This window comes from Macrobrachium rosenbergii, chromosome 51, assembly GCF_040412425.1.
Source record: "Macrobrachium rosenbergii isolate ZJJX-2024 chromosome 51, ASM4041242v1, whole genome shotgun sequence".
In the NCBI taxonomy this organism is placed as follows: domain Eukaryota; kingdom Metazoa; phylum Arthropoda; class Malacostraca; order Decapoda; family Palaemonidae; genus Macrobrachium; species Macrobrachium rosenbergii.
Genome location: NC_089791.1, coordinates 30,999,473 through 31,143,387, shown reverse-complemented (window position 1 = coordinate 31,143,387; position 143,915 = coordinate 30,999,473). Strand labels below are relative to the sequence as shown.

Here is a 143,915-nt window from a genome sequence, read left to right as displayed (position 1 = left end):
ATATATAAAATATATTATTTCGATATATATATGTGTGTTGTGTGTGTGATAAATAGTCATACATATATATGCACCGACGGTACTACCCGGCCCCCCTCCGCCCGCCCCACCTTACGAGAGTTAAACGTCTCCGAAATGAATGAAGAGACGGTATATACACAACACTCTTTGCTCATGCGCGGATGGGAAAAAAGTTAAGTGACCTAGCAACGGGACCTGCAGCTTACTGTGGAATCCGAACCACATTCTAGCGAGAAATGAATTTCTATTACCAGAAATCAATTCCTCTAATTCTTTACTGGCCGGCCGGAGAATCGAACGCGGGCCCAGCAGAGTGCTAGCCGAGAACGGTACCGACCCGTCCAACGAGGAATTACTGCGCAGATGGAGGCGGCTGGTGGGCGAGCAAGAGGCAGAATGAATCTGGTTATTTTAATGAGAAATGATTTCAGTATGTTTAATAAAGATTTTAAGTCATATTTATTCTTATACTAAGTATATACTTTGAATGCAAAAGTTTAATATATACTAATTTTTTGTTGGTTCTATCTAATATCATTCTTCTTTTTTTGCTTTCATATTCTTGCACTGAATTTTACTGGTATATCATCATTCACCTATTCATTATCAATCGTATCATTAATTTATATTATATTACGCCTTCATTACGGCGCTGCATAATCCTGATGGGTTCCGGCGCTTCGTCTTCAAGACCTAAATTTCATATTCAGGGGGGGAAGAAGAAGAGGAGCCCATGCGCTATCACAACGTCAAATGTGAAATGACACTAGACTACACTTACGTTGTATGCGAGTTCAAAACGCGTTCCTTCGCGAAGTCAAAGTTCCGGCAAACACGATTCTATAAAACAAAGGCTGTTCGGTAATGTCCCTTTTTTCACGCCCACAGGAAGGACCAGGAGAGGAAACAAGCTTGTGACGCGTGTATGTGTGTGTGTAAGCTTCCCATCCACAATGGTACAAGAACTTTATAGCGAGGACAACGAACGGCCTTGCCGTCGTCAGGTAGGGAAACCGGTTCGAACTAGCGAGTGTGACAGAGCTTTCAGGTGATGGCGACATTTTATTTCTTTTTCAATATTCCAAATAAATCTGACGTCTTCTGTTGCCGGTGGCGACAATACCGACGTTCCTAAACTTTAATTGACCTTTTTTTTTTTTTGTCATTTCGTTCACACTGAAACACTTGGACTTCGAAGCTCCGACTAAGATATCGCAGAAGGTAGACTGACTTGAGGTCAGGTTAAAACAAAACTCTGTCTTCATATTTATTCTCTATCATACATATATCACGATATCCTCCTCCTTCTCCTCCTCCTCCCTCCTCCTCCGTGGATGCAAACATCCTCCCGCACCTGGTGGGGGGTGGGGACCTTGGTGTCTAAATCCTCCCCCACACGACTTCCGTCCAAGGGTTGTTTTTGCGGGCGTGCAGGAGCTTGAAACCGTAACACCTGAGTTCGTAGAAGTATTGCCAGAAGAGCTGGAAGGTGCTGGTGGGGCCCATGTCGTTCCTCTTGCCCAGTTTTTTGCCGCCCAGGCCTTCCCCTGGGGGAGTCACGGGGGTAGGGGGAAAAGAGAGAGAATGAGAGGAGAGAGATTGAGAGACGCGTCGTGAACTTTCAACTGAAAATTGTTGAAGAGGCAGACTGCTAACTGTCCTCCAGCTAGCTGTATTTGTGTCAACGTGCTGAGAGAGAGAGAGAGAGAGAGAGAGAGAGAGAGAGAGAGAGAGAGAGAGAGAAGAAATAGAACTACTGTTCACAAAAAATTAAACGTCATCCTTAGAGAGAGAGAGAGAACTGAAATCAGCCGTGATGCAACTCCATCCCAATCTGCTTGATGTTCTTGAGCAGATGGGGCGTGTTCCTCAAGACGTCCTGCAGGAAATCGAGCTCGGAAAGTTCGACGTCCATCTTCAGGTAGTCGATGGTCGTGTTCGACAGGCCCAGGCGGTCGAGTATGTGCTCGTAAGTGTCGACCTTTAGGGGAGGGGTGGCGGAAATCGACCAGAAAAATCACTCATTAGCAACTCCTGAAACCTGAGTTTTTACTGTTACAGGTTTCCGCGAACTATTACGGTGTATTTGTCGTTGTCACTGAATCTGTAATGTTAAACTTGACTCCATCATATAAGAAACATGTTTGAAAAAAACTGCGCATTATTTTGTGTTTATAGAGATTGTACCGACACCTAGAAAGCTAATATCTGTCTCAGCTGTAAACTGAAAGTCATTATAAAAATAGACTACAAATATCAACCCGGATGTTTTCCTTTCACTGTCATTACAAAATAGACAAAAAATATCTAATTCATATATTTTCCACCCACTGTAATTAACCATAAGTGTTGGCAAATTGGACGGAGTTTAGCCTAGCGGGTAAAAAGTCAGACATATTTTTAAGGATAAAAAGTCAGACATATTTTTAAGGATAAAAAGTCAGACATATTTTTAAGGATAAAAAGAAAGTCAGACATGTTTTTAAGGATAAAAAGTCTGACACATATTTAAGGGTAAAAAGTCAGACATGTTTTTAAGGATAAAAAGTCAGACATATTTAAGGGTAAAAAGTCAGACATGTTTTTAAGGATAAAAAGTCAAACATATATTTAAGGGTAAAAAGTCAGACATATTATTAAAGGTAAAAAGTCAGACATATATTTAAGGGTAAAAGGTCAGACATAATTTTAAAGGTAAAAACCAGACATATTTTTAAAGGTGAAAAGTCTGCCACATTTTTAAAGGTAAAAAGTCTGACACATTTTTAAAAGTAAAAAATCTGACATGTATTTAAGGGTAAAAAGTCAGACATATTTTTAAAGGTAAAAATCAAACATATTTTTAAAGGTAAAAATCAGACATATTTTTAAGGATAAAAAGTCAGACATGTTTTTAAAGACAGAAAGTCAGGCATATTTTCAAAGGAAAAAAGTCAGACATACTTTTAAAGGTAAAAAGTCAGACATATTTCATTTTACGCTAAAAAGTACGACATATTTTATTTTAGGGTAAAAAGTCTGACATATTTTGAAGGATAAAAAGTCAGACATATTTTTAAAGGAAAAAAGTCAAACATATTTTTAAGGGTAAAAAGTCAGACATATTTATGAAGGTAAAAGTCAGACATATTTTCAAGGATAAAAAAGTCACACATATTTTTTAGGTAAAAAGTCAGACATACTTTCAAAGATAAAAAGCCACACATATTTTTAAAGGTAAAAAGTCAGACATACTTTCAAAGATAAAAAGCCACACATATTTTTAAAGGTAAAAAGTCAGACATACTTTCAAGGATAAAAAGCCACACATATTTTTAAAGGTAAAAAGTCAGACATATTTTCAAGGATAAAAAGTCAGACATATTTTCAAGGATAAAAAGTCAGACATATTTTTAAAGATAAAAAGTCAGACATATTTTCAAGGGCAAAATGTCAGACATATTTTAAGGACAGTCAGACACATTTTCAGGTATAAAAAAATCAACCATACTTTCAAGAGTAAAAAGCCAGACACAACTCTAATAAGGAAGTCTACGCTTCGTGGCCTTACCTCGAAGTAATCGAACTTTTGGTCCATCCCAACCTTTCTCTTGCCTTTCATGTTACCGATTCCAAGCCTGAAGAACTGGACGTTCTCGGACCTTTGGTGGTCTTCCTTGGCCATGGTTGGATCGAAGGAATAAACCTGACAGTGAGAGAGCAAGGTTTATCATTATTATTATTAAAAATATCGTTGTTATTTATAAGTAGGATAGATTTCCTTGAACAGAAAATTTATTGGGCATGCATTTTCATTTTTCTTCTCCCAAAATTGAGGTATTGTCTTAAAAGGGGATGGCTCCATATTGTTATTATTATTGTTATTATTATTATTATTATTATTATTATTATTATTATTATTATACGTTCCCATGTACCAAAAGTCTCTTGGCCATAAATTTTCATATTTTCATTTCCAAAAACTGACAAATTCTTAATGCACCTGCACATTTCGACTAAAAAATCCCCCATTATCTCCCCTCTACTCCAACCACCCCCCCCCGTGCAAAAACTCCCATAACATTAACTCGGAAGACGGAAAACAATGCAGATAACAAATGAGAGAAATTAATGATAATGATAACACCGAAAATGTGGGACGAAGCGATAAACGTCCTCATCTCCTGAGGCTCCCCCCAAACCTTGCATCCCAGCCTCGCGAAGGCGTCGTCGAAGGACCACTCGTCGTTTATCCCGAAGGACAGGATGTGGCAGTCCCCAGGGACCAGGTTGAACTCGGCGTCCGTGCAGACGGCTTTCCGTCCGTCCCCTTCACCGAACCATCTCTGGAAAGGAAGGCTCGAATCTCAGTGGGCGTCGGCGGGTATGGGGCCTGAATCTCTCTCTCTCTCACTCTCTATATATATGTGTATGTGTATATTATATATACATATATATATTATATATAACATATTATGTATACATATATATATATATATATATATATATATATATATATATATATATATATATATAATATATATATTATATGTATATATTATATATACATATAACATAATATATATATATTATGTATATATTATATATATATATATATATATATATATATATATATATATATATATATATATATATATATACACACACACACACACACACACACACTTATTATTATTATTATTATTATTATCATCATTCAGAAGATGAACCCAATTCATATGGAATAAGCCCAAAGGGGCCACTGACTTGAAATTCAAGCTTCCCAAGAATATATTATTATTATTATTATTATTATTCAGAAGATGAACCCAATTCATACGGAACAAACCCACCAATCTTCCGAAGAACATTTCAAAGAACAGAAGGTACTAATAAGAATACAAAAAAAAAGAGGAAACCAGTTATCAGAAAAGCATAAAAATTAATTAAATTACTAAATAAATAGATAAAAATGTCATGAAATTATTAAAATACAAGAAGAATTGCCTTACGACAGTCATGCACTGCATCTGCGTTTGAACCTTTGAAGTTCCAGTTGTGAAACTTCCTCAGGACGAACACGTATCAGAAATAGCCAGTGAAATAATAATAATAATAATAATAATAATAATAATAATAATAATAATAATAATAATAATAAAAATGCCAAATTGTGGAAAATAGAGGCCATATTTCGGAAACCAAACTGCCTCTCTCCTCAGGCCTCAAATGTAAGGAGCCCATGAAAACGCCAAAATGTGGAAAATATAGAGGCTATATTTTAGAGACCAAACTGTTTCTCACCTGTTTGTTCTCTATTTTCCACATTTTGGAGTTTTTATGGGCTCCTTTTATTTATTGGAATTCTGTTGTAACAGAAAATATTTCACAGTCATATATATATAAATTTATATATATTTGCTTACCAGGTTTTCACACTGATATTCCTTTTGCGCGAAATAGGAGTAAAACTGTCTCCCGCTGACTAGGCTAGGAATTCTGCACTTTGGACGACAGTCCAGGTCATTGTCTGCAAAAAGGAAAGATAAGGGTTAAAATATTACCACCATTAATGTCATTACCATCATTATCATCGTCAAACTCAAACGCGATACAAAACGTCAGTGCTCGGAGCCGCTTGGGGCTTGACGATGGAGCTGCCATCTGTTAGGCCGGAGCGGAACTAACCTCTTTGAACTCTACTCCTAGATGGGAGTTTCTCTCTCGGCTGAAAGTTGTAGGGCGTTGTTGATCTGTCAGAACGGCGAAGGGAGGAAATAATGCAATGAATTAATATTTATTGTAATCATTCATAATCAGCATCGTTATACAGTTTCTTTAAGGGGATGTTGGCCTCTCTTGGCTAATTTCATCACCATTGAACAGTGAGATAGGCCTATCTTACCCAAGACTCTCACTAAGTTGTGGTGTCTTCGTGCAAATCAACAATAAAAATCCTGAATAAAAAGTAACCTCCACTGCTAGTCCCGAATAAAAGTAATCTCCATTCCTAATCCTTAATAAAAAGTAATCTCCATTCCTAGTCCCAAATAAAAGTAATCTCCATTCCTAGTCTCGAATAAAAGTAATCTCCATCCCTAATCCCGAATAAAGACAATCTCCACTGCTAATTCTGAATAAAAGTAATCTAAATTCCTGATCCAGAATAAAAGCAATATCCATTCCTAATCCTAAATAAAAGTAATCTCCATTCCTAATCCTGAATAAAAGCAATCTCCATTCCTAATCCTGAAAAAATTAATCTCCATTCCTAACCCTGAATTACGGCACTCTCCATTCCTAACCCTGAATTAAGGTAATCTCCATTTCTAAACCTCAATTAAGATAATCTCCATTCACAAGCCTGAATGAAGGTAATGTCCATTCCTAATCATGAATGAAGGTAATATCCATTCCTAATCCTGAATGAAGGTAATGTCCATTCCTAATCCTGAATGAAGGTAATGTCCATTCCTAATCCTGAATGAAGGTAATGTCCATTCCTAATCATGAATGAAGGTAATATCCATTCCTAATCCTGAATGAAGGTAATGTCCATTCCTAATCCTGAATGAAGGTAAATCCATTCCTAATCCTGAATGAAGGTAATATCCATTCCTAATCCTGAATGAAGGTAATATCCATTCCTAATCCTGAATGAAGGTAATATCCATTCCTAATCCTGAATGAAGGTAATATCCATTCCTAATCCTGAATGAAGGTAATGTCCATTCCTAATCCTGAATGAAGGTAATATCCATTCCTAATCCTGAATGAAGGTAACATCCATTCCTAATCCTGAATGAAGGTAAACCCTTCGACTGATATCTCATTTTGTACAGTCTCTATAATAGTTATAATAGTAGCCTGTGTATCTTACTCGACGAAGAAAACAGCCCAAACTGCTATGACGAGTGTATACATGTACGTAGCATTCAAGCCTAGCATTCAAAACTCCAACTCAATCAAGACAATACAGTTTTCCCCAAATGAAAACGTGCAAAACGCGTCCTAAAGAGGGCAAGACAGCGCAGGAGCGCCGCCTGGAAAAGAGAAAGCAACTTACATGAGCAGGAGTGTCGCCAACACGAGGAAGGAGAAGAACAGGGTTCCTCCCGCCATCTTGACTAGTTTGTTTTGGTAGGCCATTTTGGAGGTGGGCAGGGTGACTGTTGAATCTCACTTTCCTCTTTCTCTCTCTCTCTCTCTCTTTCTCTCTCTGTTGGGATAAGGTTGAGAGTGGATGAAATACGGTTAAAAACTGGGTTGGATTAGGTTGGAAAGAGGGCTGCAACGTGTTTTGAATAGGCTAAAAAAAATAAGAGATTGAAATCATAGTTACAATAAGCTTTAGAATGAGTCTAAGTCAAAACAGGTTTTAAATAAGATTTAAATGGGTTAAAAGAAGTTTTTAAATAAGATTTAAATGGGTTAAATGAGGTTTTTAAATAAGATTTAAATGGGAAAATGAGGTTTTAAATAAGATTTAAATGGGTTACAAGAGGGTTTTAATAAGATTTAAATGGGTTAAATGAGGTTTTAAATAAGATTTAAATGGGCTAAATGAGGTTTTAAATAAGATTTAAGTGGGAAAATGAGGTTTTAAATAAGATTTAAATGGGTTAAAAGAGGTTTTAAATAAGATTTAAACGGGTTAAATGAGGTTTTTAAATAAGATTTAAATGAGGTTTTTAAATAAGATTTAAATGGGTTTAACAAGGTTTTAAACAAGATTTAAATGGTTAAAAGAGGTTTTTAAATAAGATTTAAATGGGTTAAATGAGATTTTAAATTTAAATGGGTTAAATGTGATTTTAAACAAGATTTAAATGGGTAAAAGCAGGTTTTAAACACGATTTAAATGGGTCAAAAGGTTTTAAATCAGATTTAAATGAGTCAAAACTGGTTTTAAATCAGATTTAGATGGGTCAAGACATGTTTGAAATCAGATTTAAATGGGTCAAAACAGGTTTTAAATCAATTTAAATAGATCAAAACAGGTTTTAAATCAGATTTAAATGGGTCAAAACAGGTTTTAAATAGATTTAAATGAGTCAAAGCAGGTTTTAAATCAGATTTAAATGAGTCAAAACAGGTTTTAAGTCAGATTTAAATGAGTCAAAACAGGTTTTAAATCAGATTCAAATGGGTAAAAACAGGTTTTAAATCAGATTTAAACGGGTCAAAACAGATTTTAAATCAGATTTAAATGTTTCAAAGCAGGTTTTAAATCAGATTTAAATGGGTCAAAACGGGATTTTAATCAAATTTAAATGGGTCAAAACAGGTTTAAATAAGATTTAAATGTGCCAAAAAGGTTTTAAATCAGACTTAAATGGACCAAAACACGTTTTAAGAAGGATTTAAATGTCAAAATAGTCTAAAATATTGAAATGGGTCAAAAGTTTTAATTAGATTTACGTCAAAATAAGTTTACACTGAGATTAAAATACTATGTTAAAACAGGTTTTTAATCAGATTCAAATATCAAAATAAGTTTAAATTGTGATTTAACCTTCTGGCAAATTTATTATTTAACCTTTCGGCAAATTTACTATTTAACCTTTTGACAAATTTATCATTTAATTTGACACATTTAATGTTTTAATCTTCTGACAAATTTATTATTTAACCTGACAAATTTATTATTTAACCTTTTGACAAATTTATCATTTAACCTTTTGACAAATTTATCATTTAACCTTTTGACAAATTTATCATTTAACATTTTGACAAATTTATTATTTAACCTTTTGACAAATTTATCATTTAATCTTTTGACAAATTTATTTAATATTTTAGCCTTTTGACAAATTTATTATTTAACCTTTTGAGAAATTTATCATTTAATCTTTTAACAAATTTAATATTTTAACTTTTTTGACAAATTTATCATTTAACCTTTCGACAAATTTATAATTTAACATTTTGACAAATTTATCATTTAATCTTTTGGCATTTATTATTTAACAAATTTATCATTTAATCTTTTGACAAATTTATTTTAGTATTTTAACCTTTTGACAAATTTATTATTTAACTTTTTGAGAAGTTTATCATTTAATCTTTTGACAAATTTAATATTTTAACCTTTTGACAAATCTATTATTTAACCTTTTGACAAATTTATTTATTATTAACCCTCTGAGAAATTTATGTAATACTTTAACATTTTGACAAATTTATTATTTAACCATTTGAGAAATTTATCATTTGATCTTTTGACAAATTTATTTAAAATTTAAACTTTCATGTGTGAGTGTGTGTTTTAGAAGAGATGAATGAATGCACGCAAACGCACAAATCAAGTCTGGCCATATTTTTTCCCGAAAAAAAAAAAAAATATCGACAATCTTGAAAAACTGCTTATAATTTTATTGTAATTATTACAACTATTTAATGTCAATTGGCAGGGGGGAGGGCGGGACATGGCCACCCCCGACTGGCTACGCCACGAAGTCTTTCCCAGCAACGTCATCTGCGTTCCCACCCCTCTATCAAAGCACGTCCTCAGGTGTTTGCTTAGCTTGGCGAAGTCTTAGACGTGAGGCGAGCGCGATCTAATCGCCAAGAAATACAACGGGTGGCCACCGGGCTCACGTACCGTTAAAGGTATAACAACAACAACTGCTGTCGCTGCTAGGCAAGCAGCGTTGCCAGATCGGTACTTCCAGATATCTAACCTTGGTGGTACTATGGCTTGTCACCTACTCCGAGGTGCTACGACTAAACACCGCACGGTAAATGTTAATTAGACGGCTGCACGAAGATATCGTTTATGAGTATATAGAAATGGGTGTATATAATGCTTTGATCCCAAGGGGATATAGTACTAGACACGGTGTCCCAAGGAGCTTCCGTCATGTTTAGTACTAGCACCTCGGGATACGCGACGAGTAGATAAGCCAAAGTGGCACCCTACACTTTTTCCTTTGAAAAAAAAAAAAAAAACGTAAAAATGAAAATTAAGATTGTATATAAAAAAACTCCATTCTTACTCTACTGAACCTGTAATTACTGTGGACCTACAAATTAGGAAAATTACAGTAAGCTACTTTGCTCACATCATATGTACAGCTTAAATCAATGTTTCCCACTGCAAAATAAAGTAAATCGTTTGAAATGATAAAAGAAAAAATAATGATTTATTTCTTATCATTTGTTTCGTATGAGCAAACTTGTTGAGTGATGCAGCTGATAACTTGTTTCTTATTTTACTCTTTGTCCTGTTCGTAGTTAAGTATACCTTAGTTTAACCAGATCACTGAGCTGATTAACAGCTCTCCTAGGGCTGGCCCGAAGGATTAGATTTATTTTACGTGGCTAAGAACCAACTGGTTACCTAGCAACGAGAAATGAATTTCTATCACCTAAAATAAATTTCTCTAATTCTTCATTGGCCGGTCGGAGAGTCGAACGCGGGCCCAGCAGAGTGCCACCGAGAACGATACCAACCCGTCCAACGAGGAACTATCCTGTTCGTAGTACCAACAAAATTCTTGAGTTTCAGAAGATAACTGTTTAGTCAAATGTCATCACGATAACTATTTAAGGTTTGCAAGTGATCACTTTAACATCTTTTAAGTCTGTCACGAACGTTTCCATTCACAAGCCTATCACGTGCAGAGACAGAGTCTGGGCTTTCAACTTTCCAGATCTCACGGTACTAATGATAAATTACACAGCAATAACAGAATGTGACAGGTTCCGTTCTAGAACTTGCGGAAACTGCAACCAGCAATTTATATTCCGCGGTTGAAGTCATTGCTACGCTCTACTTTCAGCCCTCTACCACCGAAGCGCGAAGAGCCAAAATTACCTGCTATGCGTTTAGTGAAATGTCAGACGCCCTTGATAAGCTATAACTTTGGATCACGATGATTTCCAATAGTTTCTTAACCATTTTACAAATTCGCAAGTCAACTTTGGCGAATTAGAGATGAAACTGCTAAACAAAATCTGCAGATTTCACCCTACTTTAAATGGAAAAACCTTTAAAAATCTGAAACGCTAAATATAATCTGTAGATTTCAAAATATTCTGTGCATCTGGCAACGCTGTTCAACTGAACCCAAATGGCGTTCATGCGCTCCAAAAGGTCGGTCTAGCGTCGCCAGAACTAATGACACTTCCGTTTTCAAAGGTCTTCATCTCCGCCCTCTTTACGATATCTTACGATCGCAAATGTCTCCTCCCCTCCACATTTACGATATTATAAGATCGCAAAGGTCTCCTCTCCTCCTCCTTCTCTACGATATCACAAGATCGCAAAGGTCTCCTCTAATTATTCTTTACGAAGATTGAATTCCAAAGGTCTTCCTTTCCTTAATCTTCTTTACGAAACTCCTTGCGCAAATATATTTCTAAGCTATAGCCTAGTTATAAACACGTGACCGCGTTCTGTCCTTAACTATCACGCAAAGCTTCAGTGTAGTTCATATTTTCATACGTAAGTCAATTCATAATGAGTAACGTCGCGCAGTTATTGTTGAATTTCAAGTTTCCTTTGTTGGTATCTTTTTTTCGGGACTGAAAATCAGGGCCCCTGAAAGAGGAGCGAGGTCGTCTCCTCTATTGCCCCGGCTTTCATCATGTCTGAAACAAATTCTTGGAGTTGTGGATTTGAAGCCTGAAAGAATGGACGGAAGAGTGGTGGAGGACTGCACCACTCCCACGCCAGCCCCTTCTTTACGATTTTGTGAGACCAAGAATCTCTTGTCCAATATTGATGAAAGTATTGGAGTCTCCCGCCAACCCTCAAATTTCTAAAAAGATTTACCCCCTCCCCTAGAAGACTGATTACGTGTAGGGGTGCCTGGAGGCCTCATACCTCTGCCACGAGGATTACGTTTTCCACGACCTCCTGGGGTACCTGGGGGACGTCTGTTAGGAGATGAGGAAGCGTACTGATTCTGGTAATTCCTTCTGTAGTTACCAAAGGTCTGATTCCCTTGATGGTGGATCCGGTTCTGAGGATGTTGCTGTTGTTGTTTCTCTGGCTGCTGGTTCTTTTGACGCTTTGGAGACCTGGGTCTTTGTTGTGAGGAAGGGCGCTTCATAGCAGAATTCCTAAAACCAAGCATGGTCAGCATTGACTTGGTCTTTGTTGTGAGGAAGGGCGCTTCATGGCCCAATTCCTAAAACCAAGCATGGTCAGCACTGACTTGGCTTGATGATCAGCTTGGGTGACTACCTCCTCCAAGGCGTCCTTATGAAAGAGGTCCTTTGAAAGCGGATCTGAACTGAGGAGCTTTAAAACCAGAGTATTTTCCATAAAACAGCCCCGAAGTGCGAGCCTCCTCAATTCATATTTCTTTCTCGCGAAGATGTTGTAGGCTGTCCACAATGGCTGTAATGACATCTTCAACAAAGCGTAGAGAGCTGAAGAGTTAGGATCCTCTTCAGGGAACTGTCTGCCTAGTGCTTCCGCTGCGATAGTCATATTCAACGAGCTGAGGAAGTTCTGACGTGCACCCCACTCGTCTTGAACAGCATTCTTAGGAAGTGGTTGCAACCTGTCGGAGTTGAACAAGGTGGCTGGTTCCGTGAGAGCAAATTCTCCCCTCTCAAATGTCTTAACGTCTTCCGTAGATGTTATGGGAGAAATAGAGTCAGGGATGAAGTTTGCAGGACAGGAGGCCTCATCCCAAGATACTTTTGCATTCCTAAATCCAGTCACTAAGAACCTGAAAGGCGATGATGGCGTCTTCGGGTTGGTCCAAATTACGGGCCCTGTCCCATAGTTCATCACAGTTGCCACAAATTGCTCCATGATATTGATGATTCCTCGAACAAAAGGCATGGGTCCTGCACAAGTCGTGGGTAACATCCCCTGTTGTGTGATTGCATTCACGGCAGGGCATCCTGGAAGAAGGAGTTCCTATTGAGTTTAAATTATCAAAAAATTCTATGCCACCCAAGGGTGGCATCATACCATAAGGCGGCAACACACAACAAGCATTATCCAGGTTACAGTCCTGCCGCCACAATCGCGGCAACCACAGCAAAAAGCAACTAGCGCAAACCAATAGCCGCTACGAAAAAAAAAAGGGGGCCGCGGCAGAATATACAGCATATGAAATAAACGGGGTTTGACGAAGGAAAACATTATTTTTGACCAAGGCAGACCTGGGTCACTCATGGAGGACTATTCACCTGTACAAGTGTGTGCGACTCTCGAAATAATTATCAAAGAGTCTAAATAGACCTAAAACGCCCAAAGGGCTCTCTCTGAGCTAAAAGCATGTGTACGGAAAGTGACTTTGAATTTCAGGTCTGCCTAATCAAAAACAACCATCCCAACGTCAAAACCTCTTCAATACGGGAAAGGAGAGCCGTTCCAAGAAAGAAGAAGAAAGCGCATTCCACCCATCAACTGTTACAGCCCATCATCCCCATGTTCACTTATATCGCCTTGACACGTGTTTACGTTTTGCGTGACTTATTTATTTTGGTTTTTTTGATTGTTATCTTCATCCTAATGTGAGTTTATATCATCAAAACTTTCCGTTTCTCCCACAGTTCATTTTGGTTCTTTCCTTTCTCCTACTCACCATCAAAAGGCTGATAGGGGGAGAACCAACGGTACCCCACACACCCCTGACCGCCGGCCGGGAGGGGAGGGCTGCCACCTGGGGAGTACACCTCAGGGAAGGGTGGCGGCGGAAGTGTAATACCTAACCATTACCAACCCTCTCAATGGATGGATAAAAAGAGAAAACAAACACCCCACAAAGCAAGATTGCGCCTAAACTGACCTCAGGTCATCCTAGAAAAAATAAAAAAAATGAATAAAAGGCACAAAACAAATAAAATAAAAGCTAACTTATTTTAAAACATAGGTACAAAAACGAGCCCCATAGCTCATTATGGCTGACAAAAAATATGGCCGTCCCTTTGGTTAGGGTGAGTACACAGTCCTGACCAAACAATTAACAAAAAACGTATGTATTAAGCGAAAGGAAAGAACCAAAATGAACTGTGGAAGAAACGGAAAGTTTGATGATAAAAAGCTAACATTAGGATGAAGATAATAACCCAAAAAACCAAAATAAATGAGTCACGCAAAACGTAAACACGTGTCAAGGCGAAATAAATGAACATGGGGATGATGGGCTGTAACAGTTGATGGGTGGAATGCGCTGTTTCTTCTTCTTTCTTGGAACGGCTCTCCTTTCCCGTATTGAAGAGGTTTTGACGTTGGGATGGTTGTTTTTGATTAGGCAGACCTGAAATTCAAAGTCACTTCTCTCCATATACATGCTTTTAGCCTGTGAGAGAGCCCTTTGGGCGTTTTAGGTCTATTTAGACTTCTTGATAATTATTTCGAGAGTCGCACACACCTGTACAGGTGGTGAATAGTCCTCAATGGTCAAAAATAATGTTTTCCTTCGTCAAACCCAGTTTTTTACCGGTTTTGTGTCGAAGTTGTCCGGTTTATGGCGCATGGAGGTTAAGATTCGCTCTTCTTCCTCCTACCATATCCTCCTTTTTGAGGGGGCTAACAGAGGGTTATGGGATGCCCATTCCTTCGGCCTTTGAAAAAAAAATTCCTCAAGGTAATTTGCTTCCTGCAAGCTGCGCATTCTGCAAGTGTTTGGCAGCTGTGTGTGAACTATTTTGCCGTCAGATGTTCAAGCATATTTTGTTTGTTTATTCGTCTATTTATTTTGAGGTTCGTCCAGGGCCAATTCCCGAAGATCCCTAAATGCACTGCCCTCCATCGGCAGTGATCAACGCCAGGTAACACCAAATCGGTAAACACAGGCCTAGAATCGTCTGGAAGTGGATGCAATATGGCTAAACTGTGACGTCACAAGTACGCTCCGCCATAGTACTAAATAACGGGGCGTTCCGGCACTGTTTGTTAGAGAGGATGACTTGATTGCCTTACGGTGACTTGCCTTATCCAGCCAGCCTTCTCCTCCTCCTCCTCCTCCTCTCTCTCTTCTTTTGTTACCTCCCGTTACGTCGGGCACCCACCCATACAAAACCAGTCGCGTTCGTTATCAAGGAGAAAGGTTCAAAAACCCGCCAAAAGAAAAAAATCCTAGCTGTTACTTCGTCCCGGAGATTTGGGTGGCAACTTCTGGCAAATGACTTGACACGACGGCGGCGGCGGAGGAGGGATGATTTTACGAGAGATTTCATGCTCCGTCATTCAAGTACGACGAGGAAGAAACAGTTGTACGTGATTTGGGCTCATAAACTAAACAATGGCAGTACCGTGACGACGAGTTCGGGAAACGATGTCTCGTGAGACGGTGGGATTTCACACCGGAAAATTCTGTGATGGCTTTTAAAAAAATTTTTTTTTTTATCGCGGTTTGATCGGAAACTGATGTAGTTCTCAGTCATGACCGTTGAAAAACAGTTATGCGTTTAAAATATAATAATAAAACGCTCGTTACAAGCGATGACATTCAGATATTAAAGGCGATTATATTGTCAGTCGGTAAAATTTTACAAGTTGCCATTAAGACTCCAGCCAGCCCTTTTTGCATGAAAAACCATTTTGGGGTCTTCCAAGCAAAAAAAAAAAAAAAAAAAAAAAAAAAAACTCAAAATACCAAGCTAACGTAAACTAGGGGTGTTTATTGGTTATAATTTTGCCATATTAACTATGGAGGGGGCATGGGCTGGGGGGTGTCGGTATTGTCAAACCTTAAAGTCGTAATCTGATTATTTTTGTATTTATCATTTGCGCAGAGTGTTTATGGGGTTCAAAATGACGAGAATGAAGCGATCTTTTCAACAATGTAGGATACAATTTCATACAATAATAATAATAATAATAATAATAATAATAATAATAATAATAATAATAATAATAATAATAATAAACTGAGAAATAAACGACAATAATACGTCAAGGAATTCCAAACCGGATCGTTACTTCTCTCTCCAAGACACCAAAAAAAAATAAAAAGTCAAAACACTTTCTTTAAAGCAGAACCCTAGGCCTACGTCAGGCACGGCATGCTTACGCAGCCCAAACCCGAGGGAAACTAATCAGAAGCACGGAGGGAAATACAAAAAAAAAAAAGGGTAGAGTTTCGGAGCCAATGTGAAATAAATGTGGTCGATTATGATATCTTAATTAGACCATTACTTAAAAGATAAAATACGAAGGTTATACAAACATGCGCGGTGCCAGCTTGCGCAGAGATCAAATCACAGCGTTCAACCTCCTCCTGCAGGCCGAGTTTTTTTTTTTTTACTTGAAAACTTCCTTCCTGGTGGTGAGAAGACCTCGGGAGCAAAACTTCCCTCCTGAAGGTGGGCGAAAGAGGTAGGGACTTCGCCAAACTTCCTTCCTGGTGGTACAGATCTTCTCGATTCGAACTTGTTTCCAGGTGGAGAAATCCGGACTTCCGTTAACTACCAAAACCTTCCTGACGGCGGAGACGTCCTTTCCGTAGGCCAATACTTTCCTGCAGGGAATTTCTTTCCGACCTCGTCAGAAACACGGCGCAAGCGCTACTGACCAGCGCTACCGCTGGTACCAAAGACTATATATCGTCTTTGCGCTGGTACCGCATGCGCGTTACCGCATTCTCAACGAAAACGGGGTTTTCTAGTTTTTTTTTAGTGGATGGGTAACTATAGAAAAAAAATAAGACACACTGACACGGCGCTAAGCTAATTTCCAAGTTTACATTGCATAATTTACAAAAGCATTACCAATGATAAGAAAATAGATTTTACATGATGTAAATTATGCTTTATTATATCATTAAGCTCATTTGTCAAGCTGGCAAATGTATAGTTAATGATATAAAAACGGTACATAATTAAAAGCTCTAATTTCCCCATACGTAAGACTTTTGTAAATTATGCGTTATTTTCCCGTTTTTTTTTTTTTTTTTTTTTTAGGAACTACAAGTGTTTATTTCATTTAACATTAGGTACATCAAAATTTACTATAGATAGACAAATAGTCACGAAAATAAATTTTTTTCAGTACAATGAATTAATACAATGCATTAACAAATAACAGAACGATAAAACTGTATATAATCCTACAACATGGCAATACACAACAATGAATTTACAAAATATATTTGTATCTATACAAATATACCTCTTCATTATACTAAAAAAAATCTATAAAAGTAAAATTAAATCATGAATTAAAATATAGTTATCTGTAAACTAAAGTAATTAATATATTAAATATACTTAGAAAAATAGATTATTAATCAACAATCAAATTGTAAAAGCAAACTTCTATATATACACAAGTATATTTTTTCATTATACTATTAATTCCTGAGTAAAGTAAAAGTAATTGATGAGTTAAAATAAATACTTATTTGTAAACTATCAAATAATATATATCAAAATATTGTGCTTGATTAAAAAATGGAGTACTGATTATGAGAAAAAAAAATTAAATTGTAAAACTAATTTGCATCCATACAAATATATATATATCTTTATTATAATATTTGGATTAAAGCTAATTTCATGATTGAAAGAATAGACATCTGTAAATTATCAAAGAAATAACAACAGAAATACGAAATCAATATCATCTTGTGAAGTAGGCCTACATACCTTCTTTGAATGGAGGTGATGGTGATCTTTAACAATACGTTGAAAGTTCATAACAGAAATGATTATGAGACTAATCTCATCATACTCTTCCTATTCAATTTCTTCTTCGTCATCGTCACTGCTTTCATCAGTCCTGGTTCTCTGTACTGACTCGATCGTGCTTGCTGTTGCTGGTTTGAATTTCACGCAGCCTCCCACGCTCTTCGTAACTTCTGAAACCTCTGTCTAAGCCTATTCATAAGAGTTTTGAGAAAAAAAACTATTTTTTATCATTGGAAGCTGGAACCTCAACAAACATAAATCGTTTACTAATTTCACTGTTGCATCAAAATGAAAACTCCCCATTTTTATTCTTACAACAAACCCCTCACCTTTTGTCCCACAACACTAAATCTCTTTCACGAACAGTAGGGGTCAAATACCTGATGCGTGGGTCTGCCCCATCTCTAGATGATCCTTCCTATAACTAAGCTTTTACTTGCCCAATACGAGAAATTTAAGCAGGTCGGTCAAAATGATCGACCTCGCTGGTTGAATGTTGTATTGTAACTCCGTAGACTTATTTTTAACCGACTTTACCCAAGATTACCGCCCTTCGGCAACTATCACTTGTACTGAGTGACTTCTTGGCGGCTGCGCCAGGCATTCTGCGCGCTTTCTTGAAAGGTGAGCGGGCATACTCAAGCATTTTGTTTTCTAAACACGAGAGAGAACCGATACATTTCTTGATTGTTTTTAACAACGCTCCGTTTCAAATATCTGTGAATATCAACCAAACCAAAGAATCCCACCGAAAAACGTTTGTCATGTGTTTTCCGTTGCAAACTTTCTGAACGAGTTTCTCGGGTAATGTTAATTCATGTTGCCAGCGCGTCGGATTATTTTTATCATATATATGACATTTATTAACTTCGTCATACAAATTTTCAGGAGTACAAAATATACATATTTAAATTAGTTTATATGTAAATGTACAAGAGTAATACAGAACTTCATATACATATAATATAATATAATATATATATATATATATATATATATATATATATATATTATATATATATATATATATATATATATATATATATATATATATATATATATATATATATAAATATATATATACATGAAACAAAGGCAAGAACTAAAGCAAAACAATTACAGGATTCTTAATTGATTTACAACAAATATATAAATACTACTTGCGAAGTATAAATACAGTATGCTATTGCGTTCCACAGTCATTTAACATTCTACATTCTACGTTATTCAACGGATTATTGCACTGTCAAAGATTTAAAGAAAACATACACAATGCAAATACACTTCTTGATCGTCCTCGTCTGGTATATTTTGGGATCTTTGAATTTCCTTACTCCTAACACGGAAGAACCTGAAAATCTTCTCACCATCAACAAAGAGATCACCCGAGTATATCCCAGGTACTTCTGAAGCTATAAATGGCGTTAAAGATGGAGTCTCCGTCAATCTATTAACTTTCTGATGTGAGGTTTTTGTAATTCAACGTCACACTTGCACCAAGGTATACTTGATTTAGTGGGACGAAATGTTCTTCATTTGATGGGTCTACTTGACTGATATCCTGTCACGGTTATAATGTTTGAAACTCGTGAATTCTTTTCGAGCTGCGAGAGAAAATAAGACTAGATGTTTCTAATCAAGTCTTCACAAACACGAGGAAGACCAGGTGTAGCATTTCTAGGTCTACTTTGCTGCAAATCCTACTAAATCTTCAAGGGGGATTTGGTGTTCATTAAAACGGGCAACTTGGGTCTTGTCAAAATATTTAACCATTAATGCACAAGTGTTTTCTGGGATGACGTCCGTAGTCTCACCTATACTAATGGAAAATTTAATGGACTTCAAAGCCGTTATAATCATTTCCCGTGAGATCTTGCCAGTTTCCTTAATTGCGCGTGTGGCCTTCGATCTTTTTAAGAGACATTTTCCGGGCTATTACAGAGTCCGGGATGATACCTTTTGATTACCTCAACCAAATGGTCACGAGGACTGAAAGCAGTATTCTGTTCTGCTCAGAGCGTAGCCGTTTTGATTTCAGGCCTGGTAACTTTGTCATCAACGTCTTCTTCTTGCAAATCTGACAATAGGCCCAGGGACTCTTCCTCATGTACAATATTCACGGGGTAACTTCGCAGAGAGAGAGAGAGAGAGAGAGAGAGAGAGAGAGAGAGAGAGAGAGAGAGAGAGAGAGAGAGAGAGAGAGAGAGATACACTTTTAAAGGGTGCCAGAAGAATTACACTGAGCATTAGGAGTTAGTATGTGTGAGCATATATTGTTGATGTACATCCAAACCCTATTTATGTAAGACTTCATATTAGGCCTATCCCTATGCTCGTTGCAACAGCTGTTCGAGACGAGAATCTGTAAGGGACTTCATAGACGAGGTGCAAGTTTTAAGGACCACAAAGGCATGAGCCCTCAACAACGAACTTAAAAAAAAAAAAAAATGGATTCAAACGATATGCAAATGACCAGAATCAGTGCGAACATGCACCTGTTCGTTTACAATTTATACGTTGACAACTTGACTCAGTACCTACATACAACGCAATCTTAGATAAGTCATAAAATATGATTAAATTTTGGGGTTAAGTGTAAGAATGTGCGTAATAAAACTAGGTATTTTACTTAGTTCCACGTATATGTTTAACAGGTAAGCTTACAATAACATTGTAATTTAATAAAGTAAGAAAAACTCGGTAATTTGAAAGTGGCGACATATTTTCTGCATACACGAAGACGACGAATCTTCGTCTGCACTGAAATGGTTTTTATGACAATGGCTTTAAGGGATTTCAACCTCATCGGTCTGTGGGTAGACAGATCCCTGCCTAATCGATGGTGGACAGATATAAATATACATATGATAATTTTTTTCTCATGTTTCCAAAGATATTAGCATTTTTTAATTGAATACATGTGGTATTATAAATTTTACCGCAGGTGTTACTTAATTCTTATGTTTAGTTGGTGCAATGTAACTTGAGACTTCATGTGTCTTATGACGAACATAATAATTTCAGGCACACAATTATATAAGCAATGTTTTCGAACGGAAAAAAAAACAGTCTTAAAAGCCACTAGAGGTCTACGTTAGGATCGAGACATGACTTTCGCCCAAATGAAATCATAAGTCTCAGAATTTGGCGCCCAAATGAAAACGAAGCAGCCAATCAAATGACAGGAGCGATCGCCTAAACGAAATCTAATCTAATTTAACCTAACCTAACCCAAGGGCATGGAAAAAAAAAACGGGACTGTCGCAATACTAGCATACCAAACATTTTCCCGAGATGTAACCGAGTGCCGACCTTTCCCTGAAAAAAGCGGGACGCCATATCTTAAAAACCAAACATAGAATAGAATTTTCTTGAAAATAACCTCAGTATGTTTCCCACACCCAAATTGCTGGAGATTGATAGATTGAAACCTTACCTAACCTAGGGTTATGGCAAAAAAAGAAAAAAAAAAAACGGGGCTGTTGCAATACTAGCATACATCTCAGGAATTTGCAACCGGGAGACAGAGGATGGTAACTTAATATTCACTGAGGTGTCAGAAAGGCCATATTAGCTACACCGCTCACGTGGTGTTTATCAATATGGTAATGTCACTTATCGGGTGAGAATTAATGATCACTGCTTGTATAGCAGAGACCGTGGTCTTTCTTGTTGAGCCTGTAGTTCTTATAATGAGAGCCTGTAGCTCTTGTAGCAGAGTCTGTAGTTCCTTGGACAGAGACTGTAGCTCTTACATTAGTCTGTAGCTCCTTGGACAGAGCTATAGCTCTAACTTTAGAGCCTCTAGCTCTTACATGACAGCCTGTAGCTCTTATAGCAGAGTCTGTAGTTCCTTGGACAGAGACCGTAGCTCTTACATCAGAGTCTGCACTTCCTTGGACAGAACCTGTAGCTTCTTGGACAGAGCCCACAGCTCCTACATTAGTCTGTAGCTCCTTGAACAGAGCTATAGCTCTAACATTAGAGCCTGTAGTTCCTTGGACAGATACCATAGCTCTTACATCAGAGTCTGCACTTCCTTGGACAGAGCCTGTAGCTTCTTGGACAGAGCCCGTAGCTCTTACATTAGTCTGTAGCTCCTTGAACAGAGCTATAGCTCTAACATTAGAGCCTGTGGCCCTTATAGCAGAGTCTGTAGTTCCTTGGACAGATACTGTAGCTCTTACATCAGAGTCTGCACTTCCTTGGACAGAGCCATAGCTCTTACATTAGTCTGTAGCTCCTTGGACAGAGCTATAGCTCTAACATTAGAGCCTCTGGCTCATACGAGAGCCTGTAGCTCTTATAGCAGAGTCTGTAGTTCCTTGGACAGAGACCGTAGCTCTTACATTAGTCTGCACTTCCTTGGACAGAGCCTGTAGCTTCTTGGACAGAGCCCGTAGCTCTTACATTAGTCTGTAGCTCCTTGGACAGAGCCATAGCTCTAAAATTAGAGTCTGTAGCTCTTATACTAGAGACTGTAGCTTCTTGGACAGAGCCCGTAGCTCTTACATTAGTCTGTAGCTCCTTGGGCAGAGCCATAGCTCTAAAATTAGAGCCTGTAGCTCTTATACTAGAGCCTGTGCTTCTTGGACAGAGCCCTAGCTCTTACATTAGTCTGTAGCTCCTTGGACAGAGCCATGGCCGTAAAATTAGAGCCTGCAGCTCTTATAGTCAAGTCTGTAGTTCCTTGGACAGAGCCCATAGCTTTTACATTAGAGTCTGTAGTTCCTTGGACAGAGCCATAGCTTTCAAATTAGAGCTTGTAGCTCCTTGGACAGAGTTCATAGTTCTGTACGCAGCCTGTGGTTTTAAGCCCATTCCATAAAATAACCACTAAACGAGATATTTTTTTTATTATGCCAGTCTACAAAAATTGCAAAAGATAAGGACACTTATGATGAAAACTTAAAAAAAGGGAGGTAAATACAATGAAATAGGGTGATAAATAAAAGACACAAGCGTTTAAAAACCTTTCATTACTCGACGCAACTTTCACACATAACTGTGACAGGAATATATAAGATTTAAGCCAGAGGCCGAGCGCTGGGGCCTATGAGGTCATTCGGCGCTGAAAGGAAAATTTGAGAGTCAAAGGAGGTTTGAAAGGTGTAACAGGAGGAAAACCTCAAAGCAGTTGCACTATGAAAAAACTGTTAGGAAAGGGTTAAGGACAGTAAGAGGGAAGGCAGAGAACAGGAACGGAGGTACAGTAAAAGGAGCGAAAGAGGCTGCAGCTAGGGATGCTGCACAAAGAACCTTAAGTAATGCCTACAGTGGCCATAACTGTAACGCAAGTAAATCTATTTGAGCATATCGCGACGCGCCGAGGGAATTCTCGAGACATCTCCGCGGAGTTCCAGCGTCCGTGCTTGAATAAAACTATCTATCACTTCCCATTTCCCCTTGAATTCGGCAGCAATCAAGTACCGACCTATTCCGTTCGCTGCATGTCTTCCCAGTCTATAGATGGTAATAATAATAATAATAATAATAATAATAATAATAATAATAATAATGCAGAAGTGTGTGCTACTAGAAACAGCGCGCATAGTGAGAAAAGTGATGGACTCCTAAGGAGGCAGGATGCAACCCGGAACCCCCCGACACTATAAAAACCACCCTGTCGAATAAGATGGCTAATAATAATAATAATAATAATAATAATAATAATAATAATAATAATAATAATAATAATAATAATAATAATTAACTAGTTCTCAACAGCGCACACTTCTTGTGGCCAAGCAAACATATTGCATGAGGACCAACGACCACAGAACTCAGACTGAAGACTCTTCATTGGCCATCAATAAGTTACGAGTTTTCTAACGTCTGTCAATAGAAGGCAGACAAATCTTGAGTATCTGACTGATTCAATAAGTAGAATGCTTTCCTTTTGCCCATAAATATGACAAAGTTTTGGTCATTTGTCTTCAGAGGAAGTAAAGGAGTTGGTATTTGCCTTAATAAGATGCAATATGATAACTGCAGGTCTGAGAAAACTAATTAGAACATTTACAAAACTAATTCGCAAACCTAATGTCTTGATATTCACAGCTACCGACATCAAAGTCTGATGGACCCTAATCTTTTCTTAGATTACTGGAGCACAGAGGTTAAATTAATACGGTGTATTCGATGCTTCATTGGAAAAAAAAAAGGAGCACTCTCTGACCTGACTACTTAATTACAAAGTAACTTCTGAGTTAATTACAACAAAAGAGTATGGTCCTCAGAGCTTCAGGAAACAGACCCATCTCCGACCTGACTACCCACTTACAAAGTAACCCTATAGAGCAGTGTTTCTTATCCTGGGGTGCTAAAATCAATTTAGGGGGTGCTGGAAATGCAATACATTTGAAAAATGAAAACGACCTCAAAATCAAAATATAATAATAATAATAATAATAATAATAATAATAATAATAATAATAATAATAATAATAATAATAATAATACGAAGGTAGAAGACGCTCTTTAAGGCAAGTTTTGTTGAATAAAATGGCTGCATTTTGCGGGCTGATTTTTATATTGAGTTTTCTCAATTCTTCTAATAATTCGAATTTCCTGCACATCAATATTAGTCAATAACTGTCCGATGTTCATGTTTCGATGGATGAAACAGCGTATTTCTTACAGAAGAAATTCTTTCTTTTAAAGTGTTACAGCAGGTTATCTGAGAATTTACATCCCAGGTTTCAGTAACCTGCTGTAATACTTTGAAATAAAGAATTTCTTCTGTAAGAAATACTCTGTTTCATCCATCGAAATATGAACATCGGACAGTTACTGACTAATATGGATGTGCAGGAAAAGCGAATTATTATTAGAACTGAGAAAACTCGGTATAAAATCAATTCGCAAAATGCAGCCATTGTATCCAACAAAATCATAATAATAATAATAATAATTATTATTATTGTTATATCTTATTAATATATATATATATATATATATATATATATATATATATATATATATATATATATATATATATATATATATATATGTATGATCCCAGTAACCAAATATATAGGGGTGCTGGACTGAGAAGCATTACTACAAGGGGTGCTGGGGTCAAAAGAGGTCAAGAAACTCTGCGAAATAAGTAAAACTTCATAAGAAGGGCCACGACTGAAAAAAAAAAAAATAAAAAAGGTCATTTGAGCACATAACTTCCCTCCTCGAATATCGCGCCAAGACCACCCACACACATTTTTAAGTATATAACGACTTTTTAAAATTGATTTGTTCATAGAGTAATCACTGTCGTAACGCTGGACCCCCGGACGCGGTCTAGGGGCAAGCCCACCACCCGATCGGCGCTGCGCCCTCCGAAGCGGACGGAGACGCGGATCTGGTCGAAAACCTGCTGGGGATCGGACACCGACAGCTTGATCTTGGCCTCGCCTTCCCCCCCGCCACAGGGCCTCTCGACGGCTGCCAGGACCAGGCACGGCGTGTCGACCTCGATCTCCAAAGGGCCTTCTCCCCCGCAGGAGTCCACTGCTGTTTTGCCGATTCTGGTCAGGGACGCGCCCACCGTCTGCAATTGAGAAAACAGCGTCTTTGAGTCTTGTTGTCCCTGGAGCAGCTTCTTTGCCTGTTGTTGCTCTGGGAAGTGGGTATAACGAGACTCTTTTGGGCACGAATGCCCCCAGTTCGTGCCAGGCCACTGACAGGTGACAAGGGCGCCTTTTCAAGAGACAGGTTGAGACAATGAGAGGATGTACAAAGGAAGGCAGAGAATTCCGACTCCTGGAGAGAAATGGCGCGAAGGACTTATCGAACCTGTTCATCCTCGAGTTCGCCACGCCCACACGGTATCTGTGAAGACCTGAAGGCTGACGAGAAGGCCGAAGGACCAAAGGGTAAACTCACGCCCTTGATCTAGCCTTAGCGTGGAGCAGGCATCCGTAGAACAATATAATTTAAATATATTGTATAAATGCCTCCAACGAGCACCATCTCTCATAGATAGAACAGAAGATTTAAGCCATGGCCAAGCGCTTAGACCTATGAGGTCATTCAGCGCTGAAACGGAAACTGATAGTACAAAGGTTTGATAGGTGTATAACAGGAGGAAAGCCTCAAAGCGGCTGCAGTATGAAATAATTGTTAGGAGAGGGTGGAAAGGGAGATGGAAGAAAGAAAATATGAACGGAGGTACAGTGAAAGGAATGAAAGGGGTTGCAACTAGCCCCCTTCGGAAGAAGGACGACGAAGGCTTAAAACGAATTTATCGAGGCTGAAAATGATGGGGCCAACCAGCTGCAATTTGGAGGTCTCTGTCATTTATTCTTCACCATCATGCTAATAAAAGTTTAACTGGTGCTACTTTGGCTTGTTATCTACGCGTCACCTCCGAGTTGCTAGTACTAAACATGGGTAATTTGCACGAGTCATTACAACTCTCCCTCAGGGTACGTTACTTTTCCAGAAAGACCAATTGCAAAACTGGGAAACACCTTAGGAACGTCTCGTTCTTAATGAAATACTAACCACAGATTGCGGAGGCTATTTTCTCGGGAGAGATTTTGATACCACGACGCCAGCCTCCTTTCCAACACCTGTTGTATTAACGTAAATATTTCTTCTTGTATTTTATGATTTACTTACATTATTAGCTATTTGTATATTAATTTGCTAAGTTATTTATTTATTTATTTATATTTTTAACAAGTAATCTCTCTCTCTGGGACTTCTTTCTAATCAACGCCATAATATTCATTGGAAGCTCGAATATCAAGCCAGTGGCCCCTGTTGTGGTGAGCTTTTCCATACGAATATGGTTCATCTGCTTAATAATAATAATAATAATAATAATAATAATATGATATACTTAGGCCCTCCTTGAATCGTATCATCAAACGGCCCACGGTAGCAGAATTATCGATGAATAAGGACAGAACACCACCTGATAAGTCTAGCCAAGAAGAAGAGCGTGGGAAAAACAAATGACGCGCGAGAAGCGCCCACTTACTTTGGAAGGATGATGACAGACAACATGGACGTCCTCGTCTTGCGTGACCACCTCCACCGTCTTGTTTTCGAAAAAGCGTCTCGTCATTTCGACGGTGGTCGCCGGCAGGACAGCGTATGCTAAGGTGGCGTTGACCGGAGATGGCGTGTGAGTTATCCAAGCCCTTCCGGAGGGTGAAAAAAAAAAAAAATTATATTAGGGGGAAGTACTCTACTAGGGGGACATTCTTCTTCTATAATAGCTGTAGCAGTTATCATCATAAAACGGTCTGTCGCTTCGGACTCACATGAACACGTCCAACTTCTTTCGCCCGTGGGAACGGGTATCCGCCAGCGTGTGCAGGCGTTCGTCACCGTTCAGAAACACGTAACTGACGTTCCGGTGGAAGATCCAAGAAGGCTCTTGGAAGCTCTCCTCCCCGTGGCGCAGCGTCAGCTCTCCCCGGTGTTTGGTGCTGACGGTGTATTCCCCAGCGAAGACGATCTGTCAGCAGCGGCGGGAGATTATGAGTCTATAATGTTTACCACTCGTTGCATTTTTCGGTTTGTACTGGCTCCAACTGTAGCTGTCATTATTACTGGATAAAGTTAAGCTGTGGTGCTAGAAACGATCTACGATCTGTTGGTATTGAAGAAATATCTGTCGGCGTTGGATAAAACCAGGACCCACTTATAAAAAACGATCCGTTGACGGTTATCAAAACAAATGAACATCGCTAGGTTTCAGAAACGATCTGGCAGCAGTCGAAAACCCAGGCTGCATGTCTCATCAACCTTTCATTTTACGTATCTCGAATATTGCTGAGAAGTCTGACAGAGTTTAAAGTTACCTATTAACCCATTTTAAGTTAAAAATGAACCGAAGCACTTGTATTGGCTTGGTACTGACGTCCTATGTTCAAAATTACCTGCGTCAACGTGGTGCCGACGTCCTTGTGGGTCACGTGACCCGGTTCGAGGGTGATGCCGGAGCCGACGACCACGATGACATCATCGAAGAAGAACCAGGACTTGAGGGCGCGCAGGGGGACGTAGGGGCGGTTGTAGACCATACTCGCCACGCCCACGATGCCGTCGGTGACGCCCCCGCTGAATTTGGCGTCGTTGAAGAACCTCCTAGAGTAACGGGCGTTCAGGTCGTACTGCAGAAGAAGGAGCAGCTCAGTTCAGTGAAAAATGGGGAAAAAATAATAGGAAACGCGCCTAAAGCCGATCCAAGCTACTGATAATTTGATTTCTGTTTTCAGTAATGCTCTTCTCTTTCTGTGAATAATAATAATAATAATAATAATAATAATAATAATAATTTATTTTACCCGTCTCTTGAAATGCTTAGGAAAATCACTATTTTTCCTCGCCAAAAGAAAAAAAAATGTTGAAAATATTCTCACTGGAAAATTATAACAGGAAATCGACCGAACCTCCTTTAATTAATATAAACATTTGTTTATATTAACTAAAACACTTGTGTAAATTTAGAAAAGAAAGGGGTTACTTTTAACCTACGAAAAGATTTCTAACTATAGAAGTCACGAGTCGCAGTTCAAGATCATATTAGACCGAAGTCGAGGATTGGCTCGAATACACGAATCCACGACTTCGTAGACGACGTAACGGTGCCTCCTTCTCCAGACGATGGCGTCAGCCACTGTAAATCTACGTCAACTTTTATAATGAAACCAGAGTAATGATTACTTACCCCTGGAATGTGTGTTGTGTACTGGTTGGTGACCGAAGGCACCCTGGCCCAGTCGTACACCTGGAAGACCTCGTTCCTTCGTGTCCCAAATTCTCCTCCGTCGATCAAGACTGTCATGAATCCATCGGCCTAGGAGAGAGAGAGAGAGAGAGAGAGAGAGGCTTAATATCCAAATTATGACTAGTCCTACCCGTGCTCCTTGGTTTAAAAATCAACTCGTCAGCTCGCCAGCAGTGGTCTTATTTACTTTGTTACTAAGCTAAGTTCGGTCTACATTCATTTCCAGAAAATCATGACTAAATGAACTCGGAGTGATCAGTTTAAGGCTGTGATTTTGCAGCTTCTCCTAGAATCTCCGATGCGTCGTGTAGAGAGGCCTGATGACAACTAAGTTTGATGCTATGGGTCTAGGAGAGGGTGTAGAGCCAATTGTATGTGTGTTGTGTATTCACGTATACAGTGTCTTTAATACACCCACCCGAACCTTGTGATTGATTTTTTCAGTAACAGAGCGGACTACTGCAACTCAGTCTATTATAAATTATTCAAGATTAAATTCAGGAATTTACATAATTATTCAAAAAATAAAGCTTTCAAGACTAACTTAGAAAAATGTTACACCTCGAGATAAGATTACACTTGTGTCCCAGTTGCACTGGCTGTTTATCAAAGCTACGATAACATGTGAAATATGTGTTTTGACTAATCTAACTAAAAACTCTGGCTGTACAAAGTACTGGACAGACCTACTGTACACAACACAGAAAAAGAATGGCGTCAGAACAAGACTGCTTATAGACGCACTTCAAATGCAAGTTTTAAAGCTTTCTCCTGATATCAGGAGGACTGAGAGTATTATGAATATTTTCAAGATGAAACTAAAAGCTTACTAATTCTCTGTTATGACAGCGTGGATCTGAGTGGGTCCTGTTTAGACCCTTTTAATGTAATCCATATCAATGTCTGGATCTTTTGAAAAACAATACCAATTATCTGGGTCTTTTGAATAATAATACCAAGTAGCTAGGCCTTTTGAACACTGATAATAATGGCATTGGCAGCGAAGACAAACCAAGACACCAAGATTAAGCCTACCTGAAAGAATCCGTGAATATTTTCTCCGGACGCCCACGATTCCGGCCGCACTGTCCGATTGGAGAGGATCCGGACGCTGGCATAGTACTCGCGTCTCTGGTGCACGGACAGATCTGTGCTGGGAGGACCCCAAGATCAACGCTGAGCCACGTAAATGATTGTGTGTGTTAATCTAATGTCTACAGACTATTAGTGACTTCACAGAGATCGTCAGTTTACTGAGTTACTGAAAGTATTTTCTTGTATAAACAGAATGTACTGGTCACTTCGTACCAGATAGGCCTAGGTATGCAATTGTAATAGCCACAGAGCCCCTCTTGGCTTCTCGAATTCTTCACACTTTTTGGGGAAATGCTTGTCACTACAAAGCCTGAGATCCAATGGAAGAACGTGAAGTAATTCTGACGTCCGTAGCGGTATTCCAACCCACATCCAGAGCATCAGAAAGAGGTCACGTTGCCGACCTGACCACGAGAAGGACGTGACTTCATTCTGATAATATAGATGTAGATCTGAATCCTGTTGCGGACATCAGAATTAACTCGAGAAGTCAAGAGGGCTTTGTGGTTATAGGAATTGCATGAGTTAGGCCTATCTAATAAAAAGTGATTAGTAGATTCTGTCTGTACAGAAACTACTTCATATTCTTACATTTGGATCTAAGGCTTCGTAGTGACAAGCGTTTCCCAAAAAGTGTGAGAAATTCGTGAAGTCAAGATGGCTCTGTGGTTAATGCAACTGCTTACATAGGCCTATCTGGTTTTAAAACGCGAGCAGTAGATACTAAATATCTATTTTTTTACGTTAATGACGGTTATTTAAATATATATTTTACATATAATAACGCTGACTATCAAGCGTCAAACCCAGGGAGCAACGAACTACAACGCCTTCTTCAGGAGAAAAGTCTGACGGAGGAAGCAGCTGGCGAAACTTACTAAAAGAAATGCCTGTGGCCCACGAGCGCGTATTCCGGGTCCGGAACGACGTTGGCGTACCGGTGCAAGACGCCCTCCACCTCCCTTGGTGACGCCCCATCCTATGCAGGCAGAGACCCGTCTTGTGAATCAGGCCCTTCCCGCCGTAGTGGGTGATGGTCTCCCCTGCGGAGTGGATCGAATTGAATGTGGGGTTTTAGGCCAAGGCACTGGGACTTACTCTTCAAAGCAGTTGCACTATGAATCGATTGTTAGGAGAGGGTTAAGGAGAGTAAGGTGGAAGAAGGAGAATGAGAAAGGAGTACAGTAAAAGGAGTGAAAGGGGGTATCGAAATAATGTTAAGTTAATGCCTAAATGCACCGCATGAGCTGCACTGACGGCATTAACCTCCACAAGTGGGATTTGGATTTGTTTGCGTGTGTGTGTTATTGTGATTTCAGCTGTGCTCACTTATGTTAACAATTAATTATATTTTTTAAAATTATACTTCGATGTGCGTGAGAGTTTTTTGTTATCATGAAACAAAATCGTCATGAACTATTTTTCGACTCTTCCTGGTCATCAGTTATAACATTACATTATATTTATACACACACACATATATACATATATACATACACACATATATATATATATATATATATATATATATATATATATATATATATATGCATAACTGGATCACGAAAATATGGAACGTGATGAATATATATAAACAGACAAAATCCACGAAGGAGAGAGAAACAACGGGGTACTGCAATTAAGGCCTTTCGACTTCCAGTCCTCAGCAGAGTCTGCCAAGTAAAGGACAAGAAGTCGAAAGGCCTTGCAGCACTCACTGTTTCCCTTTCCCTTCGTGATTTTGTCTTCATATATATATATATATATATATATATATATATATATATATATATATATATATATATATATATATATATATATATATATATATATATTTCACCACGTTCCATATTTTGGTGATTCAGCAATACATAGGCCTACATACACACACACACACATATATATATATATATATATATATATATATATATATATATATATAATATATATATATATATATATATATATATATATATATATATATATATATATATATGTATATATAAGGAAAGATATACGAACTATGACTGGTAATTAGAGGGGGGGTGGGGGGTCACACAAGGCGGAAACATTTCCCCGTTACCGTTTGTGATCTTCCTCCCGGCCAGGGTGGGTTCGATGACGTGGCCCCTACATATCCACTGTTGGCAGTCGAGGTAGGTCGAGTACAGCCCTTCGATGGTGTCCTCGTCGTAGTCGAGGTCCGTGCCGCTGAACCACGTCATCATCATGCCCACGTGCTGTCGACAGCAAGAACAGCACACGTCAGAGTGCAGCTTATACAATGCATCCCGCGTGCAGCTGACTCCACGGTCTAATGAGGACGTCTAGATGCAGAAACGTTTTATGGGGCGGGGCACCGATTTTCGTATTATACATACACATATATGTGTACGTATACCGAATCCACTATTATTATCATTAAGATTATCCTTACTGTTGTTATTGTTATTATTAATTTTCGTATACATACATATATATGTACACATTAATTTTCATATTATACATACACATTTATATACACACATATATTTAGCTTAATGCCTGTATATGAATCACGGTGATGTGATAAAATTTATTCATCTATATATGTATGTATACCAAATCCACTATTATTATCATTAAGAGTACTGTTATTGTTATTTGAAGGGGGTAGACCCTCTTTTAAACAGGTCTTATTAAAAAGGATGGCTGTATTATGCGAATTTATCTTATATAGTGTCTTTTCTATCTTCCTTATGATTCGCTTTTCAGGCTCAGCGATGTTAGTCAGCAACTGGCCGATATTCATGTTGGAAAAGGATGGTGTGCGGAATATGGGAAGTCAGACGAACGATTTCTGATTGGATATTTTAATAAAAGACTTCCCATATTCCGCACACCATCCTTTTCCAACATGAACATCGGCCAGTTGCTGACTAACATCGCTGAGCCTGAAAAGCGAATCATAAGGAAGATAGAAAAGACACTATATAAGATAAATTCGCATCATACAGCCATCCTTTTTAATAAGACCTGTTATTATTATTGTTATTATTATTATTTTTTAAATTCATCATTATTTCTATAGTATTTTTTAGTATGTATACCGAATCCACTATTATTATCATTACGATTATTGTTATTTTTTTTTTTTTTCCTTCAAATTTTATCATTATTTCTATAACAGATTTTTAAATTTTTTTCCCATTTTTATATTTCTCATTTATGTTATTATCTAAATCTTCAGTATTAATATTTTGTCATTATTTTTCATGGAGGGCACGTGCCCAGGTGCCCGTCCCCCCACCCCCGGCGCCCTGGATTCGCTAATGGTTGAATCTACCGAGTGATCTCGAGAAACTCGATATGGAATCCAAGACTCAGAGACACGTAAAAAAAAAACAATGAATCACGCAAGACGGGACTCGATCCTATCGCGTAACAAAGACGGAACGATCACAAACTCTTCTTCTACAATCGCAAGATGAAATCAAGACACGATTAAAATATACACTCATAGTAGCATGAGTCTTCAATTGGAGAAACAAATCCACAGAGCTTTCTGGTATCTGGTGGAATGGACTCCCGAAACCTCTCTGTTTTAGATTGACTTTCAAAAATACCTGTGGATTGGCTTCTCCACAAGGCACGATATAAATGCAGCTAAATCACTTATTATTATTATTATTATTCCCGCCAATTTATCCATTGTTATACTTTCTTTATCCTTGGAGTGACATCATCATCATCTCTCTCTCTCTCTCTCTCACCCTCAGCAGCTCCTTGCCGTAGGCCCCCGCATAAGGATTCCAGAGGATGTGGTTGAGGATGTTCCCCTCCTCCGTCGAGTGGTTCCCCCCGGGGTTGTGCTGATGGAGGCACCCGTCCGGCCTGGCGGGAAAATGCGAGAACTGAACTGATCATACAATAGCTGAGAGTTTTTGAAAGGTGTAACAGGAGGAAAATCTCAAAGGAGTTGCAGTATGAGTCAATTGTTAGGAGAGGGTGGACAGTAAAATGGAGGAAAGAGAATATGAAAGGAGGCACAGTACAAGAAAAGAAAGGGGTTGCAGCTAGGGACCCTACAGTACACCGCACGAGGTGCATTGACGGCGCTACTCCCCTACGGGGGAAAAATGCGAGAAGTGTGACCAGCCAACAGCTCGGTCAAACCAAGCCAATGGCCGGCTAAGGAAAATGCACATTGTTTTGATTTCGTACTGTGAAAATAATGATAGTTACATCGTTGCTATTTAATTCAGTAAAATATAATCAGGAATGCTTTTGTTACAAAGTGTGGAAATAACGATCGCTGCATCGTTGCTATTTAACATAACAAAATACAGTCAGGAATGTTGATGACTAAGATAATCTCAGCGCAAGAAGTGATTCGTCCATTAACCCTCTGCCACGTATTGAGCTACGGTGTGAGATTCTTTCATCCCCAGAGGCGAGATACTGTTTCTTTTCTGTTATTAAAATTCAGTCCCACACCTCCGGTCTGATACCGGATGAACAATCGAATTCAGCGGCAGGTTTTGCCAAGCTGTTCATGCAGGTGTTCTGACACTTGTTTTGTTGCGGATTAAAGTGGCTCTCAGACTGGGGGTGATTAGCGCCGTGGGGGGTAATAAAGCAGTTTCGGGGGGGGGGCGTAACGAGTCACTTTCTAAAATCAATAGTTCTCCGGAGTAAAATTCAGTAAATCTATACAGTAAATAATAATAATAGATAAATGATTAACTAAATACATTATACAGAATTATACTGATTAATTTTTATCATAACTATGCACGATATACCCCCAAACAATACCACGTTTCCCATTAATAATGCAGCAATAATGTCTTTATTTTCTAATAATTACCAAAGAAATGATGATCTAATTCCAATTTGTAATAAAAAGAACAACGATATTAATATGTTGCCAAAGGAATAACGTCTAAATTCTTTATTTCTTAAGACCGGAGTAAAAGTAAAACTAACTCCCTGCCTACAACTACCTTACCGCTGCCCTCGGGGGTAACGATACCAAAAAGTATTGAGAACAGCTGCTGAAGAACAACAGCTGTTTGCGACTTAAAATTAGATTGAAACACCAGCTTGCTTTCCGTACAATCCCACCTCGGGTAACTACGTAGGCGATGACGTGTCTTAGAGGTACTACAGTACCTACTCCTTATGGCAGTTCGCCTGCTGACGCAGTAAGGGGTAGACAGAGCTTCGCCTAAATGGGAGATTTTGGGGGGGGAAGTGAGCCGACTTTCATTCTCTTGGCCAGGTTGGCCTTGCGTACACTGACGTTTATGCTGCAGAGGCCCTTGGCATGGGCAATCTGTGCTTTCTACGCGAGGCCTAGCTAGGCCTACAAGAAACAAGAAAAAATTAAGTGGAGGAAAGAAATTGGGGATTAGCTTCCTCAAGGATGGAAGACTGTAAGTCTGGGAATACCAAGGTAGGAGGAAGATTCCCTAGCTTATGTGAGAATTGGTGGTCTGGCGAGTGTAACATAGTTGCCTGGGCAGAGCAAGAACATGTGTTCTTCTCCACCCCGCCAGCGACCCACTATAGTCAATTACCCACCAGGTCACTAGCGGATCCAAAAAAATTTCATTAGCAGGGCACCAATTTTCATATACATACATACATACACACACACATATACATATATATATATATATATATATATATATATATATATATATATATATATATATATATATATATTTCTATAATAGATTTTTTATCTTTTCCCATTTTTATACTTCTCATTTATGTTATTATCATCTAAATCTTCAATATTATTACTTTTGTCATTGTTTTTCATGGGGGAGGTGGACGTGCCCAGGTCCCCCGCCCCTGGACCCAATAGTGGACCAGGTACGTGATAAACTTCTCAGGCAAGAGTCCAAACGGAATTTTCGGGACATACGCCTAATCGATAAATAAATACAAGTTATTATGAATGACACCCACCCCAATAACATGAGAGTGAACCTGAGAAAAGGCAGCTTAAAGGGTGTAACGACGGGAGAATGAACAGTAGTAATCCCAGTCACTCACCTGACTCCGTTGCCTCGGTAGGGGTCTCTCTCAGCCAACTCCTTGTGGAGTTTGACCCCAACTTCCTTGTGGACCTGTCTGTACGTCCCTCGAACGAGGCCCTTCGACCTCGCCCAACATCGCCCTTGGCCCAAAATTGCCCCCTGTAATAATAATAATAATAATAATAATAATAATATTAAGTAAAAAATGAGCAGCAATCGACTTTTCTGTACAGCCGCTACAGCGTATAATCAAGGCCAACTACAACAGATCTACATCGTTGCCAGAAGCACGATTATGGCTAACTTTAACCTTAAATCAAATTAAAAAAAAAAAAAAGTAATGAGGCTAGAGGGCTGCGATTTGGTATGTTTGATGATTGGACGGTGGATGATCAACATACCAATTTACAGCCCTCTGGTCTCAGTAGTTTTTAAGATCTGAAGGCGGACAGAAGCGCGGAGAGAAAAAAGTGCGGACAGAAAAAGCGGAGAGAAAAAGGTGCGGACAGAAAAAATGCGGACAGAATAAAATGCGCACAGAAAAAAATGCGGATAGAATAAAGTGCGGACAGAAAAAGTGCGGACGGACAGACAAATCCGGCTCAATAGTTTTCTTTTACAGAAAAATAAAAATAATAATAATAATAATAGGCCTATGTTTAATATCCAATTTGAAAGACGCAAACTTATAGGTTTAAATGAGAGTCTCTCACCTGCAAAATGACTGTCTTCTTCTTCATTAGTCCAGACAGGACCCATGGTTGTATTTACCCAGTACCTGAGAAAAACGAAACAAAAAAAAGGAATAATTAAAAATTAGAGGAAAATCGGTCTATGGGTGAAGATGACCAGAGAATTGGGAGACTATGAATAAACTAGAATAATGTGGCATTACAATTCTAACCAATAAAGGCATCGTTCTGGACTACAATGCTGGTATTTGGTTTTATCTGTAGTCCCGAATTTTTATATGTTAAAATGTAGTCAAGAAACTAATGGAATTATTTTAGTTTACCATTAATTAGGTCTACGTTTTCTTTATTAGGCTATTTTATTATTCAAAGAAAACGACGGCATTTGAAACGTATCGTAAATTACAATAAATGTTACTTTTACCTTATTGTTACCTTTCTTTTTTTTTGTATTTGTGGTTGTTTCCCTTTCTCTCTCTCTCTCTCCAGTCAGCAAAAGGTCTCATACTTGAACAGTAGAACGCTGTTAAATCTGGCTTGGTGCATACGGTGGTACAAACACCATCTCTCTTCCTCAATCTGTCTCTCTCCCTCTTTCTCTCCTTCTCTCTCTCTCTCCCCCTCTTTCTCTCTATCTCTTCCATCAATCTCTCTCTCTCACTATCTCCCATCAATCTCTCGCTCTTACTATCTCTCTTTTTCTCTCCATAAATCTCTCTCTCATCCTCAATCTCCCTCTTTCTCTCTCACTCTCCCACCAATCTCTCTCTCTCCCCCCCGTCAATCTCTCATCTCTCCTCAATCTCTTTCACTCTCCCACCAATCTCTCTCTCTCTCTCCCCCCATCAATCTCTATCTCTCCCTCAATCTCTCTTTCTCTCCCTCACTCTCTCTTCTACTTACCTGTCAAGGAAATCGAGAATCAGCTGACGGTCGAGGATACCCGTGGCGAGGACGGCGCCCTTCCACATGTTCAAAGGAACGCCTATTAAGTGGCCCCACCAGTTAGGATCTGCAGGAGGAGAAGGGTGTCTTCCGTTATTCCTTAGGGATTCTCAACTTCCTAGATTTAATTCTTGGTTATTTTTTGTCTAATATTATTATTATTATTGAATGTTATTGCTGCTTCAGCTGCATTTATTTTGTAGAAGACTTTTTCTATTTTCCTTATTGCGGACTTCTCTTCAGTGGAGGTGCGTGCTAACAGCTCGCCTATATTTGTCATTTCATGGGGGAAAAGTCAAAATCTGGATTCTGCTTCTTTATATATTCTATACAGTTGGTTCTATACAATTGTTGCCGCGACGCGTTTCGACAGACTCTTCTGTCATTCTCCAGCGGAGCTAGTAGAGGACTGGCAGATTGCATAGGTCCTTCTGAATTTATACACGGGCTTCAGCGGGGGGTCATGGATGGCGAATTCTGATTGGTTGCAGTCAGCGAACTTCAAGCCAAATTTCTGCGGCGAAGCTCGATCCTGACAGATCTTCGCAACCTGGGAATGTCATTCATTCCAGCGTTCCCATTGGCCTGCCGTTGCGTGATGTCATGCCGGCTGACATCATCGGTAGTTTGGCTGCTATTGGGCTGCGGATGAATGATGTCATTATCTACTCTTTCTGTCGTAGTCGGGGGATTGTCTCGAAGGGCGCCTCGCTCATCAGGGGCATCTCCATTCTCAGGGTTGTCGTTTTCAGGTATTCGTTGGATTTGGCGGGTGTTCTGCATTATTCTGATGAGCGAGGCGCCCTTCGAGACAATCCCCCGACTACGACAGAAAGAGTAGATAATGACATCATTCATCCGCAGCCCAATAGCAGCCAAACTACCGATGATGTCAGCCGGCATGACATCACGCAACGGCAGGCCAATGGGAACGCTGGAATGAATGACATTCCCAGGTTGCGAAGATCTGTCAGGATCGAGCTTCACCGCAGAAATTTGGCTTGAAGTTCGCTGACTGCAACCAATCAGAATTCGCCATCCATGACCCCCCCCCCGCTGAAGCCCGTGTATAAATTCAGAAGGACCTATGCAATCTGCCAGTCCTCTACTAGCTCCCGCTGGAGAATGACAGAAGAGTCTGTCGAAACGCGTCGCGGCAACAATTGTATAGAACCAACTGTATAGAATATATAAAGAAGCAGAATCCAGATTTTGACTTTTCCCCCATGAAATGACAAATATAGGCGAGCTGTTAGCACGCACCTCCACTGAAGAGAAGTCCGCAATAAGGAAAATAGAAAAAGTCTTCTACAAAATAAATGCAGCTGAAGCAGCAATAACATTCAATAGAACCTGTTTAAAAAAGGGTCTGCTGCCAAATTATATTATTATTATTATTATTATTATTATTATTATTATTATTACTATTCAGAAGATGACCCCAATCATTTGGAACAAGCTCACCAAAGGGGCCACTGACTTGAAATTCAAGCTTCAAAGAATATTATTTAATTATTATTATTATTATTATTATTATTATTATTATTATTCAGATGAACCCTGATGAACCAAGCTTCCAAAGAATATTCATATTATTATTAGCAAGAACCCTATCCATATGGAGCAGGGTCACTGACTTGAAATTCAAGCTTCCAAAGAACCCAATATTATTTTATCATTATTATTATTATTATTATTATTATTATTATTATTATTATTATTCCAGAAGATGAACCCTATTCATATGGAACAAGCTCACCAAAGGGGCCACTGACTTGAAATTCAAGCTTCCAAAGAATATTATTATTATTATTATTATTATTATTATTCAGGAGATGAACCCAATTCATATGGGACAAGCCCACCAAAGGGGCCACTGACTTGAAATTCAAGCTTCCAAAGAATATGATGGTGTTCATTTGAAAGGAGTAACAGAAAGTAACAGGAAAAATACAAAGAAGAGATCTCTCATCAAAAAAGAAGAAAATCAATTAACAAATTAATAAATAAATAGATAAAAACCTAAGTTCTGCGGACAACTTCTACCTGACGAAATCTCTACCTGGGACCTGCATTATCAGACGGGGAATTACTATCTCGCAGTAAGTACAAATAAGATTAATCTGTTACCAGTCATTTAGCCCAAAGATGTCCGCAGCATTACGTGACATCTATGTTATGTAATAGCAAGAGTCGCTAAAAAGAGCAGCGGAATTTAGCCAAGTCATCAACCCATTTGACCCGGACTGACATTCCACATAGCTTGTCGTCAAGGCTGAAGAGCTGATGAGAGAGAGAGAGAGAGAGAGAGAGAGAGAGAGAGAGAGAGAGAGAGAGAGAGAGAGAGAGAGAGAGACTTTCTTAAAGGGGGAGAAAAAGAGAGACTTCTTAGAGAGAGAGAGAGATTTTCTTAAATAAAGAAAGAGAAACTTTCTTAAAGAGAGAGAGAGAGAGAGCTTCTTAAACAAAGAGAGAGAGAGAGAGCTTCTTAAACAAAGAGAGAGAGAGAGAGAGAGAGAGAGAGTCAAAATACTTAATTCCGTTAAAAATAGACATTACATACACTACAGCGCTAAATCTATACGTAATTCTATCAATTAAACAGAGAGAGAGAGAGAGAGAGAGAGAGAGAGAGAGAGAGCAAGGACAAGGACAAGGACAACCACCTGTGTTTGGTGGAGCATCGTACGTGATGTATCGGAAACACCGCTCGGCCTCCGCAGTCAGGTTACCTTCGCCGTGAAGTTGGTGATAAAGGAGGGCAGTCTGGCGTCTGCCGTGTGCCCTGAAGGACTCAGAACCGTCTTGGCCGTACTGAGAAGGAAAATGAATAAGTAAGCAACTAAATAAGTGAATAAATAAAAAATTAAATAAAAAGGTAAGTAAATAAATAAGTGAGGTTCCAGCAGTTCACCTTAGGGAACTCCTAACTATATACTTGACCTCGCTTCAGGATAATTCTCATGGAATAAATAGGTAAATTAATAAATAAATGAACATAAAAATAAATAAATAAATGAGGTTCCAGCAGGTCACCTTAGGGAACTCCTATCTACATACTTGACCTCGCTTCAGGATAATTCTCATGGAATAAATAGGTAAATTAATAAATAAATGAACATAAAAATAAATAAATAAATGAGGCTCCAGCAGTTCACCTTAGGGAACTCCTAACTATATACTTGACCTCGCTTCAGGATGGTTCTCATGGAATAAATAGGTAAATTAATAAATAAATGAACATAAAAATAAATAAATGAATGAGGTTCCAGCAGTTCACCTTAGGGAACTCCTATCTATATACTTGACCTCGCTTCAGGATAATTCTCATGGAATAAACAGGTAAATCAATAAATAAATGAACATAAAAATAAATAAATAAATGAGGTTCCAGCAGGTCACCTTGGGGAACTCCTAACTACATACTTGACATCGCTTCAGACTCATGGAATAAATAGGTAAATTAATAAATAAATGAACATTAAATAAATAAATGAGGTTCAGGATAACTACCTACTTGTTCTAATGGAGTAAATAGGTAAATCAATAAATAAATAAACATAAAAATAGATCAATAAATGAGGTAGGCTCCAGCATTTCACCTTAGGGAACTCCTAACTATATACTTTACCTTGCTTCACGGTAGTTCTAGACAGGATTATTATTATTATTATTATTATTATTATTATTATTATTATTAGAATGAAATTGAATAAATACGTAAATAGATAAATAAATGAGGTAGGTTTCAACAGTTCACCTTAGGGAACTCCTAACTCTATACTTGACCTCGCTTCAGGATAGTTCCAACCACCTTAAGGGTTATTTTTATTATTATTATTATTATTATTATTCATATATTAAACCCCTATTCATATGGAACAAGCCCACCAAAGGGGCCACTGACTTGAAATTCAAGCTTCCAAAGAATATGATGGAATGTGATGGTGTTCACTTGAAAGAGGTTACAGAAGATAATACAAAATACATAAAGGAGAGACGAGTGATTAGAAAAGAATAAAATAAGATAAATTAATAAATTGGTGGATAATTTAAAAATACAAATAAATTACTATAATACAAGGTGAACTGTTATTTCAGTTATGCATTTCATCTTCGCTGGAACTTCTGAAGTTCTAATTGCACAATATCCTCTAATATTATCTATATATATGGCAAAACACAAAAGACTAAGAATTTGTATAGATCCTATAGAACAAATAAAGGAAGACACGTGAATTAATTAATCTCTCTCTCTCTCTCTCTCCAATCAGCATATTGCCTCGTACATGAAGCGTGGAACCCTGTTAAATCTAGCTTGCGTCATACATTGGTACAAACATCCCCCCCCCCACAACCATTCTCTCTCTCTCTCTCTCTTACTTTTTAACTGACATTCTTCTATTCCATTCAGGTTCGAACGAAATCACCGTTAACCTCTACTACCTGGATATAACTAGGCCTCTCTCTCTCTCTCTCTTTCTCTCCCTCAATCTCTCTCTCTATCTTCCTCAATCTGTCTCTCTCCCTTAATCTCTATCTCTCTCCCTCAATCTCTGTCTCTCTCTCTCTCTCCCTCAATATCTCTCACTCTCTCTCTCCCTCAATCTCTCTCTCTATCTTCCTCAAGCTGTCTCTCTCCCTCAATATCTCCCTCTTTCTCTCCCTCAATCTCTCTCTCTTCCTCAACCTCTTACTCTCTCTCTCTCTCTCTCCCTCCCTTAATATTTCTCTCTTTCTCTCCCTCAATCTCTTTCTCTCTCTCTCCCTCCCTCAATATCTCTCTCTCCCTCCCTCAGTATATATATATCTCTCTCTCTCTCCATTTACCTTCAGATCCGAAAACGACCCGTCAGGTAGAAGCAGTGCTAAAATCTCCTCCGGCCTCTGGTGGTAAGTCTTGGCGAGCGCCGTCTCGTACATCCGCTGGAAAACAATGTCCGCGTCGTCTGCCAAAGCATTCCACGCCTGGAAGGACTCAGTAATGTTGTACACAAGGAGCACCCTGTCCCTCGAGGGTTTTATCATAGTCTGAGATCAATTTTTTTTCTGTGGTGTGTTCTCTTCATATTTTTTTTTTTTTGGTACTGAAATCTGTTGCTTGTATGATTTTAAAAGTAAAATAGTTTTTTTTTTTTCAGTCTCTCCTTATTGAGAGAATAAAAAAAAATGATAAAAATTGTTGTACACAAGGAGCACCATCTCTCGAGGGTTTTCTGTTTATTAAGAGAAAAATAAAAAAAAATTGATAAAATATGATTTATTTCCCATCCAATAAATGGTGTCTTTATCAACTGCTCTCTCTCTCTCTCTCTCTGCCAGCAGGCAAGCTCTACAATGTACTACAGGTCCCGATAGAGAGCTTTGATAACCTGAAACCATTCCATGAGGAGAGAGAGAGAGAGAGAGAGAGAGAGAGAGAGAGAGAGAGAGAGAGAGAGAGAGAGAGAGAGAGAGAGCACCACTGTATGCAGCAAGCCAGATTAAACAGCGTTCTACTGTTCATGCATGAGACCATTTGCTGATTGGAGAGAGAGAGAGAGAGAGAGAGAGAGAGAGAGAGAGAGAGAGAGAGAGATTCATGCAATAAGATCAACATCGGTCTATAGGTCAGGTTAAAACAGCACTGTACGAATACATATGTCGATCGGGGAGAGAGAGAGAGAGAGAGAGAGAGAGAGAGAGAGAGAGAGAGAGAGAGAGAGAGAGAGAGAATAATTTTCCTCGTGAGTGGTCTGCATAAAATTGATCTTGCACTGGTGACCTTAGATGATGACTGACCTTTGCAACCGAGAGCTAACTTACAGGGTGTTGAGGACATACCATTGGTACTGAAGGACGGGGATTGACAAAATCCTTTTTTATAGTCTACGTGAGCTGGAGGAAATTACAGCGATTTACCTACAGGATAGTTCCTACTCTCTCTCTCTCTTGTTACGGAATTCAGGGAGTTTCTCGCTCTCTCTCGTTAGGTAATTTCTCTCTCTCTCTCTCTCTCTTGTTAGGGAATTCAGATAATTTCTCTCTCTCTCTCTCTCTCTTAGGGAGTTTAGGGAATTTCTATCTCCCTCTCTCTCGTTAGGGAATCCAGGGAATTTCTCTCTCCCTCTCTCTCTCTCGTTAGGGAATTCAGGGAATGTGTCTCTCTCTCACACTTTCTCGTTAGGGAATTCAGGGAATTTCTCTCTCTCTCTCTTGTTACGGAATTCAGTAATTTCTTCTCTCTCTCTCTCTCTCGTTAGGGAATTCAGGGAATCTCTCTCTCTCTCGTTAGGGAATTCAGGGAATCTCTCTCTCTCGTTAGGGAATTCAGGGAATTTCTCTCTCTCGTTAGGAAATTCAGGGAATTTCTCTCTCTCTCTCGTTAGGAAATTCAGGGAATTTATCTCTCTCTCTCGTTAGGGAATTCAGGGAATTTCTCTCTCTTTTTCTCTCCATCACACTTAAACCGAAAGATCATTTGCCTGATGACCAAGCAACTACATATTCAAACGAATTCGAATAATAACTAAGCTAGCCAAATGATAACTAAGCTAGCCAAATGATAACTAAGCTAGCCAAATGATAATTAAGCTAGCCAAATGATAATTAAACTAGCCAAATGAGAATTAAACTAGCCAAATGAGAATTAAGCTAGCCAAATGATAATTAAGCTAGCCACGTAATAACCAAACTAGCCAAATGATAATTAAGCTAGCCACGTAATAACCAAGCTAGCCAAATGATAATTAAGCTAGCCAAATGATAATAAAGCTAGCCACGTAATAACCAAGCTAGCCAAATGATAATAAAGCTAGCCACGTAATAACCAAGCTAGCCAAATGATAATTCAGCTAGCCAAAACAGAGCACACAGACCCCGACAGCATGTGGAAGGCGTAGCTGCGTTGGTGTCCCCAAGTAGTCAGCGAAATGACGCAATAGGTGTTGGAATGCAAAGCGTGTCGAGATGGGGATGGTCTGTACATAATTCACTGATTCACACACACACACACACACACACACACTTACACAGATTTACATGTGTATACATGCACATGCACACACACACACACATATATATATATATATATATATATATATATATATATATATATATATATATATATATATATATATATATATATTGATTTTTCTGCTGAAAACGAAGCAGAAATCTACAAATGAAAAACTACTTTTTAAGGGGAAATATCGTCCACGCAACAACACTCATTTCATCCTCGGCAATTTTTCACAGACAAACGCACAAACGCAAAGAGCTATCTACCGAAGACTGGGCAGCGTAAAATGACAAATAAAATCTTTAAAAAAATCAAACTAATAAAAAAAAACAAGTCAAACTACCTTTTTACGTTTAAAGCTAAAACGAAAACAGGGAGAGTGTCTCTCTCTCTCTCTCTCTCTCTCACTTACCAGCAGAATCAGACAGATCGCCTTCGTTCCTGAAGAAGGAGAAGAAGAAGAAGAGGTCTTCAGCGCCAACCGCCCCATTGCTACGAGGGTGACCGAGTAACTAGCAAATGCACGCAGCGAACGAGGCGAGGCAACGGCGGGCACGCGATGATGATGCCAGGGCCGCAAGAGCAGCCCAATAGCAGGAGGCAGGAGGGGCACATGGTGCCATCGTACTCCGGGGTATCAGTTACACGGGGTTTTACGCATTAGCTATTAAATCATCGGTGGTTAACCCCCTCCCTCTCTCTCTCTCTCTATCTGTCTGTCTGTCTCATTATCTTTCTCTATATTTATCTATCTATATATATCTCTCTTTTTCTCTGTCTCTATCTGTCTCTCTCTCTTTCTCTCCCTCTCCCTCTCTCTGTCTCTCTCTCTCTCTGCCTTTCTCACTTTCTCTCTATATATCTATCTATCTCTCTTTCCCTCTCTGTATCTCTGTCTCTCTGTCTGCCTTTCTCTCTATCTATATCTCTCTCTTTTTTGTCTCTATCTGTCTCTCTCTCTCTCTCTCTTTATCTCTGTCTCTCTCTCTCTCTCTGCCTTTCTCACTGTCTTTCTCTCTACATATCTCTCTATCTATATATATATATATATATATATATATATATATATATATATATATATATATATATATATATATATATATATATATATATATATATATCTTTTCTCTGTTTCTAGCTGTCTCTCCCTCTCTCTCTCTCTCTCTGGACATGCTCTCAAATATACTTAATTATCTGTCTCCCTTCTGCACCCAGGGCGTACTCATTCGCCAAGGGCCCCCTCGCTTTATGCCACGAGGAAGAATACCCCCTCGTGTGCCCAAGGAGAGGAGTAGGAGGTGGAAGAAGAAGAATCAGTGCGACCTAATAATGGTCCTTCTTCTTCTTCTTCTTCTTCTTGACCCGGTTTGAGCTCCGGTACGGGTGGCGTTACGCGGTGCTACTGATACGCTATAAGCGATCTGTCGACGAAGCCTCTCTGACTGACAGATAGACGGACAGAGAGTCGCTGGGAACGGCGTCAGGTTTCGCGATTACCTTTGGGGAAGATCGCAGCTGATGAGAAGAGGACGATTTTTTGTGTTTGTTGTCGAACTGGATGCTTGTTTGTTGATTCGTTGCCTGAATGGACGCACAGACACTTTGCTTCTTTTAATATTTATTTGTCGATCAGTTGCCTGCACGGACACACACACACACACACAAACACAAACACGCACACACACACATACAATACTCAGTTCGTTTGCTCCTGAACACGAGAACTAATTGCGACATAGAATGCTCCATATTGTCCAGCTTTATTCGAGAAACATTACCTCAAAATAAATCATTCGAGAAACAATACTTCTATACTAATTAATTATTCGAGAAACATTACTTCATAACCAATTAATTATTCGAGAAACATTAACTTCAATAGTAATTATTTGAGAAACATTGCCTCAAAATAAATAATTCGAGAAACACTGCTTCAAAACCAATCAGCTATTCGCGAGACATTACCTCAAAATAAATAATTCGAGAAACATTACTTCAAAACCAATTAATTATTTGAGAAACATTACTTCAATACTAATTATTTGAGAAAACCTCAAAATAAATCATTCGAGAAACATTACTTCAAAACCAATTAACTATTTGAGAAATATTACTTCAAAACAATTAATTATTCAAGAAACGTTACTTCAAAAATAATTATTCACTGAAACATTACCTCAAAGTAAATAATTTGAGAAACATTACTTCAAAACCAATTTATTCGAGAAACATTACTTCAAAACCAATTTATTCAAGAAACATTACTCCAAAACTAATTATCTATAAAACATTACCTCAAAATAAATAATTCGAGAAACATTACTTCAAAACCAATTAATTATTCGAGAAACAATACCTCAAAACTAGATACTAATACTAATTATTCGAAAAACACTACTTCAAAATCAATCAATCATTCGAGAAACATTACCTCAAAATTAATCATTTGAGAAACATTTGGAGAAACATTACCTCAGAACTATATACTTTGAAACTAAATATTCGAGAAACACTACTTCCAAACTGAACAATCAATCGAGAAACATTACCCCAAAACTAATCAATCGAGAAACACTACTCCAAGGTCAGTCCATTATTTGAGAAACACTACTCCACAACTAATTAATCATTCAAGAAACACTACTTCAAAACTAACTAATCATTCAAGAAACACTACTTCAAAACTAACCAACCATTCGAGAAACACTACTTTACTTCAAAACTAATCGATTATTAGAGAAACATGACTTCAAAAACAAATCATTCGAGAGACACTACCTCCAAGTTAATCCATTACCTGAGAAACACCACTTCAAAACTAATCAATCATTCAAGAAACACTACTTCAAAAACAATCCATTCGAGAGACATCACGTCAGAACTAACAAGCATTGCCAGAGAGAGAGAGAGAGAGAGAGAGAGAGAGAGAGAGAGAGAGAGAGAGAGAGAGAGAGAGAGAGTTAATTTAAGAGAAGCTCCTTCCTACCCTTCATTGCCCCTCGTCATTATTTTCGTAACAGAGGCAGTGCAAGCAAGATGGCAAAGTAATTAGTAGGGCCGTGGGTTGTAGGAATGCCAGCAATCTCTAACGCCTCGAGGTGACCTGTCCTCTCTCTCTCTCTCTCTCTCTCTCTCTCTCTCGCCTGGCCCGCCCAAAATAGGACCCAAGTGTGTGTACTGTATGTCCGTATATCTGTTTTTGTCTTGTTCTGTATATACGCATTTTTAGATGATTTTTTTAATTCCCAGAGTGGTAGTCTTAGCTTGGGGGACAATAATAATAATAATAATAATAATAATAATAATATTATTATTATTATTATTATTATCGCGTTTCGTCTCGTTTTTTAGATTTTTTTTTTCTCCAAAGTTGTTCTCTTAGCTTAGAGAATAATAATAATAATAATAATAATAATAATAATAATAATAATAATAATAATTATTATTATTATTATTATTATTATTATTACTCAGAACTGCCTTCAACTGAATATTTGAATATAAATATTAGTGGGAGATTTACTTGCCGAGTCAGTTTACGCAAAATTTGCTCACAATTAAACAAGATATGACAAAGGAAACAGAATCAAATGTATTAATATTATTAGAAATAAATAAATAAATATAGCTGTATAAAGACGCAAGCACAATTTAGGAAATGCCAGGATATATTATTTTAACTTTTCAGTCATAACTAACGCCAAAATTGAGGTAATTTTTCAATATCTAAGTAATATTGGAATTGCTTAGGATTCTGGCATTGTCAGACGTCAAAAGACTCGTGTGTACAACATTATCCCACGTACGTAGAGTCACAAATCTTGCGATCGTCTCTAATCAGTCAATGATTGGTTTTTCTGATCTGTCCCAGATCTTTCACTAAGATCTCCTTGACTTCAAGACAGGTACAACTTCTTCACAGTGCAATTGCAGCCAGCAAATCATTGCAACAAAAACTGCACCAGCACCTGGATGCTGTGACATCTCATTACCAAGGTCACTGTTCACCACTGAACACTACAGAACGTCGAAGGCCACAGAACACTACCCTGCGAAACGCAAGTCAGCGAACAACGGCTCTTTAAACTGACGGTCGGTTCAGTGTCCTGCCATCTATGCTTTCTATTAACTTTCCTTCAGCCACACTCCTCCCCTTCCATCTGCTCATTTCTCCCTGTCCAAGGAAGCCACTGATTTTCTTCTGAATAAGTCTGGCAATAGTATTCATTGGCAAGTCTGCCCTGACTTTTCTTTTGAACACGTCTGAACTTCGTATTCATGGTAAGTCTGTCCTGACATTCTTTTGAACACGTCCAAACTTCGTATTTATTGGCAAGTCCTTCCTAACTTTCTTTTGAACACGTCTGAACTTCGTAGTCATTGGCAAGTCTGTCCTGACGTTCTTTTGAACACGTCTGAACTTCGTATTCATTGGCAAGTCCTTCCTAACTTTCTTTTGAACACGTCTGAACTTCGTAGTCATTGGCAAGTCTGTCCTGACATTTTTTGAACACGTCTGAACTTCCTATTCATTCGCAATTCTGTCTTGAGACTATTCACAAGAGATCTCTAAAAGACAATTACAAGTACAAAGTTATTTCCTGTAATGATTCCGAGTGTAGTTATGACTGCTGTACTCAAATGAAGTTAAAATAAAGTAGGAATCAGTACAAAATCATATTTAAAAACCGACGCCAGCACCAGATGTTTACGCCACAGATTTTCACATCATATTGCGTAATCTGCTATGATGACGAAAGGGCCGAGTTTTTATCTTTTTAATGTCGAGTTTGAAAAGAGGCCGGAAGGAGATATTCGGCGTCGATAAGCAAAAGATTAATCTAACAATTTATCTATCGTTTTCCATAACAGGGGTGACCCCAGAGAAAATAAAACAATTAAAAAATGCGCCGAAGTTTCTTCGGCGCAATCGAGTTTTCTGTTCGGTGGTGGCCTCAGCCACTGCCCTTAAAACTCTTAGCCGCGGCACGTGAAACTCAGCCACGGTCCGCTGGTGGCGTATGTTGTTGGCACCTATAGCGCTGCCAGACGTACGATTATGGCTAACTTTAACCTTAAATAAAATAAAAACTGCTGAGGCTAGAGGGCTGTAATTTGTTATGTTTGATGATTGGAGGGTGTATGGTCAACATACAAATTTGCAGCCCTCTAGCCTCAGTAGTTTTTAAGGTCTGAGGGCGGACAGAAAAAGTGCGGATGGACAGACAAAGACGGGACAATAATTTTCTTTTACAGAAAACTAAAAAGAGAGGATCACGACCACACCCCTTAGAGATTAACTCTAAAATATATCGAAGGAAACAAAAAAAAAAGACTTAATTTAAAAATACTGTTATCTTTGACACGTGGGTTGAAGGTGTACAACAGACATACGTATATTTCATGTTCATGATGTAACAGAAAAATAAATATAAAATAATCTCTGTGCAATACATAAAAAAAAAGAGTAAATTTGTAGACAAAATACAATAAATGAGAACTAGTTTAAGGATACATAAGAGAAATGAATACGGGTCTAAAGATACAATGCAGTGAATGGACACTGGTTTTACAATACAGTACAATAAATCAACATAAGTTTGAAGTTACAGTACTCTAGGTGAACGGAAGTCTAATAACTGGACTTTTCGAGTCTGATACCTGAACTTTTCCAGTCTGACAACTGGACTTTTCAAGTCTGATAACTGGACTTTGTGAGTCTGATAATTGAACTTTTCGTCTGATAACTGGACTTTGCGAGTCTGATGACTAGACTTTGCAAGTCTGATAACTGGACTTTGCAAGTCTGATAACTGGACTTTTCGAGTCTGATCACTGAACTTTCAAGTCTGATAACTGAATTTTTCAAGTTTGGCAACTGAGCTTTTCGAGTCCGACAACTGAACTTTTTGAGTTTGATAACTGAACCTTCAAGTCTGATAACTGAACTTTTCCAGTCTGATAATTGAACTTTCAAGTCTGATAACTGAAATTTCAAGTCTGGTCACTGAACTTTCGTATTCAACGATCAGGCAGGCGTTAGAAGAACTTTTCAAGTCTGATCACTGAACTGTTAAGTTCAATGATCAGACGGGGGGTTACAAAAACTTTTCAAGTCTGGTAAATGAACTTTTCAAGCCTGTCAACTAAACTTTTCAAGTCTGATCACTGAACTTTTCAAGTCTGATCAATGAACTTTTCAGGTCTAACAGGCTATACTGTCCTGTACTTCCAAACTCTCTAAGCCTACTCTAGCCTACTGGGCAAGGTTTTCTAAATCTACTGTACTGTACAGGACTTTCAAAGTTACCTGTAATGTACTGCACTGTCTTAAACTCTCCAGGCCTTTAGTACTGCTCTTTCTAAATTTACTGTAACGTACTCTCCAAGTCTACTGTATTGTAGTATCATACCGTACTGAACTGTGCTTTTCAAGCCTACTGTACAATCATGTACAGGACTTAGCAAGTCTACTGTAATGTACTGCAATGGAATGTGCTTTTCAAGCTACTGTAATGTTACGTACAGGACTTACCAAGTCTACTGTGCTGTGCTACCATACTGTACTGCACTGAACTATGCTTTTCAAGCCTACTTTACTGTTATGTACAGGACTTTCCATGTCTATTGTAACTGTACTTTCCGAGTCTACTGTACTGTACTGCCATACTGTACTACAACCAACTGTGCTTTTCAAGCCTACTGCACTGTTATATACAGGACTTTCCAAGTCAACTGTACTGTACTTTCAAAGTCTACTGCACTGAAAAATTCTGTAATGTACTTTCCAAATCTACTGTACTGTAATACCATACTATGCTCCACTTTCCAAGTCTACAATACTGTACTGTATTACACTGTACTTTCCAAGTCTACTGCACTGAGCAATTCAGGCTGGAATGACAACCCTTCGAGGTACTCTCTAAACTTCGATCTTTTGCAATAAAGGGATTTTTAAGCTTCGTTCTCAAAAGCTTGAAGCTTTGTTCTCGAAATTTGATGATATGATTAACAAAATCACAGAAGAGGGAGCCGCAACTGATGAAAACGAAACAAGTTGGAAGGATATTAGGAAAATATATTTCTCGTTCTTACCAAAATGGTATTATATTAAAATCATATCTTATAAATAATCTGTCAAAGTCTTAAAAATATTCGAATGTCATTTATTGGCAACAAAAAGCGCAATGTGCTTCGAAGCAGTATGAAAACGTGACGACAAGAAATGCGTTTAAACGTCTATGAAATGCAATGGGTATAAAAAACGCTCATGAGGTGGAATATTGCAAAACGTTTATGATGTGGAATGCTGTAAAACGCTTATGACATGGAATGCAAAAAAAAAAAGGTCATGACAAGAAAAGCTCTTAATAAAAACATGTTTATGACAAGGGATGCTGTAGAAATTGTGAACTGAAATGTGATCCCGTAGAACAAACTGAAACAGTAAACGATTTGAAACGCTACAAGGAAAATGTGAACTGAAATGTGATTCCGTAAAACAAACAGAACTGAACGCAACGAGAGACGCAAACTGAACGAGACCCTGAGATAAAACAGCATCGGCTTTCGATGTTGTTGTTGTCCTTGTTGTTTGCCGTTGTTGTTTCCTGAGTTAGCACCAGCCGGGGCTCCAGATGTTGTTGAAGTTCCTCGGGTGGCCCCGGAAGCTCCGCTTCCTCGGATTGGGCCGTCTGTATCGGAACAGCTGGACGGCCAAGTAGGTCATTGTGTATTTCACCATCTCCAGGTTGTCTAACGATAGGTCTGTCGATTCCACCGGATCGGCTGTGGAAATAATGATGATAATAAAGAAACAGAGGAAGAAAATAATAATAATAATAATAATAATAATAATAATAATAATAATAATGTAGAAGAAATAGAGGAAGAATGGAAATATTTTTACTAGATCCGGTACGGATTGTATGGATCTGACTGGATCGCTTTCATGACAATTTTAAAAGAGAAGAAGAAGAAGAAGAAGAAGAAGAAGAAGAAGAAGAAGAAGAAGAAGAAGAAGAAGAAGAAGAAGAAGAAGAAGAAGAAGAAGAGGAGGAGGAGGAGGAGGAGGAGGAGGAAGAAAAAGAAGAATAAGAAGATTAGTAAAATAAACAAGGCAGAGAATGCAGCTGGAACTTTGCACAAGATGTGGAATCACAGAGGTGTCTAAGTACGCAGAAGCTGTTGAGCCAACTCTTCAGTATGGAATCGAGATATTAACAGAAATACAAAGATAGATTCCAGTACTATCAGGTGGTCTGGTCATGTGGAGATAATGTGCCATGTTAGGCTGGTGAAGAAGGTGTACGATTTAAGAGTTGCTGGAAAGGGGTAGGGGGAGAGCTAGACTGGATATATAAACAAATAGGCAGTTTCAACTATTCTGTTTACCTTAATACTTTCCTTTTTATCACCATTTCAAATGAAATACTTATCTAAGTGTTCCTCACCCCTCCTTACCACATGTCCAGACCATCCTTTTCATATTTCATAACAATCTTCCTTGTCACGCACGCAATCTATAGACATTGACGTACTGCAGAATTTGATCTCACCTGTTATGTTATAAAGTCGGATCTGTGTTTCGTCCGGAATGTATTTATTGAGTGTCTTCACCACGCTTTTGCTCCAGTTGATCTTGCTGTGGGACCTGAGCTTCCACCATCTCGTGAATCCACTTTCCTTATTCCAGGCCTTATTGTTCTCTGTGTCTACGGGCTTCTTCTTTCTCTTTGGCGGATACTTCTTCTTCTTCTTCTTTTTTCTGTTTCCTCCTCTTCTTATTCTTCTTCTTCTTCTTCCTCCTTTTATTCTTGTCACTCTTCTTTTTATGCTTCTTTTCCCCGCTTTCACTCTCATTTCGTCTTGTGTCGGGGGTTTCCCTTCGACTCTCCAGAACTTTACCGGAGTCGATATTGATCCGATTGTCATCCGTCTCTTGTCCGTTTCCTGTATTTTTAATATTATCTGATCCTCTACCGTACACGGCAACGTATGGATCCAACAGGCGGTTGGACTGCTGGGAATCAAGGTCAGAATGACTAGAATTAAGGGCAGAGCTACTGGAATCAAGGTCTAAATGACTGGGATCAAAGCCAGAACTGACAGAGTCAAGGTCGAAGTGGCTGGTGTCCAGGTCAGAGCTGCCTGAATCAAGATCAGAGTGGCCGGAGTCCAAGTGAGAACTACCTGAATCAAGGTCTTCTGCAAAGAGGTCAGCAGGATCGTCTTCAGTGTCAGTAACCTCTGAGAAACTGGACATTTCTGGACAGTGTGAAGACACAGAGTTCAATTTACTGTCCAGATCTGACTGAGAGCAGTTTTTCAGTTCCCCAGTTATCTCTGGCCAGGTGCCGTTGCCTTCACCCTCCAAGGGAAGAGTAACTTCAAGCTGGCGGTGCAGGAGAGGCCTGTAAGGAGCCCACAACTTCTTTCCCACGGCTCCGACTGAAAGTTTGAACTCATTGTACCTATTCAGAAAGAAGGTACTTATTGATTTGATGCTGTCAAGGGCTTTAGCAACAAATGTGGTCAGAAAGAAGGGATTCACTGGATTACTTCTATACAATAAACTGAGGTTAGAAGAACTTTAGCCTGAGAAAAATAAGTATAATTTATTGCTATACATTGTTTTCACTGGAAAGTTAAAGTGGTTGACATGCAGGCACATACATAAACTGATCTGCTTTCTTTACTGCAATCACTAACCAATAGAAAATGAAATCAATCAAGAAGCTACACTAAACTACTTTTTACCTGAGAGCTGCGCGGAACTTGTTTTCTGAGTCATCGATGTTATAAACAAGTCTCTCTCGGGGAGGGGCAGCGTACCCTGTGATCGCATCCCACTGGTCAATGCTATCCAGGTAGGGGTCATACGCTTTGCCACCTGCCAAGCCCACCACAGTTCGGTACCAGTCTGTGACGTGGAACAACCTAGGTTGTAAACGGTCAGGAGCAACAGATGAGTTGAGTCTTAACTTACAGATCACTTATCATATCTGCAGAGCAGATTTGTCTTGATATAGATCACTTATCACATCTACAGAGCAGATTTATCTTGAGAATCACTAATCTTTAAAAATAAAGACAACTAGAAGTGAAAATAAAAGGACTCACTGATTGGAGACGCTCCCTCGGTTGGGGAGCAGAGGTGAGTGGATGAAAGCCGGGCCTCTGGTGCCTCCTTCCAGGAGGTTCGACTTGCCGCCCCGCAGGGGATAGTTGCTGGCACCCATCTTGATGGAACCTCCATTCTGTAAATACATACATACACACATTTATATATATATATATATATATATATATATATATATATATATATATATATATATATATATATATATATATATATATATATATATACAGTGTGCACCTCAAAATGAGGCACCACCGACAAGCGCTGCACCTTACAAGTTGAATTATTTTCATTTATGAAATACATGAAACACATTCCTGCCTTCTCTGTGCTCTCTGATATCTCTGCTAAACCCAGCTAACAGAACAGAAAACAATATAGGATTTAGGCCTAAGGCCAAGCACTGGGACCTGCGAGCTCATTCAGTGCTGAAAGCGTACCTGACAGTAAAGAGGTTGAAAGGTGTAACAGGAGGAAAACCTCACAGTTGCACTATGAAACAATTGTTGGGCATGGTGGAAAGTCAGATGAAAGCAAGATAATTTGAATGGAGGTACAGTGAAAGGAATGCAAGAGGTTGCAGCTAGGGGCCGAAGGGACTATGCCATTTCCTGAATCTCACTCTCTCTGTACCACTTCTCCCAACTCCCCCCCTTTGTTAGCATTGCACAGCTAAGCTGACATGGTCTTAAATGAGAGTCCAGAGCCAAAATATACAGAATATTAGAAAGCAAAATAAAACAGGAATTCAGGACGTTTCAAATATTGTCATAACTCTACAAGCTCATAGGCATGGTTTGATGGAGGCCAAAACTGGACCGAGTTAATGTTGAAGAAGTTTTACAGCTTATAGGTGAGAACAGACCAAAGAGTAAAAGTGAAAACTCAAGGAAGAGAGAAGTGCAGCTACATGACCAGTGAATGGATTATTATTCAGAAAATGAACCTTATTCATATGGAACAACCCCACCCAAAGGGGCCACTGACTTGAAATTCCAGAGGCTGCCAAAGAATATGGTGCTGATTAGGGAGTAAGAGAAGGTACAGGGAAATACAAAAATTAGAGATCTCACCTACCAAAAAGAAAAAGGTAAAGAAGTTAAGTACAGCGTACAAAAAGGTACGCAGTATGAGGTACCCAGGGCAGAGTATGTCAGTATAGAGCAACTGCTGATTTGCTCCCAGTGACTACTAATGGCAGTGGCTGAAAGTTTTCATAAGGTAACTGCTAATTGGCATCCAAATGGCTGCTAAAATTTGTATCCATCATGAGCCACTTGCTACACAGAGTAACAAGCTAACTGTGTATATTAATTGTTAATTTGCATGCATATGAACAGAACAGAATATTGAATTTAGGCCAGAGGCCAAGCGCTGCGACCTATAGAGTCATTCAGCGCTGAAGCGGAAACTGATAAGAAAAAGGTCTGAAAGGTGTAACAGGAGGAAAACCTCAAAGCAGTTGCACTATGAAACAATTGTTAGGAGGGGGTTAAGGGAAGTCAGATGGAAGAAAGGGAATATGAACGGACGTGCAGTAAAAGGAATGGGGGGGGGGTTGCAGCTAGTGGATGAAGGGACGCCGCAAAGAAAGAACCTTATTAAGTAATGCCTTCACTGCACCGCATGAGATGCATTGACACACAAATCAACTGCTATTTTGTATACAGTTAGGCTAAAATTTGCATATATTATCTGGTAAATTTGCATATATCATCTGGAAAATCTGCATATAATATCTGCTAAATTTGCATATATTATCTGATAAATTGCCATTTATTATCTGATAAATTAGCATTTATTATCTGGTAAATTTGCATATATTATCTGGTAAATGATCATACAGTATATTATCTGCTAAATTTGCATATATTATCTGATAAATTTGCACATATCTGGTAAATTTGCACATATCTGATAAATTATCCTATATTATCTGGTAAATTTACATATATTATCTGAAAATTTTGCGTATATTATCTGCTAAATTTGCATATATTATCTGCTAAATTTGCATGTATTATCTGCTAAATTTGCATATATTATCGTGTAAATTTGCATATATTACCGTGTAAATTTGCATCTACTATCTGGTAAATTTGCATATATTATCTGATAAATTTGCATATATTATCTGCTAAATTTGCATATATTATCTGATAAATTAGCCTATATTATCTGGTAAATTTGCATATATTATCTGATGAATTTGCATATATCTGCTAAATTTGCATATATTATCTGATAAATTATCATATATTATCTAGTAAATTTGCATATATTATCTGATAAATTATCATATATTATCTGGTAAATTTGCATATATTATCTGCTAAACTATCATATATACTATCTGGTAAATTTGCGTCTCAGCATCAGACAGAGTCCTTCCTTACGTCAGTGGTGAAGATGATGACCGAATTCTCGTAGTGGCCAGTGGCCTTCAGAGCTGCGACAACTCGGCCTACCACATCGTCCATCGCCATCACCATTCCTGGGGAGAAGACAACTTATTAACCCTAGACCAAGACACTGGGGAGAGAGAGAGAGAGAGAGAGAGAGAGAGAGAGAGAGAGAGAGAGAGAGAGAGAGAGAGAGAGAGAGAGAGAGAGAGACAATAATGTAAAGGAATTACATAATACTGCTTATTTGTTCATGGAGTATCTTGTGTCTGTCAGAATTTTTGCACATTTCTTGCAAAATTGGCAAGTTCCACAGAAAAATTAATATACTTTTACATTGACTCAACAGAATACAGTTTTGTTTTTGTATATTTTCTGTCTGTTTTGTAGTTTAACATTTATTTCATGTATGAAAAATATGGCATATTACATCTCACAGTCAAGCACAAAAAATTCACACACTCATACATACAAAGATATAATGATGAAAGCCTTAACTATCAGTATTAATCTCTCCTAGAGTCCAGTCACACCAAAATATACTAATAGAGAACAAGTAAAAAATGCGCCGAAGTTTCTTCGGTGCAATCGAGTTTTCTGTGCAGCCGCTAGCGCGTATAATCAAGGCTACCGAAAATAAATCTATCTTTCGGTGGTCTCGTTATAATGCTGTATGAGCCGCGGCCCATGAAACTTTACCCACGGCCTGGTGGTGGCCTGTCCTATACCGTTGCCAGACGCACCATTATGGCAAACTTTAACCTTAAATAAAATGAGACACACACACAAAAACAATTCTTCTTCCATTCAAAGAACAGATAATGCTGTATGAGCAGCGGCCCATGAAACTTTAACCACGGCCTAGTGGAGGTCTGTCCTATACCGTTGGCAGATGCACCATTATGGCTAACTTTAACCTTAAATAAAATAAAACTAGTGAGACCTCACATTCTTCCATTTAAAGAACAGAGAGTAACTAAAAATAAGAGAGAGAGAGAGAGAGAGAGAGAGAGAGAGAGAGAGATAGAGAGAGAGAGAGAGAGAGAGATCAAACAAGACCTTACCAAGGTAGTTCCTGCGATAGTAGTCTCCTACTTTCCTGAAAACCCTCGTGTAGTTCTTGGGCACCTGCAGAGGGCCGTGGACGCTCTGGAACGGCAGGTACAGGAACATGGGCTGCTTCGGATTGCGCGAGCGGATCAGCTCCTCTGCAGCTGCTGCAAACACGTACTGCAAAGAAGAAGGAGATGAGGAATAAGGAAGGTCTTCGCTGGTGTGCCCCTACAAAGATGAGGCTGCAATAGAATGTTGATTTTAGGCCAAGCGCTGGGGACCTACGATGATGAGGTCATTCGGCGCTGAAATGGAAATTGATAGTAAGGTCGGAAAGGTGTAACGGGAGGTAAACCTCGCAGTTGCACTATGATTGTTAGAAGAGGGTGGAAAGTCAGATGGAAGAAAGAGAATATGAACGGAGGTACAGTAAAATGAATGACAGTAGTTGCAGCAGCTATGGGCCGAAGGGACAATGCAAAGACCCTTAATTAATCCCTACAGTGCAAACACGTGAGGTGCATTGACGGTACTAAACCCCCTTCCCCCTACAAACGTAGGTTACAAAGATGGCGATCTAACTAACGGAGTTTCTTTTTTTCTCTCAAGAAGAAAAACAACTCTCCCTCAGCTTACCGTTGAATAGATGCCCTTCTTCGTGTAGTCCGGTGTGGTATTGTTCCGTAGGTCTAGATATTCCTCTCGGCGACCTGGGTGGAGAATCAAATGCCGTGGGATGAGAAATGAGAGAACAAAATACAACGAGTAACAAACGAAAAATGTCTCTGAGCACCATGAACAAGGCCCGTGCACAACTGGTATTATAGTAGGCCTATGCAATGCAATAACAGGACTTTTTCACCGTGGGATAAGAAACGAGAGAAAAAACAAATGGTAAAATATTAATAGTGCCTCTACGCACGAGGGACATTATTTGTAGACACGTGGTGGTACTATAGTAGGCCTATGCAATTCAATAACAAAATGTTTCTCAACGTGGGATGAGAAATGGGAGAGAAAATAATCAGTAACAAATGAAAAATGTCTCTAAGAACGATGAACAAGGCTCCTACACAACTGGTATTATAGCAGGCCTATGCAATGCAGTAAAATGACGTTTTTCATGTTTCTTAATTCATTGGCAGTTGGTGTAAGTTGTAATGATGAAGAGAGACATTTTTTCGCTCTGATGAACATGGGAGAGGGGGGAGGTTGAGGGGGGGAGGACTACAAGATACGGGAACTGAATACGTTAAAACTTGGCCGCCTCAATAATAATAATAATAATAATAATAATAATAATAATAATAATAATAATAATAATAATAATAACAGTTCTATCCTATCCCGTCATCTTGCCAACTAACCTGACAAATTCCTCCCTCAATCAACCAGGCAAATGTTTCTAATCTATCTCAGTCAACCAAAGATTCTCATTCATTAAGTTTTATTTTAATCCGGTGGCAACCTCAAAACTCTTATAAACGGCAACATCGACGTGGCGGCCACGCCCCCTTTATTCCCCCTACCTCCTCGCCTGGACTCCCGCCGAATCTTCTTCTCGCTCCTCTGGTGGGTGTAGTAGTCCTCCGCTCCGCCATAGAATCCGTAGAAGGTGTCGAATCCTCTCTTGGTTGGGGTGTATTGCCACGAGCAGAACCCCAGGTGCCACCTAGTTAATAAAATGTGAATTTATTATTATTATTATTATTATTATTATTATTATTATTATTATTATAACTTACAAGAGCACGAGTCTTAAAATGGAGGAATAAATTCACGGTTACGTAACTGTACATATATACTGTAGGGTTATTTTTTAAATAATGTTTCTGCAGTTACGTAACTGAGGACTTGTTTCTCCATTATTATTGTTATATTATTATTACTATTAAAAACACTCATATATAACGTGCAGGATTTTATACGACAAAAACTAGTGCTGATGAAGAATGGGAAGAGCTGTTACAAAGACACTATCTTAAGATATTCTTATACGCCTGTAACCCTTCTGGCCACATCAAAGTTCTACTACTACTACTACTACTATATTAAAATTAATCTTTTTAAAGGCGCGTATCCCTCCTTATAACGGACCAAACCCGTGGATTCTTTAAACCCTAATGGCGGTCGCGGCTACAAACCGCCTTGCGCCTAGCGTTGCTAGGGAGAAAGTAATGGGTCAGCGCCTATCGGTCAGCTATGCGCGGGCCAGCACACCTTTCAAGGGTCGTGAACAAGGCTTCCTTAGGTCTAGGTCGTGACCAGGATCCATGCCATTTAGTGGTGATACCACCCTCGAGTCCTACCTTGCAGGATTGCGAATAGAAACTACCTTTGCTGAATAAATGCTAAATAGAATAATAGTAAAATATATACTTTTTATATTGTAACTTACTTCCCGATAATGTGCGTCGTGTATCCGTACTTCTTCAGCAACTTCGGCAGCAGCTTGTTGGACAGAGGAAGCCCTTGTGGGTCTAGAGGATTCAGGGCGCCTTTCTGCAGAGAGAATGAAGCCCCTGTCATTATTAGGCCTATGTTACTGCCTACAAAACTGTTCATCATTAACACGTTAAAAATGACGTATAGTTACATTTATGCTCACCTCTCGTACATCTTTTTATGGAGAGAGAGAGAGAGAGAGAGAGAGAGAGAGAGAGAGAGAGAGAGAGAATGTGGATTCTGCAACCGATGTGGACTAAAAAAAAAAAGGAAGCATCTATATATATATCTACTAGGTCAACGTGGTTTGATGTTCTGCATGAATAATGCAAAGCGAAAATTCAGTAACTTCAAGGCCACAAGCAAGCTAGCTCTCTCTCTCGGTTCACGACTTCACGCTTGTTTTTACGGGAGTATCCTTAATTTTCTGACAGATCTAACCAGAGGAGTCTCTGGTTTAAAGAGAGAGAGAGAGAGAGAGAGAGAGAGAGAGAGAGAGAGAGAGAGCAACGTACACTTGCACGTTTAAAACAGACGTAACCCTCGACACTCGGCCTAACGTACAACCACCTGGCATCAGGCGTGTCTCCAACGTTTGCTGATCCTTACGAAACGTAAAAGCACGAACTCTTTGTCTCTGGTCAAGAACTCTTGACTGACTCTGTTCAAAAACAATTTTCAGAACAATCGATTATCTCTGGTCGGGGAAGAATGCAGTCAATAGTCTTACAATGCTACGTAATGCAACCACATTTGTCCCGTTCAAAGTTCTCCATACTGGTTTGGCAGGTTTACAGGAAAACAATAAAAACAAAGGGGACACGCTAGCGGTTAAACCAACTCTACGCTCATATATATATATATATATATATATATATATATATATATATATATATATATATATATATATATATATATATATATATATATATATATATATATATAGTATGTGTATGTGTGTGTGTGTGAGAGAGAGAGAGAGAGAGAGAGAGAGAGAGAGAGAGAGAGAGAGAATAGGTCATCATAGGCACGCTTATTGATAACGGTACACGTCGATAGTCCGACAACCTGTAGACACCAGTGATGGCTGCATTTCAAGAATCCGCCGATCGTTCAAAACTGCAATATCCACTTCAGAAAAAGGTTGACTGTCATTGCCGACGTTACGGCAGGTGTTTTATGTCTTTATTTTCCCTTTTTTTTGCTTGATTCTTATCGATAAGATGCGTCTGGGTTCTATCGTCTGCTAGACCCATTGCAGAATGAAGATTGAAATCAGTCCTTGAAGTTGCTCTGTAAAAGAGACCAGATAATGAGGGATATGGAAGAAGAGTCCTTGAAGTTACTCTGTAAAAGAGCAGAGAGAGAGAGAGAGAGAGAGAGAGAGAGAGAGAGAGAGAGAGAGAGAGAGAGAGAGAGAGAGAGAAGGAGGTGGAAGATAAACAAAGTATAGGGAAGACGAAACATAACACAAGGGAAGGAATAGGCCTACAATTTTACACCTTCGGTTTATAATACAAAAACGTATTTACAGTAAATCTATTATTAACACAAATATATTAACGTACAGCGCTAAAACGCGCAGTACTGTTTAAAATGCAGAGAGAGAGAGAGAGAGAGAGAGAGAGAGAGAATTTCCTTTTATAGTTCAACACTGTAGCACCATTCCCAGGCTATAAGTTTTGTACTTATTATTCATAACTGGTCTGGAATCTATTGCGCCTTTAATGAATGCCTAAAACATGTTCTTCATCTTGATTTGCTTTCCAAGCAACTTTACAACAATGTCCTTTATTTATTCATCTTTTATTAAAGCTAATAATAACAACATTGCGTCATTTTTCACCAGTGGAATGTCTCCCGCTGTTCCCATTTCCCACAGTCACTGTGGAACTGCAGTGACACATTAAAGCAATAAAAACATTGTGTGAAATAAAGAAAATTATAAAATAGACCGGAAATGAAGAGAAAAAAGAGGAAATGAAAAAGCGGTTCTGCTTTCATTCGTTTTTCGGCGAACAGTGACGTCACATAACCGGTTGAATCCAGTGCACTCGGGCGTTTACACATAAGATGGCCTAATCATTTCCTCTCTCTCTTTCTCTCTCTCCTCATTCTTGTTTACCTGTTTTGCTTGCTTCTTGCTTGTTCTCCTTCGTTTTTATGTGCCCTTCTCTTTGGCAAGTATAATGACAAGAGAAAGCAGAGAGAAGCGAGAGAAACTCAGCGACTAGCGGCTGGGTTACATCAGTCTAAGCCTAGGCCAATAGTGACTGACGCCATTGGATTTCAAAGGAAACATTTTTATATTCAGGAGGACTTTTTAAACAAGTTTCACAGGTAACATTTTGGTATCGAGAAGGACCTTTTCAAACCAATTCCTGAAGGTCCTGGGGACTCTGTGTCATCCACTTGCCGCTCAAACCACACACCCGAAGGCTGTTGGAAAGAGATCAAAAGTCGGTGGAAAAAGTTAGGGAAAAGGTTAGGAAAAAAGCCACATATTGGCTAGGAAAAAAAGACACATTAATTTATGGCGGTCGGTAGTAAAGTCACAAGGGGAAAAAATTCACAACATATTTCTTGGGGGTCATTATCGCTACGATATTTAGTCTTTTGTTTATGTTTTTACGGCAATCCCCAGCTGGCTTGCACTAAACACTCCCCAAAGGAGTTAACGTTAAAACTCTTGGGGGGTCACTGTCTAGGAAGAGATTATTGTGACTGTTTTTCCTCTGACTTTTTTTCTGTGACTTTTTTTCCTGTGACTTTTTTTACCAGGATTCCAAAAACCTAGACTTAGAGGAATGAGTTGTCTGCTCACTCGAACTATAAAGAAAACCGGTTTTGCTTCTTGTCCTAGACCCAGTCACTGAATCTCTCCTGTTTATGATTTTTTCCAAGCAATAATAATATTATTATTATTATTATTATTATTATTATTATTATTATTATTATCGAAGAGCAAATGCCACAATGTTTTGTCAGCCTAAATATATAAAAAAAACTTGTTAATCTCATCATATTTTGACGTTAAAAATCATATATTGGATTTCACTCATTATAATGATTCTGATATTACAAAAAGTTAAGAGTTATTATTATTATTATTATTATTATTATTATTATTATTATTATTATTAACTAACAAGCAAAACGTTCCACAGAATAAAATAATAATATGAAAACTAAAAAAATATATATATTTAAAAAAAAGAAAACGAAAAAAATACATGTCGAAAAAAGCTAATAATTCAAAGAAGAAGAAGAAGAAGAAGAAGAAGAAGAAGAGAAGAGGAGGAGGGGGAGACATAAGGGTTAGAACAAAACCAGTGACCCTCACCTGCATGCCCATCGTGAAGGGATACCTCCCCGAAAGCAGGGCGGCCCTGGTAGGGGTACAGGTGGGCAAGACGTAGGATTGGTTCAGGATGACGCCGTCGGCCGCCAGTTGACCCAGATGAGGCGTCACCACGAAACTGTTGTGCCACGAGACGTCGTTCCATCCTGCGAAAGAGGGAAGCTGTCGTTTATCCTGCGAAAGAGGGAAGCTGTCGCTTAGGGAAGGTCGTTGTCGTTTTAAGGGAAGGTGTCGTTTTAAGGGAAGGTGTTACTTAGGTAAGGTGTCGTCCTAGGGAAGGTGTCGTTTTAAGGGAAGGCGTCACTTAGGGAAGGCGTCGTTTTAAATCGTTGTCGTTTTAAGGGAAGGTATTGTTGTCGTTTTAAGAAAAGGTGTCGTTTAGGAAAGGTGTCATTTTAAGGGAAGGTGTCGCTTAGCGGTCGTTCTAGGGAAGGTGTCGCTTTAAAGGAAGGTGTCGCTTAGGGAATGTGTCGTTGTCGTTTCAAGGGAAGGTGTCGCCCAGGGAAGGTGTCGTTTTAAGGGACGGTGTCTTTTAAGGGAAGGTGTTGCTTAAGGAAGGTGTTGTTTTAAGGGAAAGGTGTCGTTTTAAGGGAAGGTGTTGCTTAGGGAAGGTGTCGTTTTAAGGGAAGGTGTTGCTTAAGGAAAGTGTCGCCCAGGGAAGGTGTCGTTGTCGTTTTAAGGCAAGGTGTCGCTTAGGGAAGGTGTCATTGTCATTTTAAGGGAAGGTGTCGCTTAGGGAAAGGAACGTTTAGGGAAGGTGTTATTTTAGGGAAGGTGTCGTTTAGGGAAGGTGCCATTTTAGGGAAGGTGTCATTTTAGGGAATGTGTCGTTTTAAGGTAGGTGTCGTTTAAGGGTGTCATTTTAGGGAAGGTGTCGTTTAGGGGAAAATGTCATTTCAGGGAAGGTGCCATTTTAGGGAAAGTGTCATTTTAGGGAAAGTGTCGTTTTAGAGAAGGTGCTGTTTAGGGAAGAAGTCATTTTAGGGAAGGTGTTGTCATTTAAGGGAAGGTGTCATTTCAGGGTTGGTGTCATTTTAGGAAGGTGTCATTGAAGTGAAATTGTCGTATAACGGATGATGTTTACTGAAGGCGTCAGGTGTCATTTCAGGAAGGTGTCATTTTAGGAAGGCATCGTTGCCGTTTTTGGAAAGGTATTGCCTTAGGAGAAGTGTCGTCTTAGGTAAGTCGTCATTTTAGGGAAGGTGTCATTTAAGGAAGGTGTCATTTAAGGAAGGTGTCATTTAGGGAAGGTGTCGTTTTAGGGAAGGAGACGTTTTAGGGAAGGTATCATTTACGGAAGGTATCTCTGTCTATTAGGGGGAGGTGACTTTTTAGGGAAGGTGTCGTTTTCCCCAGTCGTTTTAGGGAAAGTGTCGTTTTAGGGAAATTGTCGCTGTCATTTTAGGGAAGGTGTCGCTTAACAGGGTGAGTCAGATATAGTGTACACAGGCTGACATAAGGAAAACAACGCGTGACTTCAAAATGTTAATACAAAAGTTTTGGTCGTATGTATATGTGTTTGTGCTTGTTCTTGTGTATGCGTTTGTGCGTGCTTGTGAGTATTATTTCTCCCCCTACACTGATAATATAAATGTTTGATGCCATATCTCATCTGGCGTCAGTTTATCCCACACCTGTAAGAAGTAGCTATCCAATCCCAGTACAAATGAGGCGATCTGTACGAGAGACGGGGAGGGAGGAGATGGAGGGTGGGGGGAGGGGTAGAGGATGAAGGGATAGAAGGACGTAGAGAAGAAGAAGAAAGGAGGAAGGAAGAGAAGAAAGGAAAAGGAAGGAAAACAAGGAAGGAAGGAACAGGAGCGAAAGCGCGCCAAAACTCACCTAGGTCATCCGCCACCATCAGGATGACGTGGGGCTTCTTCGGTCTAGGGGAGGAGGAAGAGGAGGAGGGGGTGTCGGTGGAGTAAGCCCCTCCTCCGAAGTCCCGCCGTCCGTTCCCGCCGGAGCATCCGTCGTGGCCACTGGGTCGGACTGCTTCTTGGAGTGGGAGAGGCGGCCAAAGGCCAACAGGGTCATCATCCAAACGGCTGCAACCTTCCATTTCCAGCCATGGCTGATCATAACTCTCCTGGGAGGAAAGAAGAAGATGGTACTATATAGCTTATAGTCAGAGCATTAGTACTATGTATGATCTTGCGCGCGCGCATGTGTATGTGTGTGTGTGTGCGTTCCTTAATCCACGTCCATAGAAAGTCACCTGCATTCCACAGGCAACGTCGTTAATGACATCGTTCAAATGCCCATGATGGTGATGGCAGGGTTCTCGCTCGACTGGGTACGAGACCTGGGGCGACTTGGATATGGTGGCGATGTTATGCAATGCATGTCAGAGAGAGAGAGAGAGAGAGAGAGAGAGAGAGAGAGAGAGAGAGAGAGAGAGAGAGAGAGAGAGCACACAAAAAACTGTTATTTGTGTTGCATTTTCAGTTATAGACACAACATAAAATTAACACTCGGTATAAAACAAAACGGAAAAAATCGTTTTATATCAAAATGGCTCTTTAAAATCAAATTCATTCTTGGCTTTGAAAATCTATTAAAAACACAGATGGATAAATGTTTGTATTGGTATGCGTCAAAACAACGACCTATCGTCTACCACAAAGAAAACAACACAAAAAAAAGTAATTCAAAATTCCGCAACTACAGGCCTACAGTATGGGTCTAAAATCCTCGGCGCCCGTATTCCAGGGCGCGCTGACTTTCCATCTACCCAAAACGATAAATCTGGCACTGCTTCCGCACACTCACGCCCCCAGGTGGTATCTGTCCCTTCTAAAAACGGCCCAGAGTGGGCGTAGCTCGTGTCCCAGATCTCGTGGCGCACCCCTGCTGACCTTCATACAGCAACCGAGGTCTCGGGCGCGTCTCAGAGAATCATATGCGCCATATTCCCCGTTATGAATAAAGTACAAAAAAGGTTCCCAGGCGATAGGTGAGGCCATTATTATTTGGGTAATTATATGCTATGGAATTTCGGCAGCGGAAGTCCCTCGAAAAAACCATTGTTCGCCATGACATTGTCTGGGAGTATTTCGAGGGCGCTTCGACTAGACCTATAAAATTCGCGATTCAGGGAGTTAGAATTTGCAGTGACTGCAACTGCTGCCATTGTTCAGGCTTCCTCGGTGTTGTTGGGCCGCAAATCCACAATGCAGTTGTGAGGGGAGGGGGAGGGGGAGAAGAGGGAGGGGGAACTAAGGTAATTTTCCTCATAGAAGGTCGACCTTTGAACTTCCATAGCCGGAGTAGACCGTGCTTTGCGCTCGTTGTATGTGATTAAGTTTGAAGTTTCTTATAGATATTTTTTGCAAACTTGCTCACATACAAACAGACACAAACATGCACAAACAAACTGACACATACATACACATACATAGGCTGCGTCCGGCTAACACTAGACCTATAACGTTAATTCAAACATCTCTCTTTCTCTCTCTCTCCCCCTTTCACGCGCTCTCTCTCTACTACAGACAGTGTGTGTGCACATGCGCACATACTAACAAATACACAGACATTGTGTGTGCACATGCGCATATACAAACAAATAAACAGACATACATGCGCGCCTACTTTACTTACAAGACCAAGTCGAGCCAACACTAGACCTATAAGGTTAATTTAAACCTCTCTCTCTCTCTTTCTGACACAAATAGGTTACCTGAGGTGATTATGCATAATGTATACACCTAATGAAATAATTTCAGATCCGGTTTATGCAAATAATCCAGTGAGAGCTGGCCTTTCACACACATATTTGACCTCTCTCTCTCTCTCTGAACCACGACATAAAAGATGCGAATTATATGGTATCTAAAGATAATATAGGCAGAACGGAATTAATGTTTCTTAAACAAAGTTAAGGATATGAAGAACTTAAAAAGGGTGAAAATTGCTACAAAATTAAAACCAAAATGAGAGAGAGAGAGAGAGAGAGAGAGAGAGAGAGAGAGAGAGAGAGAGAGAGAGAAGTAAGTATACCTTAGTTTTACCAGACCACTGAGCTGATTAACAGCTCTCCTAGGGCTGGCCCGAAGGATTAGACTTATTTTACGTGGCTAAGAACCAATTGGTTACTTAGCAACGGGACTTACAGCTTATTGTGGAATCCGAACCACATTATAGCGAGAAATGAATTTCTATTACCAGAAATAAATTCCTCTAACTCTTCATCAGCCGGCCGGGTAATCGAACTCCGGCCCATCGAGTGCCAGTCCACAGCTCTACCCACTCACCCAACGAAGAGCTTAGAGAGAGAGAGAGAGAGAGAGAGAGAGAGAGAGAGAGAGAGAGAGAGAGAGAGAGAGACCTACAGATTATATGCTTTTGATGTACGATGCAAAAATGTATTTGTAAACACAAATATACAAAATCAGCTAAAACGCAATACTGTAACAAAATACTGAGAGAGAGAGAGAGAGAGAGAGAGAGAGAGAGAGACTTCTCTCCGTTTCCCGAATCGAGTGATTCTATGGGACAGCAAACTCGTTCTGTCAAATATTGGAGCAAACGAGAACCGGTTTAGGTTTTTTATTTACTGTTTTTTTTTTTAATATCTGACGACGACTGAAGATGTCTTTCTGGAGCACTGCATTACCACAGAATTAAGTACGCAGGGAATACGTAAGAAGGTAAAAAATTCCACATTTTGGAGGCAAATGCCATGGAAGAACTATTATGTAATAATAATAATAATAATAATAATAATAATAATATATATATATATATATATATATACAGTATATATATACATATACTGTATATCTATAATATATATACATATGTGTATATCATATATATAAAGATTATTATTATTATTCTCTGAATTCAGTAAACATGTGGGATATTAATCTGCTCTCTCTCTCTCTCTCTCTCTCTCTCTCTCTCTCTGTAATTTTCATGAAAAAGTGTTCATACATTTAAAAACATCAAGTCATCACCGAAATGAGAGAGAGAGAGAGAGAGAGAGAGAGAGAGAGAGAGAGAGAGAGAGAGAGAGAGAGAGAGAGAGTTATCAAAATCATTATAGAAAAATCTACATTTGTATCAAACAAGAAAAAATGAGCAGAAGTTTCTTCGACGCAATCGAGTTTTCTGTACAGCGTATAATCAAGGCCACCTATAACAGATCTGTCTTTTGGTGGTCTCGGTATAATGCTGTAGGAGCTACGTCCCATGAAACTTTAACCGCGGCTCGGTGGTGGCTGGCCTATATCGTTGCCAGATGAACGATTATGGCTAACTTTAACCTGAAATCAAACAAAAACTACTGAGGCTAGAGGGTTGCAATTTGGTGTGTTTGATGATTGGAGGGTGGGTGATCGACATAGCAATTTGCAGCCCTCTGGCCTCAGTAGGTTTTAAGATTTGGGGCGGACAGAAAAAGCGCGGACAGAAAAAAGTGCGGACGGATAGACAAAGCCGGCACAATAGTTTTCTTTTCAGAAAACTGAAAAGTCTATGTTTCTTAAGTTAAACCAAACATTTTGAAACATCTCAACAAGTGGATTAAAAAAACTTATTTAAATTGATTTAGAAGACTTGTGATAACTACGTCCTCGGCGTTGGAGTTTCTGGAAACGAGAGAGAGAGAGAGAGAGAGAGAGAGAGAGAGAGAGAGAGAGAGAGAGAGAGAGAGAGATTCAGGCAATAAGATCAACTGGATTCTACAGGTCAAACTAAAAAAAAAAAGACATCGTAAGAAGCCAGTTGTAGATTGGTGACACAGAGAGAGAGAGAGAGAGAGAGAGAGAGAGAGAGAGAGAGAGAGAGAGAGAGTTAAATATTCGACATATACAGAGCGCATGTGTGTATATGTGTACTGGTATAAGCGGTGTGTGTATCAACACGCCTTTAAGGTATCAACACGGCAATGGAGAATCTGTGTTAACTTTCAAGCCTGAGAATTTCGAAAATTTTCTCTCTCTCTCTCCCTCCAGTCTACAAATGGCTTCGTACGACGCTCATTTTAGCTTGAACTATAGACCGCTGTTGCTTATTGCATGAACATTCTCTCTCTCTCTCTCTCTCTCTCTCTCTCTCTCTCTCTCTCTCTCTCGCTGCTTCGTATGATAATGAGGAAACCCACTGAACTTACCTTCCTTTCTGCTACATAGCATTCCTTAGCCAACACACAAAGGCTGACCCTCTAGTACCGCTGAAAACGTTTTGAATTGTGTTATTCGACATGACTAAAAGTTATTCGACATGAATAAACTTTATTAGACATGAATAATAAAATATTGTAACCTTTTTCAGGTTATAATATGTTACTATTCATGTTGGATAAAGAACTTGCCAACCACTTCGGTCTAGCCTTGATGTGGATTAAAAATTCTTTTCTGGATAAATTCGATTCGATTTACGTACAAAGAAAGAACGAAAATATATAAAATTAATGAACAGTGTCCTGGACTAAATAAAAAAAAACAAACACACGCACAAACACGCAAAAACAGCGGTGCAAACACGCACACACACAAACACACACACACCTGAACACTCCTCCAAGCGGGATGGTTGAGTACGAACTGAGTGGTTCGGTTCCTCCTGGACTGGTTCGGGTCTACCAAAGCTAGGTCCCGTACGGGGTTCGGTGGGGTTTGGGGAGGGTAGGGGTGGACCAGGACCACTTCCACTTGGTCCAGCCGAACTTTGATGGTCTCCCTGGGCCACTGGAAGCCTGGCCTAAATAAAAAATAAACTAATGAATGAGTAAAAGTTGAACTTGTGGGTCTAGGTCTAGGACCATTTTTGTCAAGTGTTTATTTTTATTTTATCATATCATCTTTCTTTTTTCACACTTCTGACCTTGAACTTTTTCTCCCGTCTTTTTTAAAGGCTGGAAGGAACCGAGACGGGAAAATCTGAACACTGCTAGACCTAATAACATGGGGTGGCTTCAGAAAAAAAAACTGACAACAGTCACCACTCCATTCAGCCTTACTAGTAAGTGAAGGTTAACACTATAATGCAGACAATAAAATACAAGACTATTCATATCAGACATATAAGCCTATAAGAAATGCATTCAGACGTGGTAGGCCTATGTTACATTAACACTCGTTCATTTGAGTACGCCTAGACAATGCAACGAAAAATGTACGCCTCGGTAATACACTTAAAACATACACGACTATACATATCAAACATGTAGGCCTATACTAAATGCATTAAAACGAGGTAGGTCTATGATACATTAACACTCTTTCATTTGAGTACGCCTAGACAATGCAATCAAATATGTACGCCTAGGCAATGCACTTAAAACATACACGACTATACATATCAAACATGTAGGCCTATACTAAATGCATTAAAACGAGGTAGGCCTTTACATTAACACGATACGCAACTTTTTGTTTCATTTGAGTTTTTTAAAGGAAAACTTAGCGACCTGAAAACGTTACGCTTTCCACCCGTAATCACCGGGTCTGTCGACCTCTGTGACATTTAAAAAAAATACTTGAAAATAGCGGAATTATAACTGACAGCACTTTGTAAGGTCGCCCCCCCAGAAAAAAAAAATATACATAAAAACATACATTTTCTTCAACCGATCAAGTTTTGGTTGCGCCTATTGGAACATCAATAGATAGATAAAAATTAAATAAAAAAAAAACATGCTTAGCCTATATTCCGTCTTTACCTCATTCTCCAAAGCCTCATCTTGACTTGCTTTTATTGAGAAATTGATTTAAAAAAAAACGGGTCAGCCGATTATACAGGGAATACAGGTCAGGTTAAAAAAAAAATTAAAGTAGGAAATGAAGATCACTGCAGAATTTTTCCTCGCCTGCCCGATTTGTTCATAATCTCTCTTTCCCCGAATTATTAATTCATTATCATCCAAATAAACAAACAATTTAGGTCTATGAAGCACAAAAAAAGCACCAAATAAGCTATGAGATACGAGCACAATTTCGGTCAATACTACGCTGACCTCATAGAGAAACATCACTCCTCTCTCTCTCTCTCTCTCTATCAGAGCATTTCCGTAATACTTGTCAAGCAACCTCTCTCTCTTTCTCTCTCACGTATTTGACTTTTCTATCCCCTCTGGGACGCAAAGATGGCTTTGTAACCATACTTGAGCCTAGCGCTCTTTTATGCCAAGCCCAAAATTCCTCCCATGACACTAGAGAGACGTGTATTTCTCTCTCTCTCTCTCTCTCTCTCTCTCTCTCGTCCGTCAATAGCGCATTATAATTTTGAAACTGAACGCCTAAAACTAGTTTGGATTTTTACAGTTACCAGTTGTGTGACCTTAGTCTCTCTGTCATACCAGTCACGAGAAAGATGAAAAATGAAAAAAAAATTATATTTTCCTTTTATGGTAATTTTTGTTTTACCTCCGTTGTATATATATATATATATATATATATATATATATATATATATATATATATATATATATATAGAGAGAGAGAGAGAGAGAGAGAGAGAGAGAGAGAGAGAGAAATACGGAACAAAGTAAATGGTACTAACGAGCTCTCAATTTTTTCCCCTCTCCTTTTCAGGGTAAAAACTCGTCCCAAATTCCCCCGCCCTTTATTTCCACCAGCTTTCCAAGATCCACCGAACCAATTAGCTTATCTTAACTGATGTATGAGAACTTTCCCATTCCCCCTCCCTCCACACAGCAACAGCGACGGTTTTTGTGTATGGAGGGAGGGGGATAATAAAAGTCATTCAAAATCAGCCGTCCCAACTTTCCGTTCCCCAAATGACAGGAACTTTCGCTAACTCGACTTGCCAAACCTCGATGCTTAATGGCCTTGCGCAGAGCAAAAAAAGGTTCTAAAAAGTTAGAAGGTTCGCTAAATAATTAGGTTGGCCTTATATTGAGGCTACCATACAGTTTAGAAGATGCGCAGATGCATAGTATCAACGCTCTTTCTCAAATGACGCTGTGACAGTTACCAGTTAACCTTTTAGACCGTTTTCTGATATCTGTTACTCCTATAACTATTCATTTTCTCTCTAGCAAAACATTAGAAGTTAGCTATTGTATTTAATCACAAGGTTTGGTAAATACCTCGATTTTTACGTTTTGCTTACAACCAGAAATTTGATTTTTATTGAAGGAATTTTACATGAGCGTTTTGCCTATCAAATTCACTATTTTTTGTAAGTTCAAATTATGGCGTAAATATGTGTAAGAGGTTACGATACAGTCTCTCTCTCTCTCTCAATCGACAAACGTATTCGTGCAATGCTTTCCTAACCTCACCTGTAGACCGATGTTGATCTTATTGCAAGAATCTCTCTCTCTCTCTAATCGACATATACGTACAATGCTTTCCTAGCCTGACCTGTAGACTGATGTTGATCTTATAGCATGAACCCCTCTCTCTCTCTCTAATCGACAAATGTAATGCTTTTCTAGCCTGACCTGTAGACCGATGTCGATCTTATTGCATGAACCTTACTCTCTCTCTCTCTCTCTCTCTCTCTCAGATTTCTAAGAAAAAAACCTTTACGCCCAACCGTCCGACAAAAAAAAAAAAAAGGGATTTCCGTTTTCCGAGTCATGTTCTTCGCTGACACAGCATACCAAAGCGTTGCAAGCACAGCAAAGCATAGCAAAGCAAAGCAGAGCACGGTACGGTACGGCACAACACAGCTTCTCTGCAGGCAAAAAGAAGAATAAGTAAAAAAGCAGAGACGCCTGAAGGTGAAGTCTGCGACCCCATAATAGTACTAGTAATTTGGTAGCAAGAAAGCGCGCCAATACGTCTGCGTCTGAACCAATAACCGTTAATGTGATTTTTTTTCACTAGGCTTAATTTTGAAATATTTTGAGAATGGATTCGTAAATAGGACCTATTATGCGTAAGATTTAACCAATTATTGATAATTTATTATTATTATTATTATTATTATTATTATTATTATTAGCCTACATAGGTCTAAAATGCGTAAGCATTTCAACCGGGCAACCCAGGATAGACGCACACATTTCCCAGAGAGAGATCTGTTGAAAAAAATAATAGCAAATAATGATAAAAACAAATAGTAAAGAATAAAATTGGTAATCAAAAAATACTCTAAAAACACCACAGAAAACCTGCTCTGCAACCGACCGATCAATGCATGACACCAATCTGATAACTTTTTTTTTTTCTGTTTCATTCCCGGGCAAGAAGGGGGAAGGCCGCGCATGCGCAGTTATCCGTCCTACATTCCACTTTGCGCATGGAAAAAAAAATAATAACTTGGGGTTAATGTTATGGAATATGGTGGACTCGTTCGTCCACCTTTTTTTATTGTTATTTTTATTTTCTTCTTCATATCTCTGGGCCACATGGCTTGTAATTCCTTGGACGTGTGTAATTTTGAAGACAGTCTCTCTCTCTCTCTCTCTCTCTCTCTCTCTCTCTCTCTCTCTCTCTCTCTCTCTCTCTCTCTCTCTCTAAGAGAAACTTGTAAGTTGAAATAAGTACACTTTTATATCGCAAGCTTGATAATGCATCAGAAAATGTTTGAGAACTTCAATTTGTCACACTGAAGAGAGAGAGAGAGAGAGAGAGAGAGAGAGAGAGAGAGAGAGAGAGAGAGAGAGAGAGAGAGAGAGAGAGACTGCATAAACACAAATAAGAAAAAAATAAAGTAACTGCATACATCATACTCACTGATTGCCCAAAATCAACCCGCCCACAGGAAAGCGAAATATTTTCCTTTATCAGAAAGCTAATCTTCCCCCGAAACACCCGGTCACCTATCCACCCCGCCCCCAACTCCACAATTCCCGCTCCCTGGGGCCACAAATTTGAGCAATTTAGGACCAATTATTGCTGTGCGGTTTGCTAAAAAGTAACTGCTGGATACTATCTTCGCAAATGGCCGTTGTTTCTTCGCCAACTCAGAGAAGATGACACGTTTTATAGTCTGTTCTTGATGAGTCTCAAATGAGTCTATCCCCTCTAGCCTCATAAGGGTGTTCTTAGACTCAGCTGGTCTAATGCCATCAGTTCTCGCTCTACGCTAATCCACATTTCCGGGCTACAAGTACGGAAATTTGATCGAATAAATGATCCAATAACCTAGGCCTATGCATCAACAAGTATTATTACGGGGTGTCCGCGCCACAATTATAGCAATTTCATCGCTATGAGCAAAACTGTGCGAGTAACCTAGACCTATATATCAACAACTATTACCACAGGGTACAGGTGCAAACTCCTTTAAAAATCAATAAAGGTTTAACTGTTCATGCCAGGGTATCCTTTCTCTTCTATGCATATTAGGCCTTATGCCAGCAATTCTCCCTCTAAGCTAACCACACTTCCGGGCTGCACGTATAGCAATTTGATCGGAAAACTGTGTCAGTAACCCAGGCCTATAAATCAACATCCATTACCACAGGATGCAACTGTAATTGCCTTTCAAAACCAGTAAAGGTTGTAATTTTTATAATAGGGTATATCTTATCTCCCCTGCTCATATTAGGCCTTATGCCCGCAATTCTCCCCCTAAGCTAGCCCACACTTCTGGGCTACAAGTATGGCAATTTTGTCGAAAAAATGTGCCAATAATGTAGGCCTATATATCAACAACTACCACTGCAAGGTGTCCGGGCCACAAGTATAGCAATTTTATCGCCATGAGTGCAAGTCTGAGCGAGTAATCTAGGCCTATATCTCAACAACTATTATCACAGGGTGTAGGTACAGCAGCTTCCAAAAATAAATACATAAATAAATATATAAATAAACATTAAACCAGTATAGGTTGTAACAGTTTTATAATAGGGTGCCTTATCTCCTCTGCGCATATCAGGCCTTACCCCAGCACTTCTCGCTCCAGGTTAACCACACTTCCGGGCTACGAGTATGGAAATTTTGTTGGAAAACTGTTTCAGTAACCTAGACCTATAAATCAACACCCATTGTCACAGGGTGAAAGTACGACATCCATTAAAAACCAGATAAAACCAGTAATGGTTAGAACTGTTTTTATTAGGGTATCCTCTCTCTTTCTCTTTTATGTATATTATTTTAGTCATTGTTCCATTGAGGTCACGGGTAGAGCTCCTCTGCATACTATTAGGAAACATCGTAACCAGTCTGGCCACATTTTCTCACATTTATTCAAAAGGAAATCTGTCAGTCTCTTGGCATTTTTCTTTCCCTCTAGCTTAGGTAATCCCTACCTGCTTTTGTTCTCCCTGGTTCTTATAACCTTTCTTCTGTTACGGGAGAGGTGATGGATACATACATATATACATACATCATCATCCAGGTGCCATATCCCCAAGGACGTTGGCAATCATGGCTCGCCACTCCTCTCTATTCCCGGCTCTCTGCAGCAACTGAGCTGCAGACATTCTTCCTCCAGTCATTCTCACCAATCCATCCATACATTTTTGTCTAGGTCTTCCTCTCGGCCTCCTCCCATTGATTTTACCAGTGAGAGAGACATGTTCTAGTTCTCGTCTTCCCAATATGTGACCCACAAACCTCTCAGCGCCTACTCTCTCTAATACCTCCTCATTCATTTTCCTTTCTGTCCATGATACTTTCAGCATCCTTCTCCAAAACCACATTTCTGCAGCCTGTAACCTCTCCTCGTCTGCCTTCTTCCAGGTCCAAGTTTCACGGCCATACAACAGTACAGACCAAACAAAATATTTCACAAACCTCCTCCTTAGAATCATAGATATTTTCGAGTTGGTGACTAATTTCTTGATCTTTCCAAGTGCATCTTTTGCCATGGATATTCTCTTCCTGATCTCTTTTCCGCAATTTCCATCACTTGTGACAGTGCATCCTAAACAATTAAAACTATCGGTTTGTTTAACTGTTTCAGTATTAATTCTTACATCTGTTCTTGGGGGGAATTTCACTTCTGTTTTCTTAATATTTACTGACAGACCTCTTTCTCTGTTTGACTGGTGTGAAGTTCTGGTTAAAGCTTGAAGTTTATCATGGGAGTCTGCAACAAGTGATGTATCATCAGCATATCTGATATTATCAATATTGACTCCTCCAACCTTAATTCCTTCCATATCTCTGAGATCTCTCATGATCATTTCACTGTATAAATTGAAGAGTTCAGGTGATAGCGCACAACCCTGTCTTACGCCTCTCTTGATGTGCCGAGTCTCTGATTAATCACTTTCTACTTTCACTGATGCCTCTTGATTCCAACATAGATTCTTGATCAATCTGAGATCTCTCCCATCGATGTTTACCTGTTCCAATATCCTTATAGGGTCTGCATGTCAACAAAACAAGCATGCAGATCCTTTTTCGCTTCTATCGCTCTCTCCATCGACGTTCTCAAAATAAAAATCGCATTTCTCGTCTCTTTATCTCTCATGAAACCACAATGTTCATTGCCAATCTCTGGGAGTATCTGATTTCTTATTCTATTCAAAACAATACTCAATATTATATATACATATATATGTGTGTATATATACATAGATATATATACATATATATATATATATGTTTATATATGTATATATATATATGTATGTATATATATATGTATGTATGTATATATATGTATCAATACATGCATACATATGTATGTATGTATACATTTGTGTGATCTGATACATAGCAGAGATCAGATGTATATACATACATATGTACATACATATATATATATATAAATATATATACACATATTTATGCATATATACATATACATATATATAATATTATATATGTAAAATATGTTTCAGTAATAATTGTGAGCCTTTTGATAATCTATCAACTTTTGTATATATATATATATATATATATATATATATATATATATATATATATATATATATATATACATATATATATACACACAACAAAATATATCAAATCAAATTATTAAAAGGCATCACAATTATTACTGAATCAAATCCCTGTCCCCGCCCTATTTCTCAAGATAGCAGTACAGTTATTCCCGTCAGTTCGTAGAAACCTTCACGCCAATGCAGGACCAATAAACCGGTATGAACCAGTGAGAGAGAGAGAGAGAGAGAGAGAGAGAGAGAGAGAGAGAGAGAGAGAGTCCTTCCTCTCTCGGGTCGTCTGCCTGCCTGCCTCCCCGACGCCCCACGTCAAAAGGGAAGCTCCACCCTTAGAAGTTTTCGTACGGAGGCGTCTTGTGGTATGTGTGACTCATGCAGCCCTAGACCTATTTCAGATGCTGGCCGGACATTCGTCGATAATATTCAGTATCTCAACGGCAATGGAATCAATAACCATATCCTCATTATAAAATGCAAAATATACGTCACTTAAAAACGTCGCTTTTGGGAAAAAAAGAAAAAAAACTTCGCTTTCTCCAACTGACACATACTTGCATACTTTCCTGCTCGTACCGGTCTGCCTGGAAATGGAGAGTCTGGTTCTTTCTGGGTTGCTGTTTTAAGCAATGGCGGGCCTGAATGTCTTTTCCCTGGAATGCAATACAGATTCAAGACCTGCATGTCACTCGTTAGACTGAACGGGTGGCTGCATTCGCAGGCTATGCAATATTTCAAATTGGGAAAAAAAACGAACATCTCCGTTCGCCTTTTCGAGGTCAAGCTGCTCTCCGGGCACGAAAGTTTCGTTGGCGTCACATTTACCAGAGATTGTCTTTCCTTTGGCTGTTTAGGTCTGCGTTTTCTTTTCGTCATGTTTTTTTCTGAAAGTATACATTCTCACGATCTCAAAATATCTCCCTCCTACGCTTTATTTATCTCAAAAACTAATTACACGATCCTGTTATCTAACCAAAATGGCATTCGGCACCTACTTAGCACGACTCTATCCAATAAAAAAAGCTGTTAGTACTACTGACTGATTTTTATATATAATATTGTATATTGTATGTACAGATATTGTTATTTTTTATAATAAAAGACAAAAAAAAAAATTGCGTTTACCAAATTTCATGGTGTTTAAAACTGTGTTAACGTAACTAAATCAGGCAGAAATTGCTGCTAAATTGTTGTCCGAAGTTCCTCGGTGTGGACCTCTGGACTCTCCCCATCCAGCAAACAAGAGAAAATAATTTTGTATCATTTCTACGGGGATACTGACAACTCGTAAGAGCTGCGTGTGTAAACCACTGGTAGGCCTATGTTTTAGGAATAGTGGTAGGCCTACAAGTTTGTTTTACGAATATTTTATGGAGTATCTTTGTAATTTCGAGGTTAAAAGACTAGGAATATTAAGGCGTGCAAACATCTCTCTAAACATACAAGCTACGGGGTTACACGACTAACGGAAATGGTATAAGAATTTGTAACCGATAATTCCGTATACAGTTTCTTTTTATGCATTCCATTTCAAAATCCTTCGCAATCAAACGAAAATACTGAAACAGCAATCACTATAAATAAGGCCCAATCACGGCGTATAATGAATGCGCTTAAACTAGGTTAAGATGCAGTAAAAAAAACTTGAAGTTTTTGCCGACATGCTGAGTAAGCTCTAGACTTAGACTCGGGTACAAAACAGAATGGAGACTAATCTTCTATAGTACTCTCGCGCACTGGGTATGACGGACAGGTCTAAATTGCAACATATATAATGAATTTACATGTACCTTTTTTTCAGTTTAGCATAATTTAATACGAGACATTTCTGCTAGCATCTCCTCGCTGGTATAATCATAATGACAGCAGTTTCCCAATTAATGTGAGAGAGAGAGAGAGAGAGAGAGAGAGAGAGAGAGAGAGAGAGAGAGAGAGAGAGAGGTAAGCTAAGCAGAGAGAGAGAGAGAGAGAGAGATCTTATCAGCAAGGTAAGCACACAGAGAGAGAGAAAGAGAGAGAGAGAGAGAGAGAGAGAGAGAGAGAGAGAGAGAGAGAGGTAAGCTCTATCAGCATAATAAGCAGAGAGAGAGAGAGAGAGAACACAGCGACGTGCCTCAGTAATTTAGACAGAAAAACATTATACAGCTGACATAAAGTTACTAATGCCACAATGACTAGCCGTCATTGCCGCGGTGCAGTGTACTGGCAGAAAGAAGCACGTACACTGGTTGACAGTATATCTCCCCCGCCGAACCCCCACCCCCTTCAAAAAAAAAAAATCTTACACACTATGCTGGAGGTGTAATGGCAATTTCGTGTTCCCGGAAAGGATGTGTTGCCAGGGTGCATCGTTGACGCTCTTTTGCTGCGGTGGTGTAGATTCCTTCACTCAAATGCCTTTTTTTGCGTAGAAACTTGCTTTTCCGCTTATTCCGTATGAATGTGCATTCTGAATAATAATAATAATAATAATAATACTATAATAATAATAATATTAAAAAGGATGGCTGTATTATGCGAATTTATCTTATATAGTGTCTTTTCTATCTTCCTTATGATTCGCTTTTCAGGCTCAGCGATGTTAGTCAGCAACTGGCCGATATTCATGTTGGAAAGGGATAGTGTGCGGAATATGGGAAGTCTTTTATTAAAATATCCAATCAGAAATCGTTCGTCTGGATTCGGGTTCTAAAATAGAACCTGAATCCAGACGAACAAATTCTGATTGGATATTTTAATAAAAGACTTCCCATATTCAGCACACTATCCTTTTCCAACATGAATATCGGCCAGTTGCTGACTAACGTCGCTGAGCCTGAAAAGCGAATCATAAGGAAGATTGAAAAGACACTATATAAGATAAATTCGCATAATACAACCATCCTTTTAATAAGACCTGTTTAAAAGAGGGTCTACTCCTTCAAATAACTAATAATAATAATAATTAATAATAATAATAATAATAATAATAATAATATACTATAGGCTATACCACATACTCTAACTCCACAAAAAACAAAGGCTAGGCCTAAGGATATTTTAGGGGGTCAACCGGGCTCTTCCTTCAGATTGGGTATAATCCAGTATATTAGACCGATGCAATATTGCACTATATTGCAATTTTCATGCAAGGAGCTTTATGGTGACTCGTGCTGTCATATTTATCAAGAAAATTGTCGTACTTAAGATAGACCGTGTATAATCTACTGACCACATTCACTAGGCCTATGTATTTCCAGTAGCCACTATGTCGTCTCGTTCGTATCCCAAGTGGTTTCTACTCTATTATTATTATTATTATTATTATTATTATTACTGGCTTGGCTGGAATAATTAGGCCCCTGGCCTCCTGGTAACTGCAGTTTACCATTGTTTACCGGAAGTGCGATAAAGTGGTCAGCAGCCGGATGCCGTGACGTAACAGGTTCCCATGGAAATTGGGACAGCCTCATTACCATAACCATCCGGTACAACGAGATCTGTTTCGTCCACGCGCTCAGAATGTTAATTAACATAATCTTTTATTCACTGTTTCTGACAATTATTATGAATTGGTGAAAAATAAGAATAAAAATCTGGCACGTGGAGCAAAAAGAACATAAATTTGTGGTCTTTTTTTTTTAGTATAACTTAACATCGTTCTACCAAACTCAAGCTCAAAAACAATCAGATTTGTGACGTTTTAATATAATTTGTCTTTTCAGGGTCCCAGTAAGCACCCTGAACTCGTTGGTACCGAATGGAACCGCATGAATCACCCAAACCTTGTTATGTTGGGCACGCAACAACATAATACTGAAATAACAACTCTCTCTCTCTCTCGGGCAGGGGTCGGGGTTTGGGGTAGACTATAGTCACTGGCAATGCAATCCCATCCATCTCATTACAGCCGAGCTCATCCGAATGCTCCGCGTAAGCCATTATTCCGGGTACAAACATCCTCTGAATGGGTATCGAATTGATGAATTGAACTGAATACAGAATTTAGGCCAAAGGCCAAGCACCGGGACCTATGAGGTCGTTCGGCGCTGAAACGGAAATTGACGGTAAAAGGGTTGAAAGGCGTAACAGGAGGAAAACCTCAAAGCAGTTGCATTATGAATCAGTTGTTAGGAGAGGGTGGAAAGTAAGATAGAAGAAAGAGAAAATGAAAGGAGGTACAGTAAAAGGAACGAAAGGGGATGGAGCTAGGGGCCGAAGGGATGCTTCTAAGAATCTTGAGTAATGCCTACAGTGCACCGCATGAGGTGCACTGACGGCACTAACCCCTACGGAGACTGAATGCATATCAACATCTGCAAATCAAAATTCAAACAGTAAACAAGTGACTCGAGATACGCGTCTATGCGTCTATGCACCGCAAGCATCTACTGCATATAGGACGCTGAGAGAGAGAGAGAGAGAGAGAGAGAGAGAGAGAGAGAGAGAGAGAGAGAGAGAGAGAGAGAGAGAGAGATGTAATCGCTTATCGCGCCTCGAAGGCGAAGAATAATTCTCCTCAAAATGGCAAGAGAAAATAAGGCATTACGATCATGATAACGGTCTAAGAGAAATCGATTCCTTTGTCTCCGAGATTACAGAGGAAGCGAGTTTCCTCAGGCGTTTCTCTTTTGTCTCAGACTTTACAGATAAGGTAAAGAATAAATAGCACAAGTGAAACAGCAAAGAAACGCTAATAAACAATGAAATGTGACTTCACTTGAGCCTACTCAATAAACAAAAAGCATCTGCAGCCATTTTGAAGTTCTGAAATTTGCTATAGTCATATCTATTCATACACACACACGCGCATATATATATATATATATATATATATATATATATATATATATATATATATATATATATATATATATATATACATATATATATATATATACTGTATATATATATATATATATATATATATATATATATATATATTATATATGCATACACACAATTACTTTCCCCAAGACTGAAGCCATATATAGGCCTAACATTTTACAGCCAAGATTAAAAATAAATAATTTCACATCCATCTGACTGCAGTGAAGTTATGTACTTTCATACTACTTTACTTCATGTATATTTCGATTTCTACATAAATACAGCAGAATCCGCAGACCTGGCACCTTTAATTACAAAATGATTTCGGATAAATATGGCTAAGTCACTCCCGGGTCATGGCGTCATGCGCAGTGGGAAAAAAAATTAATACGACCCGTTCTGCTTAAAAAAATTACTTGCATTAAAACGCTCTGCATAAGTAGGGCGGAGAAACTCGGGTATGACAAAATCTGAACGCGGGATGACGATTTTTTTTTATTTATTTATTTTATATTCACGCGGTCTGGAAGTCAGTCGAAATTAGGCCAATGCGCTATAATGCCCTCTATAACGATAAGAACCATCTACGACGTCACGATAACAATTACGATAATTTCCGTAGCAGCATCATGATTAGTACTATTATTATTTTTCGCACTTCGAACACGAATGTTAAAGATATTTTCCTTATAAGCATCAACATTGGTACTATTATTGTTTTTCACACCTAGGACACGAATCTACAAGATATATTCCATAACAGCATCATCATTAGTACTATTATTATTTTTCACGCCTAGAACACGAGTCTACTAGATATTTTCCTTACAAATATCATCATCAGTACTGTTAATATTTTTCACACCTAGAACACGAATACTACAAGATATTTTCCTTATAAGCATCATCGTTAGAACTATTATTATTTTTACACCTCGAACACGAATCTACCCTAACAGCATCATTATCATTAGTACTATTATTTTTTTTCACGTCTAGAACACGAACCTACATTACATTTTCCTTACAAGCATCATCGTTATACTGTTATTACTTTTCACACCTAGAACACGAAACCTACACGATATTTTCCTTATAAGCATCACCTTTTTCTTGAACCATTAGTACTATTATTACTTTTCGCAGCTAAAACACGAAATCTACACGATATTTTCCCTAACAGTATCATCATTAGTACTGTTAATATTTTTCACACCTAGATCACGAATCCTGCAAGATGTTTTCCTTACAAGCATCATCATTAGTACTATTATTATTTTCATTAATATTTTTCCATACAAGCATCATCATTAGAACACGAATCCACAAGATATTTTCCCAACAGCATAATAATTAGTACTATTTTTGCTCGAACACAAAATCTACTTAGTAGTAGTAGTAGTAGTAGTAGTAGTAGTAGTAGTAGTAGTAGTAGTAGTAGTAGTAGTAGTAACGCCTTACCTTAGTCACGGCTCATATACGCGTCACATCTCTAAACTTGGATGTAGAATCATAGACATTCCTGCAGCTCATCACCTGCCTTTCTGCTATCACTTCATCTTCCTACCAGAGAGCTGCGGAGCAGAGGAAATGACACAGTCAGGAAGGGCTTCATCATTCCTGACCTTTATATGTAGGCTAAACATCTCTTCTCGCATCCTGTATCTTTTTATAGCAGGGAAGTGCGGTTGCTGAATGCGAATGACAAGGAAAAGGCTGGAGCTGTTGATTTTAACTCTTAGTTTAATATTTGTGGTGTAAGAAGAACTGAAAGGGCGTGAAATGTGGAGATGCACAGAAATGGTAAAAATGTTATGGTCAATGGGATGAATCAGTGTTTCGAGATGGTTTGGTCATGTGGAAAGAATGGAGGCTAATATGTTGATGAGGCATGTTAAATTTGGGGAGTGAAAGAAGTACAGTATTGGAAAGGAGGGCATTATCATCTAGAAACCATCAGGGTATACAATGTCGTGAATGGCCATGATATATAGGGGGTTTGACATGCTGTTGATGAGTAGGTGTATAAGGTGACTGATTTCAATGGTAACTCCATGGTCTTGCTCAACTTGTTTCTAATAAACAGATAAAAGGGTCACACACCAGGCAATAAGTGCATAAAATCCAACCAAGAACATGACCTGAGAAAGCAAGGTTGACAGAAAGACTTGAGAGTACCACAGAAGATGAGAGGCAGCAGTCTTTGTTTCAGTCAGCTATTCAGAACCTTTAAAAATGCTGAGTTTTACCCAAATATATAGTAAAAGAATTGAATTGAACTGAATACATAATTTAGGCCAAAGGCCAAGCACTGGGACCTATGAGTTCATTTAACACTGAAACGAAATTGGCAGTAAAAAGGTTTGAAAGGTGTAACAGGAGGAAAACCTCGCAGTTGCACTGTGAATCAATTGTTAGGAAAGGGTGGAAAGTAAGATGGAGGAAAGAGAATACGAAAGGAGGTACAGTACAGTAAAAGGAAACGAAAGGGGTTGCAGCCAAGGGCTGAAGGCACACTGTAAAGAACCTTAAGTAATGCCTACAGTGCACTGCATGAGGTGCACTGACAGCACTACTCTCCTATGGGGTCTAGCAAAAGAACACCAGCTTTGTATCCTCTTCTCCCTTCTATGATTCTTCAGTTTATCCTATTTCCCTCCATTTCAATCTATTTCCACAAAAGAGGGAATGAAAAAAACAAGGTACCCCCAACCCACCAATATAGAGCCAGACATTTCTCTCTCTCTAACCTAAGCTTCAAACTTGTCGAGATTCTCCAAAATTTCATTTAACAATCCATGAAATGGACAGTGTATAAAATTTAGGCCTAGGAACAAGTGCTGGGACCTGTGAAATCATTTGGCACTAAAAGGGAAATTGAGAGTAAAGGAGATATGAAAAGTGTAGCCAGAGGAAACCTCACATTTGCACTACGAAACAACTGTTAGAAGATGGTGGAAAGTAAGATGGAAGAAAGAGAATATGAACAGAGGTAAAGTAAAAGGAATGAAAGGGGCTGTGTTTAGGGGCTGAAGGGGGGCAGCAAAGAACCTAAAGTAATGCCTACTCCAGTGCCTAACAGCTTGCGGCACTTCACATTTCTGTCATGCCTCAAAATCCGAAAGGGCTGTACTGTAATTAATTAACTGTTACAAATGCTTTCCTGTTGAGCGGGCTGGCACAAGTCTCGGTTCATATTTTTTGTTGTCTTATTTTACTGTAATTTTTCTTTATCTCTTTCTTCTTTACTTTTCAATATCCTTTTCTGTAAGGGTCTGCTTTCCCTGTTGGGACCTTTGGGCTTCTAGCATTCTGCTTTTTCAGCAAAGGATAAAGCTTGGCTTGTAATTATAATAAAATAATAATAATAATAATAATAATAATAATAATAATAATAATACTCTTAGTAACATAAGTCTTAACATGGAGAAGCAAATCCAGTTATGTATATGTACAGTACATATATTTAAAGATAAATCTGTAGACAGCTTTCGGGAACTCGTTCCGTTCCCCTTTTCAATCAGATTGAAAAGGGGAACCAAACGAGTTCCCAAAAGCTATCTGTAAAGATTTATCTTTAAATGTATGTACATACACATAACTGTGGATTTGCTTCTCCAATAATAACTAATAATAATAATGCTATTTACAAAGTTACACACTACAAATCTAACCAAACATCAACAAAGAACATGTCAACGTTACACTGTTCACGGACACATTTTATTTCAAAAAACCTGTTACTATTTTGTCAACTCATGCTGCAATTATACTCACTGATACCACATGCATCGTGCCTTGCTCTGTCCAAGGTAAGCAATCCAGTGACTCAGGGTCACTTGCAAAAGCCCGTGTTAATATTTAGTTTTACCTGTTACCTTGGGTCTTTCCTTAAACTGTATGTCCAAAATAATTTTCCTCCTCGTCCTCATATATTCATAGCATTCTTTTTCAGTGTTACCTTTTCACTCATACCATTACTTTACTAGATGTTAATAATATTTCCCTAATTTGTTTACACTTTTATGCCCCAGTGTCCTTCTGTTTGTATAATTGTTTTATTTGCCTTTGCTTTTTTATGTCATATTGTTTTCTTAACAACCTGTTTGTATACTGTATTTTACTTTTCAATATACTACTGTATGTACCATATTCAGTAATTTGCAATAAATCATTTTTCAATATACCTCAGTTTACCTCAACCATTTACTTTTCAAACACAGGCTGGCTACAATGTACAGCAGCTTCTCACATCCCAAAAACATTACTTTAATCTCTAGCTTCATAAATTATTCTGACCAAACTCTCTAGGTGCTCTAAGGAGATACCTTTACAAAAGCCTGCTTTTACTGTAAACTAACAATCATTTATTACTTAAATCAAAAAGATTGGCCTGGACTTTGCATCAAGTTCTGGAGTAAAATGCAGCCTAAAATGTTAAGAAATCACAGAAAATAGTTTTTACGATATATTTGCATTCAGATTCCTCATGCAATATTACAAGAGAATCATCAACTTCAACCATGCATCACTGTATTTTTTATATTAATGCATACCTAAGAATCCGAACTACCACTGTGTAAGATTATGCTTAGCAAATGTCAACAGCATAGTACTGTACGAAGTGAAAACAGCAGTAGGTTAAATAAAATCCTTAGTCAAAACTTGGATCCTTTTAATAGTACTACTAAACAATATACGTGATCTTATAAAGAGAGAAAATGAAAATATACTTTCTTATCCCACCCACAAGTTACGAGGGTATCTGTATCCTTCCAAGCCATACCGCGGACAAAGTCAGAGTGTCTGTCATCTTCATACCTATTATGAGAAAAATATAAAAACAGAATATGTTACACTCCAGAAAAAGAAGTTGAGTAAATTCCTTTAACTAGCTAATTCATTGGTGTTCCTTCTATGCTCCTATTCAGAGAGAGAGAGAGAGAGAGAGAGAGAGAGAGAGAGAGAGAGAGAGAGAGAGAGAGAGAGAGAGAGAGAGAGAGAGAGAGAGAGAGACCCACACCAGTCAGTGTCATCTTCATGTAATAGAAAATGCCACAGAAAGATGAAAGCAGCAAGAAATGCGGGATGATTATTATTGAACACTATACATATGATAAAAAGCAGTCAACAAATTCAAAAGCGCAATCTAATAGAAAAGTTCTTTTGACAACTGTTTTTGTCTCACAACATACAAACTCATGCTCAGGGTAACTCTCATTCAATACCTTAAGAACAAACAAACTCATAATCTAATAATATGTACAACAACTTTCTCAGTTTGTCTTATCTTTATTTTCAAATTACTCTGATTTTAATTCCCCTTTACTTCTGTATACGTTTTCCTGTACACAGCTGCTTTCCCTGTGGGAGCCTCTGAGCTTGTAGAATTCTGTTTTATTTACAAGTGTTGCCACTGGGATGATAATGATGACTAAAAAATCAGTGGGGTGCATAAAAATAATACCTCCGATCCAAACCAATGAAAAACGTGAAAGCTGCCTTCATAAGAACTCTACATGTGGCCTTAAGATGCACAATGTTGATGACATGAAACAAATGACAGTAAAGTTCATCATGTGAGTCTCCACCCCAAAAAACACATATATACTGTACTGTAAAGGAGGACCTGGATCAAAAAGCAATTCAACTAAAATATCATTACTATCAAGTAGTTCCACAAGACCAGTGGGTCACATTTCTAGACTCGCGTGAGGTGACCTAAACGATATGCTCCTGAATGGAAAGTGAAAACTGGACATGGGTAAAGTTCACATTGGGACAATGAAGTGGAATGTGATGGAAGGGAAGGAAAGGGATGAAAAGTAAGGCAGGGAGCAATGATGCTATGGCCAATGGAATGTTGCAAAGAACCCTGTACTATACAGGACACTTTGAGTGACACTAAGTGGTACCACTCTTCAACAGATTCAGTTGAGAGAGAGAGAGAGAGAGAGAGAGAGAGAGAGAGAGAGAGATTAAGTAATGTTCTAGTATTGAAGAAATAATATTAGGCTATATTATATTTCATCAGGGAAATGAAGAAATGATTACCGTAGCAATTTCTATTCACAAATTCCACAAAACACCTATGAGATTAGCACACTTCAAGAAATTCACGATGCTTAGGCTTTACCTCAATTATTAAACTAAAATTGGCATTAAGTACCATTAAACAGTATTCAAACTACAGTACATGAAATTATTACTGATATAAGAGACAACCTTTGCAGGCATGTGTATGACAATTAACAAAAACTCAATAAAATTACACTCACTTGGTCTTCAGTGTGTCTTGCACGTCAACTACCAACACTTTGCTATCATCTGCACAGACTGCAATCAAGTTGGGCCTGAAATTTTAACAGAATACATTTAAAATTACCTTGTATGGAAGACAAATTTTGTTGTTACATTACTATTACTGTCAAACATTTTTTTCATTTAACCAAAATGAATATTCACGGAATGGAATATGATTAAAAGGGAAATGTAATAATGTACTGGAGTGCACATGTACAAGACCTTTGTGAATAGAAAGCCACCTGTCACAAAAATAATTTATACAAGAAAAACATTTAAAGCCCAGTCTTTATACCTAGCAAAAATAATGTATCACTTTACGATTCCTTTTAACAAAAATACAGTAACCTAGCCCTTATAAAATATATGATACACTGCAATAGATGTTAAAGAATGCTTATCATTATTTGGTAGTTTAACCACCATATACACTGCTGCTGCAGTGCTTTCGCTATGCATTAAATGTTCCAAAACACAATAAATGTTCCAAAACACAATAAAAGTCAATTTCAATAACAGTTCATTAAAGTAGTTTCCCCAAGGACTGGTAAATCAATGGCCTCCTGAGAACATAAAACCATACAGTAACCTAACACTATGAAGTGGCCAGTGAAAATAAATGGTCTTAATTTTAACATTTAAAGCAGATGCACATTATAATAATGAACTATGGCAGGTAAGGGGTATGTCTTGTTACATGAAAGTCCAATGTCACTTTCTTTATTAGATTTTATTATAAACAAGAGATTTGCTTTATCAGTAACCAAGACCAAACTTTTGAACGTCAACTCACCTAAATGGGTTTTCACACATTCTGAAAATGGGACGTTCAAAACCATTCAACGAAAACAGACTTTCGTTCAGATTGCCCGTGCTACGCAGTAAGAGGGCTCCATTTTGAGTTCCGACGACATAATTGTCCATACCTGGACCTGGAGTCCACACAACACTTTCTGGTTTACTATCCCAGTCGCGGTACACACCTGGAGAGAGAGAGACAAATACTAAACAAGAAAAGACCAATCATTTTTGTATCATAAAATCCACAAAAATTTTCATCTGTTCTGCCCTAACCTTTCTACTTCAGGCCTAATTTAGATAATGGCATTAGGATGCCCACGATAAGTCAAGGAGCTCTCTTCAAAAACACTTACATGACGCTGGTCTCAGACACCGAAGATCCCACAGGAGTACATTCCCATCCATGCCGGTAGAGAGGAAAATTTGGTCATTGGAGGGATGCGGGGCTACGCTTGTCACTGGCTGTGAGTGCGCTACTGAAAACAGTCTCACTACTCTGTATCCTTCACTGTCCCATAATCTGATACTGCAATACAACAAAGATACTGGTTACTCTTACAACTGGCTAAACTGGCTATGCATTGCACTTAACATTCCCAAGAATTTCTGTCATCATCATTAAGTAGTATAACCTGACCACATGGTCAAAACACAAGACTCGCTGGCATGTCTAATGGGTGCTTTAAGTGCAGCTTACATTAGCTTTAAGCATCACATCAAATTATAAATTATGTACACAGCAAACACATACTCCCAAGGCCCAAACCACGTCAGAAAGGGTGCAAAATGGAGAACGTATAGTGCTCTACCAGACAGTTTAAAGTAGAACAAATGGACAGAAAGCAAGATAAAGCAATGCAGCTGAAGACCAAGGGGACACCTGCATTAGCTTTTGGTAGTGTCCCATTAAGTGCAAAACAAACTCTTGTCAGTAATTTGGAAAGAAGGGGTTCCAAAGGGGTAACTGTAACTGGCCCCAAATGCTTCACTGATAATTCACAAGAGTTCACAATGGCAGTCTGACTGTTTTGCTCACCCCCCTAATTTAACATTGCATTTTTTAAGTAATTCTCCATGCCAAGTCTGTAAAAGGCTAAAAATTTAACATTGATTATAACATGGTTTACTAGTAAGTTGAATTTCTACACTCACATAGCTCGCCTGAAGGATTCCCTTGATTTAGGGCCTTCCTAACCTGGGGTCTCTAACAAATACATAATCAATCAAGCTGGCCTGAAGGAGGTTCCCCAATTATATTCATCAGAAATTATTTCCTGGCTTACGCCTGTTCCGGGTAACCTGGGAAGAAATATGGCCCCAAAATGGCAGAATAATCAAATTTGAAGGTTTTTTGATGTAAAACATAATCAACATCGTTTTCAATGACCCAGAGCATTAAAAGTAAGATTTTCTTATGATTTTTGACGATTTTCGAATATTGGTTAACGCGGCGGAACCCCGTGTATAGAAACCGGGGACCGCCTGTACTTTCATTTCACAATATTGTTAAGGCACTTGTGTATACGAAAAGCCAAGCTAAGCTTGTAGCTCATTTAAAATTAAACACCTCTGTACTTCAATACAAAACATTAGGCAGAGTTTCCATCCTTCTCAACACTCTTGGCTTATCTGACAGGCCTATAAAATTCAAAATGAGTTTACAAACTAACAGCTGATCACAAGCTCAAGCAAATATGGAGGGTAGAGTTATTAACGGCATACAGAACAAATGAAATGACCCTATAATACCCAGCAGCTTTCAGACAGGCAAGGGATGTGAACAATCCCAGGACATAATACTACAAGTGACAAATCCCAGGGCATAGTAAATACTGTACTACAATGAAGGAAGATGACTAAGCGAGCGCACTAATGCTGGATCAGTCGTAGGAAAAAGTAGGGAAGAGCGAATGACGATATAAAAGGTAAATCTTAACCCAAAACAATATACATAACCAAGCTACATCTAGCACAAATGCAAAATGCACTGGGTTTTGTTCAAAGTTATAAAAGATAAGAGAAAATTTTGTAACATGCAATACTGTACAATACAAGTAGTATATAGTAAGTGAGAGAGAGAAAAAAAAAGGTCCATAAACAACTGAAAAAATCTACAAATCCAATAAAAAGAAGCAACCCACAAATAACTTTTTAAGTGATACTGTCATGACACCATATAATAAAATTCTTGTACAAGTCATATATGTTTTGCAATTCAAAGTTACAAGACGTATCTTTGCCACTAGGAGTGATCTTGCTTAACATTGCAATATTTCAAAAGAGCACATTTGGGTTACAAAATTATGTATGCTACTGTACTTTACAACTACAACACTGATTACCCACGAGTTCAAACATACCTCATGTCTGCTGAGGCTGTTAACGCATTCTTACGATTGCAAGTGACCTTCACACAATGTACGACATCTAAATGTTCGTCCAGCTGACATACGCTCCTTAAATGTGTCCCGGTTTCTGTCTTTGCTATCGTTAAGAATTCAACTGTGCCTGTATCCTGAAATAACCACAGATGAAAGAAAATTATCCAACTAATAAATTGCAAACAAATGACATCATTATTGGAAGCAATGCATTCTTGCTGGGCTTGATAATGGATGGAAAGCACTTCATGTGTACAGAATACTGTACGGTACATACTTATAAAGTTGTAAACTTCAAAATTTTCTGTTACAATTTGGGGACAAACAACTACAAATATACTTGGCATTATGGCGAGGAATCCACACAAAGTTAAAAGTTCTAAGTTAAAGTTATTAATGTCAATTCCTGTCGACTCAATAAATTACACCTGCAATATATCTAAGCATCAATGATTTGATGACTTGCTGTTTTGTAATCAAGATCTGAGAAAACTTATCTAGAGGTTGCTATAACCTAAGGTGCAGTCATTGATCTTAAAATGTAATTAGCTATGAAAAATGCTAGGAATTAAATATGATCTGCAGGGTTATCATAACCATTCAAAATTTGAAAACATTCACTCAGATCAAAGTTTAAAGTCCACTAACAAGTAAAACAAACTTACACTGAATAAATAGCCACTAAGTGATAAAGCATTGTTATGATTACCGAAGTTCAATAAGACCTTTTTCCTAAAGTCTTACAAGTTTTGCCATCAAGATTTTTTACTATTGAGCTGAAAACTGGAGAAAAGTAGAGTTAATGAAGCTGGACTGCTAGTTAGGAAGACCACAGGGAAAGAATGAAAAGTGGAAAGTAGCACTGCAAAGTACCTTCAGTACTATCTACAGCAAATAGCGAGGAAATAAAGTATGAGAGAGAGAGAGAGAGAGAGAGAGAGAGATTTTAACAAGCAAGCAACTATAAGAGGAAAACTAACTTACCTGTCCAATCATGATCGAAGTTTCATCATCTAAGTAAACGCCATCTGCTAGACCGGATGTTATTTCGTGTCCTGACGTACACTTTTCCACGTCTGGAGCAAGTGACGCTGTTTCGTAGTACCACAGCGAGCCACCCCAGTACCGTCCTGTTAGACTGCTGCTACCCATCAATAGATGGCCGTCTGTGGGGCATTCCGCGTATTAAAAACTACGATAAAATAACTGCACATGAAGAAAGGCTATGTTTCTCTTCAAATACTGAAACCTAGACATACCAACTTTCAAAAATGGCATATAGTCACAACAGCTACAATAATTAGAAGAAATCCTTAATTTTGAATAAAGGAAAAAAATATTAAGGCAGCCCTTTTGGCATTTACTGTCTATTGAATTATGAAGTATTTATAAAGCTGTAATAGATTTCGGTAAATCTATTTAATCTTATTGAGTATATACCATCTACGAGAACAAAAGATTCTGAGCAAAGCAGTAAGGTTAAATTGCTCTTTAGGACTTATGCCCTAAAGGTCTTTTGAAAATAAAATGATCCTACTCTAACTCAAAACAACTGTAAACTTAACTTCTATTCATAACTTTGATCAAAAGCTATAGGTTCTCAAAAATTGAATATCTTTTCCAAACTGAAACTACATCAAACAATATACTGAAAAAGGATCTTTTGCAAACCACTATAAGGACACCTTTTCTTATAATACAGCAATAATAAAACACAATACAGTAAACCTCCCGTATTCGTGTTCTCATGGTTCGCGGACTCACGCATTCGCGGGTTTCTCTGTGGAACATATCTAGCCACTTTTCGCGGAAAATTCGCCCATTCGCGGTATTTTTCAATGAGAAATATGCACTAATTACTGTATTTTCATATAATTTTCATGAAATGCACTTTTTGTGATAAAACTATTAAAACACTCAGGTATAAGCATTTTTACAGGGTTTTTCTTGGTTTAAGCTATCAAAATGGGCAGTTCTAAGTGTTTTTAGAGGGGTTAAGCATTCGCGGATTTGACCTATTCGCGGGGGTGGGGGACGATCCCCGCGAATATGGGGGGGGTTCACTGTACAGTACACAAGAAATTAATCACTATTTACAGTTGACCCCCAGTATTCACGGGGGATTCATACCACAAGCCCCTGCTAACTGCCAAAATCTGCAAAAACTTGACAACCCTCTAAAAACGCTTATAATTACCTATTTTGATAGTTCAAACACTAACAAACCCCTTTAAAAATGCTTACACCTGAGTATTTTAAGTTTTATCACAAAAAATGCATTTAGTCACAAAAATATGAAAATACAGTACAGGCAGTCCCTGGTTATAAGTGGGGTTCCGTTTCTGAGGGTGTGATGATAACTGAAAATCGTCGCTAGCTGATTTTCGGGGGTTATCGGCTCTGAAAAGCGCCGATTTTCAGTTACTGGCACCACTGTTAGGTATGTATCGGCGCCAATACCCAATTATCGGCGCCGATAAGTGGAAATCGGCGATTTTCGTCACTCGACAAGCCCCATAAAACCGGATCGCTGTTAACCGAGCCTGCCGTTAACCGGGGACTGCCTGTAATTAGTGAATATTTCTCTATGAAAAATACTGCGAATAGGTGAATTTTCCGCGAATAATGTGTATATACGTTCCACAGAAAAATCTACGAATAGTCGAAGCCACAAATCCAGAACCGCGAATAGGCGGGGGTCCACTGTATTTATAAGTTCATGTTACAAGTCTCAATAAAATTTACAAAGTGAAGAAGCCACATAAGAGAGATTTTCTCTCTAATCTTACGTTTATTGAAGGTTATGAAATCCAGGTGCTTCTCCACTTGACAAGGAATGTGATCCACGTGTTCCATTTCCTGGGGGCTCGTTATGTCCTGCTGAAAAAATAATGAAAATTCAATTTTCTCGAAAAGACTTAACAATGCTCTCTTGCTTGCCCACATGACAATAAAAACTGGAACTCAGAAGAATACTTTTAAGCCACCATAGAATAACTCATTCAAAATAAATACACAATTCTTTTTGCTGGAATACACAGAATGATAGTTGGTTAATATTAAAAAGAATAATTTTTTATTGATCATTTCAAGTTCTAAGGACAATACACCATGTCATACAATTCTTGATTGGCAAATTCACGTGTGAAATTATCATCCATGAAAGTATGGAAAAAAACGATTGAGAATACTGTGCACTTTGAATAAAAAAAAGTTATGTCTTAGTTTAAGCAGGCCACTGAGCTGATTAACAGCTCTCCTAGGGCTGGCCCGAAGGATTATTTTTATTTTTACGTGGCTAAGAACCAACTGGTTATCTAGCAACGGGACCTACAGCTTATACAACATCCTATATGTAACGTATACAACTTGCCTTTGAAGGCCCATATGAGAAGTAATTACACAGAAATTTAAAATTAATTACTCCCAAGAGCATACAGCAGAGAATTGGCAAGTGGCCGAAGCCTGAGGAGGATAAGAAAAATGCTCACGCTTCAAAACTCCTCTTGGCATTCATTTTTCTGTGCCCATTACACCAAATACTTGTGTTTTCTACAAGACTTCTAAAATCATTATTTATCAGAACAGAACAGAATAGTATAGAATTTAGGCTAAGGGCCAGCGCTGGGAACATGTAAGGTCATTCAGCACTGAAACTGAAATTGATAGTAAAAGGTTTGAAAGGTGTGACGGAAGGAAAACCTCGCAACTGCACTACAAATCAATTGTTAGGAGAGGGTGGAAGGTAAGGTGAAAGAATGAGGATATGAATGGAGGCACAGTAAAAGGAATGAAATGGGTTGTGGCTAAAAAAAAGTTAAGTATGTCTTAGTTTTACCAAACCACTGAGCTGATTAACAGCTCTCCTAGGGCTGGCCTGAAGGATTAGACTTATTTCACGTGGCTAAGAACCAACTGGTTACTTAGCAACGGGACCTACAGCTTATTGTGGAATCCGAACCACATTATAATGAGAAATGAATTTCTATCACCAGAAATAAATTCCTCTAACTCTTCATCAGCCGGCCAGGAGAACTGAACTCTGGCCCATCGAGTGACAGTCCGAAGTTCTACTGACTCACACAACGAAGGGCTGTAAATAGCAACCAAGACTGCTACACAGGGTCTGTACTCTCCCATCTAATTAGGCTACTAGTTGGGTGACGTGACAGTGATCATATCCAATCTTAAAGGCTAAAAGAGAAGGAACGAGGAATCAAAAGGAAAAAGGAAAGAAAATCAATTCATCGCCGCCTCCAATGCAGTGATTCAGAGGACCTTAAATCCTCTATTAAAAGAAAGAAAAAGTACTCTACATTTTTCTTTTCTTAATGTTCCAGATTCACTTTGAATCACTGGTCTTGTGAGATTAATAGCAACATAGTGTCTTTCTTACTTTTATCTAATTTGGACCCATTTAGGTCCTTTATTCCTCACACTATTGGACTGTGGAACAATCTCCCTAAGGATGTCAAGTAATTGGAACTTCTAATGTCAAGTAACTGGAACTTCTAAAGTTCAAGCAAACATGCAATGCATTACTACTTAATACTACTCTCCTTGCATTTTAATACATTTTTATCTGTTTAAAAATTTATTTTTTCTTTTTTAAAAAGTGATAACTTTCTGTATTTCCCTTTAACTCCTCTTCTTCCTAATAACCACCATATTCTTTGGAAGCTTGAATTTCAAGTCAATGGCGCCTGTGGGCTTGTTCCATATGAACAGGGTTTGTCGTCTGAATAACAAATGAACAAAACCACATACTCGCTGCCTAATACCGAGTGCTACTACAACAGACACAGCCGTTGTGGGGTCGTTGTGTGATGTGCGCACTTTCACTTTTTTCTGTCTTCATCCTAGGAGTTCATCCTTCCTAGGTTGCCACTATCTACCCCTCATGAATTTTATTAACTTAGCAGCAAACAGGAATAACGTACAAAAAGCACAGCTCTTCTTCATTAAATATAAAAGTCTTCACTCCTTTGATATTAATGTTATATGGCATGCACACTGAATATTGCTATGAATTTTGTCAGATTTCTGAAAAAAATCTGACTTTTGAATGCATTATTTGGAGAATGATGAAGTTTCTACATTATATATATTACCATCCTAATCTCACCAGTCACTAAGTGTTTTACACCCCACAGGAGGGTACCACTTACACAGTGTCTTGTAATCATAAATATGGAATGGAATATGGAATGTAGATTTTGCCAAAGGCCAAGCGCTGGGACCTATGAAGTCATTCAGCGCTGAAAGGGAAATTCAGAACAGACAGACAGTATAAGGAACGAAAGGGGTCGCAGCTAGGGGCCAAAGGGACCCTGCAAAGAACTTTAAGTAATACCTAAAGGGCAATGAGTGAGGTGCACTGACGGCATTACCCCCCTATGGAGGCCACTTTATCCATTTTCTTTGGTCTCTTCCCACCTAGATTTACATCATTCCAATTTCCAGTTCTCATTTAAGAACAAACCCTTCATGCAATTCAAAGGCTTTACAAAATGTGACTCAGTGGCAAAGCTCCGCAGCTGTAAAATATATGTGATGCACTGTAATTGGCATGACGATGGTTTGCCTTACTAATATGAAAAATAAGTAGGTTAGATTGGGCTACAGCCTTACTAAACTTTTGAACTGGAGACATACTTTACCTACCTCCTGATGACTCTCCTCTGCTACATATGAGTAAAACTGTCCTATGACTTTTGATGGAATGATAAAAAAAATACGAAACCTGTAGCATAGGCTACCCTAACACCACGACCAAATCCAAATCTATGCTTAGTTCCATAAGGAAGGGGTTAACAGTAATATAATATTACAATGTTAACAGTAATATATAATATATAGTACAAACACCTAACCATCATAATTCTTCCGGTCTACTGATCACCTACATTATGGTTTTTTACTAGGCTACCAATTGTAAGTGTAAAATACAGAATACTTTAGGCTAGAAAATAACTGAACTTCCTTTGTACTAAAATAACTGAACTTCCTTTTAACTATGTTGATAACTTGAAAATGTTCAAGTGTAGGCTGTCCATTACTAACCAGAAGGCCAGTTCAGGGGGTGCTGTAGTTACTTTTAACCCAAAAGCAAGACAGAGCTAATATGATATATTCTGCAAAACTTTTCCTATTGCCATATAAAAAATCATCATAAATGCTCACTAACCAAGTTGAGAGTTTTGGTCTTCTTTAGGAGAGTTTCTTCCTGTACAATTTTGTCCACCACCATTTCTGTCCTTGTTCTTCATTTCCAATAATTCTCCAACAGCGTGCTGTGACGTCAAGCACACAATTAAGCCAGTTCTTGCTTTTGTCACATGCTAAATCAACCAGTCAAAGTCATGGCTAAATCATCCTGGGTTGTGTTTGCCATTGTTCAATGGTACATTAGGCTACCCATCAGTTTTAAGACAATTTAAAAAAAATTGTAAATAACTTGTCCCTTGTACAAGAAAGTGTACTGAGGAATACCAAGCCATTACAATTGATCTCCAGTCCTCTGTTCATGTCAAGAGTGACCAGATTTGCTGAACAGCAGCACCAATATGCAGTACATGTGCCGAGATGTCGAACTTCTGTCCCAGAGGTCTTTTACTACTGTACTGACACAGTTGGCAGAACTGACTCCTGCAGATGCTGTGCAATTAGAACCTCAATGCTTCACTAACCTAAAACAAATCACTTGTTTTCCCTATTTATTAATTCATCTCTTTCTGTACTTTGTACTGTCTTCTGTAATCTCTTCCAAATGAACTTCATTTCCTTTGGAAGTTGATGGCTCCTGTGGGCTTGCTCCTATGAACAGGGTTGTCTTCTGAATAATAATTGTATTTGGACGGGCAATCTGAAAAGGAACTTAGCCCTTGAGGCAGAGTCATTTTAGCACAAAATAGGGAAGGCTACGACTTTCAAATAGCTTCAGATGTGACCAAGCCCAATTTGACCAGAGATGTCTAATTTGGGTTTGTGTAGAATCTGCAAACAATTAGTTTTCAGGAGTATGTCTGATTTTGACAATATTAACACAATTACCCAGGAAATATGATTAATTTATCAACTGTCCCTATTTTTGGACACCAAAGAGGGAAAACAAGTTTAGTCTCTGACGACAGAGAGACAGATTACAAAGTAACCACAGTAATCCAGCCGATGAAAGCAAAACTAATTTTCCTAAAATTTCTGCTGTCATAAGTCAAACGGAGACAGTATCCCAGTAAAGTTGTGATACATCCCTGTACTGTGCATAACTTATAGCTCCCTAAGTCAGGGTAGAGTAGGGGGGTCTAGGTTAGGTAAGGAAAGGGTTAGGGTTGGGATTTACCTATAAATGACACACGTTCACATTCGCCCGCCCTAAGAGCCCAGTTTCCCACTGGGAGTCCCATTTAATTACTAGATTCAAGGGATATAATGGGTTAAAGGAATACAGTAACTGCGATGGACATTAAGGTCCAATTCGCCAAAACCTACAGAACATTTTAAACCTCGGTGGTATCCTGTGTTCGTGGTCTGAAAGTAATATTAAACAATTAAAATTCATGTTCGCTATCATAAAGATAAAGTTTAAAGTCAATCCAGTGCATAATATATTCCTGGCGTAGTGTTGCTAATGGACCACCCCAGACCACGCCGAACCCTTAACACGGCCTTTCGACGGAGTCACGTTCTCATTCTCTCACAAATTGAAATATTTTATATGAATAAATTTAACTCCGTCTACTTGACCAACAAACTCTAAAGGAGAAGACGAAGGTCAAACCACCCTAGAAAAATGGCTACAGGCAAAATCAGTCGAGCCATGTGGGTTAGCCAACTGCCTCAGAAAAGAATCAAACACAGCATATACCATTTCAGCTTGTTCCTCCGGGGAATTCATCTCGAGATCGTTCTCCTCTCTTTGGGAGGTGTTGGCCATTTTCTCCATTAACGCAGAAGAGTTCTTTTTTTTCCCGGGGCACCGTTTTTATAATAAAAATGGGCGATGGGGGTAGACTGCCTTCGGCCAGGAACTGCGTCCGTAGGTTACTGTTCTTTATGACACCAAGTGGCATAATGATTGTTTTCGTTTTCATGCTCTTGAGTTAGCTTGGTCCGTCTCCCCTCCCAAACACCCCCACCCTCTCCCCCCTGCCAAATTCTCCTTACTTTCCTCTCCATACCCACCAATTCTTTTTATTTGTATCTACCCCCTGCCTTTCTCTCCTCCGGCCCTGCTACCCTCCTGAGATGCCATCATTTATGCATACATAATTTGCGCTTTCGTCTGTCTTTGGGTCATTTGTGTACTTTTCTCTGCGCGCAATCTTAGTCTATATTAATTGCCCCAGCTTGGATGATCTTTAATAATCGTTTCTTTAATTATTTTTATTTTATATCGTGTAATTACTCAGCTTTCTAGGTAACTCCTATCTCCAGAAAACCCCTATCTCCAGCCCCCCAAACGAGGACAAAACAGGGGTTTTGATTGGCTGGTGTCCTCAACCTCGACCAATCACAACGTAGTTTATAAGTCTTGTCTATTCTCTTTCATTTTCGTATAAATAAAAATATCAGTGAAATAAATAATATGATGAACATAAATACTCAATAATAATTATCAAACACTTTTATGAGATAAAAAATGGCTAAAACCACACAAAATGTTTTATTATTATACGATGGTTGGAAGACAAGCTTAGGTAGTGTTTTGTATCGGAGTAAAGCTATGCGTGAGATGGACACACGGAGATTTTATGTGAAATTTTAGGTCTTTTAGGCCGGTAAGTTTCCTGCCAGATCATTTGCGAACTCTTTAACCCCTTCGCTCTGTTTAGAAGGCTCTGTGTCGCTCTGTTTTCTCGCGAGCAGCGGTGATCGAGGTGTGTAGTTTTGCCATTAACCTCAAACCTAGCCTATGTCAAGTTTCATTAGTTTTGCAGAAGGGAGACATTTTTCGTATTTCGGCCTGTGTGGACTGTTGTCCGTCCTATTTGGGCCCACGGGGTGGGCCTAATGGCTCGTGATTTTACGCAGCGTGCGCTCTAGGATGGCGTATGCGTAGTGTCAGGAAGGGTAAGTTGGTTTTTAAGGTTTACGTCCCGTTCACACGTCGGGGAAGTTTGCATCATCCTCGGTGTTTGAGGACTTTTGGGTAGGCCCACGTCCCTCGTGATTTTACGGACGAGAAAATTTAAGCCAGATATTTGCCGAGGGTTCCTCGAGGTAGGCCTACCCGAGAAAAGCCTGGTATTGACTTCGGGTAGCCAATGGAAAAGGTTTGTCCATCATAAGCCAGGTTAGAATTAGGAACAGGCCTAGCCTGCCATAGGCCTGGCATTGTCATTACGGTAAATCTAAGCAGCAGCCCTGCACGGACTGTTACCCTGGAAATTGATTTTTCTTGTACTTTCAGTGTTGCTGATGAAGAAGGTGGTGGTAGATATTGTCGGTCAATTATTATTAACCTCATATCTACCGATGGTTGGGGACCCTTTGGGAATGCGGATTTTTGGGTTGGGGAAATCCCTGGGAGAAAGACTGGACTGCCATGTTGTTGTTATGGAATTGTTCCACACATGCACAAGTCATCAGGGAGCCATATGTTTAAGAAGGGATTGGCTAAGGTAACCTATTATAAAAGGAACCATACTAACCTAACGTACCCAAACCTAACCTAACCTAGCAGGCTGTGTTGCTTAGTTGGGGGGAGGAGCCCCCTGGTAAAGGAAACTCCATATTTTACCAAAAGCTCCCCTATAACACTGCTCATGCACAATAACATTCCAGGATGGCCAGCATACGACTTCTGAGGTTAATTACAGTTGACCAACAAAAAATAACCGTAAATTCTCGATAAGCATCTAAAATACTATAGGAAAAATCAATTTCCAAAGTAATACCCCATGTGGAGCTATTGTTTAGTTCTACTGTCATTTTTCCTAATCTTAGATCAGCCTGAAAACTTCAGGTCATATTTACTCTCGGTTAAACTCAATTTCTTAAATTTTATGAGGATAGACCAAACCCATCCAACATAAATGCATTTGGCAATTTAGGAGGCCTGTGAATGTAATGCAGAAAGTGTGGAACTACTTAGGCCTCGACAACTGCATGGGGCCCTTGTTTGTCAACGTTGTTTTTAGCATAGTTCAAGCCAAGAGTGGGTGTCACAGTTCTGATTTAGTATTTTGGTGTGATTTTTGACGGCTGAATTCAACATTCCGTGACAGTGGAATTACTTATGGTCGTGATAGTTCTAGCCTAGGGTAATTTGGATCAGAAGCTATTATCCTAGACTAGGTAGGCCTAGGCTAGTTGGTCATGGTCACTGCTCCTTATTGGCCATTACCGGGTTGACTGATCTGGGTTTGATTGTTAAAACAACTAGGCTAGGTCTTGATCTTAGTTCTTACGTAAGCACCTAGGCCTAAAACCTGTTAGAATTATTTGCCTGGACACTTAGGGGTAGACTTGAAAGTTGAAATAGTGATGACTTGCTATGAGCTAAACTAGTGCCAAGCCTAATAGACTCGTCTTGTAAGCATTGTGACCCATTCAAGCTAGCATACTTACTGCATAGGAAGTTCATAGGCAGAAGTGTAGAATGAACACCTGTCTTTGCATGGCTATACATATTAGTGCACACGTTAAATTACAAATTGGGATATACCATGTACACGTGCCATGCACTGTCACTCTTCTTTAGTGTTATTTGACTTGAATTGACATAACCAATTAACCATTCATTAACGGAAAATGCTGAGAAAACAATTTTCACATAACACTGTTATACGTGGGAAAACTGCACATTATTTCCATTATAAAATAGTATGGAAGCTTTGTATGGTGCCATTCATGAAATCTGAATTTTTAAGAATATGCGCATCAAGTCACACTCCTTATATCAGTCTTTTCAAATTTAAACTGTGAAGTAGTATATTTTTGTTGTACATGTTCTCATGGGTATGTGGATCGTGAAACTGTGTGATCTTGTTGTAATAGTTGGTAGTAAGGGCAAGCAGGTTAACAGTAAACTTGTATCCATACACCTTTATGTATTACTGTGGTCCTATGGAAATACAAACCAGAGCCTTTTGTGTTGTACTTCATAGCATGAACTGGAGTCTGTCATTGAAACTTAGTGATAAGTTGATTAAGTGATGTTCAAAGGTGGTGAGTAGAAGAATACCCTTACTCACCTGCTGTCACTAGACATTTTTTGTACAGTTGTCATTTAACGTTGATGTTCTGCTCTATGTTATGCTGAGTTTTATGTCTGTTTATGTTTATGTTTTTTCTTGAATAAAGCATGGAGAAAAAACAATCAAAGATGTTGTAAGTGACAGAAGAGCATGTATGAATGATAGACATCTCTCTTTTAATTGGTCCACAATTGTTTTGTGTTTTGTATATAGATGGAATTTGATCTGCAAAGAATGTGCAGGGTGGTCATCCATGCAGTGGAAAAAGGTTTAGTAGGATATTCAACTTAGTATTGGCTTGGCCTATTCACAGCTTTTATACTGCTGCATTACCTAGACGCTTGGCTGGTTCTGGCATCCTCAGAGGTGCTGTTGCTCTGGAACAGAAAATGCCTACTCACAATTTGTCATGAAATGGAAAAAGTTAGATCTCATACCCAAACAGTATGCTTATAGGTACTCTTGTGTCAGCAAGCTCAGGCAGATGACAGTACTGTTCCTATCTTAGCAGGAACAACCAGTTCAGCTTTGCCAGATCATCCTTGGCCACCTGTCATGTTTGGTGAAGTTCGTTCCACCCAGGCAACTCCACCTGCTCCCACTACATGGGCAGCAGCTGGTGAGCACTAAACAATCTTCCCTCCCAGCTTGTGCCCTTGAGCAGGTAGATCAGAGAGAATCCCAAGTCGTGGCTAGAGACAGGAACCTCCTCCTGAATTGCGGCCTTTCACAAATCCATGTAAGGTGGCAAGAGAAATTCTCTGAGAATTCCTTACATGAGCATGACTGAGACACACTCAGTTGGTGCCCCGTCACTGTTATCCTGATGTCAGACCAAATAGGAGGTTACAGGTGTCATCACTCTCCTGCTCACAGTTGTGACTGTGAGCATGACATTTTAGGTGGGTTCAGCCTCCAGTCAGGTGAGAGGGATGACATCACGCACACAATGAGTGAGTCTCCAACATAAAAGACAGTGGTTGTATTTCCTCAGGAACAAATAAAGTTTAAAGTTGTCAGTGCTTTTACTAGGTGTACGACAGAGCCTGTTATCACATTTCCCACTTTGACTCTGGTTCTAAAGGAGACAGTGCTTGGTGATGGCAACTGAGAGAGGGTATTTCCCCACTCACCCACCTTTAACTGTCAGTTAGCTACCTGGTTACTAAGCTACAATGACCAGTTCCAGCTTACGCTTAAGAATACTCCTTAAAAGAATTTGGTTTGTGTACCTGGGAAAAACAAATTTTACTTTTAAAAGTTATATTTTCTTGCTGATGAATTTGTTATTTGTAGTTCAGAAATACTTGGATATGTGTTTTGGGATTTTGAAGAAAGCTCGAATTTCATGTGTTTACATACGTCTTGTTTGTAACTGAATTGTCTATGTATCTAATGGAATGTCTTTATTTTTTAGGCTGTATTAAATAATTTTAATATCTCTTTGCGAAGTCCCACTCCATAAGCATTTGTCACAGCTAACCTTCCAACACATATGTAATTTAATTCATTTTATGGACATCTATAAGCAAATCTTAGAGGTTATTTTCTGGGCACAAAAATCCACCAGAAGTTAGAAGTTTTCTCTTTGCCTTAGTTTAAATGTTCATGCGGGGAGTTTTCACTTTGGTACATGGCACACTTGTCAGCTGTTGCAGAAAGCTAATATGTCTTGTACGACCCACCATGATGCCTTGTTATTGTCAACCGTATTCAGTTTCATAGAAACCATCAATTATTGGGCCTCCGTGGACACTGGTAAATGTTAGTTTACATCTCAGTGGGGTCTTGAAAATCCAGGTAGAGAAGTACTGATGAGTTGAAGTTCATAATCCCAGCCTTTGTAAAACCTGTCATATTGGGATTCACACTCATACTGGTTAGCAATATTGGATCTTGACAAATCTTTGGAATTAAAGCATAACAAAAACTAAATCTATTTGAACAAGGAGGTCCAATCACTTTTCTTCCTTCAAGATGCATTTGGGAGCTTGAATTTCAAGTCAGTGTCCCCTGTGGGCTTGTTCCGTGTAACTAGGGTTCATGATCTGATTATTAATAGTAATTCGGTGACTTTTCAGCTTGATTTATCCAGCGAGACCTTTTTCATTATTATAGTGCTAATGCTAGAATGTGTCTGTTCTTAATTGCAGGTGTGTAGAAGGTGCTATGGATCAGCGTCCCTGCACTCACCACCCTCCACAGCGTGCTGGTCCTCCAAAACATGGTCCATCTCCATCTCATCCACAAAAGAGAAATTACAAGTTGCTTATCGATCCAGTACTTGTAAATGGAGCTAGTAAATTGTATAGGTAAGCACAAAAGTGCATAAAGGTTTGAAGCATTGGAGTACATTATCCTGCTACAGACTTTTGACGGCACTTGCTTAGACCGTGCCAGCTTCATTAGTATCTATTTTATGTTAGAAACCAAAGCAGGGAGCACATGTCCAGTAAACACTGCAATCCCTATTGAAACGAAATCCCATCGTATATGTGAGTTGCCCCTGAGATAAAAACCAGCTAAAGTAAATTGGCACTTCTGAGTGCCTGCTATTAAATGAGACTCGTTATCCAAATTCCTTTTAAAGTGTAGAGAGGTAGAAAGGGCCCTTACTTCATGAGCAAGCACAGTGACTGGAAAAGTATCCTCATCTGTCACATTATCATAAGCTCTAAGAATGACCCAGCATACCCAAAAAGAAATTGCATCTTTGGCACCATGTTTCTAACTCAGCCTGTGAAAAGGAAGTCTTCGCTTATCTACCCTGGAGCTCTTTCATAGGTAGAAAGCATTACAAATATAAAGACAACCTGTTGTTTCAGAGCCGTTGGAGCTCATAAACATGCAACTTCACAGTATTTTTGTAAATGTGGAATTGTTTTGACAGTAACTGAATTAGATATATTCACAGAGAACTGGTTGTTTTAGGTGTGTTTGTTTACTCAGCATTTTCTCCACAGATTTGAGGGTGTTGTTGAAGGAGACCCAACTTATCCTGCTGTTGTGTTGCGTGATCCAAGAAAGCAAAAAATATGGATCCGGCCGGAAACTATGGACATATCTGTTCCGCGATTCAAGGTAAAGATATGTTTCATACATTACCCCTTGCGTGATGCAACTGAAGCAGCTTGAAATATGTTTGTACACCAGGAAGCAAAGAGTACAGTAAAGCATTTTTGTAATTGAGTGTACATAATTCATTTAGAACCAAATGTTTGTACAGTATACGGTAATGTTATTTTGGGCTAGTAAGAATGGTATGGATCTTGCTAAATTGAACCCCATTGCATGTTTTTAAAAATTTGTTGTCCCTACCTAAGAAGCCGAAACAAGAAATGGACTTTTAGGGTTTGTGAATTACATTCACTGCTCAAATCTCACAAGGACTTGAAATTTCAGATTGACTCGGATTATGTAGGATCACCACCACCATTGGAAGTTACAATATTCAACATCAATGACAACATCGATAAGCAGTTCCTCCATAATGAAATTGTAAGTTAACAAGGTCATTACTTAATGAACTTAATTGAGTGTTAACTGTTCATGTTTGTCAGTTCCATGATTATTATTTTCCTGTATCATAGAGATAAAATTTTTTGTATCTTTCTTTTTACAAGGTTCACCAGCGTAAACTGATGATAATATTACTGTTACAGTATATGATGCACCCACAATTTTACTTGAACTGGAAGCCTGTAGCAAGCAAAAGAATGATTACTGTCTGTGGGTAAAACCTTCTGTAGAATTTAATGTTGCACATTTGATTTAAATCGGTGATTTCACATGCATAATTTTCTTGGGCCCATACTCGAAGAATTGGTATTCAAGAGTCGTTGGTTTATATTTTGAAAGTCCTGTTGCTTCTTAGTTGATGTTATCAAAGGTAAAGTAATGTTTTGTTTTGAACTTTTAATGACAGGTCAACAAACATCAGTGTGGGGCCATTGAAGAGCTGGAGATATTCACCCACGATCTCTCTCGGAAGCATTTGGGCGTGGCTAGGCTAGTGTTTGAAGAGCCAGAATCTGCCAGAATGTGTGTTAAAAAACTGAACAATGCAACCCTTATGGGGAAGGTGTTGCAAGTTTTCCTTGACCCTTTCGGTAAGACCTTGGGTGAACTTCAATATGATCCCATGTGGCTTTTGAGATTTGTCTACGTGTATTTTTCCAATGAATTCTAGTGGGATTGAGGTTCAGTCCATTTTACTTCATACATTATGCATTAGTGACCCACCACAGTAACTTGAATATGCCTGTATTTTCCAGTTCTTCATATATCACTTCTTGTTGAAAGTGTCTTTGATTCTTCAGTTCCAGTTTACACTCCATCTCTTGATTCTTAGTTCCAGTTTACTCTATTTCTTAATACTTCAGTTTCAGTTTACACTGTAATCCTTGATTCTTTAGTTCAGGTTAACTTAGCCACTGAAGTATTAGCAGTGAATATTCAGCCACTGAAGTATTAGCAGTGGATATTCAAATTAAATGTTTTGGCATTGCAAAAACTATTTAGCACCCTTTTTGGTTACTGTGTAAGAGTGTTTTCAGATAATATATTCAAGGACTTGGTAGTATTTTTACCTTTACCTTTGTTGGCACAGGAAAGGAATGCAAGAAACGGGTGGCAGAAGTAGGGGAAATGTTAGAGGAGGAGGCCAAGAGAGAAGAAGAAGCCAAAGAAGCAAGGAAAAGACCACCTCCCCCGGCCAAACCCCCTCCTCCTCCCCCGCCAGAAGAGGAGACCCAGTCTCAACCTAGCAGGGAAAGGGACAGGCGAACCACGGAAAAAAATGATTTTGAAAGAAACAGGTTTGTCTTAAGAACAATTTTTAAGACTGTTCTGTCCCAGTAGAGGGTTAGTGCTGTCAGTGCACCTCCCATGGTGCACTATATGCATTAATAAGGGTCTTTGCAGCGTCCCGTCGGCCCCTAGCTGCAACCTCTTTCATTCCTTTTACTGTACCTCCGTTCATATTCTCTTTCTTCCGTCTGACTTTCCACCCTCTCTTAACAATTGTTTCATAGTGCAACTGCGAGGTTTTCTTCCTGTTACACCTTTCAAACCTTCTTACTGTCAATTTTCATTACACCTTTCAAACCTTCTTCCTGTCAATTTCCATTTCAGTGCTGAGTAGGTCCCAGTGCTTGGACTTTGGCGTAAATTCTATATTCTCTTCTATTTTTTCTGCTGTTTTTCTCTGAATACAGATTTCTGTCTTATATCTGACCTTGGCATGTGACAGTACAATTTTTAAGTAACTGCCGTATCCACAGGGATAGGAGTGTTTAGAAAATATTGAATAGTGTATGTTGATTCTTCATACTTTTTTTAATATGTATTTTACTGTTTATTTGAGAGTTTATTTTACTAAGACTTTATATGGTGGGTGATGAATTTTACTGATAATAAACTGCTGACAGATAGAACTTAGAATTCCCCTTTTAATGGCTTGTTGATTATGAAAAGGCCTGGGACAAACATTATAGAAGGTCTTATGTCATTATGACATTCCTGATTAATTGAAATTATCCGTGAGGAAATTTGATGCAAAGTTTATGTTGAACGGGTCTTTGTCATAAAATGCAGTAAAAAGTGAAAAGTTACAAGGGGATATTATTTTCTCCACAGTGTTTGCCTTGCTCACAGATTTTGTAATGAAAAGTGGCTGAAGTTTGAAGAGAAGTTGAGGCTTGGAAAAAGGGTTAATGAGGTTGAATTTTTCCAATATTCAGGAACAGTGATATCTAGTACAGGTTCACTTTAGTTTAAATTTAGTGAAAGACTGAAAAGGCATATCAGACAATGAGCAGGATGAAAAAAATTTGAAATCAAATAAGACTGAAATTGTACATAAAGGTAAGGTTTCTTAAGTTTTGCACGATGTCTTACTGCTGGGACATGAATTATGGGGTGACATTGAAACTATCTGAGAACTTTTTTTTTTTTTGGGGAAGCTTGAAGATGAATATTAGGTATCAGATACCAGGGCACAGTTAGGAATGATACCATAAAGGTAATTACAGAAGTTTCCTTATGTAAATGAGATAATGATGAGATGGAGACGACATGGATGTGACCCTCACGTAACTCATAGGAGAGTAGTACATGATAGTCTTTGGTGAGCTTCTCTGGGTACCAGAGAAGCCCAAATTAGGTCTGGAAGACCCAGACCTACTCAGATGAAAACTGTGAGAGGGAGGTTGGATTTATGAGTGATTTATGAAGTTTAGGCTGTCAAGCCAAGCTCAGGGGCAATTCCAACAATTTAGAGCCTAATACAGTGAAAAGATGGAGTAGGAGTGGTTGGATAGCAGGGTAAAGTGATCTGGAAAATAAAAATGAAGTACAAGGATCTGACGGTGTAACGGGGGAAAAACCCAGCAGTTGTTGGACAGCAAGACTGAAGAAAGGAAGCAGGAAGGAGGTAAAGTAAGAGACCAAAAAGTCAAGAAGTGGATGGAACTTGGAAGGGAGGTTGGAGGTTTGTAAAAGATGAAGCACAGTTGCAGAATTTTGCAGAGGCCCTCTGCCTCACCAGCATTTGAAGCAGTGGTGTTGCTGGTAAATTTAAACAGGCTCACTGTTGATCTCATGGTATGCTCATCTTGTCATTTGCATGATTGATTGGTGTTAGAAGCTTTGTGTGGACTTTCTGAAAACCAGCGAAGATTGTACACTTTATCTTCCGTGTCATAGAATTGGGATGTCTCAGGACTGTAATTTTTAATGCATATGGCATTGTAAATAATGAAACATGGTTAGTTACGGGGAACTTGGATTGTTAGTGCTGTGTTTTATTTTAAGGAATTTTATAATTCCCCCTAAATTTCATAGAATTAATAGTGTCAGTGTAGCTCACACTTGTGGTAGACAAACTAACACTGCCACCATTCTCCAACCTGCAGTAGGTACGAAGAGTCGAGAAAGACTAGCAGCAGCAGCAGCAGCAGTAGCAGCAGTTCAGTTTTTCAACCACCTCCTTCGTCTGCAAATGCGACCATGCCCTCGTCGTTCTACCCAGATCAGCGGCAGCAGCCTTACCAGTACCAGCAGCAGCAGCAGCAAAACTTTCAGGGGTATGAACAATACCATCACCATTACCAAGGGTATCCCTATTCAGGGTTCAGGGGAGGGTAAGTGTTGGCTTTGTTTCTTGTTTATTCAACTGTGTTGATGAAGTGTGTTTTATTTCAGCTGATAACTCAAAACATTCTTTCTAGATTAACTGGTTCATTTTGACTTAAGGTTTGGCTAGTATTTTAGTGAGGATTTGTAGACTTCTGTGTTATAGTATTTTGTATGTGTGTTGTTTATAATTTTTCTTTCGTGCGTGAATTACATGCATGTTATGACAGGCTTCTTTCTGGAATAAGATAAAAAAAATTTAGGTACCTGAAGACTTTTCCTAGAAACCTGTGATAAGTGAAGAAGAGGGTTTCATATACAAGTTAAAAGCTATGCCCAAACTTTCATGCAGTGAAAAGTTTTGGCAGGAACATCCTAGTTGCCACAGTTATTTTGAATGTAGGGTTGTAGTTATAAAAGGTTTTCTTTTAGATTAAACTGACAGTGTACTGATACACTCGACAAACTATCAAGCCATAGAATTTTAGTAATTGGTCGTTGATTATGGACCAAAATTATGGAATGAGCAGTTCAAACTTGCATCTTCTTCATATAGTATTTCAAACTGAAAACAGTCACATTGCTAGATGCTCATAGTGCTGGCCCACATGGTTTCCTCTCAGATATAAAGTGAAATTTGAAACAAGGTGAATTTGCTGGAGTTGGTTCACAAGGGAGGGAACAATGACAAGTAAAAAAGCAGAAAGCATTGCAGTTTGTGGCCAAAGAAAAACCATGCTAATATCTTGGCAGCATCTTTGTATATTGCATTGACTTTAAGTATGTGTAAATTACTATTTTGGCTGCAACTGATTTTACTTCAAATTTTACAAAGTATAATACAGTTGAATCCTATCTAATTGCATAGAGAGTTGTTGAGGTTTGTCATGTTGATAATTTACATCTTTGTTGCCTGAAAGAATTAGGCTGTGATGTTTTTTGATGAAGATTTGTTAACTGTTATTTGCACTAACATTATTTTTGATGGTTTCAGATACCAAGGTGTTGTATCTGGTCACCCTTGGGGCACAGGCAGCACCCCTAGTATGGCTACGCAGGGCTGGGCTTCCCACACCCAGCCTCACGTAGTGCCGCCGTCAAACGACCATCATTCCTCAAACTCCCATCATTCCTGGGACCCCTCCAGGTTTCCCTCAATGGACTATCAAAGAAGTACGCAGAACGAAAGTCCCTTTCAGAACAAGGTTCATTCCGAGTCCAGTGGCAAGTCCAAGTTAGACGAGCGCTTGGAAAAAATGGAGGTCACGGTGAACAGTAAGCCAAAGCCCGAGTCGGAAGAGGAGGAGGACAAGTCGAATTTAGATTTAGATACGAGAATCGCCATGCTTCTCCAGAATAAAGATAGTGGCATGGCACCTCCCTTTCTGGCGTTGGGTTTGGGCAGTGACGAGGACGAGGATAAGAAGGACGTCGTAGTGCCGGAAGAAAAGAAAGTGAAAGACAGACAAAGTACTGCCTCGTCGTCGGGGAGTAGTGGGTCGGACTCGGACTCGTGCACGTCTTCGGATTCTGGAAGTGAGAGTGAGGTTGGGGAGGGTTCCAAAGAGTCTAGTAGTAGTGAAGGGAAGTCGAATTGGTCGTTACTCGAAACGATATTAGAACCGTTGTCAACACCTCCGTCGCCTTTTTTGTCGCAAGAAGTATATTTACAGTGGCACGAAAAAAGTATAGAGTTGAAAAAGGAAGCGCAGAGAAGGGAGAGGGAAGAAAATAGGGAGAGACTAAAAAAGCTCAAGAAAAAGAAGGCAAAAAAGAGAACTAAAGATTCGGAAAAGGAAAAGGATATCAAATCGGAGGTGAAGGAGGAACCAGTGAACGAAGAAAGTCAGGTGAACGGAATAGACGACGATAGAATGAGTTTGTCAAGTTTAAGTTCCACGGAAGACCCCATACTTCATCGAGATGTCCCCATTCCCCCTGCAGGGTCTGGTGTGCCAGGTTCGGGAGCTGCGTACGGGGCTCCTCCCCCAGGGTACAACCAGTACGCGCCCCCTCCTACGTATCCATCGTATTTGCCAGGTGGATATCCAAGTCACGCCATGGCAGCAGAATCTGTTTATTCTTGGCAGCAGCCGCCTGGTTATCCACCAAACTTTGTGTCAGGTTATCCTGGCTATAACCCTGGTTACATGGCACTCCCTGCAGGTTACTCTAACGTGGCCCACCCACCTCCTGGTACTAACATACCAGGTCAGAATCCGTATGCACCTTACTTTGGCCCTGGGTATTCAGCGGTGCAAGATCCCGGTAACTCGACTCATAAGAGTGGGCAGTACCACGATCCTACCATCAAGTAAGTAAACATAGTAATAAGTGTAAACATATTCACAAGTGGCACTTGTGATAACTGTGTTAACCACTGAACTTTGAATTAGCAACATGCAAAGAGTGTGAGTAATTTACAATACTTGACTGAAGTTTCATCGAGATGAAAATTTTACGTTAACTGGAGCTTTACTCACATTGAATACTGTATGACAGGAATTGTATGAACACTATGAGGCAGTAAGAAAGCCATTTTTGTCTGTGTATGCAGTTTAGGCAAAGTAAAAGACAGCTGAATAAAAAGAAGGTGTATATTGAAGTAGGTGTAATGATAGGCATTCAGCAAAGATTTTGCTGTTAGCATATTAGTTTATGTGCAGGTTAGCTACTAAAGCTTCAGACAGTGTCAGAATTCATGCTACATTCCCTCTTCTTTTATCTGAACTACTTTTAGTTACGTGACATAAAAAGAAATCAAGATTCACTTTTAGCTATTGCCCATTAATTTCGCAGTGCAGTGTACCATATTCAGCTGTGGGATTATCAAGAGGAAGTCAGGATTGAAATTTACAGGCTAAATTGTGTTATAAAAATATCCTTATCAAAATATGCGCAGATTATGTGCGAGTGGTGAAACACAGTCGAAAAGCTCGGTTTAAAACACTTGTGCTGTGAATCCTTGATTTAGGGTAAAAAATCAAGCCATATCATTTTCTTTTTTATGAATGCAAGTGAATATAAAGTTTGGCGGGGGGGAATGCATGCGCAAGTTTTGAAACATTTTGGTGTTGTAAGTGCATCCAAGAACTTAGTGGGGGAGTGTATGCTATTTGTAGGTGTACAGTTCCTATTCTTTATACGCTTGATTTGAGGCATTTTTCAGTGTAGGACACAAGAGCTTGGCTGAACTCTGACAGTACAAGAGAAGAGAATTTACTACATTTAAAATGTTTTGAAATTTGCATAATTATAAGTTTGTTTCAACTGAATGCCATCTCTAATCATATATACAGGTCAGCAGTGGTTTTGTCTTCATTCCTGATCATGGTGAAGGCATCAGTCATCACATGATGTTTCAGCCTGGTTGTGGCACTTGACTGCTGAACTCAGGAGCAACTTCATTGTAAACAACCCTGTTAATCAGGTGGTCTACTTGCTGCTGTTTACCACTAACATGGCCATCCGTGCTGATGTGAGGCTCAGGAAAAAGTGACAGTGAACTAGTCAAGTGTATGACACATCTGCTACCAGACCAGCAGTTATGCCACATGTACAGAATGCAAGGCTGTCTCTTGCAGGCTCGTCATCTGCCCTCAGCTCTACAGTAGATTGTAAAGAAAGCCATGCCTTTTTCTCTTCAGTATCGGTCACCTTCACATTGACTAGGATGAGCATGGCAAAGTGGCTTCTCTGGGAGTTACTGCCTTGTCCAACTTGCGGGAATGAGTGTCTGGAGGTATTAGTACCCTACTGACAAAGGGAGTTAAGTTATTGGATGATGTCACCAAGGCCAGATGGTTGGTACTGTCACTCAACTGAGCTTCAGCTTTGTACAATAGAATGATGATTTATCTTTTCACAATTGCACTAGTGAAGAAACGGTTTGTATTGACCAAAGATATGTCCTTCTTGTCTTCTTCAGACATCAAGGATCTTGAGGTCTCTGATGCACTTGGAGCTCTAGGAGAAGTTGACCTTGGTAACCTTGGCAACAATTTTCAACATTGTAGCATGTAATGTCTTCCAAGACAGCAGGGCCTAACTGCTTTGATAATCACTTCTTCTGATGTCTAGGCAGCAAACAGTACCAAGCAGGCCTTTTAGATCATGTCCTTCTATGGCAGCAGTCACCTTTTTGGCTCAGGAAAGCTAGACTGCCAATGGCAGACTCCTGGTAGAAGATGTAGAAGGAAGTGTGATGGCATGCCTCACTGATAGTACTTCTTTGTGGCAGGAGATTGGTGTGGAACTTTGGATACTAAAGGTCATCAAAGTCAGTTATTGACTTTCCCTTGTGTGGTGATGAGCCCTCTGCTTTTGTAACAGCTGGTAGATTTAGACAAAAGGCTGTGGACTCCCAAGAGGTTATAGGCTTTGAGTAGGAAGGGAACATCAACATTGCATGAATAGGAAGGGAACATCAACATTGCAGAAGTTGGTGATTGAGGTGTTGCTGGCTGTAATACCTGGATTTTAGTTATGCCAAATATGACAGGAGGAGGGAGACCAAGATTGTGCAGTAATCCCTTTCAGGATGGAAAGAGTGGAGTCAGTTTTGTAATCCACCAGGAATGGGAACTTTCTAGTGTCTGTGTGTCAGCCTGGCATCACTCGGGAAGTTCAGCCGAACCTTTACATTTGTTGCAGCGTAGACTTACTTGATTTGCCTAAGGCTTCTGAGATAGCTGGAAGACTGGTTGGTGAGGGCATCAACCACAACAGAATTGAAATTACATCTGCCACTACAGTATTCCATATCAACTGGAGAAGTCAGACCTAGGGTCTTCTGTGAGAGCTGCGTACCTGATTGTGGCCATAATCTTTGAAGCACAGTTGGTTTGCCTAACAAGGAACAGGATTAGGTAGTTGATATCTTTGATCTAGAGGGTCCAAATTCTTTAGCCAATTGTTGCAACCATGATGGGACACCTTGGACCTATGGAAACACTGGTTCCAATCAGTCTATTTATAATGTGATCATTTTAACTGCAACCTCCGAAGTCACGACCAGCAGTGACTGCCAGATTACCTAGTTGTATCCTTGAACAGTGTCTTGAAGGACCTGCAGTAATTGTTTAGTAGAACCCTTAGAGGTAGTGTTAATAAATGTATTGAGTCATGGTTTTGGGGTACATTATTGGATCATTGAACTACAGGCCGTGGTGGGGGGCTAGTGCTATCAGTGTGACACACAATGGGGTTAGTGCTATCAGTGCACCTTGTGCGTCCCTTTGGCCCCTAGTTGCAACCCCTTTCATTCCTTTTACTGTACCTCCGTTCATATTTCTTTCTTCCATCTTACTTTCCACCCTCTCTTAACAATTGATTTACAGTGCAACTGCAAGGTTTTCCTCCTGTTACACCTTTCAAACTTTTATACTACCAGTGTCTGTTTCAGCATGGAATGACCTCATTGGTCCCAGTGCTTGGCCTTTGGCCTAAATTCTGTATTCTATTGTATTCTGAAAGACAGATGCTATGTTACATCCTTGGGATGACCTGAGACTCATTAGGCTGGTGTTTAGATGTTCTAAGTCTCCAGGGACAAAAGTTAGTTCTGATGGCTCTCTTTTGGTACTATGTGTTTATTTAATCAACTGTCCATAGTGGCTGACAATCCCTGTAGTATCCAGACCTGAAGGAAACTTCTCAGGTTGCTGCACTTTTACAAATTCTGTAACATTCTAGACACCCATTTTCTTCATAGATATGGTTATCCAGCAAGGCCTGATATATAAAGAAGTTTTGGCGGTAGTCCTAGCCTTCGCAAGGTCTTGCAGTCATTTGACCAGCAACCCCTACCAGGCCAGATGGAGTAAATTATAGAAGTTCCTTTGATGAACATAATGGTTTATATCATAAGTATATATTGTAGTGGGTATCCTGTGAAGATTTATATCAGTTTTGGATAAGTTTCTTGTGAAGCTCGGCTGTAGGTTCGTGTTTTGTTTTTTACTTATACGTACTGTATATATCTTCACAGCTTATTGTAACTTTGTGTATGGGTATTTCGTTGCGTATCTAGTCTGGTTAATCTTACCATAGTAGAGTTTAAAGGCTATAGTTTATAAGCCTTGATTCTTGTTTCTCTTACATAAAAATATTTATCTCGCTTTTCATATTTACTAGTCATCTATATTAACCACAATTTTTATTAGCCTCAGGCATTTTTTAATATTCTTGCCTTTTAATTGTATGTTTTGTATGCTATTCCACAAAGTATTCTAATTACACAAGGTATTTATAACAGAATTTCAGTCAGCGTTGGTATTCGATGTATTGTCTGCTGTCTGACAGCTATGCTGTATGGACCACATTTGTTTTTGTGTTTATTTTTTATTATTAGTCATTTCTTTCATTTCCAGTGCTGTTTTGGATACTGTCATTGAGGAGCTGAAAAATATTCTAAAGAAAGACTTTAACAAAAGAATGATCGAGGCGACGGCTTTTAAAACGTTTGAGTCATGGTGGGATGAGCAGGAGAGAAAGTTCAAGGTAAGCAACTACTTATTTTTCTTTGTGTGTTACACTAATGACTACACAACAAAATATGAGATTGTTATTGAATTAAATTTCAAGATAAAATGGATACATAATGAAATCAAACAACTGGAGGCAGAGTAATTCATGTAGACTGTAAGATTACAGAGCCATTGCTAATCAAGTGTTGTGCATTTCTTACCACTGATTAAAAGCCACCTCAGGTGCTATACAGTAGCCTTATGGCAACACTGGTGATTTTTTCCTGTGAGCAATATATTTATTTAATTTTAAATCATGGTGCTTGAGATTCTCACATGCAGAGCTTTTGGATGTATGGTCATGAAGTAAATTGATGATAATAATTTACAAGTGATATTTCACAGATCTGTGGATTGCAACAACTCATGTTTAGGGCTAGTTTCTAGTGTCATAGCTGCTGTTACATAATAACATTAATAGCTTAGATAGACTTGGATAAATGAAATTTGGTCATTGCAGACCCATTACTCTTACATGAGCCTGTCATCTGTTCCACACAAAAATCCCAGACACTCCCTAAGCATAAGAAAAAAAAAACTCTGAGTAGGCTGGAACATGTTCATGAATTTCTCAGGTCCTTAGTAATTAGCTGCCTCACTTTGTGTCTACAAATGAGTTAATAGCTCAACCATCTTCTCCTGATCGTATTTAGGGGTGTCTTGGATTGCTTTCTTCATGGTACCATTATTTCCATTCTGTCACTTCCTTATTTTCTTTTAGTTATGTACGTCAGTGATTTTATTTACATCAAAGTATTTTTCTTGTAAAATTTTAGTCTAGGTGTTAAGTAATGCTCCAGCTTGTTGGTGGTAATTATTGGTCAGTAACTGTTAGTTTCAGGTTTTGGTGTCTGATTTTGTGTTAATATAACCTAGGATAAGGTTTAGATTGAGTTTCTGTGTATTCAGTTGAGTACTATTTTTGTGCGCTCTTAGTGTTTTTTTCATTTCCAGGGCTTGTGTTTTCATTTTTGCTGGAGTTTCCTTCATTCGTTACCATACAAGCAGAGGTTCACCAGAGATCTAGCACCTCTCTGGTTCTCCCAGCACAGCTGCTTTGCATGCTGCCAGCCCTGCACACTAGTCTGTCCAGCTTGCCAGACCTTTGCACTAGTCTCCTAAAGCTCACAAGGCACGACTCTTTCGCTGTCACTTACCCATCTCCCACATTTAGTGTCTATTTGGTATCTAGTCTTCCTTGTGGCCTCTTCTTGTGTTACTATTGCTATACTGTACATCACCTGATTGTCTCTAGCTGCTCCTGCTAGACTGCTTCCTCCTCAGTCCTCAGTCTCCAGAGGTATTCCGTTTGTCTACTACTCACCCTTACCAGCCACCAGCCCTTTGTCTGCCACTGCTTCAGCCTCCATTGCCAATTCACATCGTAACCTTACTCCTACCAGCATTTGTCATTGTCTTAAGGACTTGAATTCTAGTTCCAGTTTTGCTACTTTGATAGTGAGGCCCTTCAGAAGAGGGTTCTGTGCATCCGTCACCCCCCTGGGCTCCTCTGCCTTTGTGAGGTCCCTATCTTCGTGCAAGGGGTTTCATTTTTCACCAGCAACTTGGCTGTATTGTGCCTAAGTTACCCTTAAAGCATGTGAAAGGTTTTGTTGAACCAATTAAATCTTTTTAATGCAGAATTGTTTTTTGACAGAGCCCTTTTAATTTTTAACTTGTCCCTCTTCACTGTTTTGGGGCTGCTTCCGCAGACGCACTTGAAGTGGGGCTTGTTACTGCTGTGGACCTGTGTAGACTTCAGCACATTTTATCAGTGTGCTTTGGAATAATTATCATTTCAGCCAAAGAAGTTTGGGATTATTAGGGTGAGCCCATGAAAGGCTAATGAAAAATTAATAGGTTTGGATGAAGAGTCAATTTTTTATTGTAAAAAGTTTAATGCTTAGATTTTGAAAACTGATATTTGTGCAAAGTGTGCAGATCTTTATCTGCACACTTTGTAAATTTTTATTCAGATCTTTTAAAGGTATTCTAGCTTTCCAGGTGCTCTCTTGCATTTGTTTTAAAATTGTACACTAGTGAGGCATTCAATGTTAATGGAGTACAGTATTGCCTTATCATTTTCAGGCTCAGTGTGTCACCAGCAAGAGTGATGATGTTCCTGGTGGTCCTCAGTCGCGTATTGACAAAATTAATAGTTTATTAGAAAATCAAGAGGGATTTGGGCTGGATTCTCTAGGTTCGCTTGCCTCCTTTGGCCTCGGATTTAGAGCTGCCATGCCCAAAATGCCATCGTTTAGAAAGATAGTAAGTACAGTAGGATCAACGTGTTTCTGAAAATAATTGATGCAAGATATCCAGTGGTAAATATTGGACGCCTTCTTTAATTTTGATGCAGCATAATTTATTTAACATAATGATTCTCATAATTTTTTCTCACCTTGTAGAGAAAAATCAAACCACCGTCACCACCTTGTATGGACGAGGATAGCCGAGGAGATCACTCCGAAGAAGAAGGGACGAAGCCCGTACAAACTAAAACGGTCGAGTCTTCTGATTCTGACTCGGGTCCAGAAGATATTGCGCCACCTAGGAAGAGCAAACCTTCTTCCACCGTCAAAAGAAAACCCAAATGGTCGTCAGATGAGTCTGGTATGTAGGAAATTAGAAACGCTGATGGTTTTTGCCATTATTGTTGTCATTTTTGTGATGGACACAACCATTCCATGCTTGAATCCACCTTGTGTATGGTTGATGTTGAAAGGTATTGCGTGAATTTATACTTTTAATTAATTGTAGTGTAGGAGCCCAGAAGTCTTGATGTTATTAGTGTTTGATTGTAGCTGATATATTATGACATGAATAGTGGTAGAGTAAAACTTTGGAAGCTGTGAAAATGATCTGTAGACTCAGGCCCAGCTCCATGATTTTGTTATAAAATACGCTTGAGACCCCTAAGCCCCATTGCTAAACACTCTTAGGCCTCAACCAAAGTAACTGCCTGGTTGAAAGTGATAAATGGGACTGGCTGGAAGGTAAACAACAAAAGGCAATGAATGTGTATAATTTTCCTAGATTATACGGTAGTAGAATGTTAATGTGTAGGTGAACTGCCACATATAGCAGACTCTTTTTGCAAATTGCAGGGGCGGGAAGCGAGCATTCGTCTGATGAAGATGAGGAGAAAGATGAATCATCATCTTCTTCCTCAAGTTCCGATTCTGATGAGGCCGAGTCTTCAACGTCGTCGTCTGAAGGCGAAGAAGAGGATGACATCCCTGAGGAGCTCAAGGTGAGTGAACGCTGCCATAGCAGAGTCTTTTGTTGTACAGTTTCATGTAAATTTTTATGTAATTTTGTTGTATTACTGCATATATGAAAATACAGCTCTTTGGAATGCAACACTTACATATTGATCCTCAACTTGTTTGGTTAAACCCACGTTATAATAATCCTGCCCTGTAGGCATTACTTAAGGGTCTTTGCGGCGCTTCTTTGTCCCCTAGTTGCAACCTCTCATTTCTTTTACTGTACCTCAGTTCTTATTCTCTTTCTTCCATCTGACTTTCCAACCCTTTTAAAACTTTTATTCCCAGTGCAACTGCAAGATTTGCCTCCTGTACCACCTTTAAAACCTTACTGTCAGTTTTCCTTTCAGCGATGAATGACCTCATAGGTCCCAGCACTTGGCCTTTGGGCTAAATTCTATATTTTATTCTGTTCTATAATAATTCTTTTTAACGATGACCCCTCCAGGAGTTACGGCGAATGGAGGCAGAGTTTGATGCCCACATCAAGTCGACGTTGGCGTCTGCGATGCGAACTCCAGAACGCGATCGTTCCCCTACACCGATACCTGAACTGCCAGAGGAGATGGCTGAGGCATGGATGGATGACACACCAATATCTGCGGCTCCCAGTGTACCCAAGACTAAGGTTGGTGAAGATAAATTCTTATCCAATAAATATATTTTGTTTAAATGCAAGTTTGTGTGGTGTGTATAAGAACAATTTTTTCATGTAAATAGGTACCAGTACTTGTGTATTTGTTGATTGCATATTTATCCAAATAATTTCTCTCTCTCTCTCTCTCTCTCTCTCTCTCTCTCTCTCTCTCTCTCTCTCTCTCTCTCTCTCTCTCTCTCTCTCTCTCTCTCTCTCTCTCTCTCTGGGAGATCACAAGGAATGTTAGATGGAAATAATGAAATCTTGAGAAGTAATATTAACCAATTTTATGTGTACCATAAAGACTTCTAGTCAGATATGTAGTTGAACTTTTAAGAATAGTCAGGTTTGTAGTTGAACTTTTAAGAATGGTGGGAGATTGAATCAGGTCTAAATTCAGATTTTCTTGCCTGATCATGTTGCTTTGATAGATCAAATTGACCTGTGTGAAGTGAATATGTATGACTGCTTCAGGGATTTTTAGCTTTTTACGAACTTTTGGTAATAATCTCTACTGTTTTATGCAGTTTATTGTAAAGTTTAATATATTTACTAGCCTTTTAACTAGTTCTCCTTCAAATTCTAGGTATTAAGTGTGACCTAAAGTCATGTCTGTATGTGTACACTCTCTTCTTTTGCCATGATATTTCCGACACAGCTTCAACAAGATTCATTACTTTTTTTTCAGGAATCAACACCTCCAAAGAAGAAGTCTCCCACACCAACCAAGTCTAAAAGACCCTAAAAAGAAAGATACCCCACCCACGAAAACACCCATCAAGCCTCCAAGTGTCACCCCTACTCCTACACCCAAGAAAGAGAAACCCCAGAAGCCCAAAGAACCAAGAAAGGATGTGGTCAAGGCCGCTATTGAAAAGCTACAACCACCAGTTGTGTCTCATAGCATTGACTCTGAGGTGAGTAGTATTGTGGATTGCTCTTCGCTGATGGTTACCACATGGTTATCAGCGGTGGTTGTCGTGCGAGGGAGAGCTAACCCAGAGATGGGTGAGCTACTGGCTCAGTCAGGGTGGACTTTCATGTTGATTGTGTGACGAAGATTTAGATGTAACCCTGTCATCTCTCCCAGTGTGATTAATTTTCACATGAGTTGAACGTTTCTTTCAATTCCGTGTATTGTTTACCCAGGGTATCTGCATAGTGATTAAAGCCATTGTTTAATGGTTGATTGTAACTGCTGGAATATTTCTTGAATCCCAACCACTTGGGTCATGGTGAAATATTGCCATAGACTGTCTGACATTAGACCTATAAGAGCAGGAATTTTGATGGAATCAGTTCTTTCAGCAGAGTGGATACGGGTAGAAGTCTTCAAAAAAAAAGTGTAGGGCAGAGTAGGATTATCATGAACCAGAAAATTAATTTTGCTCCTGCTGATGACATTTGTTTTCACTTCAGACTGATACTGCTGATGAAAAGAGCGATCTGGAGGATGGTTTAGGAGAATCCACAGAAGCAGCAGAAGCACTCATGGCTCTTGCTGGTGCTGATGTGAACGGAAGGGCAAGATCAACGTCGTCGTCATCAACTACCTCATCTTCTTCCTCGAGCTCTGCATCAGGGTCTACGGGAGAGGAAATTAGATCCCCTGTCCTCATGGAGCATAGTTACTGCTTGCCATGGGCTCCCAAGGATGGACCGGCATCATTCCTTCCTCCAGGTATGGGTTCCTTCCTTTCGATGGGTTTTATTCAAGCGTGTTTGACATGTAGTGGAATGCAGGAATTGGCTTTTCTGTTGTGTGTGTTTATTCATTAGTGCCACTAAGAGTTGCTTGATAAGTCATTCCTGTATAGATCTTTTGTGTAGAAAAAAATTGAATACATGGACTTCAAGGTCTGCTTCTTGATTTGGCATTGTTGTGTTTGGGTAAATATGGAAACTTTCAGGTTTTAGTTAGTAAAAACACTCACTCAGTCACTCCAAGTGGCTATAAAATCTATAAATCAGTCAATCAATCTTGGGACTCTTGTTGACCCATGGCCACTTGCACCAGACCTCTCCACGTTCCCTGTTTAGTGCTGTATCTCTCCAGTTATTGTCAGGATCCTCCATTCTCTTCAGTCTCTCTTTAGGCATTCTGCTCTCTTCCATTCTAGGCCACATGCCCTGCCCAACTTATCTTCTGTGATCTTACATAGACAGTAATTAGTGGTTGTGTGGTTAAATCTCTTATTTCTTCATCATGTCTTCTCCAAACACCATTTATGTCATAAAAGGGACCTGTTATTCTAAAAAAATAGTTCATATCAGCTTTCTAGGATTTTACTCCTTCAAGAGTATTTTGATTGCAGCATAGCCAAAAGGTAGGCATCTTGACTTGCAGTTATTCAAAGAACACTGCCGGGAGGAGAAAACTAAATCCTTATGCAAAATTATTAAAAAATAGAATGGAAGTATTTTATAATCTAAGCATCTTTTAGAACTGGTCAGTAGATAAGGTTACTTAAAATACTCCAAAGTAAGTGTATCTAATATTGATCAAGATAGTCGTGGGTATAGAACGGTTAGTGACCAGACAAATGCAATTTCTTGTGTTCTTTCTGTGTTTGTTTAAGGGAGAAGGAGTTGGTTTGTGCATGGTCTGTCTGAAGTTTTGAAATGCAGTGGTACAGTATTGAGAATTGGTCTTTCTGGCTTGCAAAAAGTGCTGTAGTTCTTTTTATCATCATATTTAACTTCAAAAGTTTTCTGAAACGATAGAACTGATAACTTTTTTGACTTCTCTTATTAATATGAAACCATAAGAAGTGTTTATATATTTATTTATTATATAGTTCCTTTTATTCAGTCGGCAAACATTTAAAATGGAGAGCACTCGTTGAACACTTGTTGTGGTGCTGATTATGAAAGTGTTTGGGCCTCGACATTACTTGTTAATGACTTTTGACATATTGTGTTCCCACGTATATTGAGCTTCTAAGATAGTCGTGATGTTGGATTGTTCCTGAAATGACACAGAAATGTTACCGTGACCTTAACTTTTGCAGATGAAGCATCGAAGAAGAGCAACAAAATTGTTGTTGGTGGTTCAGACCACGATTACACCAGAGCAAGAACCCCGCCTAAAGAAGACAAGGCGAAAGCGGCTAAGATTACCACCAAGGTCCCTACTCCCAAGCCCCGTGGCAAGGAGAACAGAGGCCTCCAAATCAAGAAAGAGATGGAGGATAAGAAAAAGTCATTACCAACCATCTCAGCGAAGCCCGCTGCTCTGGCATCCTTCAGACCACGTAATCAAATCGAAGAGTATAATGTCCTGTATTCGTTTCTTATTAAAGGTGAGATCTTTTGTTGTTTCCTGTGTCTTAAGCTTTTTATGTGAATTGTTTTGAGTTACTACTGTTGCACTATTATTGTTGGGAAAAGGAATAAATTCATCACAGATTCTCTGGAGGAAAAGCATTATTTGGAGACATATTTTATATTTCATTTATAACTTTTTATATTTTCTACATATGGTATCTTGTGAAATGCCTTCAAGAATTGAATATGTCTTTGTTGAATAGATTATTCAAAATAATGAAGTTGCAGCATGGCACGCACCAACCTAAGACATCTTTTTGGTTTTAAAGGTATTGACTTGGAAGACATCGAACTCCTCAAAAGAAGTTACGAAAGCATGTTGGCGGATGACACGCAGTCCTATTGGCTGAATGACACCCATTGGGTTGACCACCCTCCAACGGATATCCCTGCCCCACCAAAGAAAAAACGGAGAATTGATGATCCACCCATCCACAAGTCCGGCTGTGCTAGGACAGAAGGGATCTACAAGGTCGATTCCAAACAAAAACAGAAACACAAAGTAAGGTTTCAAGGATCTTTTGTTACTAACCTGAATGTCCTAGGTCATAGACTTCTTGGGGTCATTTTCTGGAAAAATAATACAAAGTTACGGACAGTTTGGTTAAGATTTTTTTTATTTTTCACAATAACTCGCGTGAAGGGTATTATGTTCAAAATTAGTACCAACCTTGTTTACATTCAGATCAAAACTTTCGAACCTTTAGCGAAGCTCAGTCACCAGACTGTGTTTTTTTAGTGATAACTTCTCTTTCATTCATGGTATTATCTTTTATTTTTATTGGTAATTTCATCATCTTTCAGGTTTTTTCTATTTTTCTTGACACTTACACATACATGATATTGTGCTTAGATTTGGTATTATGTTTCAGCTGTAGCCCAGCTCTTTTTGACCATGACCTCAAGGTCAGGTGGCTAGGTTCCATATCACAGTTATCGAGGATTTCTGATTTAGGTATAACTTCAGTCTCTCAGAGGTGTTAGAAGCAGTCTAGGTGCTAACTCCTCAACCTATTTGACCTTACTGATTGGCTGTTTTATGAATTAGGGCAAATCTGTGGGTAATAAGTTTCTGTTGCAATGAATATTTCTTCATAATGATCCATTATAGTATTTTGCAGTGTGTGTGAAGAGAAACAAATATTTTTTTTTATCCCACAGAGCACTTTCATCATTATTTTTGCCTGTGCAAGCTTTTATCAATCATTCCGCACCCCCTCTCTGGCTGATCTTGCATTTTTTAAATGACCTAGGGTTTCTTGCCAAAGAAGACAATGAAATCCTAAGAAATTCATGTTAACTTGCGTAATTCCTACTTACAGTTCTCTTTACTATCTTGGTGCAGAGTTTACTTGCATGTTGTAGAACACACTCTTTTTAGTATACTTCTCAGCTCATTCTCATCTCAATCAGAAGTGGTGTTAACTCCTTGAAAACAGTTCCCTTTTCAGTTGACTCAGTGCTATTTTATGTCCTACACTCATAATACACTACCAGTGTGCAGTATTTGTAATGTAGTATATCCATAATTCTTGAATGTACCCAGTGTTCATGATCACTCACTTTACTTAGATGGTAAAATAAGTGAAAGTATCGAGTCTAAATTTTTCATGAAGGCCATTATTGGACTTGAAATGTAATTAGTATCTAATTTCTGGTAAAAATATTTTTGTAGAATTTGATCATTCAGGTTAGACATAGAAGAACTTTTAAGAGTTTTGAGTGATGAGTTTTAATGGTTTGCAGGCTTTTGGCTGTTGATTGCTCCATCTCGTTGGATATTTTTCTCCATAGGCCTCCAACTTCTTTAACTCTACCGTGCTCTGATTTTCACCTTAGATGAGTAAAATCCTTTGGAAGAACCCTATGGTTGTTCAGAAATGTGACTCGGTGGATTTGTTACTCGTGTTTGTTGGTAGCCCTTCTTATAGACATTGTTTTGTTTTATCTTTCAGTTTACATTCCACCAAGACAGTGCAGCTCGAGCAGCAGAAGAACCTCAGCAGCAGAGCTTGGCAGTCCTCGAATCAAGCAAAGCTAAGCTCACGCAGATGGCTGTTAGCAGAGAGGTGCGCTCGTTCCAGAGGAGGCTGCTCACTGCCTTTGGCAATGAGACAGACTCAGATTTGCTCAAGTTCAATCAGCTCAAAGTGAGTCGCCGTCATTTGCTGTGTATCACCTTCTCATTCTCATTTGTTTAAGAAGTTCTTATTGTTATTCATAATTTTGTAGCACTTCCTTTTCACTAACATACAACAGTTTCACATCCTTCCGTTTTGTTTTTCCAGTTCCGTAAAAAACTACTGCGATTTGGCAAGTCCAGAATCCACGACTGGGGCTTGTTTGCAATGGAAGCAATTGGATCTGATGAAATGGTCATCGAATACGTGGGCCAGAGTATTCGTCCTATTATTGCGGATCTCAGAGAAATCCAGTATGAAAAGATTGGCATTGGGTCTTCTTACCTGTTCCGTATAGACATGGATAGCATTATTGATGCAACAAAATGCGGTAATCTTGCTCGTTTCATCAATCATTCTTGCAATGTAAGTATTAGCTTGCAAGCTGCCACGTGTGTATTCTTGTATCTCAGCTTTCACTGTGCAGAGATAGGGAATGAATTTGTTACTTAATCACTGTATGTGTCTGAAATACTCTGTTGACACTGGGTATTTACATTAAATCATGCTTGATAAACTAATGGAATCTTTTTGACTCATGAAGTTGTTTTGCAGTTTAAAATTTTAGTGTTCACTTATAAAATTTACTGAATAGTGATTTCACTATGTAGTTCAGTGGAGTCATTTAAAAATTTATGGGGAATCATTGTATTTTATTCTCCAGCTTATTGATAATCAGTGTGATTGATTAGGAATTGTTACAATTGTCAGAAGCAGGTAAGACTATTAAACCAATTTTCTAAGTTGTGCTTTTTGGGGGAGTACAGCTTTTTTATGTGCCACTGAGATTGTGGAATGCATGGCCTGGCATAAGAAATAATCAACTGATATATCCCCGTAAGATTCTAATTTTTATGTGCTAAAACTAATGTTGAGTATATTAATTTTTCACTTCACTTGTTTGCTCCTTGTTCTGCTAATATAGTAACGACGTGCTGCGGTCCCATGGAATGGCTTGTTGAAAAATAAAGAAATAATGTAAGATTATGAAGTTAATAACAATAAGAGCATAGAAAGCCAAAGTGTAAATAATTCATGTAAAAAAACATCAAGCTGTCAGATACACAAGGTGAAGGTGAAGTAGGCATAATGCTATGAACATCTGAAGACCAGGACTTAGGACCTGGTGGTGGCTTGATGCTTTTGTTTCAGTGTAAATCAGATACAAAATCATTTCTGTACAGTAACAGTAATTTGACTGATTCAGACAAAATTTTTACTTTCGTGTAACAGCACATTTTGTATATCATGATACCCTTGTATGTTTGATGTAGAAAAGTAACGTCATTTCAACAGAATGTTACAAATTTTCAATGTCGGGACGTATAATTCGCTGTTAAACATTGTGTGGCAGAACAGAAATACAGAGTTGAATGAATACGTATCAAGAAAGCAGTTGTTTGAGAGATCCCTGGATAGCCATCCTTGTTGATTTCCTTTTACATATTTAGGTGCAGTAGCTTTTCCTCCTGGGTGCTGATAGGTATTACAAAATTGCATTACAGCAAACTTGTAGAATGTCCTTTCTTCACTGTGCCCCGTGGGGAGTACCACTCGCTGTGCCTTGTGTGGCACATTTGGTGATTTCTTCCATTTACTCTCATCTGTTCCCTTTGGTCTGTTCTTACTAAGCTGTCCAACTTCTTCAACTTTACTGTGTTGTAATTTTCAGCTTTCATTCAAGAACAAATCTGTTTGGCGAGCCCATGAGTATAGTAATGGGACTCGGTTGTCTCAATCTGATTCGTGATAAAATTGTTATGCATACAGAATGTCATGGGTAAGAGTAATAAAAGTGTGTGCTGTACGTGTCTTGAAATTTATCTTTGTATGAAGATACAGGATGCCCATGGAAATTAAACAAAGGCGAATATCATTGTTATATTGTGGACAGTTCAGTGTCCTTCGTTATTCCACTGTATATGTGTTCCAGTCATTCTGATATGGCTTCATAGAGGTTGGACCACAGTATAAACTATTTATATTTTCGTTTTCATTTCAGCCAAACTGCTATGCAAAGATCATCACTGTTGAGACTCAGAAGAAGATAGTCATCTACTCCAAACAGCCGATTGCGTGTGGCGAAGAAATTACTTACGATTATAAGTTCCCGATCGAAGAGGAGAAGATAGTATGTTTGTGTGGAGCTGCACAGTGCAAAGGCACACTTAATTAAGCAGTGAGGGTACTGTAGATTTCAGGAACTGAAGAGCTGGAAGAAAAATATATATCCCAAAATAGTTTACTTCATTTGGAGGTACAAGTATCATTTTGCTTTGGTTATTGATCTGCAGTGTGGCAGCTGCACTGGTCACTGAGCTGTTCTGTATCACTATTTGCGTCCTGTCATTTATCAGATTATTGTAGGAATGCCTTTCGATTATTAGTTATGTGGAAGGTAGTCTTGACATGTTGGGCACAAGCAAAGGTCTGTAGTTTCAGAGCTAATGGGATTTCAGCACAGTACTTTGTGCTATATTTACCGTACAGACGTTACCTTGAACCGAGAGAAGTGTTGGAAATGACGAAGATTAGCGATGATCCTTGCAGTACGTATTTTTTTTACTGAAGGACTTGTCTGTTGCTATATTAGACAGTACAAATTCTTACTTGGAAAATGATATTTCAAGTATGAACTGTCATCTTCATTTGATGACTTTACTTCATGACTACTTTTCTTGTAGGCAATCCTGTCCATGTACATTGTCTGTAAATGGAATTCTCAGGTGAGGGTGAGCATTCAGTTTTTCATCGTATGTGTATTAAATGACGTAAGGAGATAAGCCAAGGTTTTTTTCTTATATTCTCTATTTACAGTGTTGAGAGGAGACTTGAGTTGATGTGTAGGTTTTTTAATGATTATTTTGGAGAGCTGCAGAAAATGTTGAGGGATTTAGACAGACATAAGTAATTGGTGGGTGGTAGTGTTATAAATGTACACAACATTTTCAGTTATTACCACAAGAAAATTCCACTTTGCTGATGGACTAACTGGCCATGTACAAGCTTACAAGAGGTGAGCTTTGTAAATCTTGAGTGATCATTTCATTTCTGCCTGTGCTTAGCATGTAATCAAAATATTCACTCGTGTTGCTATGGTCACGGTTATTAAAATATATAAATCTTTTGCCCAAAGAATATACAAGAAATTTCAATTTTTTTTATCTTTTTAGATATACATATAAATATTTTGCCATGAGAATATTTGCAAACTTATTCTTTTTCCGATTGATTTAGAGTTGGTATTTAGCTTTCTCCCAACTCTAATTTCTCAACAGTGTATTTTGAAAAATGCTCTGCGCTTTGTTTGTTGTTTGGGTAACACTAGGAGTGTTATTCCATGTTCAGGAATTCAATTTCTCTAACTCAGTCATTAATTGAGGGAAAAACAAGGTTTAAAGCAGCTTTTCCAAGAGCGGTGTTTTATTTGTCGTTGTAGTCATGCCGTATGATTTGACAGTTATTCAAGCACTCTTTAAGAAGTTTCTTTGAAAAAGATTGCTATATAGTTAGCCTTACCGTAGGAGGCATACGCTGTACTCACTTTCTACCTAACAACTTAGATTAGTGTGTTGTATCTTAGGGAAACGTGCATTTTTTCCTAGAGGAGATTTGTAACACCATTTTAAAATGAGATTTTAACTCAGAACCCTGTGTCTAGTTAATTTATTAAGCTCAGAGAAATATATATATTATTTAAATGTCATTCACGAAAACTGTGTGCATGTGTGAATTGATTCTGAAAGAAAGCAGAATGCATCGTCTGTATATCACTGCAGCAACGTTAAGTATCGAACTATCATGAATCATTTACTTTCTGTTGTATATTTTTGAAGTAGTCACATCATTTAATGGCAGCTTTTAAATTGTCACGTAAGCCAGAACTGAGATTGTTGCTGCTATTGCTGTGAGTGTACTTCCCCAAGTCCTAGTGACGCCTGGTGCAGTGTGGACATGTTGTGCATTTGTCAAGTCCAGGGTCACGAAGCTGTTATGTATTGAGAATAGCAGGTTTGGCAATGAAAAAGTCAGTTATCTCAGTTTCAGTAAAAAAAATTTCCAACAGTAAGTAGGTAGTCTATAGAGTTGTGGACCCATGGAAGCAACCACACATCCAGCATGAAAGGTCAGTTATGTATTAGAACCAGCGATCTCTTTCATGTTTGGTAATGTTAGTGTGTGATTGAAGAAAAAACTAATAAAAAAAAAGCTATTAAAAGTTAGGAGTAAAAGCCTTCATATTTTATAAAACCCCTTAAAAACATCATGTACTTCATTATTTAAGTTTGAAAGGTGTCTTTGAATGCATCTGTTTGTGAAAGGAAAATTTTATCATGGCTGATAACTCCTTGTCACATCTTCATTTAGTGTTGCAAATCGAATAACATATGGCAGGTCTGTTGATTAGATTTTTTGGTCAGTTTTTGGGTTTGGTTTATAACTTGAGAGAGAGAGAGAGACCTACAAAACAGCTGCACTTTTCTTTCAACATGTGAGTGTTAAAACAGGTTTCTAACATCTTTTTTGACCTGGTTTTCTTTACCTTATTTTTCATTAGTTTTGAAAAGTCGGTTTTAATTGTGATATATTAGATGTTTTTGTGGTAAATAAGGTTTTTGTTCTGGCAGTTAGTGTTGGGTCATTTCAGAGATTCCATTATCGGCATTCTAGCTAATACATATTGCAGTATCATGTTGATAAGTGGAAAGTCCTTTGTAGGAAGGTTCATTTGTGCTGTGGGACTTTCTTCTCGTAAGACCGTTAAGTTAGGGTGACAAAGTTTTTTCAGTCATAGCTAGGCTATTGTACACTTACTGGGGTTACAAGAACACTTGTAATTTTATTCTTCTTTTTTATCTAAAGCTAACTGAATATTTGGTTATTTTGGGATGGTGATTCGAAAGTTTATAAACAGAGTTTCTTATCACCTTATAAATTTAAAAACTTACAAATTTCCAATTCTTCCGAGAAAACCATGATAGTGATTGCCTGTGTTTATATCACCTGACTGCAGTATATCTCGTAAACTGCAGTGATCAGGTCTAGTATTCCACCAGTGATATTTTTTTAATTGGCATTATTTATAGTTTCACAATAGTTTTCCTTTTTTTATTCTACTGTTCATTCCTGCTAATATAACACTAGTAACCACATATGGTATTAGGGAACTTCGTACAAGCTTGTGTATACCATGCCGTAATGTACTTTTTCGAATGCACTTTTGGAGTCTTGAAATGGACATTTGTTCGTATGCCTGTATTTATGTGTGCGTATGTTTTAATTTCATTTGTATGATGTAACTCCTTCATTGTATTTTCTCAAAATCGGTGGTATTTGTGAAAGTTTCAAGTCAAAACCAAGTAAAAAAAAAATTAACAATACTAGAGTATATATTATATTCTAATACATTAGGTTTTTGATAAGTGTATGGCATCTGTGGTAACCTTGTTATATATATGGTAACTCAGTGGAGTTGTGTGACTGTAGCGTTTACAGAAAATGTCCTGCTTACATTTATGTGGGCTTAAAACTTAACAAGACTGCCAAGTTGCATATTGACACTTGTAGGGCTGCCTAAGAGGAATTCTTTTAAATAAGAATGGGAAATGGTGAAGAAATTGAACAGCTGAGTTGGAAAACACCAAATTAATAAATAAAAGGGATCAGGCAGAAAGCAGCACTGATGGGGGCGGGGGGGCCATAGGGTTGTTGCCAGTATCCTTACGTACGTACGTTCTTTTGTCCACTAGAATGGATTATTTCCTTGATTTGCAAGTGACCTAGTCAAGTTTTTAATTTATAGTTTATCCTTCTTGGATTAGGAGATGGGTCAAAGATTGTCTCATTCGTGTTTGCTACCAAAATGAAGTTTTGTTGGCATTGCAGCTGGTCTTTGTCCTGATACTGTACGGCTTTCAGAAACTTTCTATGATTGTCTCAATGCATTTTTGACATGAATCTCAGCATTTCATAATCACTTTTTTTTTATCCTTATTTTCTTTTCTTAGTAACCTTGTCACAAAGAATTTCCAATGTTTTTTAAGATTAGGGCTGTTATTTACCAAATAATCTATGTTCTACATTTTCAATTCCAATCCAATGTTTCTTAAGATTAGAAAGTTCTACATTTTCAATCCCCTCTGCGTTGCTTTTTGCACTTAAAAGGCTTTCAATCCACCCCTTTGGTCTCATCTTGCGCTGTCCATCTTCAGCTTGTACATCATACAAACTTTTAACTGTCATTGGCCAAGCCTTCTGACATTCTAGGAATGAGCCTGTGTTGTCATTAAATGAATTATAACAATGTAACTGTCTTCCTTTAAGGCCTGCATTCTCACACACTGCTGCTCCTTTTCTTCACAATTGGCACATTGAAAATCCTGTGCTTCACTTAAAGTTTTCAGTCGTGAGGATCTCATTACACCATCTGTTCCATTCAGTACATTGTATTGCATTCACATCTGCCTCCCCCCATAGCAACCACACAGCCACATTCCCAACTAAATTTTTCTTGTTTGCTTACTGTCCTGTCACCAAATCTTGGTTTTGCTTACCCTTATTTTTTTTCTCCCATTTTCTCCATTCTATTCTTCCATTTCAACTAACACTTCCTCAAATTTGTTATTAAAACTAACACTTCCTCACATTTTGTTATTAAATGTTGAAATATGTTATGTATGAAAAGTCTGTGGTATGGGATAGCTTAAAATCATGGGGCGCAGCCAGATCATTGGTTTCAAGTTGCTACTCATTATTTTCCTCTCGTAGCTTGGGATATTTACCATTTTTTGTATTGTATTCTTGGAAATTTATCATAAACTTTCTTTGGTAGAGTTGATTCCATGTGCTCAAGGTGTAGTGTGAGGGATTTGCATTTACAGTGTATTTTAACAACGTCGGTCATCAGCTTAGTAGTAAACGAAGAAACAGTAGATGTCAGTGACGTTCCAGGTGATGTAGACATTGATCGTTACTATCCTAGCTTTGGCTGTCAAGGAAATGATTACTTCTCTTTGTAACTCTGCTGTGGTTTTGTGTGCAAGTGTTTTTAAAGTGTCCATCCTTATATAACTGGGTATCAGAAAGAATGAATGAGAGTTCAAATACTTGATAAAATGTGAACAGTAATTTGATAATGTAAATACAAACATGGAAGGTGGAAATGGGTCACTTAAGCCTTGGGAAGAAAGTGGTTAGAATTGAGCCGTGTTAATGTAAATATTCTTCAGCCAAGTGTAAATAAAGTTTTAAAAGGGCATGAATATTTGAAAGATGAACATTTTACAGTAAAACACAAATGGAATCAAGTTCTATAATAACAAACGTACTGTAGTAGAAAAGTTGTTTAGGGAGAACAGACGCCTAAAAGCAAACGAAGTCGTAATATGTAAAGCATACATTACTTTAAAATAAATTCACAACTGGGGAGTTTTCTCAAGACCAGTAAAAAAAAAAAAAGCCTAATAATTTTTGTGACTCAGTAACCAACATATTTTATTCTTCCATATTGAACTTTCCGTCTGTGTAACTTTTCTGGAGATGAAGGGATTAGCTGCTGGGACACAGCACAATATACAATTTGATAGCTGTATGTAAATTATGGTTGCTTATGTGTAGCACTCATGAAATTCAAATTTTCTAGTATTGTTGGATTACATCTGGTAAATATTTCAAAGATCTAAGTTTGTTTCTGACATTTTACTTAAATTACATTGAGTGGTTGTTGAAATGATTCTGGCTTTTAATTACTATAGACAGTAACTGTAATGTGCAGTGTTGAATGTGTGTAAAACATCTTTCCATGCTGTTACGGAAATTCGAAGCAAAATCATATTCACCATTTAGGTGAGTATCTTATTTGTGTGTTAGTAAACAATAAAGATGGACTAGAGAATAGAATGTTATGGTAAATATCTTCCATCAATATTACATATTGGGAAAAGTTAATCATTCATGACATATGCATTCTGTTTTCCAAGTTTTTTTTTTTCTCTCCTGTGTAACCCCATGTACTGTATGGAGACTTGACTGCTGATGTACAGAGCATACCTGAGAAACACATTTGTTACTAATGCTTGCTTGACGCAGGCAATTACACTTATATAAAGGGTCCCAAAACCTAAACAAGATGCAAGTAATGATACAGTAGGCAGTTTCTGACTGTTGTTGTGTCACGAAATTCTCCCTGTCTCCCGTTTACATTTGACTAAAATCATCCAGTTTCATCTCTTGCAAATGTTTTGTATATGTAAATGTATATACTCTCATAACAAATTGACATTTTTATGGACATTTTTTATTGCTAAGAAAATGTTGATAATGTAGACCATTCATACGAGTGCCACAGAGTCTTTAAGTTAATAGGTGACCTTTATGTTCCTTGTATCCACAGTTGTATATAGATCATTCTCTTTGACATTTTGTTCGTCAAAGTTTATTTCAATATTTTTGATGCCTCAACAAGCATATTTATACATAAATGTATATAATGTGTTCTTCATACTGAAGATTTTCCTACTGCATTGGTCTCAAATGTGATAGTCTGTTCCAGATTTTATAGACTAATGCTTTATTCATGTATTTTGGTTATAACATTATTGAAAATGTGTGTGTTATTCATTGTGGCATTAATGGGTGATGCAGTAAGTGTACATAACGAGACCTACTTTTATAGGTGAAATTTCCCAGCCCTAGGGGCTCTAAGCAAGTGAGTTACCTAGTCCCTCGTCCTAATAATATCTGTAGTGGGTGACTGGCAAGTCCTTTGCAGAAAGTATTACGAAATAGATCTGTCAGAAGGGACTTCCACCACCACCCCAGAAAACTTTTAGTGCATTGCTTCAGTACTATGAGGGACTTGAAAATAAGGAATGGACTTTTTTTTTTCATGTTTAGCTGTAAAGTGTTCATGAAGAGAAATGTTTAAAGGCTTTGTTTGAACACATGTAATCCAGGTTTACATGAGAAACTACCCGGTCAGGCAGTTTATGGAAATGCAAGTTTGTGCAAAGGTTTGAGATATAACAGTTGCTTTGCCTCCTTAAGTCATTCAGATATAGCGTAGGTGTAATTGAAGTGAACCGTTCAGACAGAGTCTTGTGTTTTTCCCAGTGTTTTCCCAGCAGTACAAACTGCATGTTTGGTATGAATATTGTGATCTGTTGTGGCACTCTCGTGACTTTTTAGAAAACGTCTTATTTATGAATATAGAACACTTGAAACCAGGAGGTGTTAAATTTTCATTGTAATGTACTGTGTAAATATGTAAATAGACTGTGTACTTTTGTATTCCTCGTTTTCTTTAGCCCGTGGATGTTTAGGAACTTCAAACATTGAAAATAGGCAGTAATTGTGGCCTTCTTGCCAGAGCAATATGATGATATATTGAAACTGGTCATAAACCCTTCCTAGGAAATCTTGCATTTGTGAAAGTTTTATGAACCTTCTTGCATAGTATACTTTACATATAATTATGCTGGATGGCAAATATAGTAAATGGAAGTACTTTATACTTTGTTCCTATGGATTCAAGGGAAAACAAATTCAAAGCTTCCTTCCATTTTGATAAAAATTCATTATGTTAACATCTTCAACTGAGGGCATAAAATTTGTAACGTTTGAACCTTTAAAAATCTCTGCTTCCAGAAAGAAGTGGATTATGTTCTATCCTTTGATGAATCTTCTGTTATTTCCTTGATGTCTGACATGTCTCCAGCTAAATATTCCCTGTCAGATTCCAAAAATTTTTTTGCCAGATCTGAAGACACCTCAACAGTTGACAGGTCTTCCACCCCAATCTCCTCTTCCGTCCTGAGAATGAAAAGACATAATATGTATGTACATGAAGTTTTACCAGAAAAATGTATATCCATAAGACAAATATTATAACTGACGTTGAGTTAGTGACTGAGACAAACCTGATGATCCAGGTGGTGTATTCAAAGTGAGACTACCTTCTGTCTGTCAGACAAAAGACTCGTAAGTCTTGTTACAATTGGGACAAGAATCAAAGGCCAGCAATGTGACAGATGAATTTAAAACAAATTTACACTTGGCAGAAATCATATCAAGCTAAAAGCTCTTAGGAGAATCACATGGAAAATAAAACTATATGTCTTAATAAATAATGGAATTGGAATACAAAATTTAGGCTTAAGGCCAAGTGCTACAACCTATGATGTCATTCAGCACTGAAAATAATGTTGAAATAATTCTTAGGATGGGGTGGAAAATAAGATGGAAGAAGAGGTATAGTTAAAAGGAATGAAAGGGGCTGCAGCTAGGGGCCAAAAGGATGCTGCAAAGAACCTTGAGTAATGTCTACAGTGCACTGCATGAGGTACACTGATGGCACTATCCCCATACAGGGCTAATAAATAATGGGTAGCATAAATAATTACAGACAATCTATGATAATCATAAGATATCAATGCTCATCTTAGCTATGATGAAACAAAGGGCAAAATAACCCACTGCCATGATTATACAAGAAAATATTAACAAGCACAAGAAAAAAAAACATTTAGTTGATAAAGAAGAGTATGTCTACTTTGGAAGGGTCTTGTAAATAAAATAAAACTTTCAAGGGGATTACTTTACGGCCAAATTACTCTTACAGCCTTTCTTTCACAGGTCACTTTAGCTCACCATTGATAAGGCAATCTGCCATGATCAAACAGTCACTAGCCTAATATAAATGTCTATCCCAGGCTGGAATAACAAACTGCCTGCACTTTAGGGATTAATCCAAACAGCATTTATACAAAAGTTATTCTTGTTAAGTGGAGTTTGTTATATCAATTCACATAAAAGCTCAGGATCACTGTATGGTAAATGTGCCCTAGTTTTGCTCACTGATAAAATACTTTGTCACATTAGACAGCTTTCCCACAGACACTCAGCACTGTCTGTATTTTCTTTACTTAGATACAGAGAACAATTATTTATAGGCAAATATCAAGATGTGTTTTTACATGAGGAAAAAATGTAATTATACTGCTTACCTGATGATTAAGTTGACAAGGTCTTCGTTCAGCATAATGCAACGGCGATCTGTCTCCCACTTATGGTGTTCTTTCAGAATCAGGTAGATATTTTGCGATCTCATCATTTCTCTACCATTACGGGTAATACACATCTGTGGAGAGCAAAATATAACCAGTGTGTCACTGACTTATGGCGACAGCACAGCGCCGTAACTTGATAAGAATAGGCATCAAGTTAATGGTGTTTACAGCACTGTAACTTGATGTAGCATCAAGTTACGGCGTCGTTAAAGCACCAATCATGGCGAAAAACCAACTTACAGTGCAGCACTAGAACAGATCCCTCGCTGTAAGTTGGTGACGCACTAACCATTGGTTTTAGAGGAAAAAGTCAAGTACATCTCAAGCCCTACAGTTCACAGAAAGTGGTCAAAACATTTCAAGTTAAAATGCAAAAGATCTGTAAAAACAAGTACATCTAAAAGTACAGAAATCAAAACATTTGTTTAAAAACTGAATTTGAATTTAAAGAGATTTGCTGATGATTTGGAATGAGTTCTGCCCAAAGTGAAACAGGGAGATATTCTCTAAAGCACAATCATATGGTGCATGGATTTAGATATTCTAAAAAGTTTATGTATTTTACATAAAAGCTATAACCTGAGGCACTCCCTTGTTAATGACGAGAGAATTAAGGTTACAAAAAAACTTTTAACAGAATCAGAATTGAGAAAATGTGAGCCATTACAAGTGGCAATAAGACAAAGCAAAAAGATGAAAACATCCCTTAAAAACTGTACCATATCTTAAAAGGTAGCATAGCAAACCTTAATGATAATAATATAGCTGATAAGTACAGAAATATGCTTATCTGAGGTCTGTTAAGTTAAGATGTTACTTATCAATCACAAATACTTTTAATTGCTATCTAAAATTTGGAAGCAGTCTAGGTTGCATAAAACAAGCCCATTACTGCTCTTAGCAGAATACAGACTTGACCAGAATGTCTCTTAAACATTCCCTTCTTTAAAAACTGTGCAAAAAGCATGAAAAATGGAAACGGTTACAAATCATGAGGACGTGAACCATCTACAAAATGTTCTCTGACCCTATTACTTCCACGAGCAGGGATAATCACCAAATCTATACTAAAACAATTCACATACTGGTAATTACTACAGCTTGGAAGACAGGATATCTCCTGCATATACAACACATGTACAATGATTAGCTCCATGAAAATAAAAGGAGGAAAGTTTTTACTACCTCTAACAAAATCAGAAAAGAGCAGCACTCACTAAAGATGATAAAAAAGTGGAATGAAGAGAAACGTTCTGACATAAAGTATCTTGTTAATAACATACAGTAGTACACCTTATAGTCAAGAGTAATAAATTAAAATAAACAGGAGCTCACAGTTAAACGTAAAAAGTTACCTACAATAAAAATCAAGATACCAGTGAAAGAATATAACCCTAAACTTCTAGGAAAGAACAATCACCTGCATTAAAGCTTCCAGAAGCAACTTGCGGATTTCTGGGTCAGGTTCTCTCTCCTTGTCGTCACCAAGGTATTGCAAGTCCACAGGCAGGGAATCATTCTCTTCTACAGTATATACATCTGGTCCAGCGAGAGGTAAGACTAGTCTAGGTATGATGTCAATATCCTCACCCATAAGCCATGTGTGATTTTCTGGAAAAGTAAATAAAATAACTCAAGACCTTATTAACAGTGTTTTTAAAATGGTAACAAAACAACTAAATACTGTACTGACAGATTAAAATATTTATTTAAATGACATGAATAAACAATAAAATTGTAAAAACCACACTGATGTTTTATTAAATGCTTTATCTACTACAAGAAGAAAAGGCAAACCATTATGAAGTTTAAATTATTTTTCGAGCACCAGCAAACAAATATGAATGGAGTCTCATGTCTTCAAGAGCAGATTGCAACACGACTCTCAAACCTTTTTCAAAACAGCAGTTGTGTATCGCCGCGATGATCGAGAACCGCCTGCCTTTGGATTCTTTGTACTCCATGAATGGAATAAGCCTTTGTATCATCAGCGAATTTCTGTCCATCATCTGCCTATGAAACTCAAAATAACCAGAGAGAAGCACCTGCCATTAGAATATATCTTTGAAGATTACATACTGAATGCAATACACTGCATCCACCATATTTGAGATAGGCTGTTTCCAACAACAGCCACTTAGTAGATGTTTTGTTTATTTATAACACATGCCGTTGCCCTCATGTTGTAGCTAATATATATCACCTGTTGCATGTGGTAAGAGAACTTCTGTCTACTGTTGTCTACAGTAACTAGCAGTCCATCAGGAAAGTAAAAGAAAACTACTGTGTACAATTGGGTTGAGTTCCACCAGGACCAATCCTCAAGGGAAATATCACAATGTACTGAATCGCATCTATGGAAAAAATAGTTACAATCCAGTTGTTTAAAATCTACCCATTCTATTAACCTATATTAATGCTTTTTGCTAAAATAATATTTTTTATTTCACAAAAAATATAAATATCAAATCCACAAAAATACACATGAGCACATTAAAATAGCTAGTACTCTCCATAATTCAAGTTCAGTCCATGATATCAAAAGAGATTAGATTACCATAGGGTATGTATGCTCGATGCTGAATGGCATCTAAAACGACCACTGCAGACAATGTGCAGTCTCTGACATCTCTCTATTGGACATTTCTAAAAGTTAAACTGTCAGAGGTCATTACAACCTATTTCTGATTGCATGGGAACTCACTTTTATTAATTCGTCTTATGAAAGATATATCGTACAGGCAAAAACCCATATACCAAACAACTATGTATGCAGTATCAACTGTAATATTAACTGCTAATTCTTACTTCTCGGCAAATTTCTATGACATTCCAAACACTGAGGACAAAAAAAATCAATAAATCTATCAATCCCACTCAAAACTTGAGAATCTCCACTCACCTTCTCCCGTCTGCTAGTTGAGAGAAATTTGTGATGCATGGAGCTAACAGATGGAGCTTGGCCCCCTTGGTATTGTAGTTCATCTGGCACAAGATATAAACGAGGCCTTCCAACTTGACTGGCCCTTTGTCAAGACTCTCAAACACCTTCTGGCAACACTGTTTGGGTTTAGAAAGATTTGCGAGAACCCCACAAGCATAGTCTGCGTGGGGATACTCCTTATCCTGTATGCACTGGAAAAAATATACATCGAAATGAAGTACATGAAGATGGAACACCTAATGTGAATAAACATAACATGAAATAAAACAGTAAACCATACACATTTCTGCCCTACAGAGAAATGCAGTGTCAATTACTGCACCAAGTTATTGTTACTTCTGTTATATGTTCAAAGTACTGTAAAATGAAAACTCTCTACTGTTAAATCAAAACTGAGTTGCAAATATGTGCTGGTAAGCATTGCTACAAGATACTCTCAATAATCTGCATTACAAGCTGAACATTAAAAATCTATCCCCTGGAACTAGTTGTTCAAAAAGAATGACTCAGCCTGCAATGTGGCAAAAATCTCACTTCATAAGGGTTATTGCCTGCTAATTACTGTATGGTTTGAATACGGATATACACTACTTTATATTGCATGCAAGTATTAATATGACTGTCAAAAGATGAACAGAATCAAATATCCATATGCATAGTTCACTTGAAAAATAAAAAACTGGTGCAAAATGTGGGTTTGTATTTAAACAAATGTCTAACCCATGAATCAATTACACAACACACATTTTAAAACTCTACCAATATTTACAGCAAATGGCACATTACAATAACAACATTAAAATATCTGATAAAATTATCTCTAATAAAATTTAAAAATATTCCCATTTACAAAAACAACTACGGCACACCGACATTCCTTTTACATTAGCAAAATTAAATGTTTCAAATATACGTCAATCAATCAAAAATAGTATTACATTACCTTAATCATTTCTGTTGTAACATCAACATCTTTCAACGCTAGGAGTGCTGATGCACCCGACTCCTCAGCTGACAAATTAATGAGAGTTCTCATAGCATCTTTGGCTGTGTATATTTCAGGGTCTTTTATAAGGCCAATAACTGCAGTCAAAATATCAGGACGCAAAGAAAGAAGCTGAAGACCCTCTGATGTTCCGGTAAGTTCTGTTGTAAGACATAAAAACAAAGCAATGCAAAATGCTGCATTTAACAAAGCAATCATCTATACACATTCCACTGATGGGGAATCTTTTTCATAACAAAAGTTAAATAAAATATGAAAGAAAATTGATAGTACATTTAGGGAGTACAGTACTTCCCAACACACAGATTATTCACAAAAAGAAACCAAGAATACAGGTAACCAAGAACTTAAAACATAGGTCATTTTTAAAACCCAAAACTGCCAACAACCTGCAGATCTCATGCTTGAACAAAAGAACACCCCTGAACTTCGCACAAACTGTGAGGAAACGGCAATGTCTGCTAAAATCTCAACTGCATCACTGAAGGTTGTTGGCCATTGTACTCCTTTTTGATAATCAGCAAAGGACTCTGCAAAATTTTGTCTAGTGTCCATGTACCTTGATAGAATGTGTAAAAACAGCTGAAAGAAGTGCAAAAATTGTGTTATAAAGGAAGTGAAAAAATTGTACTGTAAAATAAAACTGCAACATTCCTTGTTTAACCTGAGACCTTTAGCAACCACATCATTGCCAGAGAAACCATTTGAACTTGAATGAGATTAGTTGAGATATAATGCCAATTCAGACCTGCACTTGCCACAATATGCTAGTACTCTGAAGATCAAGTTGGCCTTCTGAATTTGGGAATGCTCTACTCTGACAGTCTACTAGGTTTCTCATATCACTGAGCAGCCTATATTCTGACAAGTATTTCACTCACAATGAAAGAAGCAACTCTTCATCAGTGGCAGCACAGACAGACATAATTCCCATACCTTTACTGAAAATGACACAGCCAATCAGCAAAACCATTGAATGAACTATGTTGTACATACGTGCTACTGTCATGCAAGCTGCGCTCTTGACATCAAACCGTGCACTTGGGGACAAAAACTGAAGCAATTCTTCCAGGTGGGCCATTTTCAAAATACGATGTGACTTATGGTAATCTGAATGTCCAGCACTGAAATGAAACGTACTATATAACAAAAGGAATTTGAATCAATAAACAAAGCTTAATTATAAACATTTTGCATTCCAATAAACATCCAAAATAACTGTGAAATACAGTTGGATTTTTAAATCTGCCAGTACTTATAAAGTATTTTATAATAAGCATCATTTTATGGAAAAACTAAGAATATAATTTTCTGATACTCAGGACAGCATTTATACAATAAAAAGTCTATACAAAATACATTCCATTACAACGATGCTGCAGAAGTTTGTAATATACAATTCTCCTACGAATTCTTAAACCTAAAGGCATACCTGCACATCCTCAATACCATCTAAGTTCTAAGCTTTCATGATCCATTATAAAGTAACCTAAAAGGTTTGATTTTCCTTTATATATATTCAAATATATCTCAATTATAATACACCTCAACTAACCACAAAACTATTTAAGGGAACAAACTTAGGCTGGTAGAACTAAGCAAGGGCTCCGCATCGGGTAGCCTATTACCTTGGATTACCTTGAAACTGATTTTTCCTATAGTATTTCGGCTGCTTATCAAGATTTTACCATTATTTTTTGTTGGTCGACTGTAATTAACCTGTACTTAACATCAGAACTTGTACGTTGGCCATCCTGGAATACTATCGCGCGTGTGAAGTCTTATAGAGGAACTTTTGGTAAATGTGAATTTTCTGGTAATTCTAAGGAACCTTTTTTACCTTTTCAACTGGTTTTTCTAAATACTGGCAGTGCATCTTTTGTCTGGAATGTCCTCACCTTTAGTACTGGGAGGCAGTTATTGCACTTGCTGGACGGGATAAACAGACGCGGTCTTGCTAGGTTGGAAACCCCTTTGTTGGATGGAATTCATGGGTTAATTACGTTAGCCCCAAAAATTAAAGGTTAACAAACAAAAAACTGTAGAAATAGGCTCCTTTCTACTATATAGTTCTATCGATTTTCTTTCACCTGGGGTCTGGGAGGGGCAAGGCCCCGGCTCTTGAACATATGGCTCCTTAATGGCTTTTCTTGTAATTCCTTCTTGAACATATGGCTCCCTAATGGCTTTCGTATTCACGGAGCCGCTCCGTACAGTCCGTGCGGAGCTGTTACTTATCAACACCATAAACAACACCACCTCCTTCATCAGCACCACTAAAATTACAGGAAATATAAATTTCTGAGGTAATAGCCTAGTCCGTGCGGAGTTCTTACTTTGGAAGTACCCCAAGGACTATTACATGACACAAGGGAGCATATACTAATTAAAGAGGACAATAGAATTTAATTAAAATAGCACCTGATGGTCTAACAGGCTACATAACAAGGAGTCTTAGTAATAAATAAGCCTACTATAAACTATGCAATGACCTACGTAGGCCTCTCTAGGCCTGATCATATTCACGTTAATCCTCAGTAAAAATCACTTAAAGTTAGCCTATTATGGTTAGTCTGTACAGTCTAACCAAATAACCAATTACTATTACCTTGACGAATTTAATATTGATAAGTAGTAGCCGCAACTCTGACAGTCGTCGTAGTAGTAACGAGCTGTCATGCCTCGGTAGTGGTTGCCTTAGTAGTAGTAATAGAGAAGATTTGCCTTTGTAACAGCTCCCCCATCTCGTTACAATTTGCCTTGTTGCGTCTTCCCGACTCATATTTCGACAAGGGTGTTTTTCTTGCGACGAATTCTCTCTTTTGGGTTTTGGATCTTGTGATATTGCATTAAAGAAATAGTGGAATGTGAATATCTTCAAAATAGTTGTCTGTACACTGATCACAAAATGATCTCTAGGTGGTCTCCAAGCGAGATCGGTTTACAGGTTCTGTTTTGCGTATTATCATGACTCGGTTATTCTATTTATTGTTATATTAACAACACGGAATTGCACAATGTAACAGCTGAGTTGGTTATATAGTG

At 38.5% G+C, this 143,915-nt stretch overlaps 5 protein-coding genes and 1 pseudogene across 6 annotated transcripts; 1 reads left to right on the top strand and 5 right to left on the bottom strand.

Annotated features, from left to right (window-relative positions):
* Positions 1–1,828: 1,828 nt before the first annotated feature.
* On the bottom strand, positions 1,829–7,189 carry LOC136833015 (probable methyltransferase-like protein 24). Its single transcript, XM_067094664.1, has 6 exons — positions 7,067–7,189; positions 5,689–5,753; positions 5,427–5,530; positions 4,203–4,346; positions 3,572–3,706; positions 1,829–2,002 (listed from the first exon to the last, which is right to left on the bottom strand). The coding sequence occupies exons 1-6, from the start codon at positions 7,147–7,149 to the stop codon at positions 1,829–1,831; spliced, it is 705 nt and encodes a 234-aa protein (XP_066950765.1). The 5' UTR covers positions 7,150–7,189.
* A 15,374-nt stretch (positions 7,190–22,563) lies between these two features.
* On the bottom strand, positions 22,564–44,837 carry LOC136833272 (chondroitinase-AC-like; annotated as a pseudogene).
* Positions 44,838–49,442: 4,605 nt separating this feature from the next.
* On the bottom strand, positions 49,443–77,969 carry LOC136833014 (uncharacterized). The gene is made up of 15 exons (XM_067094663.1): positions 77,840–77,969; positions 76,402–76,636; positions 73,977–74,020; positions 70,024–70,181; positions 65,351–65,597; positions 63,491–63,654; positions 60,101–60,204; positions 59,232–59,374; positions 58,339–58,412; positions 57,714–57,879; positions 56,644–56,741; positions 54,229–54,365; positions 53,866–54,045; positions 52,665–53,579; positions 49,443–51,894 (listed from the first exon to the last, which is right to left on the bottom strand). Exons 1-14 carry the CDS (start codon positions 77,967–77,969, stop codon positions 52,805–52,807), a joined length of 2,655 nt encoding a protein of 884 aa, XP_066950764.1. The 3' UTR covers positions 49,443–51,894; positions 52,665–52,804.
* An 8,783-nt stretch (positions 77,970–86,752) lies between these two features.
* On the bottom strand, positions 86,753–99,755 carry vls (valois). Of its 2 annotated transcripts, none has more exons than XM_067095197.1 (8): positions 99,447–99,755; positions 94,369–94,459; positions 92,564–92,745; positions 91,559–91,713; positions 89,552–89,724; positions 89,191–89,380; positions 88,373–88,447; positions 86,753–86,915 (listed from the first exon to the last, which is right to left on the bottom strand). In XM_067095197.1, the coding sequence occupies exons 1-8, from the start codon at positions 99,522–99,524 to the stop codon at positions 86,801–86,803; spliced, it is 1,059 nt and encodes a 352-aa protein (XP_066951298.1). In that variant the 5' UTR covers positions 99,525–99,755; the 3' UTR covers positions 86,753–86,800. The 2 variants fall into 2 exon arrangements, with proteins under 2 accessions (XP_066951298.1, XP_066951299.1); XM_067095198.1 differs by having other exon boundaries at positions 94,369–94,456; positions 99,447–99,671.
* Positions 99,756–100,232: 477 nt separating this feature from the next.
* On the top strand, positions 100,233–130,806 carry Set1 (SET domain containing 1). Its single transcript, XM_067095195.1, is given in 21 exon segments — positions 100,233–100,359; positions 104,934–105,092; positions 105,744–105,861; positions 106,183–106,278; positions 106,706–106,889; positions 107,390–107,597; positions 109,695–109,922; positions 110,909–112,228; positions 116,286–116,415; positions 118,530–118,709; positions 118,850–119,054; positions 119,549–119,694; positions 120,159–120,338; positions 121,036–121,085; positions 121,087–121,264; positions 121,767–122,028; positions 123,359–123,649; positions 123,944–124,176; positions 125,630–125,824; positions 125,963–126,220; positions 127,857–130,806. Coding segments are annotated over 20 exon segments (4,779 nt in total). The 5' UTR covers positions 100,233–100,359; positions 104,934–104,949; the 3' UTR covers positions 128,031–130,806.
* A 4,598-nt stretch (positions 130,807–135,404) lies between these two features.
* Positions 135,405–143,633, bottom strand: LOC136833268 (protein HGH1 homolog). The gene is made up of 8 exons (XM_067095190.1): positions 143,479–143,633; positions 141,867–141,994; positions 140,808–141,010; positions 139,823–140,055; positions 138,812–138,933; positions 138,341–138,531; positions 136,858–136,991; positions 135,405–135,664 (listed from the first exon to the last, which is right to left on the bottom strand). The coding sequence occupies exons 1-8, from the start codon at positions 143,547–143,549 to the stop codon at positions 135,511–135,513; spliced, it is 1,236 nt and encodes a 411-aa protein (XP_066951291.1). The 5' UTR covers positions 143,550–143,633; the 3' UTR covers positions 135,405–135,510.
* Between the last annotated feature and the right edge of the window lie 282 nt (positions 143,634–143,915).

Coding starts and splice junctions, on each gene's coding strand:
- LOC136833015 (XM_067094664.1), bottom strand. CDS start 7,149: ATGGCCTACCAAAACAAACTAGTCAAGATGGCGGGAGGAACCCTGTTC. Junction 5,754..7,066: donor TTGGCGACACTCCTGCTCAT/GTAAGTTGCTTT, acceptor CCGTTCTGACAG/ATCAACAACGCCCTACAACT. Junction 5,531..5,688: donor TAGGAGTAGAGTTCAAAGAG/GTTAGTTCCGCT, acceptor TCCTTTTTGCAG/ACAATGACCTGGACTGTCGT.
- LOC136833014 (XM_067094663.1), bottom strand. CDS start 77,969: ATGCAGGTCTTGAATCTGTATTGCATTCCAGGGAAAAGACATTCAGGC. Junction 70,182..73,976: donor ATCAAGCTTGCGATATAAAA/GTGTACTTATTT, acceptor AGACCATCAAAG/TTCGGCTGGACCAAGTGGAA. Junction 58,413..59,231: donor GCGGGAGTCCAGGCGAGGAG/GTAGGGGGAATA, acceptor TTCTCCACCCAG/GTCGCCGAGAGGAATATCTA.
- vls (XM_067095197.1), bottom strand. CDS start 99,524: ATGGAGAAAATGGCCAACACCTCCCAAAGAGAGGAGAACGATCTCGAG. Junction 89,381..89,551: donor GTGTCTGAGACCAGCGTCAT/GTAAGTGTTTTT, acceptor CTCTCTCTCCAG/GTGTGTACCGCGACTGGGAT. Junction 86,916..88,372: donor CAAGACACACTGAAGACCAA/GTGAGTGTAATT, acceptor TTCTCATAATAG/GTATGAAGATGACAGACACT.
- LOC136833268 (XM_067095190.1), bottom strand. CDS start 143,549: ATGACAGCTCGTTACTACTACGACGACTGTCAGAGTTGCGGCTACTAC. Junction 141,995..143,478: donor TCAATATTAAATTCGTCAAG/GTAATAGTAATT, acceptor GTTTCATTTCAG/TGCTGGACATTCAGATTACC. Junction 141,011..141,866: donor AGCTTGCATGACAGTAGCAC/GTATGTACAACA, acceptor GTCTTACAACAG/AACTTACCGGAACATCAGAG.